This window comes from Culex quinquefasciatus, chromosome 3 (assembly GCF_015732765.1).
Source record: "Culex quinquefasciatus strain JHB chromosome 3, VPISU_Cqui_1.0_pri_paternal, whole genome shotgun sequence".
In the NCBI taxonomy this organism is placed as follows: Eukaryota; Metazoa; Arthropoda; class Insecta; order Diptera; family Culicidae; genus Culex; species Culex quinquefasciatus.
Genome location: NC_051863.1, coordinates 76,985,742 through 77,129,920, shown reverse-complemented (window position 1 = coordinate 77,129,920; position 144,179 = coordinate 76,985,742). Strand labels below are relative to the sequence as shown.

At 36.8% G+C, this 144,179-nt stretch overlaps 3 protein-coding genes across 5 annotated transcripts; 1 reads left to right on the top strand and 2 right to left on the bottom strand.

Moving 5' to 3' along the window:
* Positions 1 to 13,769: 13,769 nt before the first annotated feature.
* On the top strand, positions 13,770 to 21,577 carry LOC6033814 (mitochondrial import receptor subunit TOM40 homolog 1). Its single transcript, XM_001844159.2, is given in 3 exon segments — positions 13,770 to 14,309; positions 14,312 to 14,553; positions 20,733 to 21,577. Coding segments are annotated over 3 exon segments (987 nt in total). The 5' UTR covers positions 13,770 to 13,987; the 3' UTR covers positions 21,156 to 21,577.
* Positions 21,578 to 33,637: 12,060 nt separating this feature from the next.
* Positions 33,638 to 141,849, bottom strand: LOC6033816 (sodium-dependent phosphate transporter 2). 2 transcript variants are annotated; one of them, XM_038262508.1, is made up of 7 exons: positions 141,152 to 141,849; positions 52,810 to 54,047; positions 47,463 to 47,888; positions 46,807 to 47,395; positions 46,366 to 46,737; positions 34,578 to 34,763; positions 33,638 to 34,503 (listed from the first exon to the last, which is right to left on the bottom strand). In XM_038262508.1, exons 2-7 carry the CDS (start codon positions 53,000 to 53,002, stop codon positions 34,182 to 34,184), a joined length of 2,088 nt encoding a protein of 695 aa, XP_038118436.1. In that variant the 5' UTR covers positions 53,003 to 54,047; positions 141,152 to 141,849; the 3' UTR covers positions 33,638 to 34,181. The 2 variants fall into 2 exon arrangements, with proteins under 2 accessions (XP_038118436.1, XP_038118435.1); XM_038262507.1 differs by lacking the exon at positions 141,152 to 141,849 and adding an exon at positions 89,622 to 90,075.
* Positions 42,519 to 44,054, bottom strand: LOC119769570. 2 transcript variants are annotated; one of them, XM_038262511.1, is made up of 2 exons: positions 42,684 to 44,054; positions 42,519 to 42,618 (listed from the first exon to the last, which is right to left on the bottom strand). In XM_038262511.1, exon 1 carries the CDS (start codon positions 43,986 to 43,988, stop codon positions 43,299 to 43,301), a length of 690 nt encoding a protein of 229 aa, XP_038118439.1. In that variant the 5' UTR covers positions 43,989 to 44,054; the 3' UTR covers positions 42,519 to 42,618; positions 42,684 to 43,298. The 2 variants fall into 2 exon arrangements, with proteins under 2 accessions (XP_038118439.1, XP_038118438.1); XM_038262510.1 differs by having other exon boundaries at positions 42,567 to 42,769; positions 42,832 to 44,054.
* Positions 141,850 to 144,179: the final 2,330 nt, after the last annotated feature.

The window sequence follows — 144,179 nt, the reverse complement described above, 5'->3', positions numbered from 1 at the left end:
AGCACACACTTAATTTTATTTTCAATCTGTTTTCATTGAAATAAAATATACATTTTCATCTATTATCAAAACAAATTTGAAGACATTTGGGTGTATCATTGCCGAGATATAGCTAGTTGAAGTTAGCAGTTTCAAAAAACGGGTGCCACGATATCTCAACACTGCCTTGACCAAATCGGCTTAAAATTTTGGTGAAGACTCGTTAAACCGGTACTGTGTGCATGACGAAGGCCGATTTTTAAAAAGTTTATTTTAAAAAAAGATAACAATATTTTTATGTTTTTTATATAAAAAAACTAACTTAATCCACCTATGTGGTTGTTGCCTCCTCACTTTTTACCAACATTTGGTGATATGATGGGTTTGGACACAAATTCTATCTATCTTTTATATATAAACAAAATTTCGACGGTTTTGTTCGAACGCGAATCAATTCAACACGGAACGTCCGATCGAGGTGCTCTTTCTTGCGTTGGGTTCGTATGGTAAGTTCGTGAGTGCCAAAAAGTTACAACCGATTCCGGAAAATTTGCAGATTGTATGGGAAAGGTTAAAATTAAGTTTTGATCACAGGAGGCTGAATAAGCAAAAACGGTCAAAAACGTCAACAAACGAAAAAAAGGCAGAACGAACTTTTTCAGGTAAGGCTTGTTTCTCAATAAAAAAATACACAAATGTCACTTAAGCGGTCATAACATGAGACTGAGCGTTGTCTGATCTTCAATGTTTTGGACTCATTAGAAAGGTCTTTTGATTACCTAACCAACGATTGGTCGGAAGATGGATCCGGACATAGTTTACATACATTTAAGTGAGATCCGGCATCAAAAAAGTACATAAATATCACTTAAGTGGTCATAACTTGAGGCAGAATTGCCAGATCTTCAATGTTTTGGACTCATTGGAAAGATCTTTCGATTACCTATCCAACGATGGGTTGGATGATGGATCCGGACATAGTTTACATGCATTTAAGTGAGATCCGGCATCAAAAAAGTACATAAATATCACTTAAGTGGTAATAACTCGAGACAGGGTTGCCAGATCTCCAATGTTTTGGACTCATTGGAAAGGTCTTTCGATTACCTATCCAACGATGGGTTGGATGATGGATCCGGACATAGTTTACATGCATTTAAGTGAGATCCGGCATCAAAAAAGTACATAAATATCACTTAAGTGATCATAACTTGAGACAGGGTTGTCAGAACTTCAATGTTTTGGACTCGTTTGAAAGGTCTTTTGATAACCTAACCAACAATGGGTCGGGTGATGGGTCTGGATGTAGTTAACATGCATTTATGTGAGATCCGATTCGCAACTCTGACACTTTTTTATACGTAACTTTTGAACTACTTATCGAATCTTCAAACAATTCAATAGTGCAGTATGGGGCACCAAACCGGATCGAATTCAACTTATTTGACTCAAATCGGATCAGCCAGTGCCGAGAAAACTTGGCAAGAATTTTGAGCACCAAGGGGAATACGCACACACATACACACACACACACAGACATTTGTTCAGTTTTCGATTCTGAGTCGATAGGTATACATGAGTATAGGTCTACGAGCTGTTTTTCAAAAGTTCATTTTTCGAGCAGGATTATAGCCTTACCTCAGTGAGGAAGGCAAATCGTTAGTTTTTGATTTTTGTATTTTTTTTTTAAATTAAATTTCAGAATCGGGCTTCGTCATGCACACGGGATATGTCTGAAGAGTCTTCACCTCAAATTTCAGTCAATTGGGTACTAAAGCCCTATGTCAATTTTTATATACAACGGTAAAAAAACACGATTAAAAACCATTTCTGATCACTTTTTTTCATTTTAATGCATTTTTTTTTTTTTTTTTTGACAAGACAACATTTTTTCGATGGATCAACTATGGTCCCCTTGGAACGAGCTGTCAAGTAGGAGCTTTTCTGTCAAGAAGGACCGCGAGGTTAATTTTTCGAAATTGATTTAAAAATCAATTTTAAACTCTTTGTGGTCGTATAAAGGGCCATTTTACTCAGAAAAATAAGCTTTATCGCTGTAAACAATAATATCAGCAATCTAAGCTTCATTTTAGGACCCAATTTGGTCCATCGCATCTCGAGATATCGTGGCACCCGTAAATCAACTCGGTGTTTAGAGAAAAACGCAAACAAAGTTTGACAGTCCGCTTTGCGCATGGCAAAATTTTGAGTTAAAATCGCCTCTAACTCAGTTTATTCATGAAACATAGTTAACTAAGTATTGACATAAATGATTTTCTTAAAAATTATATCAGCAACCTAAGTGATGGTAAGTTCGAAGTAAAAATAATGTTTGAAAACCTCAAATCTGCATTTAACAAGACAAACTATAACTATCAAAGGCACCCTTGAATTCCATACCTAGATTTTTTTCAAATATTACATTGTTTTTAAAGTGCAACATGTAGTTAAACTTTTTGTCAAGCAACTGTAAAGTTTAACATGACAGATGAGAAAGTTTCACACCAAGTTACAAGCTGTAAACTCCCTTTAAAATTTCTTGATTGTTTAATAATATTTGAACATAAGCTCTGCGTAAAATTTAGAACCTTTTTTCATTGTAACTTGTTATGTATCTGTGTCATTCATTTAATTTTAAGATAAGGTGTTTTTATTGTGAGTAATAACGGGTTGTCTTTTATGTTCTAATTCTTGAACAATTAGGTCGTAAGAATATGCAAATTGTAAATAGGACAGAGACCTGCTAAAGATGCGTGAGTTTCCATTCAATATGATTAAAACACGTTTTCAAATTCAAATCCATTGTTTCATCATAATTATTTAATTTCTGAAATAAATATTTTCCAAATTATAATCGTGGATAGGCCCTTTGGTTTATCAAACTGAGTTTTTGTAAGTGTGCGTGTTGCCGCCGCACGACGCAATTCGAGTTGTCCAAATTTCAACCAATCAGAGTGTGGGTCCAAAATAGGTTCAGCGATGTCTCCAAAATACATTCAATAAGTCCAAAAAGCATCCAAAAAATGTTTTACTTGAAATGCTTATAACAATGGAATGGTTAAATTATTTTCAATTTTCAATAGTACACTTTGTTAAGCATAAATTAAGGCACAAAACAATCCTGGAACGAGCCAAATTAGTGAGACCGTTCCTGAGAACTATGCGAAATATGTTGACGCTTTGCATAGTAGGTCCAAAATAGGGCCATATACCCTATCTTCTTGAAACTTTCAGGAGTGATTGAAAATCATCTTTTCAGAGGATTCAATAAATTTTCTGAATTATGAAATTTTATGATTTCTTACATGTATGTAACCCCTTAAGTCATTCCAGGTGTAGGAGACGTCTCCATGACATAAGTACAAACAACACACTAAACCAAGCCTACTCCGGTGGAATCGCTGGCGGCGGTTGGACTCGCAATCCGAAGGTCGTCAGTTCAAACACTGGGGTGGAAGGTTCCTTGGAGTAGAAAGAGGTTTGGGTGCTCTCCCCATTCAAGCCTTCGGACTCCTAGGTTCGAGCAGAAACTTGCAATAGAGACCACAAAAGACCCGGGGGTCGTTGATGTGGATGGTTTGATTTTGATCTCAGGATTGGAATCGAGTGTTTTCGAAAAAAGGTGGATCATTGTGAGCTGCACAAAATGACGTCCTTAACTCAATTTTGCCCAAAATCGACATGTGACAAGTTAGAACGACAGCAATGAAATGTGAGCTTTTTAAATATAAAAAGCTCGTAGTCCATCGATTCAGAATTAAAAAAAAACTAATGAAATGCTTGTTTAAGTCGATTAATTTATGAAAAACACATCAAATTAGAATACGGTGAAATTGCCTTTTTGTGAAATAAAAGCGATAACGTTTAATACTTTATTTGTTGTGAAAAAATATTATCAATTTAAAAGTAAGTTAAACTCGAAATGTTCAGCCAAAAAAATAAAGAGCAAATCTTTTAAATGGTAAAAGGGTAATTTCCAGAGGAACTCAAAGGTGACACTCATACAAAAGTTAGCAACCAATTTGAACAATTACACAAGGCGAACCTAAGAGAAATAATCACATACATACACACAAACACATTAAGAAAAAGTTAATTACGACTAAGCGAGAAAAAGGCTCTAAACTGTATTATTTATGTCTCTGTGATTCATATATTATAGACAGTAACATAGCGTTAGGGAAATAAATTTGAGAGTGGGTGAGGTACATTGCAATTTAACAATAAAAAAGAGCAAAACAAACTCTTTTTTATTATTTTTCTTAAAACAATGTAAGAAAGATGAATGATCACTAGAATTGAATCGGGTAAAAATATAATTTAAACTGGCTAATAAACTTTGTAGCATGTATTTCTAAACTACTTCTAAGGTAAACATAAACACACACAGAACAGCGACGAATGAAACAATTATTGTTGATATTTATAACAACTTTTTTCGAAAACACACACACAAAACAAGCTAACATAACACAAACATACTAAGCGAAAGTGATATAATAATAACGAAGGACTACGCCACAACAACACTCTCACTCAACTAAGAAACACACAAACACTATCGCTAACAATACGTTCTTTGATCGATCCGATTTCAGTTCCTTCAATTGCAACAGCACTTTCAATACCTGCTGTTGTGACGTTGTACTATTGTTCTCTATGCTCACGCCCACACACATACACATAATACAGAGCCACACTATCACTATTGTAAATATAATCCCCCGAAAACCAGCTCATTCGAAACACAACATAAGACAAAAGTATGCATTTTGTAACGAAAAAAAAAAGCTTGAATTTGGACAATACATTTCAAATATGTTCACGAATGTTTTCCCCACTATATGATCGGAGGGCTCTTCAAAGTTAAAGTAACCAAAAACAAATGTTAAATATACCGGAAACAAAACGAAACAGCAACACACAAAACAAGTAACAGAAACAAATCATTAACTTAAAGAAATAAAACAAGCACACAAACATAAAGAAAGAAAGTAAAGCGGGAAATCCAAACAAACCACTGACAATGACAAACATCTAAAACAGAAATAGTGATCAGCTAGAACAATTATAAGTAAAACAAGAAGAAAACTAAATTCATATCAGCAAAGTAATCGAAAATCAGTTCTATTCAGCCATAGGTTAGAGGAAAAAGTCTTCGAAGTAAATGTGATTTTAGACAGATTTTCAAGGTGTCAAACTGTATCGGTGTGTACATTTTTTAATATAAAAAAATACCAAATATCAACGCGTTTTGCATCACAAGGTGAATGTTTCTTAAAAAAAAGAGTGAGCTTAAAGACTCCCCTTCCCCCCCATGAAAAATACCTGGTGAAGCTATTGGCGGCATCCGTTCGTGGCAAAACACAATTTTTCCCAAATGCAAAACCCTTCGCAAGACTAAGGAAACAAGATGGTGAACCCGTCGCAAAGCTTGTAGAAAACGCGCCACGTATTGGCTGGCACCAACATGGATTTCTCGCTGTTTCCGGCGTTTTCACTCTGTACACACACTCAAATGCACAATACGTACGAAATGAAACTGCAACGTGCAGCTAAAAAGATCAGTATTCACCCACGTGGCTCGTCGACGCACACGTGCAGCAATCGTTTTATGTTAGATGGCAGGACAAACAGATTTTTTTAAACTAACAGCAACCACTTGTTACGTTTTAATATACAAGTTCTTAAACGAAACGTGAACATCTCTTTTTGTACAAGTTTTTCCTTAAAAATTAGTTTATTTTTGTAATATAGGTCAACTTCTATCAATACTATTTGAATCGCGTTCTGTACAAATACAATAAAACAAATCATAGATAAAAACGAATTACGGTTAATGAGAAGAGACAAAAAATAAAGCAAACAAGCCACTTCGGAGATGAGGAAGTAACACAATCTCTACCCAACAAAGAAAAACACTGGAATATCATAACACAAACATTACCGCAGAGGATTGCCTGGCTAAGGAAAAGTATTATATAGTCCAAAGGGAAAACAAAAGAAAACGTAAGGCCATCAGAGTTGAAGACGGAATATACTTTCTTTGTAATAGATAAATAAAAAAACAGAGGTGAAAAAAAACTAAAGTGAACAGGAAATAGTCAAACGAGCGCATACTGTAAACACTTTAATGCAAAATATAAATAATGTTAATAAAATCTAATGAGAGGTGTTTCATTTTATGCCTAGCGTCTTCTCTTCGAATGACTCTGAAAATCATATTATATCCTTCTCAGTCATACATTACTGGAGTTTTTTTTTTTTTTGAAAAGGTCCAATAAACCAAATTTCCAGTTTTTTGCTTTTAGAGTGAAACCGCCTTGAAGCGGATTACGCACTTCGGAAGGAACCGGTCAAGAAAAAAAATCAAATGGCCAACAGCGGCAGCGCAAGCAAGTCAGAGAGGGCGATGAAAAGCCCCAAGAAATTGCTCCCTCTCCTTTGTTCTGCTGTTCGTAAAGCTGTTTCTTGACCCCTTTCCTTCCGATCTGCATACTAGCCTTGAGTCAGGAGTATTAAAAAACACCCAAAAAGCAAAAACTGAAAATTTGGTTTATTGGACCTTTTCAAAAAAAACTCCAGGGGGAAACTTCCTTGGGGGTAACCGGTCACTCCAAGTTGTGGCCAACACTTTCAAAATGTCCATCTTCATGTCCAGTGTCAAAAACCTCAAAGTTTGATACCCATATTGCCCAATCTTGTACGGATTGATAAATGTCCCCCCGTTAGAACCCCCCGGGGGCATCGGCCACTTCGCCACTTGGTCTCAACTCGTTTTGGTATTCCGGTGAGCCTCCGAGAATCTGCTCGATGAAGCAACTGCTTTCGTGTGGTATCTCAAGCTGTGTATTTCAATATGTGCATGTGTGTGCGTAAGAGAAAACTGTTGCGTTGCCGATTCCATCTCAACTAGGGACGTGAGATTCAAGTACAAAGTGAATGAAAACTACAGAACTGTTTCATAATGAATACCAGTTAATATTTGTTTAATTGGATACCTGAATCATTCCGTTGTCATTTTTACCTAATGACGCAAGCTTTATTTCGATCTGAGGTATGCGTCTGTAGAACGTGTTTAAACTCGGAAAACATTTAGCAGTGAGAGCACTTCAGCTCCTGCGCACGAATTTTTGACTTCATCTCGTTCACCCGCTGGCTTTGGCGAATCGGCTCTGCGCATTGTTTTTTGTTCAATTGGCAAATGGAATTGATTCCTAGGTCACCACCACCAAAACGCGCGTTACCACTTCCGACCGACCTCGCGGAATTTTCACGGTGCCTTCTCCGGCTAACCCACCGGAATGTAGCTTTATCTACGTCCAAACCCAATTACGCCCTTCGCGAAAGCCGATTAGTCAAATTCTTGGCACTGTAAAAGAAAACTCTCGCGAAAAATTGTAAGCTCTCAGAGAGGCCTGATGCACATTTATCTGTACTTCCAAAATTCGGGTTTCACTTGGTTTTTAAACATATCTGCACAATCACTGTTTTTTTTTGGTTCGGCGCATTTAACAAAATGTCCGATACAAACGGGAAAAAATCATTCATTACAACGGCATCACTTGGAAGAATAAAAATCTCCACTTCTCCTATATTTCCAGCTTGATCAACATCATGGATCATGTAGATCAGCTCTCCAAAATAGTTGTGCCTCTTTTAACGTTGTGGGTGCAAACAATTTCCTGCAACTTTTTCAAAGGGTGCAAAGCGAGCCAAAATGATCCTTGAGTATTATTAGCAATGCTTTTAAAGGAAATCGGTTTATATACTTTATAGTATGCCAGGGTTCTATGGGAAGTATTTAACAAAAAACACATGTTGCTAAAACAACCTAAATCTGGACGAACTCAGATTATTTGCAATTGAATTCGTACACGAATCTTACGTCCGTTCCGGAAAGCTTCATTACATAAGGAGGTTTTTATGAGAAATCATGCGTGGATATATGGGTATCAAAAGATCGGAAATGTTATGCCCTTTTCAATGCCACATAGGTTGACTTGTGAATGGAGTACCCGCCGTCGAGCAGGTTTTGACAGTTCGCTCCATAAGAAATACATTGTAGAAAAAAGCAAAAATTGCTGGAATGGAAGTGCTCCATTGTGGACCGGTTCGGATGCCGGCGGATTTTCCGAAGACGTAATTCCGGGTTGGTACGAAAATCCAACGAAAAATCTATTTTATCGATACAAAGACCCCCAAAACGGTGTAGTACCCACTCCACAATGTTTATTTAACAATTCTATGGTCAGTGTCTTGCGAACCTTCGTGGTGAACGGACACTAGAGCTGCGGTATTTTTTACTACCTAAGCTCAGAGTTATTTCAAAACAAAATTCACAGTCTTTTTAAAGACTACCTGAGTTATTTTCCCAAATTCTAAACAGTCTTTTCAAGACTAACCCCACCTGAAATTTTGTTGTTTTTTACAAACGAAGCCATCTTTTTAAGAGAACTTTGCTTGCAAAATGCGTCAAAACAAAGGTAAACGCAAATCTTCTGAAGATTTGATCGTTACGTCGGTGAAGCGTTTGAACGCTAAACCGGCTAACGGAAACAGAAAAAGAAAACAGCCTCTTCTGAGGTCTGATTCTGATTCTGAATGTGAGGTCAATCCTCCAATTCCATTGACAAACAGTTTCGGTGTTTTATCCGAAACTGATGACAAGGAACCTTCTCCTCGTACTGAGCCTTCTGCCGTCGAGAAACGAGTAAAGGCTCCGCCAATTGTAGTGACTTCCGTCTCCGATTTGGCCAGCTTTCGAACGCAACTGAAGAATTGCAAGGAAACTTGCAATTTGAAAGTTTCGTTCCAGCTTGGTCGAAGAGGAGAATGTCGCTTGTTGACGGAATCTTTACAAGATCACCAAACTTTTGTTGGTTATTTGAAAAACCACAAACACAATTTCTACACGTATGAGACCAAGAATGCTCGGCCATTCAAGGCGGTCTTGAAAGGTCTCTCCAACGACTTGTCGGTGGATGAGATCAAAAACGAGCTTAAGGTGTTGCTTGGCTTTGCCCCATCCCAAGTAATACCAATGAAGAAAAATCAAACGGGAATATTTCTCGCTTTGGTTTGACTTCACAATTTTATCTGATTCATTTCAACAGAAATGAAATCAACAATTTGAAACTTTTGGACAAAGTTCAGTTTTTGTTCCATGTACGGGTAGTGGGAGCATTTTAAGAAACATGGCGGTAATGGCCAGAATCTGACCCAGTGCCGGCGTTGCCAGGCATTCGGTCACGGTACTGATCATTGCGCCATGGTTCCAAAATGCATGGTTTGCGGGGATTCTTCTCACGACAAGGACAATTGTCCCGTGAAAAAAGTCACCCAATTTAAATGTGCAAATTGTGGTGGAAATCACAAATCAAATTTCTGGGATTGCCCCATCAGAAAAAAGGTTTTGGATTCTCGTGCTAAGCATCAGCCGATATCCAAACCGAAATTTTCTCAAAGTCAGGTTGTACCTGCATCTTTAAATCAAACGTTCGTGCTGTCTCACTCGAACAATTCTAGAAATACCCCTACCGTGGAAAAGTTAGGTAACAACAATGGCATTTCTTATGCTAACGTCGTTTCGGGTTCATCCACGAATTTTAAATCCTCTACCAATCTTTTTGAAATTGGGCAGGTACCTCAAATCTCATTTGAAAATGTTTCTGCTGGCAACGCTTTGGGATCTTCTGATCTCGGCGATGTTACGTTTGAAAAAATGACTTTTTTGCAAAACTCACTGTTTGGTTTGATTCAAACAATGAGTAATGCTACATCCATGATGGAAGCGATCCAGATTGGATTAAAATTTGCGAATGATGTTGTTCTTACCCTGAAGTTTAATCATGGATCTAAGTAATTCCATCAATATTATGAATTTTAATGCTCGCTCTTTAAAAGCGAAAGAAAATGAATTTTTCAACTTTTACGAGTTCATAACGTGCATGTTGCTGTTATAACCGAAACATTTTAAAAACTGGCACTTATTTGAAAAGTGATCCAGATTATAAAGTTATAACTAATAACCGAATGAATCGAAATGGCGGTGGAGTTGCAATAGTTATCCACCGTAGTATGACTTATAGCACGTTACGTGACTTTAAGTTAAAAGTTATTGAAAGTTTGGGCATTGAACTTGAAACTTCTTTGGGAAAATTATGATTGCAGCTGCATATTTGCCATTTCAATGCACTGGGGAAAATAAAAATTATTTCAAAGGGGATTTGAATAAACTTACTCGGCATAGATCTCGATTTTTGATCATCGGTGATTTTAATGCCAAACACCAATCTTGGAATAATTCAAAAGTAAATTCCAATGGTAAAATTCTGTTCAGAGATTGCACTTCTGGTCTTTATTCGGTTTTATACCCGAATGGGCCAACTTGCTTTTCTTCTGTTAGAAATCCATCAACAATTGATTTGGTTTTGACAAATCAAAGTCAGTATTGTGGTCCTTTAGTGACTCATGCTGATTTTGATTCTGATCACCTTCCAGTAACTTTTTCACTTTCTCATGAAGCAGTTACCAGACCCAATAGTTCTGTGTTTAATTACCACAAAGCTAATTGGGACAGGTATCAGCATCATATTGAGAATAATTTAAATCATGATTTTGTTTTAGAAACCAAAGCTGATATTGATTCAGCCTTGGAATCTTTAACTAATGCAATTTTGGATGCTAGGAATATTGCTATTCCTAAAGTCCAAGTCAAATTTGATTCTCCCATTATTGATGACGATCTTCAGCTTCTGATTCGTCTGAAAAATGTTCGCCGAAGACAGTATCAACGTTCTCGTGATCCTGCACTGAAGCGAATTCAAAAGATTTGCAAAAGGTTATTGACCACAGATTCACTCTCCTGCGAAATGAAAAGTTCGCAAGAGATGTCGAACAAATTAAACCTTATTCCAAACCTTTTGGAAACTTTCAAAGGTTCTTAAGAAACCTCAAAACCCATCCCTTCTTTAAAAGATGGTGATAATATTCTATTAACTAATGGGGAAAAAGCTCAAAAACTTGCTCAGCAGTTTGAGAGTGCTCATAATTTCAACTTGAATGTTTTGAGTCCTATTGAAAATCAAATTTCAATAGAATTTCAGAATATTGTTGAACAAGAATTTTCATCAGATGAAGTTTTTAATACGGATCTGAATGAAATAAAATCTATTATCAAAAAATTTAAAAATATGAAAGCCCCTGGTGAGGATGGCATTTTTTACATTTTAATTAAAAAATTACCAGAAGTAACTTTAAGTTGCTTGGTCAAAATTTTCAACAAATGTTTTGATTTGGCATATTTTCCCAGTAGTTGGAAAATGCCAAAGTAATTCCGATTTTGAAACCGGATAAAATCCTGCTGAAGCCTCAAGCTATCGGCCCATTAGTTTGCTTTCATCTATTAGTAAATTATTCGAAAGAATAATTCTTAATAGAATGATGACGCACATTAATGAAAATTCAATTTTCGCTGATGAGCAGTTTGGATTTCGCCTTGGGCATTCAACTACTCATCAGTTGTTGAGAGTTTCAAATTTAATTCTAAGCAACAAATCTGAGGGCTATTCTACTGGCGCTGCTCTTCTAGACATAGAAAAAGCATTTGACAGTGTTTGGCATAAAGGTTTGATTGCGAAATTGAAAAGGTTTAATTTTCCGATTTATATCGTGAAAATTATTCAAAATTATTTGACGGATCGTACTCTGCAGGTATGTTATCAGAATAGCAAATCTGATCAACTACCTGTACGTGCTGGCGTCCCTCAAGGAAGCATTTTGAGTCCAATTTTATACAATATTTTTACTTCTGACTTGCCTGATTTGCCCCCAGGATGTCAGAAATCACTTTTTGCTGATGACACAAGCATCTCCGCCAAAGGCAGAAGCCTTCGTGTCATCACAAGAAGATTACAAAAAAGCTTGGATATTTTCAATTCTTATTTGAAAGAATGGAAAATTACTCCAAATGCTGCAAAACTCAACTTATTATTTTCCCTCACAAACCAAGGGCTGATTTTCTTAAACCAAAAAGTCATCACATTATAAAGATGAATGAGGTAAATTTAAAGTGGGAGGATCAAGTGAAATATCTTGGACTTGGTTTTGACAAAACCTTACTTACAAGGATCACATTGAAAGTATCCAGGTTAAATGTAACAAATATATTAAATGTTTGTATCCACTTATAAACAGGAATTCTAGACTTTGTCTCAAGAATAAACTGTTAATTTATAAACAAATTTTCAGACCTGCCATGCTTTATGCTGTGCCGATCTGGACAAGCTGTTGCTTAACCAGGAAGAAAAACTTCAGAGGATTCAGAACAAAATTCTGAAAATGATTCTGAAACTTCCTCCCTGGTTCAGCACCAGTGAACTTCATCAATTAGCCGAAGTTGACACTTTGGATGTTATGTCCAATAAGATAATTGATGCATTTCGACAAAAATCATTGCAGTCTTCAGCTGCATTGATCCGCTCTTTATATAGTTTATAAGTTAGTTTTAAGGTATCCCTTTTCCCTTTTGTACATGTAGGACCTCCTACATTTGAAATCACTGAATAGCGAAAGCTACAATATTTCATGAATAAATGAAAGTTGCTAGTATTTAAAATTGAGGTGAAAAGTCATCGTTTGTGATTGGACACTCAATAATATTTTAACTGAATGAATGTACATGGAAAAGAAATTTGAATAAATATAAATTAAAAAAAAAAAAAAAAAAAAAAAACAATTCTATGGTAATATATTGACATTTAGTTGAATTAAAAGTTTGCAAAATTAAGTTTAAATAAGTTTCATATAAAATTTCCAGAGTTATACAAAGTTTTATTCTAAGTATTTAGTTAACTTATTATTCAATCCAAATTATTTTTTTAATCAGTCAAGAATGCCTATTTGGAGTTGGGAGACTGGATTTATGGTGATTTGTCAACAAATAACTTTATTTATGTAAATTTTTCGATAGGTGTACAAACTTTTTTTGCACCCTTTTTTATTTCTGTATTTGTTATATAACTTTTTATAGAAATCATCTTTTCATGAGCTTTTTGTAGCAAAATGTTCGGCAAGAGTTTCTAAACAAAACGTAGTACTAGGTTTCTGTCAAACTTTAAATTGTTTACATGTTTCATCACAAACGTGCATAGTGCCCAAGGGGTGTGAATACTTTTTTACATACTGTATTTTTTCGACCTATTTCATGTCGACATATGGGAATTACAGATAAGTTCCGGTTCCAGGTGGCCAAAGCATCCGGATGACCAACAACAACATCCCAGATCGTCTCAAAACGTGTAAAAACGTTCATTTGGTATTTTAGCTTAATTTGTCCTGTCATTTTCATTTTCAACCATCAAATAAAAAAATACAGAGCTGTATTTCCTCCGTGCACACGTCACTGGAACAAAAATTAGCCATTGAGCTGTCATCTGAGACTGAGCAAAAGTTCATTCGAGTTGAAGGCGATGGATACATCTGTTGATGCGGAGGCCTGTAGGTATCGCATTGATTCGAAGTTAGTTCAATCGCCTCTGATGGTGATGGTGAGGGATTCGTGATGAGGAATGGTCAAAGACTCGCTCAAATTCGTTCGCGATGGTGATGGTTGACCTACCCTGGTGGCAATTCTATAAACGGTTATTCTATGCCTTTACTCAATATTGAGTACCTTCAAACTTGCCCATTTCGCTTCCAAAAATACCGCCCAGCGCTACCGCATGGTTTTTGTTTTCATCTTGTTTGCTGGCAACACTGGGTTACGTAATCAGCCCTCGAACTGTCACCGATCTGTCAATGTTTTTCTCACATCAATTTTGTAGAACGCGTTTCGTTCGGCCGTGTTTTTTCGGATCTTGCGTGAGGACGGTTATCTTTTGCGTAATCGATGCAGGATTTGCACTAGACTTGCCACCAAGAGGTAGATTCTAGTGCTGCGCCGCCCGTGAGTTTTTCGGATTCGTGTTTTTTCGGGAATCGAGTGGGTAGAAAGTACGGAAGAACCATGGGAAACGTGCTCGCTGCTTCCAAACCGATCGCTGCCGGTGGTGGCCTTCCGCCGCCCCTCCCAGCAGAACCCGCCCTCGCTGCCACCGGCAAACCTTCGGCGGAGCCGGAGCAACCGCCTCTGACAAATCCTGGCACGATGGATGAACTGCACAAAAAATGCAAGGACGTGATGCCGGCCAATTTCGAGGGGGCCAAACTGATGATCAACAAGGGCCTCAGCAATCACTTCCAGGTGTCGCACACGATTAACCTCAACTCGTCCAACACGAGCGGGTACCGGTTCGGGGCCACCTACGTTGGCACCAAGCAGACCTCCCCACGGAAGCGTTCCCGGTGATCCTCGGGGACATTGATCCGGCCGGCAACCTGAACGCGAACATCATCCACCAGCTGACGCCGTTCGTGCGCTGCAAGTTTGCGTCCCAAATCCAGAACAGCAAGATCACTGCCGCCCAGCTCGCAACTGACTTTAAGGGGGATGATTACACGGCGTCGATCACCGTCGGAAATCCGAACATTATCAACGACTCGGGCGTGATTGTGAGCCACTATCTGCAGGCGGTAAGTTGGATTTGTTACGTTGCGTTACGGTGGACAACAGGATGAAGCAAACTGACTCACTTCACACTTGATTTTGGAACCATACTGCTCCAATAACTCAATCGACATAATTAAATAACAAACATTCAATATTACGCCCTTTTGAAATGTCAGTCTTCTAATCTAATCTAATCTAATCTAACCCTATCGCAGCCAGTCTTTCGAGGGCATCCTGGAGAATGCCTTAGGTTGATTAACGCCTAGCATCTTCTTGTCATTATTAACATTTGCAGTGCCCCATTGCATTAAATTGCATTGAAACATCATAAACGTTAAAGCGGCCAGGCCAACTGCGTAAAGTTTACCGCAAAGATGATTCTTTGAATTGGATTGAGTTTAAACACGAATGTTCAAACAACAATACATTTCTGAATCTACAGGGGAGGAAGAAACGTGGGGATCCCCCGCTCACGTTCCTGTTTGTTTAGGCAATTAATCGTTGGGAGCACCATGCTAAGAAGTTTTGGTGCTCCGGGACCCTCATGGATGGGACATCGTATTTCCACGAATGCCCTGGACACTATATGCCGTGGTTATAGCGCCACAACTCGCTCACTGTTGGTAAATTAGATAATATTAATTAAAAGGTAATAACATAGATCACCAATATCTGATGAGTATATAAAATTAAAAAGTTAAACTTTTTTGCTTAATTGTGTGCACGTGTAATTATTCTATGTTGTAAAAAATTATCAGACTCACCTTTAAGAAAATTGCTGAGTTCAAACATCTGAAAAGGAAAAGCATACCTGAGGAGGAACACAACCCTCTCGATCCCCTACCATTCAGATTCCAGTGTAGAAGAGACTTTCTCTCAATCGTTCCCTCCAGTGCCAGCAGGCACTTACTGTCGTGTAAGTCTTGTGGTCCAGAAGTCCAACGTTCCGGAGGTCATTCAGCAGGGCCTGCAGCTCGGTCAACTTGGTTCCATTCTCCATCACAACGTTGACGATGGTCGCCGGATTCATGTGCACCACGAAACCAACCTTGTGAAGCGTCTGGTCGCTTGTTCACCCGTCCGGATCTTTGGCTACGAGCAGGAGCTTGCAGCGCGAAACCTTAAAGCAACCCTCTAGCGCCGATTCGTAGTGCGGACAAAACCGGCACGCAACCCATCGTGGCCTTGATGGCGTTTGTCATGCCAGCGGTTTCTCGTACAACACGTCCAACTGCTCCTGAGTCAGTGTTTTCACCGAGATCCTATACTCCCTCAATCACTTCTCCGTCCCTCTTCCACGCCACTGTCTTGCCCACTGGGCCACTGGCCTAATCCAAAAATGTTCGCGTTGATCTAAAAACTTGAGAAAACCTGTTTTTTTTTCCTTAAAACTCGTCGTAGAAAAAAAACGACAGCAGAAAAAAACACGTCTGCCCACACGCCCGGCTTACTGCGATCTCCGTAGGAAATTGGACGGGCTTTCTGATAAAAATACACTACGCCCTTTTGAAATGTCAGTCTTGATTTAAAAATTGTTTTCGAAAAGATTTGACAATTTCACGGATGTTTCACATTTTATCACTGAAAATCGGACCATTAATTGTTGAGATATCGACGTTTGGGTGAGACTTAGAAAAAGTCAATTTTCATGTTTTTAAATCTTTGCATGACAAAGTTCAAAAAAGCAAAATATAGAGAATTTTCTCAGCTTTTCTAAAACTTTTTTTTTCAAAATTGGGGCACATGGGCACTAATTAAAAACGTTACTTAATCCACCTTTAGATGGTTGGCGCCTTCCTCACATTTAAAAGGTTGTCAGATCTTCAATGTTTTGGACGCGTTAGTGCATCTCCAGCGCGGGTAGCGAACATCGAAGCAAATCAAATTTGCACCCGACGTCAACCCCACCGCGGTACCTGTCGCGGCAGCAAATTTGCTCTCAGTTCTTCGGGATTTCACTTTGCTACCCGCTATTCTGCTGGTTTGCTACTGCGGCAAATGGAATGATGCACGGAAAACTGAATCATGCACGAAAAAATTTAATTGTTTTTTTATGTTAATAAAAATTTAAAAATTAAAGTTAAAAAAATTAAAATTAAAAGAAAAATAAAAAAAAAATTTAAAAAAAAAACTATAAAAAATAAAAAAATTAAAAAATTTCAAAAAGTTTAAAAAATATTTAAAAAAATTAAAAAAGTTTAAAAAATTAAAAAGATTTAAAATAAATTCAAAAAATTAAAAAAATCAAAAAAAAAATCAAAAAAATTAAAAAATTTAAACAATTTAAAAATATTTTTAAAAAAAAGGTAAACAAAATAAAAAAATAAAAATAATTTAAAAAATTAAAAAAAACATTAAAAAATTTACAAAATTTAAAAAAAAAAAAACAAAAAAAAATTAAAGAAAACTAAAAAAAAACAAAAAAAATTAAAGAAATTTAGAAACAAATCAAAAAAAAATATTTTTAAATTTAAAAAAATACAAAAACATTCAAATCTGAACAAAGATGGTCGCGTCCGGTTTGTTTGATTTTTCGCTCCGCGTTTTTTTCGTCTTCTGAGGATTTCCGTCAAATTCTTATCGGCTAGTTCTAGACGAACTTGTGAGTGGCAGTGGACAAGGTGGAGATGGTGGAGATATCCGGGATTCGCGTTGCGTTGCTGCATGTCCGGGAAGACGTCGCTGACCTGGGATAGAGCCTCAATCGCGCAGATGACAAGGAAATCTTGGCTGATTTGATGCGGCCGGATTGGCGGCTCCTAAGAACTTAGGAGCTGCAGGTTGGGACACAATCTGGCTGTGCCTTTCGAAGATTTTAAGATTTGCTGATTCTTGGTGAGAGCTTTTCATCATTATTTGCTAAATGATTATATTCCCTTATATTATTATACTATAAATTCAATAGCCCTCCTACCCCTTCCTCACTTAATTCCATTTTGCCCAAATCCACTTCCCCCTAAAAATATAATTATCTGCCAAATTTACACTAACAAACCACATCTAACTGATCCGGAGCGTTTGGTACGGTATGTCCACGCATCCTTCCTCCCCTGTAGATTCTGTGGAATGTGATCCGTTCATAGAATCCGCTCTGCGGTAAACATAACGCAGTAGGGCTGGCCGCTTTAATTTTTGTATTACATTTTCGGGTGATCTCGGATGTATTGCAATTATTAATATTGACAAGAAAAGTGCTTGGGGCGTAATCTAATCACAAGACTTTCCAGCATGCTTTCATCGGACTGGCTGCGTTTGTGTTAGATTAGATTAGATTAGACAAAAACATTCAAATATGAACAAAATCGGATAAAAACAACAAAAATTAAAAAAAAAAAACTACAATAATTTAAAAAATTCAAAAAAAATATATTTAAAAAAATTAAAATTAACAAATTTCAAGAAATTTAAAAAAAAATTAAAATATTTAAAACAATGGAAAAATAAAAAAAACTAAAAAAAAATAAGCTATTTCAATTTATAAAAAAAGCAACAAAAATTAAGCTACTTGAACGCATTTCAGAATTTTTGTATTTTTGAATTTTTGTATTTTTGAATTTTAAAATCTTCGAATTTTTGACTTTTTGAATTTTTTGATTTTTTGAAAAAAATAGCTTTTAGAACGCACTTTTGAATTTTTGTATTTTTAAATTTGTGAATTTTTGAATTTTTTAAATTTCTGAATTTTTAAATTTTTGATTTTTTTAATTTTTGAATTTTTGAATTTTTACGCGCGGTGGAAGACTCGGGGGCAAACTCGAGAGAAAATTTGGTGGGAATCAAATCGGGTAGCAAATTGTTTAACTTTCGACATTTTCGAAAAATGAAATTGCAGGCCAAGGATTGATACCTAAGAGCATGCAATGGCACTGACCTTGTTGCGTGCTCTTCGGTTGACGTCCACGTAAGGAACATCCTGGAAGGAGCGTAACTAACTACATCCGTAGTTCTGTTGGATCATCCGAATTATCTTGATCAGAACAGTATAGCTCTGGTTCCTTGCGAGTGTCCTATTTTCTTACCTCCACGTTGGCTTGGTTTTCATGATGACCTAGCTGGTGGCCTGTGGAAACGGATCGTAAACCTTTGACCACCGCGGGTCAGAGTCGAGACGGCTAAAAGAAAGGGGCGCGCCAGTGTGGGAAAGGGAAGTAATTTGTGATTGTAGACGGTATTGTTTTGATTCGCAGTATGTTGAGTCAACTGCTGTGGATGTACCTGATCATCGCAGAACGGGGTTTCTCTTGTTTCCATTTTATCTACCATCTATCTCCTATTTTTATTTTGCTCTACTGATTCTCACGTCTCTTCACTGATTCTTATATTCAATATTCATCATTTGATTTTGATTTTACTAACTTTTGATTCTCTTATCTCTCAAAGCTTTTCCACTCTTTTTTACCAATTGATACTGCTGTAACAAACTTTGTTTTTTTTTTCCTTAAAAATATACTTTTCCTTAATGTACTAGTAATATCAAGTCTATTTATCATTCGCCTAATCTTTTTTGATTTTATTGCGAATTTATTTATTTAAATAATTCTTTATCTTTCCTATAAATTACCATTACTATAATCTAAGCTTGTTTTGTATCTCTATTTATTAACTATTGTCTAATTTTACATCTAATACATCTAGCTTCTCATTTTTATTCTTCAAAATACGCTCATCATTTTCTTACCATAGAGTTATCTAAGTGCGCATGTATTGCGTGTACGTACACGAAAAAAAGTGAGGTTAAATTTTGTACCCGCCAGCAAAACAAATGGCTTGCTAATGTTCGTGAGAACGGGCTTAGATAACTCTATTGATACTTGATTTTTATAAAATAAATTCTCTTTCACTGTCTATTGTTTTCAATCTTCACCCTTTTTTACAAACAAGTGAGTTACTCAATTTATGGAATGGTTAAAGGATTAACACAAATATTACTATTGTATTTTTGGTAAACTTTTATAACATGCTTAGGACCAAAAATTGTAACAAAACACCGCGACAAAAGAAATAGCAACAGATAAACAGACTCAACAATAGGGAAGATTTCAGGAGAAAACAATACACAGTAAAATGACTATTAATTTTTGAATTCAAACTGAAAATAAAACAGTTTTTGCATTAATGAAAGTTGTTAGGCACACTTTAAATGGTTAGGCGCTTATACTTACATCAAATTCTACTTAATGTACCACCCCCGGCCGAGTTAAAATGCGTAACCGGAAAAGAAGGTGTGCATGCCTGGCACGAACACTCAAAGCGTGTTCTAGCGTGCTGCTCGTACTGACTCAGAGCAAGGGTGAGATGTAGGTGTAAGGGCAGTGCGTGTTCGTCGGGAACCTAGTGCATAAGATCGGTCAAGGCCCGTTCTTACACTGAAAATTGCGAATTGCGAAATTGCGATTTTATAGCCTTTCCTCAGTAAGGTGAGGATGGCAAAACTCCAGAATTAAAGAAATATGAATAGTAACCATTGTAAATAAATTTGATTAACTTTTATTTTTATATTTAATCAGGAAAATATTATGCATCGGTGGTCCCCTCGTTATTTTTCGTTTAGCCCAGTTAGAGAGCAGCATTCGGTGAGTGGGCTACGTTCTCAGTCAAGTTACCGAACAAGTACTGTAACTTAAAAACGATGCACTTTTTCTAAATTTCACTGAAGTACTTTTTTATTGCAAATTCGATTTTACCTCGATTTTTTGAAAAAAAAAATCAGTATTGATTCAAAAAATCATTACTCGGTTAGTAATTTATTGCACATTCTGAAAATTTCTGAAGAGTTGGCATTTGATGTCCCCTAAAACATATAAAAAATGTGTTTTTTTGTTACAAATGAAGTTTTAGTGACAAAGAGTTATATTAAAAATTAGTGTAGTGTAGTCCTTATCCATTCCTATAACTTTGCCAAAGACACCAAATCGATCAAAAAATTCTTCCAAAAGATAAAGATTTGAGTTTTCATTTATCATTTTTGTATGGACAGCTGTCAAATTTGTATGGAAAATTATATGGACAAACTACTGATGCAAAATGGCTTCTTTGGGCATACCAAAAGCACCGAAAAAGTTTCAGCCGGATTGAAAAATACAAAAAAATAAATTAAATTAAAAAAAATTCCGATTCCGTAGAGAATTGCTCAGACGGTATTTTTTTATCCGCAATTCTTCAAACAGCAGCTAAATTCATTTCCCTCTCTTTCCACCCGTAGGTAACCAACCGTCTGACGCTGGGAGGCGAGCTCGCATACCAGTATGGTCCGGCCGTGCCCGGTGGCCAGATTGCGATCATGTCCGCCGCCGCCCGGTACGCCACCGAACTGTCCACCTGGTCCGGCACGATCGGCGTCGCGGGTGTCCACCTGTGCTACTACCAAAGGGCCAGCGAACAGTTGCAGCTTGGCGTCGAAGTGGAGGCCAACTTGCGGATGCAGGAAGCGGTCGCCACCATCGGCTACCAGATCGATCTGCCCAAGTCCGAGCTCGTGTTCCGTGGCATGGTGGACACGAACTGGACGGTGGCCGCCGTGCTCGAGAAGAAGCTGCAGCCGCTGCCATTCACGTTCGCACTCAGTGGCATCCTGAACCACACCAAGAATCAGTTCCGGCTGGGCTGTGGACTTATTATCGGTTAAGGTTTAGACATTCTATAGGCATTTTAAAGAAAGCAGAGTTCAAAATATAACTTCAAAACAGTTTGACCCGTAAACAAGCATTTCAGTTTCTATTTTTCTTTGGACAAAAAAAAAATACGCAAAAGCACGAAACGAAAGTTAGTCCGTTAGCAAGCAATTGTTGTACACTAAAGAGAATAATAATTGTAACCCAATGCATAGCTGGAAAATTATGACAAGAAATAAATACAATACACTACAACAAAGTTAAAAGCGCTTACACTGCAATGTAAGAGATTTGTTATGTCCGATCAAGCCCGGTAGGAATGCTGAGTGAATTGGGTTTTATTCCAGTCCAAACTATAGTCACTTAACCAAGAAATGAATTTGCGCTTTTACGTTCCTTTCCAAGCAATCAATAAAGCAAAGTCACTGTAAACTTGTTCCGCTGTGTTTTAGTAGGAAAGAAATCAGGCTGTTGCTACAGCATTCGATCGTAATGTTTGCCTCATCATACCTATTTATTGCCGGATTAATTGTCAGTACTTATGATGGTTTTTTTTTTTTGCAAATTGTATTTTTTGCTTTGCTTATTGCAGTTCTTTCGGCCTTTTAAATTTGCCATAACTTTTGCTACATAAAAGCTAGTGCCTTGAACTGAGTCGATTGTGGACGGTAGAGCAACGCGTGTGCCTTGCAAATTTTTCATGTTTCGAGCGTATTTTTTTCAGTAATTGGGGTTTGTTTGTGAGCTTTAATTAAGATTACATTGATTGTTTTGTGATTTTAAAAGCCCTTTCCTATATATGCATTAGAGTGGTCCAAATCCGGACTTTTTTGGGACTACCCCCTGAAATCAAAGATTGACCCATCACTAGGCTAAATTCCAAATTTGAGCTCATTCTGACCACGGGAACCCCTCCCTCCAATCGCTTAAAGTTTGTATGGGAAAAATCGTCAAAATGTATGGAGAAAAGCAACTGTTTTACTTTTCTACCTGTGGAAGGCGCCATAATTATCCGATTCTTACCATTTCTCAAATGTAGAACCTTCATTAAAATTAAAACAACTTTCCCGAAGACACCATATTTTTAGGATTTTTTCCCGCGAAGTTATTAGCGCCCAAAGCTGACCATTTTTGCGCGGCCAGCTGTAAGGGGCTACCTAACAACGATGTTTATTTCCAATTCGTACACGCACGTGCTCTCTCTCAGGTTCAAACTCTCTCACGAGCTTGCTCGCCTGCCTGCCTGCCTGTTTATTTACCTACAAGCGCTCGATGTTTCTCTGCTTGGACTTTTGTCGTCGTCGTCGTCGTCGTTTTCGTTTGCGGTCCGCTGCGCTGCGTTTTATTGTTGCATGTTTATTATAATTTCCAACTAAAATAGCAGGTTTGATTTGAGATATAAAATTTAATGTAGGGGAGTTTGGGGTAATATGGACAGTGGGGGTAATTTGGACACCCCTTAAAAAATCACGGTTTCTTCGGATATAAAGTGAAAACGGCAATTTAAGTGATAAGGCTAGTACTAGTAATGGCCTAGGAGTATGGACAAATCAAAAAAGTTGGAATAGGTTAAGTAGTTTTGGTATAGTATGTGAAAGTTTCCAAAGGCCGGTTGGCACTGCCTTAAGTTGTAATATTTATATGGCAAAAAAGTGGACATTTTTTGTTTAAGGGGGTTGCTTGGACGATGTCTGAGATATGTACGTATCAAAATTGTGCATTTTTATCATCAAAAATTGCAATTTATGATAGACCATGCTATGGGGGTAATTTGGACATGGCTTGTGGGGTAATTTGGACATAACTGAAAGTCTACCTGTCAGGTAAAAAATAACTTTCATGGTTGGTTGAGTTCTTAAAGGGATTTAGAGGGATTTAAAATGTCAAAACACTCAAAAAGGAATGTGAGCAATCAGAACTTTCACAAAATCCCTATTTTTTAATTTAGATAAATTTATTGCAATATTCAAATGGATGAAATTTGATTACTGCACATTTAGCTTTTAGTCAATTTCTGTGAAATATCTAATTTCTATGCTGGTTTACAAAAATATCAAAACTTGAAGGGCTACATGTAAAATTAAAAAAAAAGATGGTTTCAGGTTAATTAGTTTTATATAAAGATTGATTTATATAAATCTAAACAATACCTTAATCACTAAAAACTATACTTGTGCCTTATCCAGAATCAATGTTTAAATCATTTCAGAATTAATGATTGAATTATGTATACAACACTGAACCATTTGTTATCTTCCTATTGAAATATAGTTCTATCACAAAATCATTATTTATACCTTTGATGAAATATTGTGAGCAAAATAAACACATCAAAATATAAAACAATTACAAAAACATGCTCAAAAAATCAAATGTTAAACTTATTCTTCAACATGTGTCCAAATTACCCCACAAAAGGTGTCCATATTACCCCACAAGGTATGTCCATATTACCCCACAAGGTATGTCCATATTACCCCACAAGGTATGTCCATATTACCCCACAAGGCATGTCCAAATTACCCCCCAAGGCATGTCCAAATTACCCCATAGGGGTGTTCATATTACCCCCACACAAAAATGTGGGGGTAATTTGGACACCTTTTAATTTTTGCGGTAAAAATGGGTTTTTCATCAAAATTTATCGAAATGAATGACATTTCTCCATCAAATATGGTCTCTATTATCCTCTGGTGTCATCAACATTCCTTTAAAATATCCATACAGCCCGTGGCAGAGCAATTTCCTTAGGGTGTCCAAATTACCCCACACTCCCCTAATATGTGATCAACAAAAGATATCATATTATAAGAGCGTGTGAGAGAGAATACAAATTTGATGAATTAGTTCATCCATGAATCGTCATCTGTTCTGATCCAAACCTAATTGCAAACGTTTTGGATTTTAATTTATCTGCTTTTGTTACAAGAAATACCATGCAGTTTTTTTTTAGATAAAAAATGAAGGAATTTTCTTTAGATTTTTTTAAACTGAATCCAAATGAGTATCTTAAAGGAAGGCCGCAACTGCAATCTGAAGGTAGTTAACGATTGTGCAGAAAGAGATGTTTCCTGAATCGAAAAATGTACAGGTGAACTGAAAAAAAATGATAAACAGTTGCAGGTGGTCTAGGAACACAGAAAGTAATTTCCAGAAAGAATAAAAAAATAATTTTGGAGAGTGGAAATTTGCAGCAATAATTGTAAAATTGCCTTGATTTGTACTAAAGTATAATTTTTAGAGGTGGGCAAAATCGCTCTTTTTAGGAGCTGCTCATTTTCGTTCGCTCATTAAAAAGAGCCGCTCTTTTGAACGGCTCTTTCGCTCTTTTTCAAAATTTGGATGAAAAGGTTTTTTTAGGAATCGTGTGATTTTATAACACATTGGACTTTTATAAATTATTTGATAAAAAAAATTAAACTGAAAACGAGAAGATGCCCTTGAAAACCATAGGTCTTGGTGATCTTCATGTCAAGATTTCTACTCTTAGGGAGCGTTCTTTTATTACGTAACGCAGTAGGGGGGGAGGGGGGGTCGGAGGCCGTGTTACGCTCCATACAAAATTTTTAAAATTTGTATGGAAATTTTGTTACGAGGGGGGAGAGGTGGTCTAAAAGTCCGATTTTTCGCGTTACGTAATAAAAGAACGCTCCCTTACCTAAACAAACGAGTAATAGAATGGCATCCAAACTTAAATCTAGCATGCCGGAAAAATTGCTTGTAATTTTAAAATTGTATTAATTTCTACATGAATTGAAATAATGCTAATATTTTATTTGTAGAAAATATTTTGCGAACTTTTTCTACATTCTGATTGAATCGATAAAATATTCAGTATTCAGTACATTTTTGGTAAGATTTTAACAAATCATTTACTTTTGGGATTAATTTTTATAAGCATTGACATTTTTGAAATTGCATTTCCAATTCTCAAAAACAAATTTAATACTATTTTTTTTGAAAATTCAATAAATTATATTTATATCAAAAATCATGCCATCTTGAAACGGCTCTTTCAAAGGAACCGTGGTTCTTTTTTTGTGAGCCACGGTTCGTTTGCTCTTTTCAGTGAACTGGCTCTTTGAGCGGCTCACTCTTTTTTTGCCCACCTCTAATATTTTTGTTAAAGCAAACTACCTAAAGGAACAACGTTTGAGAAATGGTAAGAATCGGATAATTATGGCGCCTTCCACAGGTAAAAATGTAAAACAGTTGCTTTTCTCCATACATTTTGACGATTTTTCCCATACAAACTTTAAGCGATTGGAGGGAGGGGTTCCCGTGGTCAGAATGAGCTCAAATTTGGAATTTAGCCTAGTGATGGGTCAATCTTTGGTTTCAGGGGGTAGTCCCAAAAAAGTCCAGATTTGGACCACCCTAATGTGCATTCATTTTTCAAATAATGTGTTAAATTTTCACGGTGAAAAAGTCATTTTTATAGAATCGTTTATTGAAAGACACGCTGACATTTAGGATAGAGTACGCTGGCCACGATAACGTCCAGACTCGTTTTTGCATTTCCATCTCTTCCATTTAAATTTCGTTGTATCTCTGTAAAGATTCGATTGTGAGCAGCCGGACCACGCGGATATTCTGCATCGTGTTTTTCGGAGCCTATTATTTTATATTTTATTTTTAATAAGTCCTTCTTTTATCATCGTTGATCGGAAGAACGCCGCCGGTTTAGTTCGTTTAAGTTAATGTTTCAATTATGTATAATGGCCCGCTGGTCAATTGTATAGTGATTTTACACTTTTTCAAAATTAAAGTATTTTAAACATTTGCTATTCTTTTTTACATTTTGTTTTTACATGTGTGTGGTGAAAGTGAAACTAGTAAATATTCATCAAACATTTTTAGAAATTCTGGCTTTCAGGATTTAGGCAGACTAAATTGTGAAATCGGAAGAAATGTGGCAGTTGCAAGTATCTTACAAAGCTTTTTTCGACAACCATTCCTTCGCTCATTATTAAAAATTGACTCGAAAAATCAAGGGCAAAAATATTTTTTCAAGATATCCTTAAAATTCGAAAAATGTAGTTCAATCAGCTGAAATCAATTAAAAATGCATTCCTCTGCGTTTAGAATCATTTTGAGCATGTTCTGGTTAAGAAAAAAATATTTTAATTTTTTGTCGAATCTTACATTTTTCGAAAATAATTATTGCAATTCAACTTTACGGGTGCTTAAAACATTTTCTAACAATTTATCGTTGAAATATTGAAAGCCTGGCTTTCAAGCGATTTTTTATTAGTCACATAGACTCTAATGCTATGCTATACTATTTTTGCGGAAGTATATTATTGAAACTCAGCGTGCAAATTCGGTTGGAAATCTGCTGCAAAAGCGCTGTTAGTGCAGATATGAAAACTGGTTAGCTTTTGCTCGCAGCTGTTAAAGCGCTGTTAGTGCTGTACAGTGACATGATTTAGTGCTGTTTGGTTACTTGGGCGTAACCAGTCAGCCACGGCCGCGCTCCCTCTTTAGAGAACTTCATATGAGAACGCAAAGTGGGCCCACTTTGCCCACTTCCTGGATTCCATAATAATTTCAAAAACCATCCCAAGGGCCGTACAGAAGACCTCGGTTATATTACATCGTGCTGCCATCCTGTTTTTTTAAGTGCGAGAGTGAAAAAGTGCTGAGTCATCGTCTAAAAATAGACGGCGTCCTATCTCGCCCAGCAAAATGAAGTCGATAAAGTAGTCGGTTTGATGGAGAAAAAGTGGAAAACGTGGCCATCCCCCTATGTTCAGCGACGAACAATAAAATGAAATAATAGGCGGATGGCTTCGCTATTTTTAGACCACGTTTTCCACTTTTTCTCATCGAAACCGACTACTTTATCGACTTCATTTTGCTGGGCGAGATAGGACGCCGCCTATTTTTAGACGATGACTCAGCACTTTTCCACTCTTGCACTTAAAAAAACCAGGTGGCAGCACGATGTAACGCCACGTCCCAATTACAAATCTGGAGTTTTTTTTTTTTTTTTGAAAAGGTCCAATAAACCAAATTTTGAGTTTTTGCTTTTTGGGTGTTTTTTTAATGACTCAGGGCGGTTTCAAAAACACTTAAAAAGCAAAAACTGGAAATTTCGTTTATTGGACCTTTTCAAAAAAAACTCCCTAAATAAACAATTTCGGATTCAACTAAAACCAACACTCCGCATTCCAGGTTTTGAGGATCTTGTTTTATTTTTTCCTGTTTTTTTTTCATCTTTTCATTTGCTTGCTTACAGCTAGTTACGTTACAATATTTTTTTGTTGTTACACCTTTCAATTTTTGCAACTACACTCTACGTTCACGTTTACAGCAAGAGATTGTTGGATTGTGTTTTTATGTTTTGAACATCACTTTTTTTATTTGCGGAGAATAAATTCGAGATTTGCAAAAGGGTGAAAATGCATCCGCCTTGCTTGCCTGTTGCTTTCTTCTCTTCTGGCCCAATTCTCTAACCCTGTTGGGACTTCAACATCACAAAACACGCTGCCTTGTTTGCTGCTGCTGCTGCTGTTGGTGCGGTCCGTTGCCGTTTCAAAAACCGAAAGATGACCGATTTTTGTTTAATTTTACTTCGTTGCTAGTTAAACAAGTTCAGAAGACAGAATTTTCAAGTCTTTTTTTTTTCAAGTGGAGGTGCGCTCGACGAATTGTAAGAACATTTGGGTGGTTTCGCGGGGCCTCGTTTTACGGAAGGGTTGACCGCGGGATTGGTTCGGAGCGCGCGGGATTCGTTCGTGGTTCTACGAAAAGTGTCTTCCTGCGTTGTTTAACCGTTGCCTTGCCTTGATTTTTTTTAGTTTTTTTTGTTTAAGTAATTCTTTTCTCACGTCATCTTTTTTATTTAATTGTAAGTATCACCCTAATCATAATAATATAAGTAATTAATAATTCTAGTATAAATTTCACCGATGTTTTTTTTAAGTCTGCAGACATTTCTGATTGATTTTGGTAAACTTAAGTGGGTCTTTGAGGGTGTGTGTGTGTGTGTGTCAATGAGAGAATTTTGGTTTGCGTTTGCTCTGCGTAAAAAAGAACCGAAATGACTTATTTTCTAGACAACTTTCCCCCCTTCAATTTTTGCATGTAACACTTATCAATTACGTTCACTAATTTGTGTTGTGTCTATTGTGGTGGCGCGCGCTGATGCTAAACTTTTAGTGGAACCTAAAAGAGACGTGCTTTCTGCTCTCTACGCACAGATTTGAAGCCACTAATTACTAGTTTTTATTTCGTTTATCCTCGGAGAGACGAATCAAAGAAAAATGAAAGAATATGAAACAAAAAAATCCCCCTTTTTTGGCGTCGGAGGAAGGAAGTCAAATGCCGAATGGACGTTTTGTTCTGCTTGATGCATTTTAAAAATAAATTAGAAAAAAAGCCGCAACGACGATTTGCATTTTGTCAACGATTTGTTTTCTTTTGTAAGATACACACACATATTTACGAGTCCTATAAGGATTAGTTCAAATGTCTAACGTTTTACGCTGTTGGGATTCATTTTGATTTTTTTTTTATTTTGGTTTCATTAATTCAACATTCAATGCAATAACAGTGGTTTCTCTTAACATTAGTACTTCATCTGCCTTTGTTTGTCAAAATAACACACATTTACACGATTCACTACCGCGCCGCGGACCACGTGGTCACGCTAGATTTGACCACGAGGTTAATAGTCTACTTTTAGGTTTTTGTTTCGGCGGGACCTAACACGGGTGCACGAGGGAGGTGGCGTGGTGGAATAGACTCCACCATTTTTAAAAGAGTGGAACTATTAATTTCAAAAGAGAAAAATTCTTTAATTAAATTTAAAAAAGAGACTGCTTTACACTTAATTTTTTTTTAAATTAAAATCACTTTCATGATTGATGCTTTTCTCACAAAATCAATTGCAAAAGCTTCCTTGAATGCGCCTGAATACATGCAAAAATGCCAATCTGGTGATAATGATTAACCTTTTGGTGTATTGTTTGTTATCGTAGCTATTGAAGTATTTCACCAAATTAAATAATTTTCTACGGCGATTTATTGGATCTAAAGACGGAGCGAATGATACTGATTCGAGTAAAATCGGTTAAGCCAGTTCCGAGAAAATCAAGTAACAAAAAAAAATGTAAAAACACACACTTTAATCATAGTTATATTCAATTAAAAAAATACTTTGTGGCCTTTTTTGACAGAAAAAGTCTTGGCTTAGCAAATCGTTCCAAATAGAACAAAAAACAATTAAAACAAAAAATAAATAAACATAAATGGTCTCTAAACGCTTTTTTTGCAGTTGTACACAAAAATTTACAAAGGGCTTTAGGACCTTATTCGCACCCTCAATTTTGAACTGTCAAAGTGGAACCAATTTACTGATCGCCGAAAGTAGAGAGTATTGTTATTAAAAAAATGGGAGTTGTTTATGGAGTCGGTGCGGTTTTATCCATCCAGAAACTGACTTTATTGTTTGATTCCGTTTGAAAATCTGGTTTAGTGAAAATCATCTCTGTTTGTTGGATCAGCTTCGCTAGAATTAGCAGCAGGATTCCAAAATCAGCCAGGGAATTTATCTGCGACATTGCAGAATGACACTCTCGCCGCAGTTCTTCGTCATCCTTTAAAAAGAAAAAAATCTAAACGAGCGAAACGCGACAAAAAAGTCAGAAAAAAAATTAAAAAGTCAGAAAAAAGTCATGCATGTGCTTGAGCAGCCTCCTACTTTGTATACTTTGTAAATGTAAACAAAGTGGAATCATTCGAAAATCACGTTACGCATTCTCTCTGTTCATCACCCAGCTTATTAGTATCAAACTCAAACTGGTCAAACTGCTGTCACAGACGATACAGCCCAGTCAAATCAATCCGAATTCTGAAACGGAATCTAATTAGAATCGTATACAAATTCCGTTTCAAACGCAACAACCGGTTCGAACACGGAACCGGTTGTTGCGTTTGAAACGGAATTTGTATACGATTCAAATTAGGTTCCGTTTCAGAATTCGGATTGATTTGACTGGGAGTTTTCGTGACAAAACAAACGTGTGATACCCCATTCGTATGAGCTACTTATTCAAATACACTCAAACCCCGATGGTTTGACACCAACGAACGGGGTCACTTTTCAGTTTGACACTCCTTTTACACGGATTTCACACACACTACCAAAAGTTTGTTTTGACATTGTGCGTGAGCGCCGAGTAAAAAGTGACAGTTCATCACTTTTTAGTTTGACTTTGATCAACCAACGGGGTACAAACTAAAAAAGTGTCAAACGAAAAAGTGACCAACCACCGGAGGTTGAGTGTATTACGATAAGGTTACAAAGGAAATTCGCAAATTCAAATGAGTGAATCCGGTCTTGCTAGTTGGAACGACTGACAGCTACCAAAGGCACGGATCCGCGTGCTCTGAAATCGCCAACAATGCGGATAAAATGTCATCATTAATTTGACAACTCATTTTGACGTTTTAGTGTTTTTTTAGTTCGAATACGCAACGCATTCGAATCAGCAGACATTCAGAGTAAAGGCTAGTCTGTAGATCGGACGGAAAGGGGTCAAGAAACAGCTTTACGAACAGCAGAGCAAAGGAGAGGGAGCGATTTCTTTCACCCTCTCTGACTTGCTTGCGCTGCCGCTGCTGCCCATTTGATTTTTTTTCTTGACCGGTTCCTTCCGAAGTCCGCTTAACGAGGTTCAAATAAGCGACTCCGCTCTTCTGTACAAGACCAACTTCGTTGCCGCATCTTGTCGGAATCTCTTCCAGAAAAGATTCGACAACAAATTGTACTGGTTTGACGATTGCTGTGGGAGACGAAAAGTCCGGTTATACCACAGCTGGCATAAGACAATAAACTGAAACCCCGATAGTTTGACACCAATTTTTGTCAAACGAACTATTTAATTTGACACCCTTTTGACAGAGAACTTACACATTCCACCAAACGTTTGGATTGAGAGTAAGTTTTAGTCCCATGCAAAAAGTGACAGTTCGTCCTGGTTCGTCAGTTTTTAGTTTGACTTTGTCAATCGCGAAGTAGGCGAAACCGGACCCAAAATCGGACTTATTTGAACGAGGTTTGTTCCCATGTTTGAAAAGCAGTGTCTCTCAAGGAGCTATAACACTACCGCAAACAAACAAACTCGCACTTTTTCGTGTTTGACAGTTTACCAAACCCGCAAACAAGGCAAAATGTTTGCAGGCTGACGTTTGTACAAACAAATCCAGGCAAACAAACAAAGCGGCCAAACTGTCAAGAATAGCGAGTTTGTTTGTTTGTTAGTTTTCCGGGGAATCGGGTCCATTTGCCCCAGCTCCTCAATTATCAGCATTTTTTTTCTAGAAAACGGCTTTAAACGGTCATCCAAAATGCACTCAGCTTATGTGAAAATGTCCCTGGAATCTAGCAAGAATAGACCGAAAAAAACATCTAGGACTCATTAAAAGGCCAATTGGGTACTAAAGCCCTATGTCAATTTTTATGTACAACGGTAAAAAACACGATTAAAAACTATTTCTGATCACTTTTTTTCATTTTAATGCAAAATTTTTTTTTTGCAGGACAACATTTTTTCGATGGATTAACTATGGTCTCCTTGGAACGAACTGTCAAGTAGGAGCTTTTCTGTCAAGAAGGACCGCGAGGCTAATTTTTTAAAATTGATTTAAAAATCCATTTTAAACTCTTTGTGGTCGTACAAAGGGTCATTGTACTCAGAATAATAAGCTTTATCGCTGTAAACTATAATATCAGCAATCTAAGCTTCATTTTAGGACCCAATTCCGCTATAAAAGCATTGTTAAAAGTTTTGACATTTTAAGTCAGTTTAAAAAAATGCTTATCGGCAAGGTCATTTGAATACTTTAAGTATGACTAATTGCACTTGATAGTTGAAATAGGGGCAGGGGGGCAGAATGGCCCGCCTAAGTAAAATGCGTCAAAACCCATAGAAAAACATACAAATTTATGAATTCAATGTAGTAGGCTTATGCTTTGGGATGTTCCCTTCAATGTAGTATACTTGGTTGATGAAAATGTTTAGCTTGAAATTATTTTTGAGCCACTTTAAAAAATAATGTTTTTTCAACTACTTTTCCAGGGTGCGGGGCAGGATGAGCCACCCTGCGTGGCAGGATAGCCACCATAGAAAACAAGCAATTTTGTCTAATACAACGTTGAAGGGAGATAAGAAATGGCTTTAGGGATTTTTCTTACATAGATTCCATGAAGTTAGACCACTTTTATGAAAATAGTCAATTACCAAAACAAACATTTTTGAAAATAGTGCTAATATGTAGTATTAAAACGCTATCTTTACAAATAAGCATCAAAACAACTAAAAAATCAACTAATGTTGCATTAAACGTGATTTGTGAAGCTACCAGGAGTGAAATAATCAATTTAGCTCAAATTTCGTAACTTTTGATTGTTTTTATAAGGCAGGAAAAGGGCGGTCCATTCTACCCCCAAGTGGATTTTAATTTAACACTTCCACCACCGAGCCTCTAAATGATTTGAAGGTTCCGTTGTTGTTTGTTTACCTTCGTAATAGCTCCTGGTAACATTCTAAACATTGAACAAACTTTTTCAAACAATCTAACTTTTCAGAAAGCTTATTTAAGAACCTCGAAATAAACAACATTGGCGTGGTTTTGTCAATACATTTACATTTCGCTCATAATTCGAAAAATACAATGAATTCAAACGTCCCTTGCCTTACAGTTGGTCTAAATCCATTCTAAAGCCCAAAACCAAAGGTGGCCCATTCTGCCCCCTGCCCCTATTTATGTTCATATAGAAATTAAACTGAATTAAACTTGAAGAATCAGTTGAAGCTGGCCACCACTTTTTGAGCCTGCCAATACAGCTAGTTTTGGTGGGCGTAGAGAGCGTTCATTAACGCCCCATAAACATACATAAACGAAACCATTCACACGACAATCGACAGGTCTCTTGCAAGATTCCTACTCGGTTTAAGGTTTGACTGACCCAAAAGATTTGGCTCTTTGGAAAAAATAAAAAATCATGTGTCCTTCACATTTTATTATATTGAAATTTCTCTTTTCAATTACTTTTTTGGCCAGTTTGAATTGTCAAACAATAACAATAGTTCTGGACTATTGGGGAATTGTTGTATTATCACTTTCGGCGCAAAAAGGTAACCTCAAATCCGAACACGCAAACATATTTTCGCCACCTTGCCAACCATCCCGCCGTCACCTTGGAACACAAAACCCGATCAAAAAACCTACGGAACTATGTAGTAGCCCTTGAACAAACAAGTTGAGTAGACTTTGCAACCCGGCGAAAGAAAGTAAAACAGATGCATAGGAAGAAGCAACTCATAGAACGAAAGTGCCTTCTGCTGAAAAAATGTACAACGCCATCTCTGCACGCGGAATTGACTGATTCGAAACAAGTGCGGCGAGTTCATTTGTTTGATTGTGGTTTTGGCTTTGTTTTCCATCTCTCATTTGTGTTTTTTGCTTTATTTTGCTCTAGTTTTCCTTTTTTTCGTTATCACTTTTGTTGTTTGAGATTTTACACTTAAAAATTAATTATTGTTTTTTTTTTGTTGTAATGTTACTTCACTAATCATGGCTTTCAAACATTTATTTCTCCTCGTCTACAGAAGAGAGAAAGAGTTCTGTGTGTGTGTGTGTGTGAGTGTGGGTTGTAAGTTTTGTGTGTGCACAAACTTTGAGACCAGCAACAAATGTATTCAAATCGACTCCATTTTAAGTACACAGAGTAAAACCTAAAAGCAATCGCGTTCGCGTTTCGATAGGGAAACCTAAACAGTCGTTTTCCTAACATCATTATACAAAAACGTATGTGTTTGAGTGTGTGTGGGTGTATGTGTGTTTTCATCTTTCAAAGACTCTGTATTCCTACGGTAAAAAAAAACAAAACTTTCAACATCTCATGCACTCCTAAAACCGCTTCCTGAAAATAATCCTGATTTTAAAAAAAAAAACGAACCAACAACTCAATCTGAAGAAACTCCTTCGGGATGTCCTTCCTTCCTCTTGGCCGCTTCTCCTCCTCCTTCTTACAACACGATCGCACACAGCGCGTACATAAACGCGGCACTCAGCAGCGCAGCCACCGGCACCGTCACCACCCACGCGTACACAATGTTCCGGAACAGGCCCCAGTCGACGGCCTTCTGCTGCCCAGTCGCGTAGTGATGATGCTCGTGCGGACTGCGCAACTTCAGTGCCTTCTCCTCGTCCGCCGACAGCTTCTTCGGGGCGCTGGCCTGGCCCACAAACACCACCGAACCGACCTTGCAGTGCGTCGTCGAGATGGGCAGACCGATCTTGGACGCGAGCAGCACCGTGAACGCCGCACCGATTTCGATGGTGAAGCCACTAAAAAAACACAAAAACAGATTTTTAGATTATTCGAAAGCCCCCCCAGAGCTTTAAAAGCGGGCCAAACTCACGTCGACGGGGTAATCTTGGTGAGGTCGTTGCCGATCGTCTCGATGACGCGGCGGCCCCACAGCCACAGCCCGACGGAGATGCCGACGCCGCCGTACAGCAGGATCGCCAGCGGCGTTTCCGACTTTTGCAGCACCGAGCCCTCGCGGTAGATCATGAACAGCGCTATCAGCGGGCCGATCGCGTTACTGGAAATACAAAAAATAGATCGTGAAGATTAATGTTAGTGATTCTTGGTTAGACTAAGGGCAACTCCACTCCCGGGGCAAATATGAGATCAATTATCAAGTTTTATTTTAGTGTTGTTTTTTTTATGACCCAATATTTTTTTTTTTAGATGTTCGGTTGTTTTTAATCCAAGAGTTAATCCAAAAACTCAAAACGCGAAAACATGTTTTTTGTTACATTTTTTCAGTTTTTTAAATAAAAAAAAAGCTAATTGATTTTTTTTAAACTGTTCTGGTTGCACTGCCATATTTCCCCAACCAGCGTGATGCACAACCCTGCGCATCTCGTTCAGCTGTGGTTTGGCGCGCCGTTAACGGCGGATGGAAGGTTCGAGAAAGCAAGCAACAAAAGGAAGGTTCAAGAAGAAGAAAAATCGGCGTTCATCAGCATCAGTCTTGTTTTAACACGCGAAGCAAAAGGAAGAATAAAAGCGGAAGTTAGTTAGTTATTCCGGCGTGTTTTATTTCGTGTCCGTTCCGGGTTCAGCGACCAAGTCCAAGTTCTACGTTAAACATATGGTCCTTCAAGTCCGGATAGTCGGGAACCGGTGAACATGGACAAACTGGAACGGGTCCGAAATGCGCAGCTTGCGCAGGTGAAAAGGGAGCTTGCAGCGGCCGAAAAGCTCGGCGAACGGAAAGCATCCATTGGAGAAGCGACGGATCGGCTGGAGCTGCTCAAAGAACTCGCCGGAAAGTTCCGGCAGACACAGGAGAGCATCGAACAGGAGCAAGAGAATCCGGAGGTCATTGCCTCAGTCCACGACTATCGGGAGGAATTTAACGAATCGTACTACGCCGCACGGAATCTTTTGGAAAAGTACATCGTTGACAACAATCCGGATGAAACAGGTTCTACGGATAGTGGCCACACGGTGATCGATGGAAACGGCGAACTGCGCGAAGCGATGCGACTACTGCTGAACACTCAGCGTACCATGATGGAGCGTTCGGGGAATGCAGGTGGAAATCTGGAGCCGGCGGGGAACAACGTACCGAATGTTAGACTTCCGGCGATCGACGTGCCAAAGTTCAGCGGGGAACGGAAGCACTGGAGCTCTTTCAAAGATATCTACACCACGACCATTCACAACCGGAACGATTTGAGACCGTCGCTGAAGATGCAGTACTTGGTCTCGTATGTGGACGGGTTCGCGCAGCAGCTAGTAGGCCGGTACTCGATCTCCGATGCCCACTACGAGGAGGCATGGACAGCGCTCAAGGACTACTACGACAAGAAAAAGTTCACCGTATTTGCCTTGGTTCGAGAGTTCGTGGAACAACCGGCGGTGGAAGAAGCAGTTTCTGGCGAACTTCGAAAGCTCGCCACGACTTCCGATGAGGTCGTGCGTCAACTCAACGCACTTGGAGCTGAGTTCAACACACGAGATCCGTGGCTTATCCACATTCTGCTGGAAAAGCTCGACGACGAAACGCGTTCACTGTGGGCGCAACGTATTGTCGAAGTGGACAACCCCTCGTTGGACGACTTCCTGAAATTTTTGGGCAACCGGTGCGATGCGCTGGAAACCTGCTCAGCGTTTTCGAGGAAGGTGTCGCCGAACGTTCTTCCCAAGAAGGAGACCACGAAGAAACCGCCGTCGGAGAAAAAAGTGCAGTCGTTATACTCGGCGGCGGTGGAGGAAAAGTGCGCGAAATGTTCCAAAGAACATCCGTTGTACCAGTGTGACGAATTTAGGAAGATGGACCTGCAGTGCAAACGGGATCTGGTGGCACAGGAAAAGTTGTGTTACAACTGTTTGCGATCGTCACACATTGCCAAGTCCTGCAGTTCGAAATCAGTGTGCCGGAATGCGGACTGCAAACAGCGTCACCACACGTTGTTGTGCCCGAAAAGTACGGTGAGACAAGTGGTGAACGAGAGCGCAACGGAAGAAAACTCCACGATCGATCCTGTCGTCACGATGGTGGCGCAAGTGCCAGCGGATGTGCCACGGAAAGCGTTCATTCTGCCCACAGCCATCATCCGCATTCGGGGAGTTGACGGCCGTCTGATTCAAGCACGGGCACTCGTCGATTCCGGTTCAGAAGCATCGTTGATCTCGGAGGCCTGCGTTAGCAAACTCGGACTGCCACGTGCCAACGGAAGGTGGCGGTCACCGGTATGGGGCAACAAGCTGCTGGAACAACGCGAGGAGTGGTGAAGCTCGAAATTGCCAACCGGTTCGACGACACAAGCGTGCTACAGACGATGGCCTACGTCATGGGAAACTGACGTCCACACTCCCAACGCAGCTCTGCCAGGTGCATCCAAGCCTCTTGGACAGAGATGTTCAAGATTTCCTCGCTGATCCGGCGTACCAGCGTCCGGGGCCGATCGATTTGATCCTGGGATGTGATGTCTTTCTTGCTCTATTGCGGCCGGGGCAAGTCAAGGACGACGGAGGGTTCCTGTTGCGCAGAACACAATCTTCGGGTGGATTGTGTCCGGGAATCAAGCCATCTACACGCATCGTATCCAAGCCAACGTCTCGATAGTTAATCTTCACGCAGAGTTAGACATCAATCGCACCTTGCGGATGTTTTGGGAGCAGGAAGAGATTCCGAATCCGGCGCAACTTACTCCATCTGAAGAAGCTGCCGCCGAGTTTTTCAAGTCCACGCTTTCACGGGAGAAAGATGGACGTTTCATCGTACGATTGCCGTTTGACGAGTCGAAACCGGCGCTTGGGAATCGCTGGGTCCAGCCATCAAACGATTGCGATCAATGGAAAGGCGTTTCCGGAGTGATTCGGAGTTCCACAAGCTTTACTCCGATTTCCTCACCGAGTACCAGGCCCTGGGGCACATGGAAGAGGTGCCAGCGAACGAGGTGGAAGTAGAAGCTGGAAAGTGTTGCTATCTACCTCACCACGCCGTCGTCAAGGACAGCACGACAACAAAATTGCGAGTGGTTTTCGACGCCTCCTGTGCAACGTCGACCGGAGTGTCCCTCAATGACAGGCTGCTTGCAGGACCTAACGTGAACCAGGAGCTGTTCTCTGTGTTTCTGCGCTTTCGAACCTACAAGGTGGCGTTTACGGCCGATGCTGAAAAGATGTACCGACAGGTGTGGGTGCATCCAGCGGACCGGGACTATCAGCGGATCGTGTTCCGCGAAACGGAGGACCAACCCATCAAGCACTACCGGCTGTGCACCGTTACTTACGGCACCAAGTGCGCTCCGTACTTAGCAATCGAATCGATGAAGCAAGCAGCCAGCGAGTTCAAACTCAAGTATCCGGAGGCGGCCCAGAAGATCGAGTTGGACACGTACGTCGACGATTTTCTCTCCGGAGCACAAACGGTGCAGCGGGCGAAGGAGTTAAAGAGCCAAGTCGTGGAGATTCTGGAGTCCGCTGGTTTCCACCTGCGGAAATGGACCACTAACTGCCCGGAGCTACTTCAACACGCGGCGGAGACAGACCAGACGCCGGTTGAGGTGAAACTGGACGAACGAGCGAACGCGGTCAAGGCACTTGGAATTTTGTGGCATCCCAAGGAGGACGAATTCTCGTTCAAGGTCAACCTCAGCCCGAACAGTGTCAACACCAAACGACAACTACTTTCGGATTCTTCCAAGTTGTTTGACCCGTTTGGATGGCTGGCACCCGTGACCATCAAAATCAAGATTTTGTACCAGCACTTGTGGCTCTGCGAACTCTCTTGGGACGATGGTCTGCCTGCTACTGTTGAACCAGCGTGGAAGGAGATCAAGGAGACGCTACACCTCCTGGAACAAATACGCATCAGGCGATTCGCACCCAACAAGGACGGCAAGATCGAGTTGCACGGGTTTTCGGATGCATCGGAAGCGGCGTACTCGGCGGTGGTGTATGCGAGGGAACCTGACGAAACTGGACAAGCGGAGATGAACCTACTGGCAGCTAAGACGAAGGTGGCGCCGATACGCCAAGTGTGCGTACCCAGACTGGAGTTAAACGGTGGGACTCTTCTGGCAAATCTGATGCTGGCGATAGTTGCGGCGCTTTCGCATCTCGAGGTGGAACTCTACGCATACACGGACAGCAGCATTGTTCTTCACTGGCTATCTGCGCACCCACGCAAGTGGAAGACGTATGTGGCCAATCGTACGTCGGCCATTCTCGAAGTGCTGCCACGTGATCGCTGGAGCCACGTGCGAAGCGAGAACAACCCGGCAGACTGCGCCTCTCGTGGGCTCACCCCAGCTGAGCTGGTAGCGCACCCAATGTGGCCCCATGGACCCAAGGAGATGAACTCGAAGGATGACAGCTGGAAGAACGTACCACTCGAACCGATAGACGACGAGGACCTGTTGGAAACCCGCCAGCTCAAGGTGTTGCACAGTACTGCAATGGTCATCCGAACGGACTACAGCATCGAGTCACGGCTGTTGGCACGGCGGTCGAGCTACACGCTCATTGTACGTACACTGGCGTACGTCAATCGTTTTCTGTTGGCACTCAAGTCTGAAGATGCAAACTTGGAACCAGGTCTGTCCCCAAACGAAATTTACGATGCGAAAGCTCAGTTGGCTCGATTTGCACAACACGGCGCGTACGAGAAGGAAATTCAGCTGCTACTGAAAGGCGAAGAACTCCCGGCTAAGGACAAGCTGTCTGCTCTTCATCCGTTTCTTGATGGCCAAGGCACAATGCGAGTAGGAGGGCGGCTTCAGAACTCCTCGCATCCGTACGATGTCAAGCACCCCATCATCTTGCCGGGCAGCCACAAGGTGACGGAGCTGTTGCTGCGAGAACTACATTTGCGAAACCTGCACGCCGGACCTACACTTCTCACAGCTACGGTCAACCAACAGTACTGGGTGATTGGACTCCAAGCAGCTGTTCGTCAAGCGGTTCAAGGTTGCGCCCGGTGCGTGCGGCTCAAGGGAAAGACGGCTTCGCAACTCATGGGCAGCCTGCCTGTGACTCGAGTGATGGGGACTAGAGCATTTGCGCACGTCGGCGTGGATTACGCAGGTCCAGTGAAGGTTCACGCATCCTGCGTGCGAGGCGTAAAGACCACAAAGGGATACATCGTAGTTTTCGTGTGCATGGCCACAAAGGCCGTCCATTTGGAACTCGCCAGTGATTTATCTACCAACACCTTCATTGGCGCACTGAAGCGGTTCGTATCGAGGCGTTCGCACCCGAACGAGATGTGGTCCGACTGCGGCACAAACTTCGTGGGAGCAGACACGTGGCTGAAGGAGATCCGAGGTGCGCTGGAGAAGCACAACGTAGCTGCTAACCGGTTCCTGACTAATTTGGGCATCAAATGGGTGTTCAATCCACCATCAGCACCGCACCGTGGTGGGCTCTGGGAGGCCGCGGTAAAGAGTGCAAAGAAGCATCTGGTCGCGGTGCTAGGATCCGACGCAGCTACATTTGAGGAACTTTCAACGGTGCTGACGCAAGTAGAGGCATGCCTCAATTCACGTCCGTTGTGCCCACTTTCAGCGGACCCGGATAGCTACGAAGCATTGACACCTGGTCACTTCTTAGTTGGACAACCGCTAAACCTCATCCCGGAACCAGGTGTGCAGCACCTCCCGATGAATCGCTTGGACAAGTGGCAATTGGTACACAGACATACGACGGATATTTGGAGCCGTTGGCGGGATGAATATCTCGCTCACCTGCAGCCAAGAACGAAATGGAGGACGACCGAGACCAACGTAAAGGAGGATCAGCTGGTGCTGGTCAAAAACGACAACGCACCGCCGACTCAGTGGGAGTTGGCCAGGATTGTGAAGCTGCACCCGGACGCATCTGGAGTTGTCCGGACGGTAACGCTGCGACGAGGTCAAGCGGAGTACTTGCGCCCCGTTCAAAAGATCTGTGTACTACCAACTGATTGAGGCACAGGTGCCTCAAGGTGGGGGAGTATGTTCTGGTTGCACTGCCATATTTCCCCAACCAGCGTGATGCACAACCCTGCGCATCTCGTTCAGCTGTGGTTTGGCGCGCCGTTAACGGCGGATGGAAGGTTCGAGAAAGCAAGCAACAAAAGGAAGGTTCAAGAAGAAGAAAAATCGGCGTTCATCAGCATCAGTCTTGTTTTAACACGCGAAGCAAAAGGAAGAATAAAAGCGGAAGTTAGTTAGTTATTCCGGCGTGTTTTATTTCGTGTCCGTTCCGGGTTCAGCGACCAAGTCCAAGTTCTACGTTAAACATAAACAGTGTTCAAAAATTGACAATTTTTTTTGCAAGGTTTTATATTTAAAAAAAAAATATTTGGTTAAAATTTTTGTCTTTTAATTTTTTAAAAAATTTCAGTGCTTCAGAAATTTGCTAATTTTAAAATCAGAAAAAAAAATTACAATCCCTAAAATTAAAAAAAAATTATGCAAAGTTAAAAAAAAAGTATGACATTGTTCCAAAATTCTAATGTTTCTGAAATTAAGAAAAATATTGAGATTTCTTGAAAACTAATTACTAGATTTTTTTTTTGATTTTAAGAAGTTAGAAATAGCAGCTTATAAACTTTTTTTTTAAATTTCAGCTATTGTTTAACATATTTTGGTTTTTATTAATTTATATACCCCTGTCTTTTTTTAATTTTGTTGTATTTTAAGAGTATAGAAAAAAAAAAAAAGAATTTTAATTACTGTTTTACAATTTCCAAAATTTACACGTTTTAGGCTGTTGCAAATATTTATATTTTTGCAACAACAACATCCCTTCCCCCCATTCAAAATCGGCCCGAAAAATTAAGGGAATAAAAAACAGGTGTTTTCAAAATACTTTAAAATGTCTGAATTTGATTTTTTACCTGCTTTTTATATTTTTTTTATTTAAGCGTTAGGCTGGTACAAATATTTTTAAAAGTTTTTGTCACCCCCTTCAAAATTGGCCCGATAAATCAGGGGGCAAAAAAAAATATTTTTACAATAAACTTCAAAATTTCAAGGAAAATTCATGTGCAACCAGCTGAAATCAAATTAAAATACATTATTCTGCGTTTAAAATCATTTTTAGCATGTTTTGGTTTATTAAAAAATCTTAAGATTTTTTGAAAATTTTCGATGCAAAATCTATTTTTTTCGATACAATTTTTGTTTTTGTCAGATCTTAGATTTTTTGAAAACTAATGATTGCAAAACAACTGAACTAGTGTAAAATGCATTTTAAAACACTTTTTTTCATTTAAATGTGAAGACTATGGCTTGTTATTTAAATTTTTATATTTTTTTTATTTTTTTGCCTCCCCCCCCCCTTGACCTCGGCCAGGGCCGAGGGACAAAAACTTTTTTAAATATTTGCATCGGCCTTATTGTTTTTAGAATTTTATAAGATTGTAATAAAAAATATGATATTTTTGCATTATCAGATTTAAAAAATAAGAAATGAGTTAGGCAGTTTTTTATTCCAAAAATAATTACAATCTTTAAAAGCTGGTGAAGCCGTTGATCATTTTCGAAGAAAATTAATCATCACTATACAAAATTGTGTATTAAATTCAATTTAACGAATTTCAGCACCAAAAGGTGCCGGTTGTTGCCTTCTTGGAGCCACTGAAGGAATTTTTGATCTAAATCAATTGTGCTTCAAAATTTATATAATTTTGTGGCACAGTCATTGACGTCCTAGTTGGCAATCATTGATTAATGACGATTTCCATAATATAACAAGGAATGGGGTAATCGTTACCAAAAGGAATCAGCATGTGTAGGGCACTATTCTAAACAACTTTTTGAAGGAATTTTGTCAAAATATTGAAAGCTAATATGGCTGTTTTCGGCTTAGCAGTCGTAAATAATCAATCAAAAACGATCCGTTTTTGTTCTACTTCCGACGTTTCGATGTATTTGACATCTTCTTCAGGGATTCTACAAAAACATTAAACATAGAAACATAAAAATAACCCAAGAGCAAAAACTGTCTAAAATCTTACAGAAAATAATCGTTTTATCGTCTGGGGGCCTAATTAGTTGGGCATCAACGGTCAGGAAATGGAAAAGGGGGGCTAGCATCAACCTGCTGTAAAGAAGGTCGAAACGTAAGAGTTGGGAGAGTAGATGGACACAAATTAACATTATTACTGGCACGAACGACTGTTTTGAACCACTTTTCGGAAACTTGCAATCAAACTACTAAACAGATCGAAAACTTGTGTGGGGGGAAACAAATAGTGGGTTAAGGTGGGGAGAATGGGAGTAACTACTACTACTACTACTGGAAGCTAAGGTTTGGGGCATGTGTTTGTGAAGACTGTCTCGATCTACACATCTTCTTCACTGTATGCAAAATGCCGGCGTAGGTGCTACTAATACCATCAACATCACTCCGTTTGTTTACGGTGTGATCTGTGTTGATGATATGGCACATCTCTAAAACGTCCAGGGCAGCTGAGCGGCGATGTTAATCCAGGACCTGCGTGTTCCCCAGCTCGAAACTATAGAGTTATCTACGTGCGCATGTATTGCGTGTACGTACACGAAAAAAAGTGAGGTTAAATTTTGTACCAGCCAGCAAAACAAATGGTGTGCTAGTGTGTGTGAGATCGGGCTTAGATAGCTCTATGCTGCTCTTCGATGGTGTGTTTCAGTACGGCCGTGTACTCCTTCATCCGCTGGACCTCGTACTGGACCGTGGGGCTGTAACAGTTCGGACTATTCCTCAGCTCATCCAGTTGCTTCCGCTGGCTCCGATGTTTGAGTCTGGTTTTAAGATGTTGAGTCGTGAGTCCGACGTAGCTTGCTTGGCAGTCAGCGCAGGGGATGCGGTAGATGACGTTGGTTTTCATTTCGTTTGGTATTCGATCCTTGGTGTTGGTGAACAAGCGGTTCACTGTGTTTTCATTCCTTGTTGCGATCGTGATGTTGGGGAAATCAACACTGAGCGATTTCTTAATCCTTTGAGACAGACCATTCACGAAAGGCATTGGTCTGTACTCAACTGATGAGGCTCTTGTCGATTCATCCACAGCGAGTGTCCTCCCGTTCGCTCTGTTGACCAGTCTGTGCCTCAGTGACGTAGGGTAGTGATTGATCTTGAGATGGTGATCGATTATGCTCTCAATCTCGCTCCTCGACAGGTTCGTGCTGAACTCCGTTACTCTGCGGATGAAATTGGTGATCATGTTCATCTTCATGTGCAACGGGTGGCACGAGAAGTAGTCCAGGAAACGGCCTGACGACATCGGCTTGGAGTACCACTCCGTTCTAATGGTCTGATCTTCCTGTCGCACCAACACCATGTCCAAAAACGGTAATCTCCCGTATTGAAAGCGACGCAAAATTTATATCTTTGAAGGAAAAATCATGACAATGATGGAAGTCTTCACGTTAAATAATTATTTTTCATTTTCAAAAAAATAAAAATTTAAAAAATGTTTAGTCGATTTATTTTTTTTTAAATGAAAAATGCCGTTCAAGTATTTAAACTTCTTAGTTATCTTTGTAGCTTTTTTTTGTATTTTTTTGTAACACTTTGTTGCATTTTTATTTACATTTTTTTTCTAAAATTTTAGAATGTAAATATTAAATTCATAACAAAAAATCCTAGGATTTCATAAATTTGCATTAGATTTTTTTATGGTTAATATTTTTTCATGTAGATTTGTTCTATAGAAATTTATGAATGCAATTTGTAATCAAAATGTTTTGAGTTTGTATTTTTCAAAGTTTTCATTCATTCAAGATTTTTTCAGATTAAAAAAATTTCGTTTCAATTATTTTTTTTAAATTGAGAGTATACATTTTCGATTTTTATAAATTTGATATTTATTTCTTAATTTTACGACTTTTATGAATTTCAGAATTTTATTTTTTTTAGTTTGTTCAGAATTTTCACATGTTTTAATCTATAGATTTACTTAAATCTTTAAAAAATTAAAAAGAGCAATTCCATGTCAAATAGGGAATCGGTTGTACCCGACCCTCTCCGATTTCAATGAAACTTTGTAGACATGTTATCCTAGGCATATATAAGCCATTTTTGTGTACATGGAGCCAGTTACACTCGATAATGACATTTGAGAAGGGCATAAGTGTTTTAAATATTTTTGTATATCGTAATTTAAATATTGCTATATCTCGAAGCCGTTGCATCGTATCAAAAAATGGTCAAAGACAAACTTATAGGAAATTTGACGGGCTTTCCAAAAAAATACACTGAAAGAAAAAAAACATTCCACTTTTATGAGATTTTTTGATTTTAAAGTTTAAAAGACAAATACAAAAATCATTTACTGAAACTGTTTTTTTGAAAAGTGCTCTAAACGTCAAAATTTTCAAAATCCGAGTATGGGAATCGATTCTCCAGACAATTTTACATAAAAGTCTCCATATTGACCATTGTCTTATGTCCAATCCTTGTGAAGTTACAGCGGTTTTAAAAATAAAAATGTTGAAAAAATAGGTTTTTTGATGGTTTTTGGTAATTTCTATATGACAGACTTGATTTTTCAGTCTCGAAAATATTTTTATCGAAAAGCTCGTCCAATTTCTCATAAGTTTGTCTATGACCACATTTTAATTGGATGTATGGGCTTACAGATATAAGCTAATAACATTGCTCATAACTGAAAACATAATATTTTATCAGTATGGTATAGTAACCTGGATAGTAAATTAGCTTATATCTGTAAGCCCATAAATCCAATTGAAATGTGGTCAAAGACAAACTTATGGGAAATTGGACGAGCTTCCGGTAAAAATATTTTCGAGACTGAAAAATCAAGTCTGTCATATAAAAATTGCCAAAACCCATCAAAAAACCTATTTTTTCAACATTTTTATTTTTAAAACCGTCACAAGGATTGGACAAAGGACAATGGTCAATATGGTGACTTTTATGTAAAATTGTCTGGAGAATCGATTCCCGTACTCGGATTTTGAAAATTTTGACGTTTAGAGCACTTTTCAAACAGTTTCAGTAAATGATTTTTGTATTTTTTTAGGTGAGTTGCTCCATCCTGCATTTTTCGTGAGTCTTTTTGTTACATCTTAGGCTATCTTCACAAAAATTTTGAACGAAAAAAAATCGTAAGCTCACCCTCAAATTTGACTTTTAAACTTTAAAATCAAAAAATCTCATAAAAGTGGATTGTTTTTTTCTTTCAGTGTATTTTTTTCGGAAAGCCCGTCAAATTTCCTATAAGTTTGTCTTTGACCACTTTTTGATACGATGCAACGGCTTCGAGATATAGCAAAATTTAAATTACGAAACACAAAAATATTTAAAACTCAAACGTCCTTCTCAAATGTCATTATCAAGTGTAAGTGGCTCCATATACTCAAAAATGGCTTATATATGCCTAGGATAACATGTCTACAAAGTTTCATTGAAATCGGAGAGGGTCGAGAAAAATGTACCTAAAAATTACTGTTTTGGGCTGGAATTGCTCAAAAATAATATTTAGTATTTTTTATATAATTTAATTTCTTTCAGGATTGTCAGATTTTATAGAATTGTCGTGTCGTGTTTTTCAATAATTTAGGTTAATGCCTTCGTGTTTGCTGCCACTAGTGGAGACGCTCTTACAGAACTGGTTTTAAAATAGTTGCAAATTCATATTCTAGATTGAAGCTGATTTCCTCCCAGTAAAAATGATTCATCGAAATCTTCCTTACCTCACATCGTTACCACCGTGCGCGAAGCTTCCGAACGTGGCCGTCAGCACCTGCAGGAACGAAAACAACGCCGAAACGTCCTCGCTTTCCTCGACCGCCTGCTGCGCTCGCCCGTCTTCACTTCCGTCCTTTCCCCCGATCAGCGGCACCTTGCTCGAGTTGGGCGACAGCGTCGTACTGATGAGCGAGTGGTCCAACCCGGCGGCATTCTCGATCTTGCCAATGTCCTTCTTCAGATCGTTTCCGGTGGCGGTGCCGCTGCTGTTGTTCAAGATGTTGGGCGGCGCGAGCGTGTAGTCGGCGATTGGCAGCGTGCTGTCACTCTTGGGACTGGTGGGCGATCGACCGTTCTGGACGATGGTCGACGCGTCTCTGTGGAGGGGGAACAAGAGATCGAGGGTTAGAGTTTGAACAGTTTGACGAGAGGGGATTCATCCTTACTTTACTCCGTTGCTGAGCGTAACCGAGTCCGGCGATTTGGGCGAAACGTTGTTGCTGTTCCGGCGATCAAAGTACGAGTTGAGCGCGATCCGACCATGTCCGTTCTGGTACTCGTCGATGTAGTTCAGGCTGGTGATCGTAAGATCGGTGTTGTCCAGGCTGGTCTTGTTGGCGGCCAGCAGGTTTTCCGCCTTTTGCACGATGCGCGGGTCGATTTTGTACGGGTTCGGATTGTTGTTGCCCTTGATGGCGTTCGGCGACAGGTCGATCGAGAATTTCTTGATCAGTCCGTTGTTTTGGTGCTGCGACGACAGCGAAACCAGCTCGGTCGTCTCGGTGATCGCCGGCAGCGTCTTTCCGTCACCGACCAGCGACAGCGGACGCTTCGGGCGTCGTGGGCTTCCGTTCGAGGACGAATCGCAGTCCGAGTCTCCGACCATAAACTCCGTCTTGGTCGTCTTGTCCTGGTTCAGAATCTTCTTCTTCTGCCACGGCACGATAAACAGCTGAACGAGCACGGCAATGATCAATCCCAGCGAAACACTGGTGACCAGCGCCACCCAGGTCGGGATGTTATCCATGTAGAGCACTGCAAGCAAAATAAGACACACAATCAATAATCTCTACTCACAAAATAAACCCAACCAAATCCTCACATTTCGGTCCATCGTGCACAATGCTGAAGATGTTAACCGCCAGCGTAACACCATAGAACAGGGGCAACGAGCGCAACCCGGCCTTCAGCGGGTTCTTGGCGCACAAAATAAACTTCCGAATCAGCCAAAACAGCGTAACGCTCATCATTCCACTCAGCACCGGCGAGATGAACCACGAGCCAACGATCGTTCCGAGCGTGCTCCACTTGAGTCCCTGCATGCCGCGGGCCACCAGGCTGAATCCGATCGTGGAACCGACGATGCTGTGCGTGCCGGAGATGGGCAGCTTGAAGAACGTCGCCACCAGCAGCCACAGCGCGGAACTGGCCAGCGCCGACAGGCAGCCCAGCATTAGTTCCTGCTCGGTTCCCTTGTACATCTCGACGTCCAGGATGCCTTTCCGCATCGTGTCCGACACTTTGTACCCTGGAAGAAGAAAGAGAGGATGTGTTAGGCTGGCATAATATGAATTGTAAACTGAATTTTTCAGTGGGTTGTTTGGATATATACAGATGCGACGCGTGGCCAAAATGTTTACCTGTGCAAACAATCTTTTTTAGAAATTTTCAAGTTTTTTAGCTCAATCATATTTAAAAAATATCTTTTATACATAATAAAAAAAAAATAGATGATGTTAGCAATATTCTGTAAGAACTGTCACAGGATTTTTATTGAAATAGTAACTCTTTCAAATTACAGCAATTATTATTCTTCAAGAAGTGTAAAATTGAAATGCTTTTTACATAAAAAAAACTAAATCAAAACTTGAGGCGTAATCCAATCACAAGTTTTTCCCTGGAGTTTTCTTTAGAATGACTTCTCTTATGTTCCATTGGATTAGATTAGAGCAAAAAAAAATTCATTATTCACAATTCTCACTAAGCAAACATTCCGGATGTTGACCATTCTAATCCTGAAATCACGTGCTCTAGTTTCCTGACCAAAACTAGAGGGAAAAAATTAATATCGATGAAAATTATGAAAATCTACAAAAAATAAAATAAAAAAACATCACTTTGTAAAATTTTCCCAAAAAAATTTTTAACGATCAAAACTTAAGAATTCAATCCAAGTGGACATTATTACCTGGGTGATGAATAGAGAGAATGCGTAACGTGATTTTCGAATGATTCCACTTTGTTTACATCTACAAAGTAGGAGACTGTTCAAGCACAAGCATGACTTTTTTCTTACTGGTAAATCAACTGTTTTATAATCAGTAGTATGTGTTTTATTTTGTGATTTTTTAAGTTTTAATCTGTTTGAAGAGGCTTTTTTCAACTCCAGGTCCTTTAAAGCCACACAATTTTCGCTCTCGCAAAAAAAAAAACACACGCAATTTTTGATCTGGGTGCTGAATAGTGGTCCGCAAAACGGCCTCAATTTTGAACTGTCAAAGTGGAACCAATTTACTGTTCGCCAAAAGTAGAGAGTATTGTTACCGATCATCAAAAATTGTGTGTGTGTTTTTTTTTTTGCGAGAGCGAAAATTGTGTGGCTTTAAAGGACCTGGAGTTGAAGTCAAGAAATCTTTAAAAAGTTGAAGGCGGGATCTTCATTTTTCATATTTATGAATGGATGTTGTTTATGAAGTCGATGCGTTTGTATCCATCCAGAAACTGTTTTTATTGTTTGATTCAATTTGAAAACCTACTGGTTTAGTTCACTGTTTATTGGATCAGCTTCGCTAGAATTAGCGAAGTTTTTTCCCTGGACCAAGAGTAGCTGCAGGATTCCAAAATCAGCCAGGGAATTTATCCACGACTTTGCAGAATGACACTCTCGCCGCAGTTCTTTGCCACCCGTAAAAAAAGCCTCTTCAAACAGATTAAAACTTAAAAAATCACAAAATAAAACACATACTACTGATTATAAAACAGTTGATTTACCAGTAAGAAAAAAGTCATGCTTGTGCTTGAACAGTCTCCTACTTTGTAGATGTAAACAAAGTGGGATCATTCGAAAATCACGTTACGCATTCTCTCTATTCATCACCCAGTTTTTGATGATCGGTAACAATACTCTCTACTTTTGGCGAACAGTAAATTGGTTCCACTTTGACAGTTCAAAATTGAGGCCGTTTTGCGGACCACTATTCAGCACCCAGATTATTACGAAAGCTTATTTTGATTTTTGTTTTTGGACAAATAACATGTAAAGGAAATTATTGTATGCTTGGTAGGTTAAAGATTCTGTTCTATTTTCTTCTAAATTATTTTGCAAATCTGTCGATGAACTTGCTTGCTCACTTTTAACTGAGCTATTTATTACTTTATTTCGGTTAAAAACGCTTTTTGGAAGCAACATGCCGTTCAACTATTTATAACAATTAAAAAAGTTTTACGAAAATATTTGAGCGAACACGCCAAATCGTCTAAGAATCATGGAACAGCCAAGCGCATTCGTATCCATAATGCTCTCAATGAAAATCTAACGCGCACTGAAAATTCTTCCAAGCAGCCGCCAACCTGTTCGTATTTCTCCATGCACGAGTTCCCATATTTACAACGCATCCAAAAATACACAGAAAGACCCCCCTATTTGTACACGCTGGACGGTATGAATGTGGTAGTTCAGGGTGTGCATGAAAGCTTTTGCACAGTCGACATAAAAGCGCCCGAGCCGAGACGCGAGCAGGGAGACAGCAAAGTTCAAAGAGAGAGAGAAAACTCCAGATTTTGCTCTCTCCCTGCTCGTGTCTCGGCTCGCGCGCTTTTATGTCGACTGTGCAAAAGCTTTCATGCACACCCTGAACTACCACATTCATACCGTCCAGCGTGTACAAATAGGGGTGTCTTTCTGTGTATTTTTGGATGCGTGTTATATGGGAACTCGTGCATGAATAAATTCGGACAGGTTGGTGGCTGCTTGGGAGAATTTTCATTGAAGCTCTATGATACGAATGCGCTTGGCTATTTCATGGTTCCAAGAAGAGTTGGCATGTTCGTTCAATTATTTTGATGAACATATTTTAATTCTTTCTTCAGAAAGAAATCAAAATGATCACCTGTATTATGAACAGGTTGAACAGGTGGACGCGACGCCTCTTGATATATATAACTAGCAACTAGGGCCAAATATAAGCACTCGATGTCAACGGGAAGTGGGACAAATCGGGACACAAAGTTTGAAGCTATAAAAACTTTGAACGTCTATCTGTGGGGCTGGGGGTAGCAAAATAAGGGGGTATGCATGGTTCCGTAAAACCAGTATGCACCTCCAGAGAGAAGGGGTCAAGAAACAGCTATATAAACAGCGGTACAAAAGAAATGTGGTATGATTTCTTAAGGCTTGCTTTCGCTACTGAGCAATTCTCTCAGGTTTCGATAATTCGATTTTTTTTGTATTTTTTAATCAGGCTGAAACTTTTCTGATTCCTTCGGTATGCCCAAAGAAGCCATTTTGCATCATGATGTATGAAAATTCAAAAATCTGTATCTTTTGAAGGAATTTTTTGATCGATTTGGTGTTTTCGGCAAAGTTGTAGGTATGGATAAGGACTACACTGAAAAAAATGATACACGGTAAAAAAAATGGTGATTTTTAATTTAACTTTTCGTCGCTAAAACATGATTTGCAAAAAAACACTATTTTTTTTATTTTGTGATATGTTTTAGGGGACATCAAATGCCAACATTTCAGAAATTTCCAGGTTGTGCAAAAAATCTTTGACCGAGTAATCAATTTTTGAATCAAAACAGATATTTAAAAAAATCGAAATATCGGTCACAAAATTTTTTCACCTTCATTTTTAGATTTAAAATCAAATTTGAATTCAAAAAGTACTGAAGTGAAATTTTGATATAGTGCATCGTTTTCAAATTATAGCCATTTTTAGGTAACTTTTCAAAGAGTTTTTTTTAATCTCAGGATTCTTGAATCTTTCAAAATTTAAAAATTTTTAGTTTGGTTTTTAAAATTTTTGATTTTTTTGTATAACATTTAGACCGTTGCAAATATTTTTCAAAGTTGATGGCCCGAATAATCAGGGGGCAAAACAAAGTTGTACAAAAAAACTTCAAAATTTTAATAAAAATAAAAGTCATATCAACTGAAAACAATCTAAACTCTAAACGCATTTTTCTGCATTGATACTCATATGATAGGGGAACAGCATCTAATTCCAGCGTGCCTCTAATGTTGGCAGGTCAGAACTTTGACATGCAATTAAAGCTAAATAGAAGCGTTTTCAACTGAAATCGAGTGATAAATAGCTCAATAAGAAGTGAGCAAGCAAGTTTCTACCAAAAGTTTTGCAAAATTAGTTGTTTAAATAGTGAAAATCAGCAAATTGGATGGAGTGGATGGAGCTTAACCTGCCAAAGATACGAGAATTTCCCCTAGTACAGCACCGCAAAAACTTTTTTTTTGCAAAAAAAAAAAATATCAGTATTTAGGTATTTTGGAAACTTATGGTTGCAAAACAACTGGACAGGTGTATAATGCATTTTAAAACACTTATTTCATTCAAATGTTAAAACCGTGGCAATTTTTAAACTTTTTTACGACTGGCATCAGTTAAAGTCACGAAACCACGTTCTCGGAAATCGACGAATAAAAAGGTTGAAATGTAAATGGGTCATTCCGTGTCAAATGGGGGGAATTGCAAACCCCTGATAGTAGGCCTTGGGCGCAAGCGTAGGTCTCGTGCTTATTTTTGTATAGGAAATTGAAGTTTTTATTTTTGAAGGGCTGTTTCTCGGCAATGGTTTGGGTTAGTTTGAGGTATTCATTTAATAATCAAATAAAATATATATAAACAAAAGAAATGGGTTAAAATCACGTTTTAAACAATAAACTGCTAAGAAACAATACTGGAAGGCGTTTGAGGGTTGATATTATATTTTTAATGAATTCCTTGGACAAATTCCTATACAATGCAACCAGAAGAAAGTGTTTTGGTTTAATAGTTGGAAAGTTACGAGTTAAAGAATAAAATGTTACTAGGGACCATCCATAAACCACGTGGACACTTTAGGGGGGGGGGGGGTATGGCGATTGTCCACGACCCATACAAATAATTTTTTTTTGTATGGACAATTGTCCACGAAGTGGGGGAGGGTAACAGATTCCCAAAAAAGTGTCCACGTGGTTTATGGATGGTCCCCTATAGAAAATCATCAAAAAAATGGCGGTTCCAAAGAAAGAGGGATGGTCCGATCGGTACCAAACATGAGATTTCTGTTAACTTTCGATAGATGAACGGTCTAAATCGGTGAAGATCGAGTCCAAAAGCGTATCCAGTTGACACGGAATGACCTAAATATTAGTTTGACTAAAAAAAGCAAGGCAAACCAATCCACTTTAACGTCCCCCGGGGTCTTTTGTGGTCTCTGTTGCAACTCACCTATAAGCACCGCTCCGGACACCTCGCAGATCGTCGCCAACCAGCAGGCCTGCCGGATGGTCAGCACGCCCGACCCGACGCTGGTGCCGAACGAGTTGGCCACATCGTTCGCTCCAATTCCGAACGCCAAAATAAACGCGATCACAAAGCCCAGTATGACGAGCCACAAAATATCCGCTGAGAATGGCTCCATCTTGTCTGCTTTTCTGCTTTTCTTTCTTTCGAATCGAGCGCTGAGAGAGATTTGTTTGCGTTCTTTGCGCGCTCACGAGTGAAAGAGGATATTCGAAATGGGAATCAGTGGAGTTTTAACTTCTTTTTTTTTAAACTTTCGAGATACTTCTCCAACAATTATCGAGGCGAAACACTCTAGACACGGTACAAATTAGTGCGCACTTGCTCTAGCTTTTTTATGAAAAAAGTGTGTAAAATTGATATCTGCAAACTCAAGTACTTTAAGGGTAGCACTATGGTATCCAAAAAAAACAGTACTCGTTAAAATTCTAGTAAGAAAATTATTAATTATTTATATTATTAAATCTTACGAGTGTACTTTCTATGATAATTAAATAAAAAAGTGGCTTGACAAAAGACTTAACCGTTAAGTAAAAACCGTGTAAAGTAACTGATATTGTACCTAAAAAACGTTAAAATTAGTAAATTCTTAGCGTGACCTCCTCGAAATCGGGGACGGACAAAGGCTTTACTAACTAGCGTTTTAATTTGACAATATCGGGTAAGCAGAGTTTTGTAAAAACAGCCATCGTTTGTGGGGGGTTTAGGTTGGTGGAAGAAGCCGCGTCGACTGCCGCCCTTCTTGTGAAAGTGAGTGGTGCTGTTCAGCCGGTTCTGCACAAACGCAAAACGGAAGGTGGCTTTTGGAGGATCGCCCGGACCCTGGGAGTGCCAAACGAGATGGCCCCAGGAGCAAAACTAGTTCAGTTAAAACTCCACACGAGTGGGGAGGGTGAGGGGGGAATTCTAATGGGTATCTCTCTGTTGTTGTTGCTGATTCCGAATGTGTGACTGTGTGTGTGTGTGTAGATTGTTGTTGGGTTGTTTGTTGGTTGTCTTTACAAATGCTGCTGCTGTTGAACTTTCTCGGCTAATGCTTCTGCTCTCCTACTTCTGCTGTTGCTGCTGCTTCTGGAGGACTCCAACCGGTCAAAGTGGTTGCTCCATGTGGCGTATCCGGGGTGAAATTAGACAACGCGTGTCCGTGGCTGCTTTATTCATGTCTGGAAGGAAAGAGAGGAGAGGGGAGGGGAAAGATACTTGTTAGAAATCGTATTTACTGCCAATTTATTTAATATTTTATTGCTGAGCAATTATCTACGAAATCAGTCTTAAGTTTCTGGATTTTAATTTTCGTTTTTTTTAATCCGGCTAAAACTTTTTTGGTGCCATTTTGCATTATTAGTGTGTCCATATACTTTTCCATACAAATTTGGCAGCTGTCCATACAAAAATGATAAATAAAAATTCAAAAATCTGCATCTTTTGAAGGAGTTTTTTGATCGATTTTATGTCTTTGGCAAAGTTTTAGGTATGGATATGGATTTGAGGATTTTAATTTAACTTTTTGACACTTAAACTTGATTTGCAAAAATACACTATTTTTATTTTTGTTTTCTGATATGTTTTAGAGGACGTCAAATGCCAACTTTTCAGAATGGGCAAAAAATCTTTGACCGAGTTATGATTTTTTTAATCAATACGGATTTTTTCAATATTTCAAATTACCGGTCGCAAAAATTTTTCAACTTCATTTTTCGATGTAAAATCGAATTAACAATCAAAAAGTACTTAAGTGAAATTTTGATAAAGTGCACCGTTTTCAAGTTATAGCCATTTTCAGGTATCTTTTTTGAAAATAGTCGATGTTTTCCATGATTTTTTTTTTATAAATAAGTGCACATGTTTGCCCACTTTTGAAAAACAAATTTTTGAAAAGCTGAGAAAATTCTCTATATTTTGCTTTTTTGAACTTTGTTGATACGACCTTTAGTTGCTGAGATATTGCCATGCAAGTGTGTTTAAAAACAGGAAAATTGATGTTTTCTAAGTCTCATCCAAATAACCCAACATTTTCTAACGACAGGATCTCAGCAACTAATGGTCCCATTTATTTATGTTTTTTCGTAAAAATATGAAAAATTCGTGAAATTTTCCGATCTTTTCGAAAACAATATTTTCATTTTTTTTAAAATCATGACTAACATTCCAAAAGGGCGTAATATTGATTTTTTGGCCCTTTTGAAATGTTAGTCTCGAATTGAAAATTTTGAAAATATTGTTTTAGAAAATTTCACGAATGTTTCATATTTTAACATTGAAAATCGGACCACTAGTTGCTGAGATATCGACGTTAGAAAATGGTGGGTTGTTTGGGTGAGACTTAAAAAACATCAATTTGCCTGCTTTTGAAACCTTTGCATGACAATATCTCAGCAACTAAAGGTCCTATCAACAAAGTTCAAAAAAAAAAAAAAAAACAAAATATCGAGAATTTTCTCAGCTTTTCAAAAATATTTTTTTTTCGAAGGTTGGCAAACATATGCACTAATTACAAAAAATGGCAAACTGAGACTATTTGCAAAAAAATTACCTAAAAATGGCTATAATTTGAAAACGGTGCACTTTATGAAAATTTCACTAAAGCACGTTTTGATTGCAAATTTGATTTTACATCGAAAAATGAAGTTGAAAAATTTTTGAGACCAATATTTCGATTTTTTGAAAAAAAATCTGTATTGATTCGAAAATTCATAACTCGGTCAAAGATTTTTTGCACAACCTGGAAATTTCTGAAAAGTTGACATTTGATGTCCCCTTAAACCTATCAAAAAATAATAAAAAATGTAGTTTTTTTTTAAATCAAGTTTTAGTGACAAAAAGTTAAATTAAAAATCACCATTTTTTTTTACTTTGTATCCGTGGTTTTCATTTTATTTTCACCTACAACTTTGCCGAAGACACCAAATCGATCAAAAAAATCCTTCAAAAGATACAGATTTTTGAATTTTCATAAATCATTTTTATATGGACAGCTGCCAAATTTGTATGGAAATTTATATGGACAAACTAATGATGCAAAATTGCTTCTTTGAGCATACGACCGAAGGCATCAAAAAAGTTTCAGCCGGATTACAAAATACAACAAAAAAATCAATTATTTTTTCAATTGTCCAAAGAACTAGGGTAAATTCCCATATGTTTGGCAGGTTTAGCAGTCGTACCTAACTTCATCTTATTTGCATATTTATACTATTTATTAAAAAACTTATTTTTGTATAAATTTTGATATAAGCTTTTTTTCTCACTTTCTATTGAGCAGATTTCACTAGTACATTCGCAGGAGAAACGTCAAATGTCACAAAAAGGACCTCTCACTTTTCGACGAAAAGTTTTCGTTGATGAACCATGTTTGTAAACAAAACGAAAAGCGTTAATTAAAAGATTTTAATAGTGAAATTCACAAAAAAATCGTACACTGATTGATCTTTTGAATGCTTGAGATTTTCTTCTTCGTGTTTTACCTATTTCACTTTCAAGGGTGAGAGTTTGCGAAAAATGATATTTTGATATAATACCGTCTCTGAAAGAGAAATTTGACCCACTGTTTCAAATGTATCCAAACTTGACGCTAAATTTTTTTAAACAAGAAAATCTTTCTTTCAATTGCTGTCAACCATCAGATTTGACTCAACTCAGAAGAAGTGCAAAAATGTATGTTTTTTTTTCGCCAAAAAACAAACACCACTTCACACAATGTGACGTCAAGCTACAACGCGCAAAAACCACATTTTGTTCCGCGTTGACGACTGTAATCAATCAGTTTCGGCTCGAGCACATCCCATACTGCTGCTCAAACCAACCGTGCTTCACAGTTAAAAAAATATATTAAGTTTGGTAGATGCAAGGTTTAATTTGGCAATCCTCAAATATTAAGGAAAACGCAGAATTACACTTACACTCAAATACATGTAAATTTACATCTTTTTTGACACAAGGTCTGTTCACGTAATCTGATGTAGTATTACGACATTTATTGCAGTGTATGTTGAGCAAATCTTTTCTCTGGTGGCACACTTTTTCTTGTCCGACGGTGGACGGTGACGTTTCCGGTCAGCTGATTTCAAGTATTATGTATTTTACTCATTTTTTTCTTTTGCTAACGTTCATGGCCGTAGCTAGAATGTTTCGGTTCGAATTTATCTGCCAAAAATAGGCAATCCACCCTAATTCTTTGGAAGTAACATCATCAGTTTGGAGCGTGTTTCATTTCCGGTCAAGGTCAAAACCGCGACTTTCCTCGAACGCTGAGTTATGGTTTTATAGACCATCCATCAAAATCGTATGTTTACGACCTTAATAGATTATAACTGTACGAAAAATAATCTCAACTGCGCGCGAAAAGACATTTCAAGGACATTTGTGAGCTTTATTTTGCCGTTTTTTCGAGTAACATCTTTATTATTCCTCTTCAATTAGGAAAAAATCAATGGCATTAATCTTCCTCCACATAAATCACAATGAATTTTTGAAGATGCCATCTTGTGTATCGCGTTGGTTCTATCTTTTCTCATACATAATAAATTGAGGCTAGTGCTCTCTCTTTTGCGATATGACGTCTTGACGTTTTGTTTTGATGGCTTCGAAATGGATTTCTCAAGGTTTGAAAAAAAAGAAAAAAAAACTCCTCTTTCTCATATAACCTAATATGAACTGTCGTCTCACAAGCCCACCACCTTATACTAGTAGCACATACTTCCTCAGTATTTTTTGGCACGAATTGGGAAGGGAGGGTGCCTTTCCAAGCGGTTCTGGTTTATAGTAGCTGCCACTTTCGTGATCACTGGCCATATTTCTGCACAGAAAGGCGCGCGCGGCACGTTTTAAGCTCGCAAAAAAAAAAAAACAAATCGTGGGCAGGCCGCAATTTGGGAAGTTTTGCCAGATTTGCGCTGGAAGTTGCAGTACATGTGTATAAAGTTTGGCAGACTTTCGCTAATGGGATGTTTGTTTTTATGGTAGTTTTGCCAACTTGTTTGAACCAGATCTCGCGTATTTATTTTGATTTGTTTTGAGCGGAAACTTGTAAAGCGAAGTTTTTGCAAGACTGAATTTAACCAGTAATCTTAATTAGTTTCGCTTGAAGATGGTGATTTCAGCGGATTGCATACTGGATTTCGTCATGTTTGAACCAAATTCTCAACACAGTGACAATCGTTCATAGCCGGACGCTCCCATCTCCATCGCACACCAGGGACAAGATTGGGGATTTGGAAGACGGAAAATGTTGATGCTCCACTTTTTCAACAGGGTGAGGGAAAATCTCCACGTTATCCTCAGGTAAGTTTCGCTTTGAGTTGGAGGGTTTTTTGGGAAGGTGAATGGCCTAAGGAGCCACCCTAGGCGAGTGGTAACGAACGTTTGCATTGTTGTTCGAATTCTGCGTGTGTTATTAGATGTTGCATTCAAACTTGTATTCTCTTCCGTTTCTTGGATTCAACTTTATCAGTCATTTCATAATTTAATGAGTTTAGGGGGAGAGGGGGGAATATGCACCCCGGGGCAAAATGCACCCGCTGCTTTCCTCGGTATTTAGAAGAATTTTCCGAGGAAAAATCATAGAAATTGGAAGCTTAACACTGCTAAACCATGCTGGAAAAATTTGAGCATCGTGGTATAAAAACAGCTAAACCCTTTCAGGCCTGATGGGTCATATATGACCCAAAAATCAAAATTTTCTGAAGTAGCCTAAAATTTTCGTATGGTCCTTAGGACCATTTTCCATTCATTAACTAAAAAAATATTTTTTTGAAAATTCAGGCCCGAAAGGGTTAAATTATTTGCAAAACTTTAAAATGTTGTGTTTTCATCTAATTTTTATTGATCTTTCATTATGATTTTTGTACAATATAAAAAGCATTTATTTTCATTGTAAATGTTGAGGTATATATTTATTGCTATAATTTTCATTTTTCTGTAGATAGATTAGTCCAAAAACATAAAAAATGCATTTTTTATTAAATTTTCTGCAAAAAGCGTGGTGTGTGTGTGTGTGTGCAACCAACCAAACGGCCGCTTCTTACAAATTGAGTTGTTTCCAAGTATTTTTAGATCTGCATTCTATAGGGTAGAGTAGTCATCAATGAGACACGGGGAACAATGATAAAATGGCTCTCACAAGTCGTAGTTTCAACCAATCAGGCTCATATGTGGGGGAAAGGTGTGTCTACTGAATACACGTCTGCCATATTAGTGGCTTTGGTTATGGACGCTCCCTTGAAAAGTAATTCATACATGTTTGATTATGGGGTGTAAAAGTAAATTATGTAAATACTTTTTCGCTCGTAGGCTGCCATTTACACCAAAATTAATATTTCTTCAAATGTCTTTAGAAGTTCCATAGGGATTGAGTTAGGCTACAATGTCCTTTCATTAGGTTTGGCTAAAATTAAGAATATACCCAGAATCCAGGGCTGTCTCATTGTTCCCCACTCATTTCAGCCCATGGGAAACAATGAGACACTTTGATTTTTCTTCAATAAACTTTTCAAAATCGATGGAAATCTTTCAAAACATGAATTAAAAGTGATTTTTGGCATATTTTTAGAGTTTAAACTTCATTTAACCAAAAATACTAAGTTATTAGGTATTAATATATGGATTTAACAAAATTTCAATACTTTTTAGTGTAACTTTTGTTATTAAAAGTTTCATGTTGGCAAAATTGCTCTAAAATGTTCAAGGCAAGTCACCTGCAATGGAACAATACAAAAACATTATGTTTTGCTAGAAAAATGTTGATTTTCGTAAAGTGTCTCATTGTTCCCCAGCTGTCTCATTGTTCCTGCCAAGTGCGTCTACAATGAGACAGTTGAATAACTCTGGCTGTAGATGTCGGGTCGATCTCATATTTTGGTCAATGTGAGAACACATTAAAAAAAAATAATGATACTAAAAGCTCATTAAAATATGCTAATGAAAAAATTAGAAAAATCGTTGAAAGTTGAAAACCAAAAGTGTCTCATTGATGACTACCCTACCCTACATGCAAAAAACTCGCATAGGCATTTGGAAGGTGTTAGCTCTGCCGAGCTTCGGTGACCCATTTCTACGCTGGCTAGCCGAGCGCGAGGTACTTCAGCTTTATCGACAAGCCCCGCCCTGTAGAACGTTTGCACCAATCGGATTCAGACGTTATTTAGAACTTCCGAACCCTTGTCAAATGGACGAGCGACTTTGATTTTTCGTTCATGTTTTTCAAGTTTCAAGATTTGTATATCCTATACATTCTCATTGGGAGCAGATGGGAATCGAACCCAGGACCATTCGCTTAAAAAGCGAACACCGTAACCAGTCAGCCACGGCCGCTCCCTAAATTTTCTGCAAAAATCGTGGTCGGGGCAAAATGCACCGCTGTGATGTTCCTTTGTAAAAACAGCGGTGTCATCTAGTGGTGACTAGTGAAAACTGCTTTAACCCGGTGCATTTTGCCCCGTTGTTGTAGTGCAGCTAAACTGTATTGGTGATAAAGTTAACCAGATTAATTCGCGATTGAAAGCTCCATAATTCCGACAGATGGCGCAAAGCATCGAAGAATGACGATTCAAATTTTTGCTGTTCGGTTATATAGGAATGCAAACTTAAAATTGAATTTACAGCTCTTAGAACAACTTTTGAGTAAAAATTCAAGTAGTACGAGTGTAAACTTTTTGCCCTCTATAAATTAACGCAATAAAAAAAATTGAAAAAAAAAAATAATTTTGAAAAAAAAAATGTATAAAATGGTAGAGCATCAAAAGTTAACAAAGTATCAGCTCGAATTTTTGCTCAAAAGTTGTTTTGAACGCTGGAATTTAACAAAACAGAATTCGCATACATAACCTCAAAGAGCAAAAATTTCAATCGACATCCTTCGCTCTGTTCTGCTACTCAACACTAGATGTCGCATGTCGTTTAGCTTATGCCAATAGTTTTACATATTTCTAGAGTTTTTTGTTAAGGTAGGACTACAAGCCATTGTGTTTTTTATGTTTAAAGGATTGTTTTAAATAAAACACTGGATTTGTTCTTTCGTTTGCGTTTAAATTTCCATAATTATTCTGAAATCGTTATATTTTCGTCCCCAGGCACTTTCTCCATCAACGTTATTAAATTCTCCAAGTTAACATATTCACAAGGACGACCTTCTGGATTAGTCAGTGCGCCGCCCACATTGAATGCTAGACCCCGTCGGAAGAAAGCCATAGCTTACCCATAACCTTGTCATACCCGAGGCGAAAATATTTTATTTTAATTGCTGGAAATTGCACCCAAATGCTGCTTACCACGTAATAATCTTTATGGGGGTGGGGCAAATAGAAATAAAACAAGATAAAAATAAGCGTAAATAATTTTCGACCGAGAGTGTCTCTTTTTTATTCGGCCGTAATTAGCAAATTAAAAATGCTGCAGAAGCTGTAAATTGCTCCCCCCCCCCAATTCCATAAACGAAGGCAATTATTTATGTCATCGTCCAAGCGTTCCGCGAACCAGACACCTGTTTTCCTGATGTCCGTCGAATTGGAGAGTGTGATGCTGCACGTGCCCAACTTTTTTTTCCAGTGCACTTTTTCCCTACCTTTGTGTCCGACAAATGGCCAAGGGAATAGTCGAGCATCGAGTGTAGATTGGTGTTCTAGTTTTTCGCATCTATCATTTCCAATTACCCGACTCGTACAATGCACCAGGCAGTTAAGGGTCTGGCCGAATGTTTGGAAATGGCGCACGATGGTTTCGCAAGAGTCATCGTGTAAATTTGATTCCGCGATCCCTTTTGAAAACTTTTCCACTTTTGCAGATTTGCATCATGTGAGAAAATGCTTCTGCAGCCCAGCTTCTGGCAAACAGTAATAGTGGTGGCACCACATCATTTGATGTCTGATGTCGGGCTGGTCTCTGTGAAATCGACTGTTAATTTAATTATTTAGACATTTTGATTTGAATTAAATGTTTAATATCGCGTAAACACTCAACAATGCTTACAAATCCATGTGCGCATTATAACATTTATCCGTCGGTGTGCCTTCCGTATAGCGATGATATAGGGAGGACTTCGAAAGTCGATGCGATAGCATAGCACAGCATACACAGCAAAAAATCCGATGGTAAAATCGCATGCACATCACCTTCGTCAAAAAAGACACTTACTATTACACGCTGCATGTAATGTTTTTGTAAATACAAAAAAAGTTGCAACTGACGGGACTCAAACCCAACACCTACAGTAAAGACTGGCGCCTTAGCCCTCTCGGCCATCAGACGGATGAAAAATGGAAATGATAAACGCTTGACATTTAGGTTTCTCATACAGCAATTCCCCACGAAAACAGCATGATTCGAAAAAAAAGTTTCCCGATCGGGCTCAAAATTTTTCTGGGGGTTCCTTGGGCGAAATAATTAGACCCGTATTTTTTTGTTTGGCCATTAGGGTGACATACGCCGTGTTAGGGTGGTCCGAAAAATGGCAATTTTCGTAATTTTTCGCAAAAACCACTTTTTTCAAAAAATCATAACTCCGTGCCATTTCATCCGATTTTAGCTGTTTTAGACGCAAAAGAGAGGTGATTAGTTTGGCTATTTGATAAAAATAGTAAGAAGTTACAAAAATCTAGCTTAACATTTGAAAAGGTCGTATGAAAACATTAAATGCTGGTTTTGAAGGTCTCGGGACCAAAAAGCCTATGTCTGAAAATATTTTTATCGGATTTCTCGGAAAATTTCACATAACATATCAAAAAATGGTGAAGTTATGTTTTCGATACTCTGAGATATGATTTTTTGAAAATAAAAACTGGGTTTTTCGACGCGCCACGCGCAAAAATGGGAAAATGACGAAAACGGGAAAAGATCGACATTTTTCACTAAAACTGCGATAACTTTAAAATTTCAGCAATGGTCTATACATGTTAGGGTACCAAAATTTTGGTAATTGAAATACGCAACTTTTGGTACCCTAACATGTATAGGCCATCGCTGTAATTTTAAAGTTATCGCAGTTTTAGTGAAAAAAGTCGATTTTTTCCGTTTTCGTCAATTTTCCATTTAAGCGCGTGGCGCGTCGAAAAACCCAGTTTTTATTTTCAAAAAATCGTATCTCAGAGTATCGAAAACATAACTTCACCATTTTTTGATATATTATGTGAAATTTTCCGAGGAATCCGAAATATTTTCAGACATAGGCTCTTTGGTCCCAAAACCTTCAGAACAGCATTTTAAGTTTTCATACGACCTTTTCAAATGTTAAGCTAGATTTTTGAAACTTATTACTATTTTTCTTAAATAGCCAATTTAATCACCTTTCTTTTGCGTCTAAAACAACTAAAATCGGATGAAATGTCGCGGAGATATGATTTTTTGAAAAAAGTGTTTTTTGCTAAAAATGACGAAAATCGGACAACCCTAACACGGCGTAGGTCACCCTTATAGAGAATTTGCAGCATAGCTAAAAGACACATGTCGCCACCTATGAACAAATAGCGTAATCCTATGATTTTTTGAAAAAAATGTGATTTTTCCTTCATTTTTATAAAACTTATGCCAGATTCGGATGAGAAAAATTATTTACAACAATTTGGTGTACAACTTTCCAATCTTGGTTTGATTTTTCCTTGAGAAAACTGTAAATTTAGAAAAAGATAGTAATTTGGACTATTTGGCAAGAAAGCCTTTCAAAAATCTATAAAAATTGTTGAATATTCGTTAACATATCAGTTATCAACTATATAACTGGTTATTTCATTGAAATAAACGGGGAAACAATTTTTTTCGTATTCCAAAACATGTTTAAAAAAAAAAAAAAAGTTCACAAATTTTTGCGCGCTCAAAAATTGATATTGATTATTTTAAAGCAAAAAAATTTTCTCGTCTTTTGCAACAAGTTTCATTAAGATTGATGCAGGGAATCATGAGAAATAAGCGATTTTGTTCTTTAATCCAGCAGAAAGGAATACGATTTTTGGCAGGTAACCTCATTTTGGCGCCACCTACATTTGAAACACAGTCGCGCTGCAAAACCTCAATGGCCAAACAAAAAAAAATACGGGTCTAATTATTTCGGCCAAGGAACCCCCAAAAAAAATTTTAAGCCTGATCGGAGATTTTTTTTTCAAATCATGCTGTTTTCGTGGGGAATTGCTGCATACTGATGGGCTACATATTTCAGGGTGTAATATTACACAGAATATCATAAAATAATGCAAAATTTATTTTACACCCAGGTATTTTACACGCAGCTGGATTACTACTTTATTTGCTGTGTCTGTATCAGGCTGTAGGGGGTGTCAAAATGATCGATTCAATAGACAATTTTATCTCTCAGACTCAAAAATATCTGAGAACGTAAATTTCCACACTGTGCTCCAAGGCTACGCCCTTACAATCCCGGTAAATGGAATATTTTTGGATGGTTTGAAAAAGGTAGTAGGGGAATTTCATCGTGCCGATGAAAATAATACTTTGAAAATCGAAAGTGTTTCATGTAAATGCGTAATTTCCAGAGAACTGCTCCGCTTCGCAAAACTTTAGTGATGACGCAAGCAGTTCGTCAGCATCCAGGTCCAGGGGCCTCATCGCTTTGATGCATCAAAGAAACGCCTTTGTTCAAAAGTATCACGGTTGGAAACCCCTGGTCCATGCAGAAGCCAGTGCATATTGCACAGCCAAATGGACGGATAAAACCGGGCAAAAAAAAAATCAATGTCACAGATATTGCAACCGCCTCGACAAGCTGACAGTATACAGTGAGGGAGAGAGTCAGTCAGTCAGAGTTAGTCAGTTGGATCAATTCACACAGCTCTCCCGGTGTGTGATCCACCATAGCGAGTACAGAATGCTTGGCCAAGCGGAACGGCACCCGTTTCATCATGAACTTGACCTTCGATATTTGCAAAAACCCGGGAAACACCGGTGCGCATAAGTTACCAACCAACCAACTGCAGCTGTGTGGCAGCAGCTATAGGAAAAAAGCTAAGGGAAACCCTCGACCATAAATTTACAATTTTCCGCCCGTTCTTGCGTCAAGTGGAACTGAGGCCCACTTTTTTCCCCTTTTCTATTCTATTCCCAACATGGGAAACAGGAAAAGTGCACTATTTAAATGGGAATTCATACGGCGCTATAATAGGTGGGCAGTGATGAAATAGACCGACGGGCGACGGGGCTATAATTTAAGGGAAGGATATATCAGGCCGGTGATCTGTTTTGCATTTAAGAGATGAACAACAAACATTCACTGTTGTGCTTAGAAGATCCAATGAATTTTTGCAGTCTGCCATTTAAAACTTCTAGACAAATAAACTTTTCTATTCAAATTAAAATGACTTCAAAAAGCGTCCTACAATTTTTGGATTGGATTTTGGAGGATTTCATGGTCTTCAACGATCTGGTCGCCCTACCATGATAAAACGCTAAACGGATTTATAAAACTTTTTAAGGGAAAATGTGGATCACTCTTATAAAACAATGGTTAACGAACTGAAGTGACATGCTGAAATTCCAGCAACACCTAATTGTAAATTTCAAGAAAAAATACGAAACAACCAATCAAAATCAGTAACAACCAATTCAGGGCAGCATTTTAAGCTATTCTCAAAGTTTAACGTCCCATTGTCCCCCCCGGGGAGGCGCCCCGTGACATTCAAATTGATACCTCGCTAACAAATAATCGCAAATGGTGGTCCGCCGGGCCGATGACACTTGTAATGGGTTGTTTTATTGTCGAATGCCAACTTTTCGGACTATTTCCCGTTTCATTTGCTCAATTGCGGTTGCTTAAAATAAACAAGATGGATGGCCCGTCCCTGCCACCTTTTTTGTGACAGGTCACAGCTCGGTTTCAATATAATAATTAATTCGCGTATCGCTGCTGTCGTGCTCGCTTGCCCTATTTAGAAACATTTGGACGATCAAGACTATTTTGATGAAACGTTTTACTCAAATAAAGAGAACATGTTTCTGGCATTACTTAGAAATAAATATCAACTTATCAATTAGGTTAGAATCACACAGCAAAAAATCCGATGGTACAATTCAGGGGGATGCACCAAAATTGGGCAGCGCTCGTCCGAGAGAATAATGGTTTCGAGCCGGGAGAATAGTGGCACCATTTACGGACCCAGAGAATTCAGCTAGAGATGAATGAGAGAATTTTTCGCTCAAAGTTCATTTGGTGTCTTGGGCAAAGTTGTAGGTATAGATAACGACTACACTAAAAAAAATGATACACGGTAAAAAAAATTGTGATTTTTAAATTAACTTTTTGTCACTAAAACCTGATTTGCAAAAAACACTATTTATATTTTTTTTATTTTTTGATATGTTTTAAGGGACATCAAATGCCAACTTTTCAGAAATTTCCAGGTTGTGCAAAAAATCTTTGACCGAGTTATGAATTTTCGAATCAATACTGATTTTAAAAAAAATCGAAATATTGGTCGCAAACATTTTTCAACTTCATTTTTCGATGTAAAATCAAATTTCCAATCAAAAAGTACTTAAATGAAATTTTCATAAAGTGCACCGTTTTCAAGTTATAGCCATTTTTAGGTTTTTTTTTGAAAATAGTCTCAGTTTTCCATTTCGTGCTTTCCATTTCATTAGGGCACAAAACATTTGTAAACAAGAATGTATCCCTCTCCCACCTTATGCAATCTGTCATTTGAGTGAAAGGGATACACTATTGTTTACAAAAGTTTTGTGCCCTTTTGAAATTTTAGGCTCCATTTTTTTAAATTAGTGCCCATGTTTGCCCACTTCTGAAAAAAATATTTTTGAAAAGCTGAGAAAATTCTCTATATTTTGCTTTTTCGCATTTTGTTGATACGACCTTTAGTTGCTGAGATATTGCCATGCAAATGTTTAAAAACAGCAAAATTGATGTTTTCTTAGTCTCATACAAATAACCCACCATTTTCTAACGACAGTATCTCAGCAACTAATGGTCCGATTTTCAATGTTTCGTGAAATTTTCCGATCTTTCCAAAAACAATATTTTAAAAAATTTCACATCAAGACTAACATTTCAAAAAGGCCAAACATTTAATCTTACGCCTTTTTGAAATGTTAGTCTTGATTAAAAAAAATGAAAATATTTTTTTTCGAAAAGATCGGATTTTTTCTCGAATGTTTCATACTTTAACATTGAAAATCGGACCATTAGTTGCTGAGATATCGACGTTAGAAAATGGTGGGTTGTTTGGGTGAGACTTAGAAAACATCAATTTTACTGCTTTTTGAACGTTTGCATGGCAATATCTCAGCAACTAAAGGTCGTATCAACAAAGTGCGAAAAAGCAAAATATAGAGAATTTTCTCAGCTTTTCAAAAATATTTTTTTCAGAAGTGGGCAAACATGTGCACTAATTTAAAACAATGGAAAACTGCGAATATTTAAAAAAAATACCTAAAAATGGCTATAACTTGAAAAAGGTGCACTTTATGAATATTTCACTAAAGTACTTTTTGATTGCAAATGTGATTTTACATCGAAAAATGAAGTTGAAAAATATTTGCGACCAATATTCGTATTATTTTTTTTTTAATCAGTATTGATTCGAAAATTCATAACTCGATCAGAGATTTAGCACAACCTTGAAATTTCTGAAAAGTTGGCATTTTATGTCCTCTAAAACATATCAAAAAATAAAAAAAGTGTTCTTTTTGCAAATCAAGTTTTAGTGGCAAAAAGTAAATTAAAAATCACGATTTTTTTCCGTGTATCATTTTTTTTAGTGTAGTCCTTATCCATACCTACAACTTTGCCAAGACACCAAATCGATCAAAAAATTCCTTCAAAAGAAACAGATTTTTGAATTTTCATATATCATTTTTGTATGGACAGCTGCCAAATTTGTATGGAAATTTATATGGACAAACTAATGATGCAAAATGGCTTCTTTGAGCATACCGAAGGCACCAAAAAAGTTTCAGACGGATAAAAAAATACAAAAAAAAATCGAATGACCGAAATCTCAGAGAATTGCTTAGCATGATTCGAAAAAAGTTCTCTCTTCCAAAAAAGCACTTTTTCAAAAAATCATATCTCCGCGGCATTTCATCCGATATTAGCTGTCTTAGACGCAAATGAAAGGTAATTAGTTTGGCTATTTGGGCAAATTAGTAAAAAGTTTCAAAAATCTAGCTTAACATTTGAAAAGGTCGTATGAAAACTTAAAATGCTGTTTTGATGGTCTCGAGACCAAAGAGCCTATGTGTGAAAATATTTTTAACTGATTCCTCGGAAAATTTTAAATAATAAATCAAAAAATTGTGAAGTTATGTTTTCAATACTCTTTTTTCACTAAAACTGCGATAACTTGAAAATTTCAGCGGTGACCTATACCTGTTAGGGTACCAAAATTTTCGTAATTGAACATGTATAGGTCATCACAGAAATTTTCAAGTTATCACAGTTTTAGTGATAAAGTCGATTTTTCCCGTTGTCGTCATTTTCTGTTTACCTTTTTTGCTTTTTTTCGTTTCTTGACAAAAACAAATTTTACCCCTGATTTTTGGAGAGAATTTTGCCGCAACATAGCCATAGAGAAGAATGGAGAAAAATGTTGCCACCAAATTATGATTTGGAGACATTTAAGATTGGACCTGTTCTGTGAAGTAAAAAAAACATTTAACAGAAACACTTGCGAAAAGTTTCAATTTATATTTTATATCATGTGACAACTGTGCACGACACAGTTAAATTTAGCCAAAATTCTCAACATTGGTTTGCAATTTCGGAAACACTACACAGCTAAAAAAGTAGTAATCCAGCTGCGTGTTTTTTTTTTAGATACCTTACGCCCTTCTCAAATGTTATTCTCGAGTACTATTTGCTCCATATACACAAAAATGACTTATATAGGCCTAGGATAACATGTCTACAAAGTTTCATTGAAATCGGAGAGGGTCGGGTACAAAAATACCAGAAAAAATCCTGATTTGAGCTGGAATTGCTCAATATTGCATTATTTTATGCAATTTTATGTGATTTTACATCCTGAAATATGTAGCCCATCAGTATGGGAAACCTACTTGACCGAAATATCAAGCTGATATATGCGTTTATCCTTACAGCTTTACATCGGTTTGATGGCCGAGCGGGCTAAAGCGCCAGTCCTTACAGTTGGTGCTGGGTTTGAATCCCGTCGGTCGCAACTTTTTGTTGTGTTTGCAAAAATTGTACATGCAGTGTGTAATATTAAGTGTTTATTTTGACGAAGGTGATGTGCATGCTTTATCATGCGATTTTACCATCGGATTTTTTGCTGTGTACTTTTCAGCAATTCCCAAAATATTCCTCCCCGAAATGGTCAACCGAAAACCAATGCAAGGTGGTAAAAATAAGAAAATAAATGTACCGTGCAAAAACCGGCGACAAGATTTATGAATCTACCGCGAAATTCACTCACTCACGAGACAGACGCGGACAACGCGGGGCGCAAGAACATTTCGGTGAAGAAAATTTACGACAAACACCCGAGATGAGAGCTCGTGCGATCGTTTTGATTTTTTTCTTTCTTTCTTTCTTTCTTTCTCGCAACTCTATAATTTTAATATTCGCAGCGCAATCTTGTTTTTTGTTGTACACGCAGTGAATCGGGGAATTTTTATGTTTTGTTTTTGTTTATTTTTGTATTGAACGTCGCTGTCTGTGTTTGTGATGGCGATCTCTGACCTTGTCGGATATTCTCAACAGGCCAGAGAAATTGACTCGTTGCTCGATCAATTTGTACAATTGTAATTACAGAATTTGCTCCGACGGTACTTTTAAGCACTGTAACGAAGTACATATTATGACAGCTCGACACTTTTATTTTCACAACCCATCGTCCATGCGGTGTCCCTGAGGACGACAGCAGCGCCTAGGCAGACACACTGCTGGCCAAGGACGGTTCCGTGTCTGTTTGGTGACGCTGCTGTATAGGATTGCCACTAAGTGTGATGTTTTACTGCTCGCACTAGTGGTTTTGGCGAATTCGTTGGCGCAAGTCTTTGGGTCGACATTTTGTCTCCGGTTTCAGAGGGATCTTTTTATTTATATATGAGTCTCTCTGCTTATTATCAATTTAGACAAAAATCACGAAAATAAACAATATAAGGTATGAATACAATAAATTTGATGCAAAAAGTTTAAATGGAGTAAGCTTAAGAGAGTGAGAGAAAGTGTAGGTCCCCTTTATAGCATCAATGCTCGGGTGGCACGTCGACATTTGAATATGCCAATTCTAGCAATAACTTTGATGGATCTGGATGAAATTATGATTCTATTAGATAATAGAAACAGATTGCGAAAAAAAATTATGTGGTTTTTAGGGATTATTTTTTAATGAATATACAATAATAAAACAAGTCAACTGAAATCGAAAATATTCAAATAGTTGAATGAATTGAAGGTTTATTTTCTCCCCTGCAGCTTTCGCCAAAATAGCATCCCCGCCGCGCGACTATCGTCTGGCAGCATTTTTGTGTCACGTTTTGCGCGCCACATCCTAAGTCTGCAGTTCGGGCAAAGCGTTCATTTTTTTTTGCTTGTTCGGAAAGATAAAGATAAGTTCTGGCCGTCGTCGTTCACTTTCAGTAGCGCTGCGCGGCGCGTCGCTAAGACGAAAATAAGTTTTCGAACGAACGGTTCAAAGGAAAGCAAGTGTGCGTTTTGAAAGTGTCGTAGGTGCTTTGAAACATTTGAGCTTAACAATTGAAGCAATGAATTGAATAAAACTAAAGATTCATTTTAAGCAATGTTGCTTTATTAAATTTCAAATTAATTTAGGTGACACATTCAATTTTAAAAGGAAAAACGTTGAGACTTATTTGCGTAACATTTGCCAATTTAAAAATATTTGTTTTATGTCCGAAATCTCAAATATCTTACTGCTTATTCTGCTAGCATCTTAGTGACTGGATTGGTTAAAAAATGTTTACAAACATTGATTCGACGTAAAGTGATGACGTTCCAAGAATCTGAACACTCATTCATTGATCCTTTATTTCACCGAGAGAGTGAGTGCTCAGTGAAACACTTTTGCTGAATATTCTTCGATATGACTCAATAAGTTATCTTTTCTTACTTGAAAAGATAAATTATAAAAGGTAAACAAAAGCATTACCATCTGCCACCTAATTTCAGAACCGTCAAACTGAACTCAACGAGGAGTACGATTTTTTGAAAGGTAAGGCTAGAAATGAAGAGGGAGAAGAATTGAGTAAAAAAAAGCTCATGTTTTTACTCTTTTCTGTTTGATTTTCGTTAGAGGGTTTCTTCTTTCTTTTTTTATTTTTTTTTTGCCGATCCGCCATTTTCACACGCATGCCGTGCGATTTTTTTCGCGATTAACCCTCTTTTTTTTTGCACAACCTCTTAAATTTGGCCTCCGGACTAGGAAGCCGAGCAAAATTACACTCCAGGCCGCCGAATGACGTCTCATGTGAAGGTGCCGGTATTCCTCCACTTCGCCGATCGCGATCGTCTTTCCATTAATTTCATTTCGACGATCTTCTTCCACCATCGTGGGCTATCAACGGGGAATTCACCGGGGGCTGACTGTGGCCTGAGCGTTGGTTGCCTGATTGATGGGATGGACTCGCGCGTGGGGCTATTTTCGGTAATCATTTCTCGTTTACGAAACGATCGGGCGCGTGGTGCGTGAACTTATCAATGAGTGTTGATTTGATCACTCGGTTTGGCTTCCGGGTTCTTTAATTACCATAAACGAATGAGCTATGGGTGATACATTGTGCGGAACTGAATTCAGGGCTTTTTCCTTATCTATCACATTAAGTCATATGAACAAATATTTACTCTCGGAGGGAATGCTTAGCAAATCAAATCGAAGCCTAAACAAAGTACACAGTAAAAAACATGGTAAAATTACATCTAAAAAGGGGTACATCTTTTATGTCAGAAAAATGCTTTAATTTTACATCTAATAATGTGTAAATTTACATCTGGTAGACGCTAGGAAAAAATATCTGTAATCCTAAAAAAATATCAAACCGGCGATAGTTATATTTTTTTTCTTCATAAAATTATTTTTATTAGGTCCTTTTCGGTACTGGGACCTGGTTAGGACCGAGTCGGCTTTTGTAATTACATTTGACTTAATAATTACAGAGGATCTTGTGTGTAAATGTTAGTAGGAGGGGAGCCGATTAGCCGCGGCCTACTCGGGGTTAGTAGGGAAGGGATTGATGTTAAAGACAGGGCGTGGGAAGGGAAGGGGGATTGTGTAGGGGTCTTGGTTGGCTCTGCTGGCCTTGGCGATAGTTATATCTACACCCAGAACTGGGCATCGGCATACGAGAGGATAAAGAGCACGATTCGGTAGTAAAATGGTACTGTGTGCGGACGGAGAGGATAAATCCCGAAATTACCGAGAGTACTTTACTCATGGTTCATTTTCCAAAAAAGTTCACCTATCAAAAAAAAAGTACCGGTACCGAGACTCGAACCCAAGACCTTCGGCATATTGAACCGTGTCTTTGCCGTATGGGCCACCATGGTTCGGTGACTAAGTGGCGGTCGTTTGTCCATATAAGCCACTCAATGAACGAATGAACACGCGAGAGGACTATACTCTCGCAATATAGCACTTTCCTCACGTTTCTTTTCGTGAGGACTATCCCCTCGTTCTTTAACTTTGGGTGTAGCTTACTAAGTCCGCGCCCTAACACGCACGGCCAACTCGCCGCTGTGAAAACTGGACGATCAAAGCCAATGTACCTCTATGTGCTCCGTACATTGTATACTATATTTACTGCATATACGGTACATAGAGGTACATTGGCTTTGATCGTCCAGTTTTCTCAGCGGCGAGTTGGCCGTGCGGGTTGGGGCGCGGACTTAGTAAGCTAGATATAACTATCGCCGGTTTGATATTTTTTTAGGATTACAGATATTTTTTCCTAGCGTCTACCAGATGTAAATTTACACATTATTAGAGGTAAAATTAAAGTTTTTTTTTCTGACATTTTAGATGTAATTTTACCATGTTTTTTTTTTACTGTGTAGGGGAAAGTGGGGCAAGTGGAACAAGCTAAGGAAATGCTCGTTATAACCCATTAAAAACTTTAATAAATCTGTCGGATTTTTTATCATCATCTTATGCCAGGTCTTGACTGAGACTTTGATTGAACAAGTTTTCAAAAAATCCTGTTTTTTAATGTAAACAATTGATTTTAAAATTTTTGATTTTCCGTACGTTCTACTCAACTAGTGGGGCAAGACGAACAACCCGTTGAGGCAAGAGGAACAATGCATGAAACAAAATGTTAATTTGATAACAATTGAACTGTTATCACTTAGATACATCAGATTAGAATGTATTTGAAACGTTTCTTTCATTTTTAGATTAAAAAATAATATTTTACTAAAAATTTGATCGTTTTTACGGAAAAAATATTACTTAGATGATAAATAGTAAATTTTCATGATATCACTTTATTTTGCATGGACAATTTTTTTAACAATTTTTTATCAGTTTTTAAGTACTTTTATGCATTTATTTCACAGTAAAATATGTTGTTGCAGCAATTCGTAATTGTTTCCAAAAATTCATATAGTACACTTGCCCCACCTTACCATGATTTTGTAAAGGCTCTCAACAAAAATAACCAAAAGTTAAATCATACTTTATAATAGGTGCAAGTCATTGGTAGGGACACTACTGATAAAAAAAAATAGCATTTTGATAAAATGAGCCTTAAAACGAATCCTAAGCCTTATTTTGTACTTTCCAAATATTATAAGAAAATATTTTTTTTGAAAAAAACTTCATTCAATCTTATACCCAGTGGCGTTTACGTCGTTTTGGCGGTTATGTTGTAGTAGAATCAGCTAATTGCATTGCTAGCAACAATTCCTCACACTGGAAATAATCAAAATTGTAAAAATTACTGCCGTACGAGCGATTGTTCCCCTTGCCCCATATGGTCGTCTTGCCCCACCTTCCCCTATATGGATCGTTGGAAGTTTGCTCTCGATTTCTCATTAGTACAGCATCGCCGATATGATGTAATAAGAACTTTGCTCATTAAAATCACAAAACATAATCGGTAGACGCCAACAACTTGGATTCTTTAAATATCAGGCGAAAATCAAAGCATCTAAACACTGATTTTAGCCAGTGAACATGCTTACGAGAATTCGTAGAATTCATCATCAGTATTTTAAAGAAATTCTCAACCTACACAATGAAAGGAATTTCTTCGTACCACCTTCAATCAAAATTTGCCTTCCAACGTTTTTCCCCCCGCAACATTCCCGCGAATTAAATCCACCGCGCAAAAGGATCAGGTATCGCGCGAAACCACTTTAGCCAAGAGCACGGTCGTAATCTCGATTCCAAGAACCAGTTCAACTTGCATCAGCTCGTTTGAACTGTCGCCGTAGCCGCCAACGAAAGAAATTCTACCCTCTCTCTCTCTCTCTCTCTCTCTCTCTCTCTCTCTCTCTCTCTCTCGCTCTAGAACTTCGCGGTGATCAAACACCCGGAGATATGTGTGGGCATTGTCTGGTTTCGCGAGGGGTCCTGGCCCGCGGGGGGACAATAACAGACAGAAAGTGTTCTACAAACCTCCTGGAAACCTGTTTCGGGTTCAACTTGACACACCCTCGCCGCGCGCGAACTTGGAACGATTCCTGGTGGAGATAATTTATCATTTTTTTATAAACTCCCGCAGGGACCAACCCACGACTCTTGTCACGCCGCTAGTCAATCATTTCAGCACCCCCTCGATTACGCCGCTCTCTCTCTCTCTCTCTGTCAGTACACTAGTAATCAATTATATTACCACTCAGAGTTGAAATCGAAACTGGTCACCCAGGAATCTGGTCACGATTTGCATTCAAGTGGCTTATCACACACACGAGATCACATGAATCATTTAGCATATGTGTAACGAGACTAACAAGGCGATGAAAATAAAAGTGATATTTAGCCCCGGTACCGGCTACTGGTTATCGTGTTTGCACCTAGCTCCGTTTAGGGGGGATCGATGTTGTTCTGAATTAATTCGTTTTGAGGGCAAGCAAACAAAACCTTTGCTTCAGCCGAGAATCGATACGTAACCCTTTGATTGAACTTCAAACGTCTTGCCACAGCGTCGCGATCACTTGATGTTCAATTACAAACTGTCACTTTGAAAGTCATGAAAGTGTCAAAGATTTTTTGTCTTCTGTTTGCTTTGCTTACACGATGAAAAACATGTTTTTCTTAAAACTTTTTTTTTGCTTACTAGGCTTTGACAAAAAACCGTTTCCGGCCTCTCGCAAAGCATCCATTCCATTTGATACGTCCAACACGACATACAATATAAATTATGTATGTTTTCCCATTAGCCGGCGAAAATCCCATCCGGAAAAAATCCCCTCTTGTGGGAGTTGTTCAGAGCGAGCCAGATTTTTGGCGACATTCGCCTTGAAATTGAGCAACCAACTCAAATAAACAAGCCCAATCGAGCCTCGGGTGAAATAATACGCCACATGTGCTTGCGCGCCTCGTGGAATCACCCGCCCGACGACGAAGTCAATTTGCGTCACGAGACATCCACCGTCGCGTTATTAGGGACTACAAGGCCGGAGCGTGTACCTCCTATGGAAGATTCCAGCTGGAGATAAGATATCTTCAAACTCGTGTGTGTGTGTATGCGATGACGTGAGGGAAAACTCGTGAACCGTAATATGGCAAGGAAGTGTGTGATTGGTTTTTGGTTCCTGGAAGCGGTGCTGCTCAATGGTCATTTTAAAAGTGGACCATTTCTATGGAATCAAGGAGTCGGTGAAGTAATAGGAAAACTACACCCAAACGGAGGAAAGCCGAGACCTCCGACAAGATTGGCATGTTAACTAATGTCACTTTGATTTGAGATTTCACAAGCTAAGGTGACGGTCGCTATACTCAACATCTGACAAGCGTTTAAGTTGCATCAGCTCGTAATTGTTCTTTCTTTTGCACGTGAACTTTGAGCCCTCAATCGATTTAAAGAACACCCGTATGCAGTTTCTATACCTAACCTTTTGAACAGATCGACTGAACTTTGTATAACGAAAACCGTAAAAACTCCTTGCAATTTTGACACTCTTCATATAAAATGACGTCCCAATCCGATTTGCAGCTTTGGTACAGGTGACCATTGAGTCAAAATAATTAAATTTTTTGGAGGCAATTTGTCAAAAGTGTATGCTCTCCCGTAGTTTATATTTTTGCTTTTCTTACCAAAGAACGGGAAAGGTTTTACTTTAAGGCTGGACGTCATTTTCATGTTCGTAAATACATTTTACGATTCAGCATGAATTTTCATCAAAAAATCGTCAAAAAATCACATTTCATCGATTTTCGACGCTCTATCGATTCACCTCGACAGAACTCGTCTATCTCAAACCCTCGAATTTTGAGAAAATAAATTCCGTGGAGTTTTCGGCACCCCAATTTTCGATTTTAATTGTTCCCAGTGCATTTGAAAGCTGATGTGCCGAACCCGGACCATTTTGAGGTCGATTTAGAAATATCCATCTGTTTTCGGATGTGGCAAGACTTTTCAACGGATTACACTGTTTTCAAATGAAAATATGGTCAATTTTTTCATTTTCATATCTTTTATACATCTCAAAAATTTCATCTTTGGAGCTCTACAACCTCCCAAATTTTCATCAAGATTCATAATTTGGTTCTGGAGTTAGAGCCGTTTGATTAACCTACCATAAGAAAAAAATCCCTAAAAAAGGTAAAAGCCCACCTGGTGACCTTAGCCAACCTTTCCGTTTCTAATTTTATCCGAAATTTCTTTCTACATTCATAGTACAGACCACGAGTGAGCATCTAAAACAAATTTGACATCTATCGGCAGTCCCGATCATTTTTTAGAACGATTTACTTTTTGCCTTTCTTACTAAAGAAAAGTATAGGTTTTACTTTATGGCTGGACATCATTTTCATTTTCGTAACTAGGGTATTTGTCCCTATTTTGGGCCTACTAAGCCGAGCGCACTTTTTATTTGATGTATTCTCAAAGGCTGCTATAGGCGAACTTTTTTGACGTACGGTTCAGCCCCAGCTCGTACAGTACAGCCGCACAAATTCGGTCGACAAACATGCTCAATTATGTGATGTTTTAAACCACAAATCAACATTAGAACGATTGATTTCACTTGCATTACGTGCATAGATAGCTTGGACATGATTTATACCATTCTTTACGAGTTTTAAACATAATAAAACATTTGTTGCGTAGCCAAACAACAAGCCCGTAATATGCAAGAAACACTGTAGCTTGTGAAAAGCGCACACACACTGTCACAATTTGTAGAAGTGTCAAATGACTGAATATAGAGCCATTTTCTCCGAAATGGACGAAGTTATTAATCAGTTATTTTATTGATTTGGTGGCAGTTCAGTGATTGTTTTTGCAGTGGAATTGTGGCACCCACCAATAAAAACATATTGCCGGTGGTTGGAGATTCAAGGGACGGCTCTCATTCGTGTGCTGAGCGATGAAAGCCGGGCGCTGAGTGTCAACAAGCGGTAAGCAAAAGTGGTGAAAATTTTCGCCCTAATGGGCAATTAGCGATTTGCCAAGAAAAAAGTGAAGAGTGCTATTTTTATTTCTTTATTTCTAATTTAGAAGGAAAAAGTAAATTATTCTTGCCCACCAAAATGAAGATAATGACTGCACGTAGTGCGTCCACCCCGGTAATTCCCGGGACAAAATTCCCGGGATTTTTCCAAAACCGGGAATTCCCGAATCCCGGGATTTTTTGTATTTTGTCCCGGGAATTCCCGAAATTGGAAAAAATATAAAAAAAATCTCTGGAAATTTAGGTTTTGTTGTTGAAATAGATGAACAACGATAAAAAAATATATATATTAAGCATAAATCCAGGGTTTTGCCTTTCTCACCTTACTGAGGAAAGGCTATAAAATCACTAGAAAACTGAACTTCTCAATTAGACCTCCTAGACCCACCTTCATGTACACCTATCGACTCAGAATCAAATTCTGAGCAAATGTCTGTGTGTGTGGTGGGATGTTGATCAAAAAATTGTCACTCGATTATCTCAACATTGGCTTAACCGATTTTGTTCGTTTTGGCGTCATTCGATCCGTCTTGGGGTCCCATAAGTCGGTATTAAAAATTATGCAGTTTAGTTAAGTACTTCAAAAGTTATGCTAAAAAAACGATTTTAACAAAAGTCCGGAAGATTGTAAAAAGGGTGGTTTTTGTAAGAAAACCCGGCATGTTATACATTTTTAGACAGGTATTTAAAAGACCTTTCCAACGCGTCCAAGACATTGAAGATCTGACAACCCTATCAAAAGTTATTACCACTTAAGTGTTATTTATGTACTTTTTGGAAGCCGGATCTCAGATATCATGATGAAAACGTTGTCCGGATCTATCATGCGACCTATCGTTGAACAGGTAATCAAAAGACCTTTCCAACGCGTCCAAAACATTGAAAATCTGACAACCCTATCAAAAGTTATAAGCACTTAAGTGATATTTATGCACTTTTGGAGGGCGGTTCTCAGATATTTTGATGAAAACGATGTCCGGATCTATCATGCGACCTGTCGTTGGATAGGTAATCGAAAAACCTTCCAATGCATTCAAAACATAAAAGATCTGCCAACCCTATCAAAAGTTATAAGCACTTAAGTGTTATTTATACATTTTTTGGAGGCCAGATCTCAGGTATTTTGATGAAAACGTTGTCCAAATATATCATGCGACCTATCTTTGGATAGATAATTAATAAGCCTTTCCAACGGGCACAAATTGAATTGCAGATTTGACTACGCTATCATAAGTTGTAAGCACATAAGTGCCCTGAAATAATAATGAGATGAATAATTAGTCAAATTGATAGAACACTTAAAGGTCCGCCCTATTTTGGATAGCATTACCTTTTAAATGTGAGGAAGGCACCAACCACCTAAGGGTGGATCAAGTAATGTTTTTTTAAAAGGTCCTACAATCTTTTATGTTTTCATATGTTTATAGAACCTATCCAAACAAGGTATCAGCATTAATTTGACTTCTGAAGCAAACTTGTAAAACAAAATACCGATCCGTAAATTGCCTAGCGATATAAATATTTTTTTATCAAATTTTATATATTTTTGGAAAGATTATTTATATTTATGATTTTAAATTTTATAAATAATATCTTGTTAAATTATTTTTCATGAAACCTTTTGGCAAATCAAGTCATTGTTTTTGCATAATGTTTTAATTATTTTGATTGATTTCGGTTAAAACAGGAACAGAGCATAACAATTAGTGCACCAATCTCCAAATGAACTGCTCTAAAATCTCCTGTACCTTATTAGGCTGTAGTCCAGATTTTCCCCTAGTTGGCGGCAATGACCTTAAGACAACTTGATTAATATTTTTTTATATACAACATGCATGTCTAAAGTTATCCAAAATTTAACTGTTATAATTTTATTTTTTGTCTTCTTATTTTTTATTTTAGACATTTAAAAGAGGATTTTCTAGTCATGACAAGTAAAAAAATATGTATTTATAAGAGACTTATTTAATTTGAATCACATTGGATAAGACACACGATAAGAAACCAAAGCTCAACAAAGAACAAAAAAAATCTTTCAAGCTATCTAAAAACTGCTATCTTTTTTAGGTTGAAGTGTAGATTACCACTGATGTGTATCAAACCCTATTTGAGTCGTTTCTGTAACGTTGACAGTGCTTTGTAAGTCAACGCCTTAAGCTGTCAGGAAGTAGCAGTTATACCAACGTTAAGAATTGTAAAACTACCTAATAAAAGCGCCCTACGCTAGTGATTCGTTCTCTTTCGTCAACGGACCCTGGACGGGTCGGGTCAACCAAGAAGTCGTCGAAAATACAACCCTGGTAAAGTATTTCTTCAAAGTGTCTTTTATTCCCTCGTATCACATTACAGCAATGGCGACGAGGTGAAAAGGAATACGCGTAGGTATCGATGCGAGTAGAATAATTAGTGCTAATTTGACCATCTAGAAGAAAGTGAGGTATTACAATCGTAGTGGAAGAACAAAACCTCAAACGAACATGTGCTAGGTGGGTCATTGTTTGTTGGTGGAGAAAGTTCGGAGATCTAGCTCGAATCAAACTCAAGGTGTCAGTGAAGTGTCTCGATTGTCAGCCAGTGAACAGGTGGTCAAGGATGGTCCTGGAGAGATCAAGTTTAGTGGAGAAAAATGGTGGCCAGTGGTCCAGAGCGGATTCAGGTAAATTCTAACATGCATGCTGTCGGTTTGTTTTTTGTGGTCGTCGCTTTGATCAGCCGCTATCGAATCTGGTGTCAAGGTCCTTGTCGTAAGAGCCTCAGCCATGTCAGCTGAGTACAGTCTTTCAGAGTTTCCACGTGGTAAGTCGCAGTGTAGAAATTCAGTGATTTGAAGTCGGCAGTCAGCCATTTCGAAGTCTGCAGTCAGTGAAAAGTTCATCAAGCCAGTCTTTGAACTTTTAGTCAGTCAGTCGTTAGTCACGTGTTGATCAACATTCGTAGAAAAATGTTCCCAGAACATGAATTCGGTTAGTTCTTGAAGCTAATTATTGTTGACAGTGTCGAGTCAGCAATAAAGTCAGGCTAATCCTTCGCATTCCATGAAATAAGTCGAAAAGCCGGTGAAAAAAAACGTCGTCAAGTCAAACAAAAGGTCAGGTCAGTTAGAGTTCGTAAGCAGCAGTTTAAGCAAGTATTAAAGCCGCGAGAGTTGATGTGTATCAAACCCTATTTGAGTCGTTGCTGTAACGTTGACAGTGCTTTGTAAGTCAACGCCTTAAGCTGCCAGGAAGTAGCAGTTATACCAACGTTAAGAATTGTAAAAGTACCTTATAAAAGCGCCCTGTGCTAGTGATTCGTTCTCTTTCCTTGGACGAGTCGGGTCAACCAAGAAGTCGTCGGAAATACAACCCTGGTGAAGTATTTCTTCAAAGTGTCTTTTATTCCCTCGTATCACATTACAGCAACCACCAATGAATAGTAGATTTTAATACTGTTTTAAAAATTTCCCGGGATCCCGGGAATTCCCGGGATTTCGAAAATGTTTTTCCCGTTTCCCGGGAAATTCAAAACCCGGGAAAATTGGACCCCCTAACTGCACGTATCATTATCAAGTGGCAGATTCCTGCCAGATTTGGTGAAATGCTCAATTTCGATGAATTAAGTTTAGTAGACCCAAAATAGGGACAAATACCCTATGACGATTCAGCATGAATTTTAATCGGAAAAATCGCTTTAAAAAATCACACTACATCGATTTTCGACGCTTCGTCGCCAAGTCGACAAGTTGTCAAGTTGAGCTTCAAATACTGGCGCGAGAATGCTGGCGCATATATTTTGTGGCTCGAGATATACTCGTTTGAAGTAGCTTGTCATCCGATGTTTCCTACAACATGTAAGATATCGTAGCTTTTCGGTTTCTTTTGCCCTGCCCGTTTTTGCATAACTGTCCAATGTTTATGCAAAAATTCTTGTGTTATAGGACATTTATCCGGCTAAAACCAAATTGTTTTCCATGTGCTCCGGAAATCGCCTAAAAGAAGACTTCATATTTTTTCGTGATTTCGTAAGTTTATTTAACAGAGTATATTGGATGTCAATAGGAGTTTTCTAAGTTTTTCATTGTTTATGTCGTTTTCGAAGTTTTCAATGCTGGCGACGCCAATGGCTATCAGCCTAAGGTACTCGCGGATGATGGGTTTTTGTGCAAGAATCACGATGCTCTATCAATATCTAACTAAGTGTTTGGCTTCTTATCAGTTATCGCAGGTTTTTTTTTCATTTGGGTGTACATCATCACATTTGTTGCAGCCCTTATAATCACGTAGCTTTCGAGTTCAAAACGAGTACACAAAGTTGCGTCATTCCACTGCAATAGTCCACATCACACGATGTAAAGTAAACGCAGATTCCACGAAATACCCCCAACGTCATCGCGCGTGAACAGATGGACTCTTTTTTTTCACGATGGATCGTGCAAAATCCACGCCGGAGAGGAAAAATTGCCATTTGCCGGGCTGGGAAAATCAGCTCAGGGTCACTTGACAATCTCGCTGAGGTTGAAACAGTTTCCGCGAGCAACGGCCATTGGAAAGCGGTACTCTCTCTTTTAACGACCATGGAAAAGTACTACTACGCGCGGTCGTTAATCATTTTCCGGGAGCAGTAAACGTCGATGTGCGGGACGATTATTTTGCACTTTGAAGCAGCAATTTGCTAATTTTGGTTGAGCGCGGGTTAAGAGCTTTTAAATTAGAACACCACACGTCAAGGTTGGGTGCACCCACAATTTAGGTATTTCGACATTCTACTAAAAAAGCTGCAAGTCATTCCGAGTAACTAGATTGCATAACAGGGCCACTTCGGGAGAATCCTGCTATTGTTGGCGCTCTAGTTTCTAACTTAGACAGTACTGTTCAAGTTCGTCGAATTTCCCCTTTTCCAACTGGAAAAGTATGATAACTCAATATTGTTTACGACGCGTCGATTTCCCGTTTGCGGTAAACTTTATAGGCCTCAAAGTGTGCTCTACAAAACCGATGTCATTATAGGAATCGATTCACATAACACATCACTTTGGATTGCGTGACAGCTGAACGTTCCACTTCTTCCTGAGTTTGTTGAGTCTATACAGAACAAATGCCGAACCGGCAAATGTACCCAAACACACAGTTTCAACAAAACAACCATCGGAAAACAATCGCGCGAATGTGTTGACGTGTGTGTTGTGTGCAGCTATTTCATTGGTGTTGGCAAAAAAACGCGACCACAAACCAGTTGAGACATTGACATCCCCCCACTCAGAACCACCTGGGACGAACATCCAACTCATTTTGGTCGTGGTCACAATTTGGTACAAGGTGGCCACGGCCAAAATTCGAACCTGGCTCATTTCGGAAATACAGTTTAAAGCGAAAGTTGACGCTTGACTGCCATAAATCAACCAAAGTAAAACAAAAACTCGCTCGTTTTGCGGAGGATTCGCTGAAATCGGCAGATTGACACACAAAGGAAGAATCACTTCCTTTAACGAGCGAGAGCGAGTGCAGATTGAGAGTCTACCTCGTCCCGCGAAATACCTCGCGAGCAAACGGACTTTTCTCGTTGCTGCTATTATTAGGTTTAATTTGCTAATCAGGGTCTCTCGGCGTGTAACGCAGCACCACACTACTGAGGAGCAATAACCGGCGTGCGAGGATGTCACGAGAGCAGAAAAAAGAACATCACTGTCGTGAAAGCGCGTGTGACCCAAAAGGCAACATGCGCATTTACGCGCAATTACGACGGGCGACAGGTAGAGACACTGTGGTGTAACCCTTGGTGACGCTAGTCTTCTCTGGTGGGTGGTTTTCAACGTGATAAGCCTATAAGCTTAGACGGTTGTTGAAGCCTCGAAATGTTTTTGATCTCGATCAATATCAAGTACAGTCATCCCTCATATTCGGAACAGTTTACAGATCGGCCAATGTTCAAAAAATCATAGAAAATCGATAATTGAACTTAATGATTCGCTTCTACCTTCATTTGAAAGCTTTTCTTGCGATCTTTCGAATGCTGTATTGAACTTGCTGTATTTTTACTTTTAAATCAAGTTTTTGAAGAAAAACTTTGACCCTTGAAATCCATAAATTCGGAACACTTTTTTCTTACGGATGTAAACAAACTTTGGTTCTCTCCAGGAGTACACATTTTTTTACAAAATAATGACTTCACGCACTGAAACCAACGAAACTCAAGCTTAGTTATGTTTTATGAATGGTCTGATAGCTTTTTTGTAAAAAATATCAGTTCAAGTCAGGTGTTCCACAATTGTGGGAGGCACAATAACATTCCACAATCATGGAACAGGCAATTTGGAGGCAGATTTTTTCTGCTCTGGATAAAATAGTCTTGAAATGAGGGTTTTTGTTCAAAAAGTACTACTTTTACTAGTGAAATAGCAAGAGAATGTCCAAATGAAGGTCCTAAAAATAGTAGTGTCGACAGAAAAGCTGCATTTGGCATGTTATTGACAAATTACCACAAAAGTGTTCCGAATTTGTGGGTGTTCCGAATATGTGGGATGACTGTACTGACGAAATAAAGAGGTCATCAGCAAGGGAAGACACTTCGTTCACAGGTTTTCCCACCATAGTGCTGACAAGAAAAACAAAAACAAGTGAAAAATGGAAAACAAAACTTTGACATATCGACTCAGAATCAAATTCTGAGCAAATGGCTCACGGCGTGTTTTCTAGAACAATCATTTCAAGAAAAAATAGTCATCATTACTGTCAAATGTATCTTATAGGAAATTTTCTCAGCTTTCCAATGCTTCTATGGGCGAAATGTTTCATCGCGAAATTTCTGATGATATCTATTTTTTAAGTTATTTGTTCTAAATTCTTGTATTATTTATTGCAAACTTAACTATCCTGGAAACTTGTCAAATGATGTTTTTCATGTGTCATTTACTCTTCAAAATGTACAAAATAAGGCAATTAAAAGAAACAACTTTGGTGAAGGTTGCAAATCGCTAAATATTTTCAAAATTAAGTTTAACTGAGTTTTTGAATATATGAGTTTTATTCAGAAATGAAAATCATTAAACCGTATTAAAATATATGTTTTACAATAATCAAAAGATAATAACATAATTCTTGTGTACGAATATCACGACTTTAGCTTGAATTAAGCTGATAAAACCCATTTTTTGTTGCAAGTTTGAGATTTGTTAGGATATCACTAGATTTTAATGAAAAAAAAATCGTATTTCCTTAACCAAACATTAATCAATTGCATGGATACAAAACATGTTAGATACTCAAAATTGAGCTAAAAATTACTGTGGCGAGCATCAGGAGAAAAACTTTTCATGAGTATGAAATGATTTTTATAATTTTTATTTTGTATGAAATAATCAAGGAATCAGCAATATTATAGAAGTCTTATCTTATCTTTTTAAAACGTTTTAAAAATACTTTGATTTTTTTTAAATAGATTGGAAAGGAAGACTCTGTTTGATTTTTTTGTTTAATAATATTTTATATTTGTTTAAACCAAAAAAAAATGTAGCAGTGTTTTCAACATTCAGAGTTTAAACACACACATTTTACTCCTACATTTAAATGCATTTTCAACAGTAATTTTTTTTTTCTTCATTTCATACACATGAGAATATGACTTTTGAACCTTGCAACAGTAATGGAGTACCCGACGCGATTGGTAGTGAGCAATGTATTTCTTATGGAGCAAACTGTCAAACTACCACTCGAATCGGGTATTCCATTGGCAGTACATTTTCGATTTTAAATCATCTTTTGGATCCATGTTCCCGGTTCATGTATGCTTTAAGAAGTACCGTAAACCGGGGTGACTTTGATAGGATTTCAATTTGTTTTTGGAATATTTTCAAATAGGTAAGGTTTTTCTCAAGATTATTATTTTTAAAACATGTACTGGGGTAGGCCACACAAAGTCCATGCACTATTTCGGAAAGTTTTTTTAATAATGTTTAGAAAAATAGTTACGTTAAAAAATTTCAGTTTTAATTCCGGGGTGACTTTGATAGTCATAGTTTTTCTTGTTAAAATCATAATTAAGATGTTCAAACTTTATTTGTATGCTAAATGTACCATCACTAAAGTAGCTGATATAGTTTTAAGAAAAAAAATCAATGTTTATGTTTAGTTAACTAAGTGTACAAGCTTTTTAGCAAAATACATATAAATTTTAGGTAAAATTGTTAAAAAGTCGGAATTTTGCTTGAAATTTGTTAAAACTTGTTTTGTTTATAAAATTATCGATTTATATTGCATTTTATACTGAATTTCAAGCACGAATCACAGATTTTCACATTTTACATGAAATTTGTTCAACTGAAATTGCCTATAAAGCTGGTGATTTTTTTAAATTGTGTTTCAAAAACAAAATATTATATATTATTTACATTTTTTTTAACCTTCTCCTAGTTAAAAATTGTCCAAAGAATCCGAAAATGCATTCCGTTTTCCGATTAAAAATCATGTTCATTGAGAAAATCATGACACTTTAAGAAGTTTAAAATAATGACTTCCATCAACATTTTCTTAACTATACTTAACTAACTTTTTAAACATGTCAAAATTTTATGAAAAGTTCTTGTTGAGGTACTTCGAACACTTCTCTACCACGGTCAGTATGTTTCTAAACCATTCCTTACGTATTTTAACTGTACTCTTCTTTTTGCGGAAAAATCGCAAACCTATCAAAGTCACCCCGGCTGTGACCGGGGTGACCGTTTTACGGTATCATATTTATTCATAAAAATCCATTAATAAACTTAACAATCTCAAACCTGCAAAAAACGATTTTATCAGCTCAATAAGTGCAGGCACGAGATATTTGTACACAAATATTGTGTTATTATCTTTTAATTCTAGTAAATAATATTTTTAAGAAGGTTTTATGATTTTCATTTTTGAATAAATCCCATTGTTCGGCCAGGGGGCCGACTCAGAAAACTGCGGACGACCCACCGTTTCTTTTCAGGTTCCAGGATCCCATCGATGCAGCAGCGGACAACTCCAGCGGACGGTAAGTAGCAGCGGACCAGACTTCGGGTAAGTAAAAACTTCAAGGTTTCAGGTGCTCCGAGAGAGGCAACTTGCCTTCTCGGAGGTTGGATTAGAAGAGATCGTTTATTTTCACTTTTGCTTACAGGTTAATTATCACAGATTGAATTCGTAACAAATAACAATACTTCCTACGTTGTGTTTGTTTTGTGTGTGGTGACAATGAGTTATTCACCACATTGCTTTGGCGAGGGGTTCTTTGTTTACTTAGATTTAGACCGTGGAACACTAGAGACGTTAGGGTTCCAACACCCATATATTCAAAAACTCGGTTAAACTTAATTTTACAAATGTTTAGCGATTTGCAACAATCTCCAAAGATGTATCTTGCCTTATTTTGCACATTTTGATCAGTAAATGACACATGCAAAACATCATTTGACAAGTTTCCAGAATAGTTATTATAAAGTTTACAATAAATAATAAAGGAATTTAGAACAAAAAACTTAAAAAATAGATATCTCAGAAATTTCCCGATGAAACATTTCGCCCATAGAAGCATTGGAAAGCTGAGACAATTTCCTATAAGACACATTTGACAGTAGCGATGACTTTTTTTCTCCTTAAGGTTGCCCAGAAAACACGCCGAGGGCTGTGTGTGTGGTGGGATGTTGATCAAAAAATTGTCACTCGATTATCTCGACACTGGCTGACCCGATTTTGTCCTTTTTGGCCTCATTCGATCCGTCTTGGGGTCTCAAAAGTTGCTATTACAAATTAGGCAGATTTTGACTAAAGTCCGGAAGATTGTTAAAGAGGTGTTTTTTGTAAGAAAATTCGTCATTTTATACACTTTTAGGAAGGTATACAAAAGACCTTTTCAGATATTTTCGAGTAAAAAATATTGAATATCTGACAACCCTATCAAAACTTATAAACACTTAAGTGTTATTTAAGCAATTTTTGGAGACCGGATCTCGGATATTTAAATGAAAACGTTGTCCGTATCTATTATACGACCTATCGAAAGATAATCAAAAGAACTTTCCAGCGAGTACAAAATATTAAATATTTGACAATCCTATCAAAAGTTATTAACACATAAGTGCCCTCGAAATGTGACAAGTGCAACAACCACTTAAGAATGGATTGAGTAACGTTTTTCTTTACTGTCGAATATGCCTATCAACGATTACTTCGAAAGAAAAAATCAAATCATATCAGTAACAACACTTCAAAAGGGCGAAACCTACAATCCTGCCGTTTCGGGAAAATCAACATTCAAAATTTTGCAATTTCGATCATTTCCTATTTCCACAAAATAGCATGAAAACCATCAATTTTGTCAAAACGTAATAGAAAATAGCAATAATTTCATAATAGAGAGCAATTTGAAATTGATTAAAGTGTTTTTGCTATTAAAAATTGAGAAAAAGAAATTACGCCCTTTTGATTCGGAGGATTGTGTTTCTAAATATACGTCGGAACTTGCAGAAAACACTACATTCACCCCTCGTGATTAGGTGAAAACACAAGGGCGGAAACTCAATTTGGTTTGTTTTGATTGATGTTGTTGATTAGCCCTTTTGTGTTTTGCTTGTAAAACTACGTATTTTCGGAATTTTGAGATGTTGGAGGGTGTTTTAGAATCAGATTTGTTCGCTTTACATGATTTTGACGAAAACTCAGTTTGTTTACATCTGAGGGTTTCACTCTTTTGAAAAGTTGTTACTGATATTTTAGTTGAATTTTATTTATTATTATATACAAAATCAAACAAAAACAAACAAAACTATGTTTCAAATACGTTTTGAACAAAAAAAGAATCATCAAGTTTCTCAAGTGATAGAAATTGTGCATCTCAGCATCAAATTCTCCAGCCTTAAAAATGCTGAAAATTTGTTTTGTTTCAGAGGAAAGTAACAAATACTACATCGTAAACCCTCGTTGCACTGAAATGAGAGCAGCTCCATCAATCTAGTGTTAATTGTATACAATATTGATCGGTTAGGATATAAGGGGCTCACTTCCCGAGAAGATATAGGCAGTGAGCACAAAGTCGAAGAAGGAAACCAGTTTGTTATCAGCACTGTTAGCCATAGCTCTATATGGCTCTGTAAAGCAGACTGCTTTACGACAGCTTGGACAACCAGATTATCCTTCAACTCACATTCCTTAACTAAAATTGTTTAATCCTGATCTACACCTTCCTCTAAGAACAAAAATCGCCAGTTCCTATTATACATGGACGTTTTCACAGAGTATTGTTGTTGTCACACATGGCGTAGGACTAACACTCCTAACCTTTTGTGGAGTGGCCCCATTAGGGGAGGCGCCGGTACTGACTAATACAGTAACGGACGTTTCCAGTTAGGGGGTGATCAGCTGACCATGTAAATTACAGAGTAGCAGCTCTTTATCGTTTGCACTTATTTCTTAGGAGTCAGTCGATTTAGGGATATCTCGTGATGACTTTAAAATCCTAATGCCACTTGATCCATTTAAAGCTTTATTACTAATATCTGCACTTTCAACTCCGAATGATTCACAAGAACATAAACAAATCCCTAAACTCTTCAAGTCCCACAAAACAAAACCATCACGCCAAGGGATTACCCTCCCGAACTTCGTGCGTTTCCATCGCTCGTGATTTCGCTCGGCAACGAAACTCTCGCGCCAAGTCGACAATGAGCGAAGGAATCCCTCCCCACGACAACGACCGAACGGTTTGAAATCACGGTCAGGGCAACAGCGCCGTCGCCGCCGGGGTTCCTCTGGCAGGCTGACGGCCTTCCGTGCTTGAGAGTTTTTCACATTTCTTCCGGTGTTTTTTTCTCCTGCACACACTCACATCCGCGCCCCTGGGTAGGTGGAAATGGATTGCCGAAGGGGGGAGAAGTAGAGGTTTGTCCTTCCAGGGCAGTACAATGAGAGAAGGCCGTTGGCCATAGCAGCAGCAGCAACAGCTGGATTGGATCAGCTCTTTGGTGGAAAATGGGGAAAATCTTCAAGCTCGGATTAATGGCCTCTCTCTCGCTGGTGGAGGCCACGGAATTACTCGTTCCGGATCGTGGGTTTAGTGAACGAATGAGGCGAGAGCACTTGAAAAGTATTACAGAGCTATATGGTTGAGTATGGTTTTGGTTTCGCTAGGTTCTGCCAACTAATTAAAAGTGTAATTTACGATCCAAAATTTCACGGTCCACCAAACTTGGCTAAACACTTACATTGTTGTTTCCCGAATCTCTCTGGAAGGTGACTCAACTCCAATATTAGTTCTCCAGCCGGTACTGTACTGTTACGCGCAGTAACAATCACAAATCACGATGCCTCTTATCTTGCTCCGGAATCTCCCCGAAACCGAGTTCAGGCTGTTTACAACAATAAAAATAACGGTCGACGGCGAAAAACAGACGGCAAGTTTCGCGTTTCGCAATGGAGTTGTGCGAATCCGATAAAAAATGGCAACAACAAACAAAAAAAACTATCACAGTTGGCAACAATTCTAAAACAAATCGATGATGCTATCACAAAACTGTCGGACACCGGCGACGACGACCTTTGCAAGGTACAAACTTTTGACGACCAAGGCCTTAAACACACTGCTCAGGCCAAAAAAAGCGCTGAGCGTTTCTAGTGCGCGCGCGACTTCGTCAATCAACTTGATACAACTGAATTTTTCGAGCAGCATATTTTGCAATTTATTTCAGATCCGCGGCCGGCGCCCTGGTGTTGGTGAGTCGAGCAGTTGCCGCACCACCGTCCAATATACACAACCCGTCGTCGTCGTCGTCGTAGAGCAAAAGCCGGCAAATCTCATGCACTGCCAACACCATATGAGCAGTTAGTGCGTGTGGACGACGGTGGTGGTGTCTGTGAGCCCCGGTCACACTGTTGGGTGTCTATGTGGAAGGCAGAGCCAGAGCCAACTCACGCCGACATCTACTACTACTCGAGCCATGCGGTGTAATGGGATCGAAGAATACACACCATATCGCAGTATCTTGCACGTGTGGGGATCCCTATCTCGGGCCGGCGCGCATAAACTTAGCGCGGCTTATTATTTCTATCACCAACAATACCATCCGTAGCTACTGTCTGTGCGGTCTCACTGTTGTTGATACTGATGAGTTGCCTGTTGGAGCGCGAGCGTTGGAATCTCTTGAAGCAGGTGAAATGGTGTTGTGAAATTCGTGAAATGTTTTCTTATCTGATAGTCCAAAATTGAACGATGATTAAATTGCGGGGTTGGACTTGTTTATTGAGAGACTGATATTGAGAAAAATGAACAAGCACATCGTCTCATGTTTACCTGATAGCATGCGTCAGGTATGTTTTATTCGCAGGTTTCAAGAGGTTTAAACTTGCCCAACATTCGAAAAATTGATTCTTATGTAAAATCGTCTAGGGAACACGATCAAAAATCAAACCATCCACTTTCACGACCCCCGGGTCTTTTGTGGTCTCTATTGCAAGTTTCTGCTCGAACCTAGGAGTCCGAATGGGGAGAGCACCCAGACCTATTTTTACTCCAAGGAACCTTCTACTCCAAGGTTCGAACTGACGACCTTTGGATTGCGAGTCGACCACCGCCAGCGATTCCACCGGAGCAGGCTTGGTTTAGTGTGTTGTTTGTACTTATAGCGTAGAGATGACTCCAAATCGGGATTCTTACATGAAAAAGTCGATTTCAAATTTGACCTTTTTTTGTATACAGTTGAGACGAAATGACCCATATGTAGATATTTCGGTTGATCCCGGAAGGATCTCTAGAACATTTCAAGATATATATATATATATTTTTTTTTGAAAAGGTCCTTTTAGCTATTAAGCAATTCCATGTCAAATAGGGAATCGGTTGTACCCGACCCTCTCCGATTTCAATAAAATTTTGTAGACATGTTATCCTACGCTTATATAAGCCAGTTTTGTGTATATGGAGCCAGTTTCAGTCGATAATGACATTTGAGAAGGGCGTAAGTGTTTTCAATATTTTTGTATTTCGTATTTTAAATATTGCTGTATCTCGAAGCCGTTGCATCGTATCAAAAAGTGGTCAAAGACAAACTTGTAGGAAATTGTAACGTCAAAACACTCCACTTTTATGAGATTTTTTGATTTTTAAGTTTAAAAGTCAAATTTGAAGGTGAGCCCACGATTTTTTTCGTTCAAATTTTTTGTGAAAATAGCCTAAGATTTTACAAAAAGACTCACGAAAAAGGCAGGATGGAGCAACACCCTTTTTCAAAAAACCGAATACAAGAGTCGATTCTCCAGACAACTTTACATAAAAGTCTCGATATTGACCATTGTCCTAAGTCCAATCCTTGTGAAGTTACAGCGGTTTTAAAAATAAAAATGTTGAAAAAATAGGTTTTTAATGGTTTTTGGCAATTTTTATATGACAGACTTGATTTTTCAGTCTCGAAAATATGTTTGCCGGAAAGCTCGTCCAATTTCCCATAAGTTTGTTTTTGACCACATTTCAATTGGATATATGGGCTTACAGATATGTTACAAAGTTTCATTGAAATCGGAGAGGGTCGAGATAAAACTACCTAAAAATTCCTGTTTAGGGCTGGAATTGCTCTATTGTGTTTTGCATGTTTAAAGACCTTTTTTTTTAAAAAAAAACTCCAAAATTTTAAATAAGGTAGATCCACAATAGATACATTTAATATAGTTAGAGGGGGCGAAGAGGCTTTCTAACTTATTTGTTCTTTTTTTTTCCTTGAAAATCAAATTTAGGGCGTCCTAATTTTCCGGATTTTATAATTCCTGGGAAACGGGAAAAATATGTTTTTTAATCCCTAGAAATCTCGGGCTATCGAGATATTTTTGAAATGGTCAGTCTGAAAATTGTAAATTTTGGGTACTTTGTTGTGCATCAGATTTTTAATCAACTTCATTTATTTATATCACAAGAAAAGCTTAGAAATGGCTTTTATAATGCCTGCAAAAAAACAGTAGAGATTGGAACAGAAACAATGAAAATGACACTAAGACAATGTTAAATTTTGTGTGAATCAAGAATTTTGTGTTTTATAATACAAATATTTTTCACATTATCTTTTATCTCCATTTAGGTCACTACCATTGACTGTAGTCTTGATTTCAACTCTACACTACAGTCTACACTCGAGACTACAGTCTATATAGAGACAGTAGACTTTGTTGTACTAAATTGTGTTATGCTGTTCTTTGCACACCATTTTGCAAGAAAGATCGCCCGATTAGCTCCAGATTCAACTATCTAATAAACTCGAAGAAAGTTCTCCGATCGGGCCGATCAATTTTCGGAAAAAACACATTTAAAAAAAAACTCCACACCATTTCAATCAAATTTAGCTGTCTTAGACGCAAATGAACAGAGATTTGTTGATGGTAAAAGTGACTTTAAAAAACAAAACACTTGAATAACTTACTTTCTCAACCAATTAATTAGATTTTGGTTGATTAATAAATCGTAATTTTGAATCAGTTCAGTTAAATCACAAAAATATTTTTATTTATATCAATTAAGCTGTTTATTTCTTACCTTAAAATGGTATAATGTTTTACAAATGTCGATTTTACGCTAACATAAATCAATTTTTAAAATTTCAAACCAACTCTTGAGGATATAATGTCAATATCACCCCAAGTTTCAGCGCCCTCTAGGGTAATTTTGATGTTTGATCTCCTATCGGATTCCTCGCAAAATTTCACATAAAATATCAAAAATTTGGAGATGTCGGTCTGTACGTTACCGAGATGATTTTTGCCTTCCTCACGTTACTGAGGAAAGGCTATAAAATCACTCGAAAAATGATCTTCTCAATTAGACCTCCTAGACCCACCTTCATGTATACCTATCGACTCAGAATCAAATTCTGAGCAAATGTCTGTGTGTGTGGTGGGATGTTGATCAAAAAATTGTTTGATCAAAGCGATTGTTTGAGATTTCAAAAAAGTGTCCACGTGGTTTATGGATGAAATGTACATTAATAATACATAATAACATTTCTAATACAACTACTGGCCAGCTTAAGGTTACACAGCAGCCGAGGAAGTTGTAGTCTTCTTATTCCAAAAATGTTGAACTTTCGGACCCAAATCTGACATAATTTGATTCAAAAAATTGAAAATTTGTGTTGTGAATCTTTATGGCAATAGTAGCTTAGGGGATGTATCAAAAAATATATCGATAGTTCTTGTAGTTTTGAAGATACCAAAATGTCTGTAACAAAAATCTAGGTGCAAAAGCTCTTGTTGGCGTGCACCGTTAAATGCTTTTCATCTTTGTTCTGAATTAATTTGTGGATTTCAGTCAAAATTTGGTTTGGCTTGGTTTTCTTGGCTAGGTTTTACTGTCAATCAAGAATTTCGAGAAAAATTCCTTTTCATGTTTGTGTATTGCTTTACAAATCTGTTGAGACCACCTGTCCTTGTACTCAATTGACGACCAATTGCACGAAAAACTCGTGACTAATTGCTTACTCAAAGCCCAATTATTCCGTGCAGATGCACTTGTTTACTTCCACAATCACCCTAGAGAGAGAGAGAGAGTGAGCGCGCTATTGCGATCAGTACAGTTCAAAGTGCAACGATGTGAAACCATTCGCAATTCGTCCGATTGCATCGCGCCACACCAGAGTGACACGTGACTAATTAGGCCGATTTGATGGAAGTATACCTCGGAAGAAGGGCGGTAGGTGGCGCTGGTGACCAGAGTGTTTGTGGCTGCCCAACGAACCGGGAAACTAAATGATTATAAATTCATCTCTAATCATTGCTAATTGAATTCTGGGCAGAGCTGGACACACAGGAAGGACCTGAACTTGTAGCCGGGCGTGGACTACGATGTGTGAATTGTGAATGAGTTTTGCTCCGGAAGGGAGAGAGATTTCAATTCAATTGATACGTCGTGTGTCATGATAGCATATTGATGCGATGTTTGTGACATTGAGAATTTTCCAGGGGGTGAAACAATCATTATCTGTTGGACAAGTGATGTGTAAATAGTAGTGATTCAGAGCGAATAATTTATTGAGATGACTTTTATTCAGACTTTCCTTTTGACGGGTGCGACAACGGTTTGCTATGATACCGGTTTTTCTATGCGCACCATTTCTCGTCACGAAAAAAACCCGACACAGCTCGGTAGCTTGATCGGTGCACCGAAACCAAAGTTTGGTGTGACGGCGGTGTGGATCGGGTACACAAAACTGACTTGGTTTCTGCGCCTACCACACGGGAGAAGTTTAGAACTCTTGATGCCTAGCAAGCCAGCTGAAATCAACACTTCTTAATGGTGTGGTTGTCAAAGGCACTGCATTAGTATTTTAAAGGTTCTTGGTTCGAATCTCGACAGTTTTTATTTATTTTTTTTTTTTTTGAATGTTTTTATTTATTCAGAACAATTCTTTAGGAATAGAATTTCGTAGTGTCATGAAATATAAACTCTTACTTCTAGTGCATATAATCCTGAAATAGGCATTTTCTGCCTGCATAATACAGAACGTTTTCTCTATTCCACTACAAAAATCCATTCAATTTTTTTTTTCCCTGGGACTAGAGCGTCGCAGGTTCGAAGAAGTTTTTTTAATGTATGTAATCACTAATTTTGATAATAAAAATTTAAAAAATAACCTCAAAAATATTTATGTCAGGATTGAACCAGGAACCTCGTGATTAAAAGACGGAGATCACAACCGCCAGGCCACCCCGAAGATGTGAATGATGGCTAACAAACCTCAATCAAAACAATGTCGCCTCCGGTTTACTTGGATCAACCATTCTGTTGAGTTGCTTCTTGGTATACAGTTGGGTGCACCGGTGGTGTACCAAGGTGCTTTCGGTACAGTTGCTATGGTGTGACAATAAACAGCTCGGTTTGGTTTCTAGAGTGACACGAAAACCGCACCACGGCGCACCCGATCTTGGTGTTCAGTGAAGTCTGCTTTTATTCATTCAGAAATCCGCTTAACCGGTCAACGTTTGACCAGGAATTGAATTCGTAGCCGCTCATGCAGGTCAACATTGCTAACAATCCTTTCAAATCACCGACTAATGGTTATGGTGAAGCAGAGAATCATTTCGATTTGTTGCTATGGCCGAAACGAGTTCCATAAAAACACGTGTTCGAGTGTGATCGGGTTAAACAAAAAAAAACGAAAATAAAATAAGAAAACAGGCAAAAAACAACACTAGGGTTGCTCTCTTATCTGAATCGAACAAAATAACAAGCATGTCATCTGACAGCCAACGTTTTGCACTCGTTTTGATAACCAAATAGAGTAAAGTGAAACGAGGAGCACCCCGAGGATAGCCAATGGAAACGCCGCAACCGCCGCCGCTAAAGAGTTTCACAACCAATCAATGGATTGCGAGGATACGATTCGTGAAAAGTGCCGTCATCACTGTCGGACTTTCAATTCTGTTGAATCAATTTATTCCCAATCAACGTATTTAGCGCACTTATCGGTTGAGTTAAAGAACCTATAAAATGGAAACAATATGATGCAAAAGAACTGAAATAACAATGTGTAAAGAAGGATAACAATACTTTGGACTAGGATCCAAATAGGATTCTCAAGTAGAACAGTTCGCCTCCTTAACACATCTTTAGATGAACTCCATCATGTTTAATATATTTCGTACTTGACAATCATAAGTACAATTTAACCATTTCCAAAAAAATTAAGGTCAATTCAATCTTTAATTTACTCTGCATGTTAGGCTATGAACATAGCATTTTAAAGTTGACTTGATCTTTAAATTCTGATCATCAGCGGCGCCCGCCATCTCAAAAAGCAGATCTGTACAGAATGTACAGTATGTAAAAAAAGTATTTACACCCCTTGAGCACTATGCACATTTTGTGATGAAACATGTAAAAAAATTAAAGTTTGACAGGAACCTAGTACTACGTTTTGTTCAGAAACTCATGCCAAACATTTTGCTACAAACAGCTCATGAAAAGATGATTTCTATAAAAAGTTATATAACAAATACTATTACGAAAATAAAGAGGTGCAAAAAGTTTGTACACCTTCGAAAAATTAACATAAATAATGTTATTTGTTGACAAATCACCATAAATCCAGTCTCCCAACTTCAAATAGGCATCCTTGACTGATTAAAAATAATTTGGATTGAATATAAAGTTTACTAACTACTTAGTATAAAAGTTTATATAACTCTGAAATTCTATATAAAACTTATCTAAACTTAATTTGCAAACTTTTAATTCAACTAAATGTCAATATATTACCATAGAATTGCAAAATAAACATTTTGGAGTGGGTATAACACCGTTTTGGGGGTATTTGTATCGATAGAATAGATTTTTCGTTGGAATTTCGTACCAACCCGGAATTACGTCGACGAAAAATCCGCCGGCATCCGAACCGGTCCACAATTCTTGAGTCAACCTATGTAGCATCGGAAAGGGCATAAAATTTCCGATCTTTTGATACCCATACATCTAGGTTTTCTATAAAACCCACGATTTTAAATACCTGGGCAAAAAGTAAGTTTGATCCACGAGAACAAAAATTACGAAATTCCATACATTTTTGGCAGATTGCTCAAACAAAACCATAACAACGTTTTTACCTAGGTATTTAAAATCGTGGGTTTTATAGAAAACCTAGATGTATGGGTATCAAAAGATCGGAAATTTTATGCCCTTTCCGATGCCACATAGGTTGACTTAAGAATTGTGGACCGGTTCGGATGCCGGCGGATTTTCCGACGACGTAATTCCGGGTTGGTACGAAATTCCAACGAAAAATCTATTCTATCGATACAAATACCCCCAAAACGGTGTAATACCCACTCCAAAATGTTTATTTAGCAATTCTATGGTAATATATTGACATTTAGTTGAATTAAAAGTTTGCAAAATTAAGTTTAGATAAGTTTTATATAGAATTTCCAGAGTTATATAAACTTTGATACTAAGTAGTTAGTAAACTTTATATTCAATCCAAATTTTTTTTTTAATCAGTCAAGGATGCCTATTTGAAGTTGGGAGACTGGATTTATGGTGATTTGTCAACAAATAACATTATTTATGTTAATTTTTCGAAAGGTGTACAAACTTTTTTTGCACCTTTTTTAGTTTCGTAATAGTATTTGTTATATAACTTTTTATAGAAATCATCTTTTCATGAGCTTTTTGTAGCAAAATGTCTGGCATGAGTTTCTGAACAAAACGTAGTACTAGGTTTCTGTCAACTTTAAATTGTTTAGATGTTTCATCACAATATGTGCATAGTGCCCAAGGGGTGTAAATACTTTTTTTACATACTGTATAGGCTAGGCTAAAAAAAATGATTTTGATGCAAAAGATAACTATCTCTCAGCGAACATAAATGAAACTTGAATCCGATTAAAGTTTCAATAATAAGCAAAAAACATAACCTCCCTCACCACGAAAGCGACGCGCTCGAATTAATCAAAACCTAACACAGACCACCGAAAATTTCTTGGAAAAAGGTTGGCACCTGGTAAACGAGAAACAAACTTCCAAAACTGAGCGCAAATTCGCGTTGGCGGTTCCTGGAAGCACCACCAGGAGATTCCTCGTAAATTGAGCAACGCGACAGTCACCCGGATTCTGCACGTGACAACGCTCTTCGGAATCTGAAGTAAACTAATGGAGGTTCGTTAGGGAAGAGCCACCTATTATGGGATCGGATCACTAAAATTCGCTACAAACGCTTAAAAAAATTACAACACACAAAAAATTAAGAGAATGTGAAAGTTTTCTATCGCCACAAAAACATCAGGCAAACCTGTTTCAAATGTCCTGAATTGCAACAATAAATCTGTGTTTCTTCGCTTCTTTGTGACCGAGCAGGCTGCACATTTGAGTTTGCAACTCAGTGAAACCATTTTGAACCTGGGGTGGCCCTCCGGGAGCACCCGTCAAATAAATTATTATTGGAGAAAGGATGGACGGCTGTGGTCACATGGTTTGAATAATTCCGCACATGAGTGCGATTTATTGGCGCGAATGAATGGGAGGTCGGGCGGGAAGGTCGTGGGTTATTAATGGTTCTTGAATATTATTGCAAGTTATCAAATAGATGACACCAAAACTGATACATGGTACCAACAGATGGCCAAGATGGCGCCCAGTATGGCGGGGACAGGAAGATGAAAGGTTTATATAGACATGTAACAGACAATTGAAGGTCTCTTCGGAATAAATCTTGACTTCCATAATTTAAACGCAGATTTGATTGAATTTCACTGAAAGGTGGTTCATTTCATGTTGATTAAGACAACTGTTTAAAGATAACAATAAATATAGGAGAAAACAGAGATAAGTTGGTTTGTATTTGATCAATCTTTACTACTTCTAGTTTAAATCAGATGAGTATCATTTCTTGACAGCGCATTTCCTGCCCAACCATAATTCATGTGCAGCTGAATTGGTGATTAGGTATCACAAAAAAAAATCCCATTCCAAGTGCACATTTGGCGCACATTGTGTTGCCCAGCCATGTGTCGCTAATGACCCGCCGATAGATAAATGTACCTGCCCTGAATGTTGCGGCATGTGGCACGGCAGTCATCGCTCGATTGAATCAATAAAAAGATAACAATGAAAAAAAAAATAAGTCACCCTACCCACTTAGCGAGGGTGTGTCAGCCCCAGAAGAGAGTACGTGACTCGGCTGCTCAACGGGCCCCGAAAAAAAAAAACGCGCGCAAATGGCTTATCAGCAGCCAAAGTTCGCCTGAGTAGGTTGCTTTTTTTCGGGTAAAAAACCCGCAAAACGCGTCTCCGAACACCGACTCATCACGTGCTGACGAATGACGAGTGGAAAAAAAACAAACGTCCGCATCACCCTGCCGCGACGATTCTGATTATCATGGTTTGTTGGCGTTATTACGTTACATTCCGCATGATAAGTGATTTCGGTTGCGGTAGAATTTGATGATTTGATTAGAGCATTCCAGGGGGAATATCCAGAATATTCTCGAGGTTGTTATCGCAAAGTGACAGAATTGCAAACGTACACAAAGTTGGACAATAAACACCGTAATTTTGTATTTTTAGAAAGCAGCATTAGATTGTTTGCCTTGAGAAAAAACAATACCCCTTACTCACATTATGCCATTGGACGTAATGCTTGAACCTTTATTCTTCCCAACCCCATTTTGGGAATTTCTAACATGACGAAATCCAACCAGCGATCCAAGCTGCCATCGCTAAAACAGCCATCATCAAATCCCTTTGAAAAGTTCTTGAGTTGAATGTAAGTTTTGTTTAGAAATATCGGACATTCACCGGCTGATGCATTTGTTTATACGGTTATACGCGGGCCATTTAACTCAGCTGTGAGCGCAGCAATTTTCAAACAGGTGGAGTTGATACTCTCGGATGATGTGCTGTTTTACTTGATGTTGATTCACTTTTACGTTTGCTGAATCATCATACATCAAACCATGTGTGCGATTCGGCTTCCATTGCATTGGGCGGCAATTTCTGGAATTTGCAGATAATTGAAATGACACGTGACGGGCGAGCAGAGATGCATCATCACGAGTGAAGGTCGCCGAAGATTGAAAACATTTCTCAGGAAAAATTCCTCAATTAACTCATTTCCGCCCAGAGTAATATCTGTATTTCCTTGTGGCTAATAACCTGATTTAGTAAATTTCATGCATTTTAAATGAATGCCAGATTTAAAACATTCAGTTTTTAATTAAATAATGATTTTTTTTTGCAAGATTCCAAGTAAGAAATCATGGTAATGTTACATCTGGGAAGGGTTACAGAAAAATGTCAGAAAAAAATGTGTAATTTTACCTCTCATAACGGGTTATTTTCAACTTTTTGGGTGTATTGTTACTTTTCAGCCTAAATTGAGATAACATTACATTATAAAAGAGGTAATATTCAACCTTCCAAATTTTTTTGCTGCTTTCCATGCCTTTCCTGTTGACTTCCACAAACCTCCAAAATTCGATTTCAATCCTGAGAACAAAAACTGGAAAACTTCTTGCATTGTTGTCAATCTTAACATAAAAGAATTTTGATCTGATCGTGCTATCTTGGCATACTCTCCAAATTGTTGCAAATGCGACAAATGGTAAAATAAATTTTATTCAGAACGCGTTTATTTATTTATTTTATTTATTTGTTTTATTCCATATAGTAACTTAAGACATAGTCTTTTTTATGTTACAGTGTGTGTTCTGCTGAGTTCTGCTTCAATTTAAATTAACTAACTTTAATTTATTTGGTTCTCTTATTTAACTAGTGGTTAATGTTGAGGTTGGCGAGTAAACTCTGCTTGAAATTATATTTGGAAGTATTTTGTTTCAATGTTGTCGGAAGGCTGTTCCAATTTACAATGCCCCTAGCAAAAAATGATTGACTGTAATAAAATGAGCTATGGTTGGGTATTAGAAAGCTGTAAGTTCTGGTGTTACGAAACGGTACTAATTTTTCATAAAGGTATGTGGGTTTTTTGGTGTTAATAATTCTGTTTAAGACAACACATGATCTAAATTTATAGAAGTTTGAAAAACTACATCCAATAAGGTGTTTTTGTAAATGCGTTTGACACACATACATGCCCAACTAATGTAAACATTTTTAATTATGAGTAGGAACCCAATTCAATCAAACTTCGGGATGATGCACAAAACGGTCAGCCAAACAAAACGTTTTTGTTATTGTTTACAATACGTGATATAATTTTCGTTTATTCAAGGTCATTAAAACGCGTTTTTCTTGTTGTGCTTCGTATCCCGGACACTAATAAAATCTGATTCGAAATCCGGACAGTTTTGCTTCGAACTCCCGGACACTCAATTTTTCTTATAAATTGCATAAATTTGGACAGAAATTTTAGTTAATTGCATTCTTTAGGTCTCAAATAAGCTGTTAACATAAAAAAATCTTTAGTTTACATAACAATTTGCTAGAACTTAAGGAAATCAAAATCATAAATTTTTGCTTTACCTTCCCGGTGCTTCGGACGCCTATATTTCATTGGATTGTTTCACATTCTTGGTTAACTTAAAATGTTATTTATTTAATTGTTTTGGCATTAACTACAGCGTTCAAACAAACTTTAAATTTAAGTTGATGTTAGAATTCATCAAATAACCCAGTTTTGACATTCGTAATACGAACTTTTAACCAAATAATTGATAAGATGAGGTGTCCGGGTTTCGAAGCGTCCGGGAATTCGAATCATGACGTTATTTTGCAACTCGATGCAAAATTCTAGTTTTTTTCAGCACTCTTCATATTAATCCAACTCGAAGAAACTTGTTGGATTAATCTACGACTCCTGTTGAAAATTTACGTATAAATGATACCATTTCGCTAGGGATAGGTGATGAATTACTAGAAACACAATACACTATTCAGAATCCTTATGCAGTCTTATTGGCAAGTTCTAGCTAAACTGAAATCAATTCCCGGTTACCCGAAAAATTGCCAAAATTTTTTTTATGAAATCCCATAATGTTGTATATTAAACTTGATGAAATTCAAAGATATTGGCCATGCCATTGATCTCTGGTGAGTGTTTTTTTTATCAGACCAGATGATGTTCTAAATGTCATACACTCTTTTACACCGACTTATACTTAGAGAGCGAATCAATAAATAACTTTCCACGAGACACGATATCGTGACAATTTTGAAACAGCCAGCTATCGAGGTATAATTTACTTGCATCACGCTAAAAAAACATGGTCCTGAACCGAATAAGAAACAAGCGCAAACATTCATTAAGAGTAATTGATTTCTGACGTTTTTGGGTGCAAAATTTTGTCTGACCCACTTCAACCCCTCTAACGTGCTGTCGCGAAATAAAAATCACCGACACCAAGTTCAAAGCGCTGTCGCGATATCAATATTTGATATTTTTGCGATAGCTGATGCGCACGAGTTGTTCAAATTTGTAACGCCTCAATAAATAGGAATCTCTCGAGCTGGGAAGGTTGAAATTCAAAAGTAACAAAATTGCACGTGGCGCGTGATTAACAAATCCAAGTTCCGGAAAATTACTGGAATTCAGAAACAATTGACTTACTGAGAATAAATATAGCTCGGCGTGTTCGCACAAGCGACAAATTTCTATCAAATGTGTCAATCAACTTAATTTGACAGCACATTAGCACGGCCAAAGCAGCGTTCCAATTAATATTCATTAAAAAGACTACACTAAAGCTTCAAACACGACGCAATAACGATTGCCAATTCGATCGAGCATCTTTATTGTGGCAGCTCGCTTGAGATACATCGTCCTCCTCCTCGCGTGAGACTGATAACGGTCGCCGCCGGCTGGAAGTGGACACGTTTTGCGGACAAAACGACAATTCATTGAATCGGCTCCAGCCAGATCGAGCTGGCAATAAATTCACGTGTTGCTCGAATCGAATCCAATCACTGTTTTCTGGCTCCCAATTATCGATTGTGATGGCCGCGGGCGGTTCACTCAATTGAGCAACGTCAAACGCTGAATAATGACTGGTTGCGCCGCAAATAAATTTCATTTGTGGACCATCAAGTCACATTTGGTTTGATTGGAAGCAAAAGACAGGAAGTTGGCACAATTTATCTGCAGAATGTTTGGAAAAATATCTGCGAAAACATGACATTTTGTTTTTTTTATGTTTGAACCTATAAAATCTGGTTAACCTACACAGAAAAAAATAATGTAAATTTGGAAGCTGTAATTTTGGAAGGTTGAATATTACCTCTTTTATGATGTAATTTTACCTCAATTTAGACTGAAAAAGTGACATTACACCAGAAAAGTGGTAAAATAACACATTTCCAGAGGTAAAATTACACCTTTTTTCTGACATAAAAGATGTACCCCTTCCCAGATGTAATATTACCATGATTTTTTTTTCTGTGTATGACCTACCGATATTTTCCATCTAAGTTTTTACTAAAACGGAATGAATGAGTTATACCAATTTCATCATCACCCAGACGAAACGTCCAATCAACACGCAACGTGAGAACACACCCATCATCCATCACCTGGCTTACCTGGAACGATAAAGGAGAACGAAAAAGCAATTGATTAGTTTAATTGATCACAGTGCAAGTTAATTGAATTTTATCAGCAAATGCATCCATCGTCACCCACGCACTCGATTCAAGGAAGGGATGGGCAATCTATGGCACGTTGCAAGATTTGCCAATTTTATTAAAAATTTGACCTTGGCCGCAGCAGTGTAGCGAACTGGCGTCAACGTCGCTGAGCTGGCGGCTGTTGGCCGGAAAATCGATACCCCATCATCGTAACGCAAATGAACGGCGACGGACCAGCACCAGGCTAAAGTGTGATGGCACCTCGCGTAATGGAAATGTTTTCACACACCAGAGACTGAAAACGTTATAGTCCAAGTCCGGGCTCGGAAGGCACTTTTTTCCACGGTGTCAAGCACATTTCATAATCGCCGCGCAATCTATAAGCTCTGAGCGATTGTGTGTGTGTGTGTGGACGAACATGAATCAAGTGACGCAAGCGAAATCTAATCGGAATTAAAATAAACACTCGACCACTAACAAAAAAAAAACCAGCTCCGTAAACAGTTTCTCTTCTAATCAGCCACAGCCACAATCCCACGGTTCCCGGAGCCCGCGAAGGCCACAACGTGGATCATAATCATACTGGAATTTGTTTGTAAAGCAAACGGATGCAGCCCCAATCATTCGCGAAGTGTTGATGATAGCTTATTTAATGGCAGTAACGTTTTCTAGCGTTTTCTGTCATACAACACAAAATAAGAAAAATCGAAAAGAGATTTTTTTACTGAAGAGATAACCTCGTCAAAACGAAACAAACAATAGCCCAAAAAAGCTCATCTTATTTCGAAAACGCAATTTCAGGTAATATTTCGATGTTCTCTTGTACCACGCTTGGTTCCTCATCTCAGGTTCCTTTGTGGATAGTGCAAGAGCAAACATACAGGGTGACGACCTTCCAGGATGTCAACCTAAAACTAACTTTGTTGGATGACGTTACAGAGCTTTGGTGTCTTCGGCAAAGTTGTAAAGAAGAAAATTTCATGAAAGTTTATCGAAGGCGCCAAATTTGTAGCTCTTTATCTACTCGAGATACACAGCATTTTTGCAAAAATGGTCCAAAATGGTCTTTGCCGAAGACAGCAAAATGTTTTGAGCCTTTATTGAGGAGTAATAAAAAATTTTAAGTGATTTTGAGCCTATTTTCAAGTTTCTATATTTTCAAAATGGCGCATTTTGGCGCAAAACCGAACAATGCACATGAAAGTACACACTTTCAACTACATTTCCTTTAAATATCTCCGTGTCTATCGGTGTCTATTTTAAGATATCTCAATTTAATTAGACGGCTTTTAATAAATGTATTTATGAGCAATTCTCTACCAAAACCGGAAATGGATTTTATTTGTATTTTTTTATTTGGCTCAAACTTTGTGGGGGCCTTCCCTGTGACCAAATAAGTTATTTTGTGTCATTGGTTCACCCATACAAGTCTCCATACAATTTTGGCTGCTGTCCATACAAAAATGGTATGTAAATATTCAAACAGCTGTAACTTTTGAGTGAATTTTCTGATCAATTTGGTGTCTTCGGCAAAGTTGTAGGTATTGTTGAGGACTATTGAGAAAAAAATATGTACACGGAAAAAAAATTGCAGATTTTTTTATCAACTTTTTTTCACTAAAACTCAATTTCCCAAAATACGTATTTTTTGATTTTCGAGATTTTTTGATGTTTTAGGGGACTAAAATCCGCAACTTTTGAGCTATAGAGAAACATGGTCAAAAAATCTGCCGCCAAGTTATAAATTTTTGAAAAAATAGTGATTTTTGGAAAAAATCTAAATTTCATGCAAAAACAAATTTGAAATCAATTTTGAATGCAAAATTAAATTTGCAATCGAAAACTACTTTACAATTTTTTTGATAAAGGGCTTCGTTTTCAAGATATAGCCACCGAAAGTTTGATTTTAGCAAAATATTTGCAGTTTTTCAATTTTTAAAAATAGTGACCATGAGCGACCATTTCTAAAAATATTTTTTTTGAAAAGTTCAGAAAATTTGCTATAAAATTGTCTAAGAGACATTGAAGATTGGACCTCGGGTTGCTGAGATACAGCCGCTCTAATAAAAAGAAACACGAACATTGAAGTTTTCTAAGTCTCACCAAAACAACCCACCATTTTCTAATGTCGATATCTCAGCAACTAATGGTCCGATTTTCAATGTTAATACATGAAACATTCGTGAAATTTTCTGATCTTTTCGAAAAAAATATTAAGAAAAAAATTAAATCAAGACTAACATTTTAAAAGGGCCAAACATTGAATATTACGCCCATTTAAAATGTTAGTCTTGATTTAATTGACAAAATATTTTTTTCGAAAAGATCGGAAAATTTCACGAATGTTTCATGTATTAACATTGAAAATCGGACCATTAGTTGCTGAGATATCGACATTAGAAAATGGTGGGTTGTTTTGGTGAGACTTAGAAAACATCAATTTTCGTGTTTCATTTTCTTAAAGCGGCTGTATCTCAGCAACCCGAGGTCCAATCTTCAATGTCTCTTAGACAATTTTATAGCAAATTTTCTGAACTTTTCAAAAAAAATATTTTTAAAAATGGTCACTCATGGTCACTATTTTTAAAAATCGAAAAACTGCAAATATTTTGCTAAAATCAAACTTTCGGTGGCTATATCTTGAAAACGAAGCCCTTTATCAAAAAAATTGTAAAGTAGTTTTCGATTGCAAATTTAATTTTGCATTCAAAATTGATTTCAAATTTGTTTTTGCATGAAATTTCCAAAAATCACTATTTTTTCAAAAATTCATAACTTGGCGGCAGATTTTTTGACCATGTTTCTCTATAGCTCAAAAGTTGCGGATTTTAGTCCCCTAAAACATCAAAAAATCTCGAAAATCAAAAAATACGTATTTTGGGAAATTGAGTTTTAGTGAAAAAAAAGTTGATAAAAAAATCTGCAATTTTTTTTTCCGTGTGCATATTTTTTTCTCAATTGTCCTCAACAATACCTACAACTTTGCCGAAGACACCAAATTGATCAGAAAATTCACTCAAAAGTTACAGCTGTTTGAATATTTACATACCATTTTTGTATGGACAGCAGCCAAAATTGTATGGAGACTTGTATGGGTGAACCAATGACACAAAATAGCTTATTTGGTCATAGGGAAGGCCCCACAAAGTTTGAGTCAAATCAAAAAATACAAAAAATAAAAATGGTCCAAATCGGCCGATTTCGTAGAGAGTTGCCTTATAATTTTTAAGCGAAATTTTATTGAAAACGTGGTTATAATCGGTATATTGAAGGGTAAATTCATCGATTTTTATGGAAAACACATTGTTTATGCTTAAAATTATGACACACATTCTAAAATTATGAATAAAAACATGTTTAGCCCAAAAATAATGTAAGTGAAAATTTTAAATAATTGTTTGTATTTAAAATTAAGAATTTCCTTTTATATTTGGTCACTTTAGAAAGGTTGTCGTATTTTTTCATAGACAAAGTATTTTCCATAAAAATGGATCAACTTACCTTTTAATTTACCGATTTTCAACTTGTATTCATTAAGATTTCAAATAACATTTTTAAATAAATTGATGAAAAACCGTCAAATTCAAATAGAGATATCTAAAAATAGACCCCGATAGAAACGGAGATATTTTCAGGAAATGTAGTTGAAAGTGTATACTTTCAGGTGCATTGTCCGGTTTTGCGCCAAAATGCGCCATCACTTAAAAATTGTTATAACTCCTCAATAAAGGCTCAAAAAATGTTGCTGTCTTCAGCAAAGATGTGTAACTCTATGTCATAAACAACTCTTCGAAAATAGTAGGCCGCTAAAATGCTAAAATTTTGAGTTATCACCAAAATAGTAGTTTATGCAACAAGTTGCAAAAAGAGGACTTTTTCAGCACGAGTCGTACATTTATCCAACGAGGTTCACCGAGTTGGATAAATACGAAGAGTGCTGGAAAAATCAAGTTTTGCAACGAGTTCCATACAACATTTTTTGCAATTCCAAAAAACACACAATGAGTGAAATTTTATGTCAAATGTTCATGTATTTTGTCAATAAATCGTTTGAATCAAAAAAATGTTGAAAAGTGTTACTTTTCGAAACAAGTGCTGAAAAGTTCAACTTTTCAGCACCCATTTGAGTGCTGAAAAGTAGAACTTTTCAGCATTTATTTTGAAAAGTGTTGCTATTCGATTCTGTTATTTTTGGTACAGAAAAGTAGGCTATTTCGTCGTTCAAGAATGACAGGAAAAGTAAGTAGTTTCACGACGGAATTGCAAAAAAGTGCTTTTTAGAACATTTTTTTTTTGCACAAATGACGTATATCTTGAGTAGATTAAGAGCTACAAATTTAACGTCTTCGATAAACTTTCATGAAATTTTCTCCTTTACAACTTTGCCGAAGACACCAAAGCTCTACAACGTCATCCAACAAAGTTAGTTTTAGGTTTACACCTTGGAAGGTCATCACCATACAGTGTCAATAAATTTAAACCGTTTGGCTAGAACGTCAAATGAAGGAGTTATCAATTTATTCCACTTATTTTTGCCATTCCGAACACTGTGCAATGTTCTTATATTTCTTTAATTCCATTGACAAGAAAAAAATATTCTAGAATCTAGATCGTTTATCTTACACATGAAAAAAATGATGGTAATATTCATCAGGAAATGGTGACAGATTTTGTGCCTCAATATTATTATAGCTTAAAAAGGAAATAGCGGAAATTGATGAACGTTTGAAAAATTCCAAAATATTTAAAAAGACGTTCAGCCTAAGGTTTTTTTTCACCCAAAAAGCAAAAAATAAAAATTTGGTTTAAATATTAGTCCTTTTATTTAAAACAAAAAACTACAGAATTGGTAAAACCAAATTGTAAGTACCGTAAAACGGGGTGACTTTGATAGCCGGGGTGACTTTGATAGGTTTGCGATTTTTCCGCAAAATGAAGAGTACATTTAAAATACGTAAGGAATGGCTTAGAAACATACTGACCGTGGTAGAGAAGTGTTCAAAGTACCTCAACAAGAACTTTTCATAAATTTTTGAAAGGTTTATAGAGTTAGTTAACTATAGTTAAGAAAATGTTGATGGAAGTCATTATTTTAAACTTCTCAAAGTGTCATGATTTTCTCAATGATCATGATTTTTAATCGGAAAACGGAATACATTTTCGGATTCTTTGGACAATTTTCCACTAGGAGAAGGTAAAACAATTTTGTAAATAATAAATAATATATGTTTTTGAAACACAGTTAAAAAAACTCAAAATTTATAGGCATTTTCAGTTGAACAAATTTCATGTAAAATGTGAAAACTTGTGATTCATGCTTCGAATTCAGTATAAAATGCAATATAAATCGATAATTTTGTAAACAAAACTAGTTTTAACAAATTTCAGGCAAAATTCCGACTTTTTAACAATTTTACCTAAAATTTATATGTATTTTGTTAAAAAGCTTATAAACTTAGTTAACTTAACATAAACATTGATTTTTTTTTCTTAAAAACTATATCAGCTACTTTAATGATGGTACATTTCACGTACAAATAAAGTTTGAACATCTTAAATATGATTTTAACAAGAAAAACTATGACTATCAAAGTCACCCCGGAATTAAAACTAAGAATTTTTAACGTAACTATTTTTCTAAACGAAAAACGAAGTTGACTTTATAGCTGTCGGCCACCATTGCTAGTACCAACCACTAGTGTCTTCCTTTTTATCTACAAGGACTTCGCCGCCCTGGGCTCCTAAGTGTATGAAAGTATGGCACGGAGCGACGGCGCCGAATACCCATATTTACACAAAGAATTTTAGAGCGCCCGCCGCGGGATTCGAACCGGCGACCTCTGGATTGTGAGTCCAGTGCGCGGTCCGATTGATCCACACGGGCGGGACTTATTTTATTTTTCTAAACACTATTGAAGAAACTTTTTTTTCCAAAATAGTGCATGGACTTTGTGTGGCCTACCCCAGTACATGTTTTAACAGTCAAGACCCGAAGAAAAAAATTTCCCTGTACAACCCGAAGCCTGCAAAATGCGTTACAGTAAATTTTCGCAGGCTTGGGAAATATGCAAAATAGCACCAAACTTCAATGTTTTATAGTGTTTTGGAATCGTCAGAATGTCTACTTTAAGGAAAAAATATGCAAATTAGTGGATTTTTGGGCGGGGCTCGGGGGGGAGGGGGTTAACGAAAAAATATCCGAGCAAAATGCGTTACAGTGAATTTGTAAAATTTATATCTTATGCAAAACATGACCAAAACTCAAAGTTTTATAGTGCTTTGGAAAGGTCTTCACATGAACTTTATGTTAAAAATATAAAAAGATTACATTTTCCATAAAGTTTTACTAAAAAAGTTAAGTAAACATTTATTGTTCTATATACTAATATCAGTAAGAGAATAAAAACATGACTTTTCATTAGAAACATAATCATGCGACATATCCAACTTCTCCAAATTTCATGAATAGTCATTCTGCAACAAAATTGAACCGATTCAGCTGAACCGGTTCACCCAACCGGTTCAATAGTTGTACCGGTTGAACATTTCTGGCACAAAATGTATCATGCGACATGTCTAACTCTTTCAAATTGCCTGAAAAGTCATTCTGTAGCAAAATTGAACCGATTCAGCTGAACCGGTTCATCCAACCGGTTCGATAGTTGTACCGGTTGAACATTTCTGGCACAAAATGTAGCATGCGACATATCTAACTCTTTCAAATTGCCTGAAAAGTCATTCTGTAGCAAAATTGAACCGATTCAGCTGAACCGGTTCATCCAACCGATTCGATAGTTGTACCGGTTGAACATTTCTGGCACAAAATGTAGCATGCGACATATCTAACTCTTTCAAATTGCCTGAAAAGTCATTATGTAGCAACATTGAACCGATTCAGCTGAACCGGTTCACCCAACCGGTTCGATAGTTGTACCGGTTGAACATTTCTGGCACAAAATGTAGCATGTGACATGTCTAACTCTTTAAAATTGCCTGAAAAGTCATTTTGTAACCAAATTGAACCGATTCAGTTGAACCGGTTCATCCAACCGGTTCAATAGTTGTACCGGTTGAACATTTCTGGCACAAAATGTAGAATGCGACATATCTAACTCTTTCAAATTGCCTGAAAAGTCATTTTGTAACATAATTGAACCGATTCAGCTGAACCGGTTCATCCAACCGGTTCAATAGTTGTACCGGTTGAACATTTCTGGCACAAAATGTAGCATGCGACATATCTAACTCTTTCAAATTGCCTGAAAAGTCATTCTGTGACAAAATTGAACCAATTCAGCTGAACCGGTTCATCCAGCCGGTTCGATAGTTGTACCGGTTGAACATTTCTGGCACAACAAGTATCATGCGACATATCTAACTCTTTCAAATTGCCTGAAAAATCATTCTGTAACAAAATTGAACCAATTCGGCTGAACCGGTTCATCTTACCGGTTGAAAAGTCATGCTTCCTTAAATTCTTTAATTTTTTTAAATTCTTTATATTTTCTAAATTCTTAAAATTCTTAAAATTCTTAAAATTATTAAAATTCTAAAAAATTCTTAAAATTCTTAAAATTTTTAAACTTCTTAAAATTCTTAAAATTCTTAAAATTCTAAAAATTCTTAAAATTCTTAAAATTTTTAAAATTCTTAAAATTCTTAAAATTCTTAAAATTCTTAAAATTCTTAAAATTCTTAAAATTCTTAAAATTCTTAAAATTCTTAAAATTCTTAAAATTCTTAAAATTCTTAAAATTCTTAAAATTATTAAAATTCTAAAAAATTCTTAAAATTCTTAAAATTCTTAAACTTCTTAAAATTCTTAAAATTCTTAAAATTCTAAAAATTCTTAAAATTTTAAAATTTTAAAATTTTAAAATTCTTAAAATTCTTAAAATTCTTAAAATTCTTAAAATTTTAAAATTCTCAAAATTTTATAATTTTAAAATTCGTAAAATTCTAAAAATTTAAAATTCTTGAAATTCTTAACATTCTTAAAATTTTAAAATTCTTAAAATTTTAAAATTTTAAAATTCTTAAAATTTTAAAATTCTTAAAATTCTCAAAATTTTAAAATTTTAAAATTCTTAAAATTCTTAAAATTTTAAAATTCTTAAAATTCTTAAAATTTTAAAATTCTTAAAATTCTTAAAATTCTTAAAATTTTAAAATTCTTAAAATTTTAAAATTCTTAAAATTCTTAAAATTCTTAAAATTCTTAAAATTCTTAAAATTCTTAAAATTCTTAAAATTCTTAAAATTTTAAAATTCTTAAAATTCTTAAAATTCTTAAAATTTTAAAATTCTTAAAATTCTTAAAATTCTTAAAATTCTTAAAATTCTTAAAATTCTTAAAATTTTAAAATTCTTAAAATTTTAAAATTCTTAAAATTCTTAAAATTCTTAAAATTTTTAAACTTTAAAATTTTAAAATTTTAAAATTCTAAAATTTTAAAATTCTTAAAATTTTTAAAATTCTTAAAATTCTTAAAATTTTAAAATTTTAAAATTTTAAAATTTTAAAATTCTTAAAATTCTTAAAATTCTTAAAATTCTTAAAATTCTTAAAATTCTTAAAATTATTAAAATACTAAAAATTCTTAAAATTCTTAAAATTTTAAACTTCTTAAAATTCTTAAAATTTTAAAATTCTAAAAATTCTTAAAATTTTAAAATTCTTAAAATTCTTAAAATTCTTAAAATTCTTAAAATTCTCAAAATTCTTATAATTTTAAAATTCGTAAAATTCTAAAATTCTTAAAATTCTTGAAATTCTTAACATTCTTAAAATTTTAAAATTTTAAAATTTTAAAATTTTAAAATTCTTAAAATTCTTAAAATTTTAAAATTCTTAAAATTCTCAAAATTCTTAAAATTCTTAAAATTTTAAAATTCTTAAAATTCTTAAAATTCTTAAAATTCTTAAAATTTTAAAATTTTAAAATTCTTAAAATTTTAAAATTCTTAAAATTTTAAAATTCTTAAAATTTTAAAATTTTAAAATTCTTAAAATTTTAAAATTCTTAAAATTCTTAAAATTCTTAAAATTCTTAAAATTCTTAAAATTTTAAAATTCTTAAAATTCTTAAAATTCTTAAAATTCTTAAAATTCTTAAAATTCTTAAAATTTTAAAATTCTTAAAATTCTTAAAATTCTTAAAATTTTAAAATTCTTAAAATTTTAAAATTCTTAAAATTCTTAAAATTCTTAAAATTCTTAAAATTCTTAAAATTCTTAAAATTCTTAAAATTCTTAAAATTCTTAAAATTCTTAAAATTCTTAAAATTCTTAAAATTCTTAAAATTCTTAAAATTCTTAAAATTCTTAATTTTTTTCAAATTCTTTAAATTCTTTAAATTCTTTAAATTCTTTCAATTCTTTAAATTCTTTAAATTCTTTAAATTCTTTAAATTCTTTAAATTCTTTAAATTCTTTAAATTCTTTAAATTCTTTAAATTCTTTAAATTCTTTAAATTCTTTAAATTCTTTAAATTCTTTAAATTCTTTAAATTCCTTAAATTCTTTAAATTCTGTAAATTCTTTAAATTCTTTATATTCTTTAAATTCTTTAAATTCTTAAAATTCTTAAAATTCTTAAAATTCTTAAAATTCTTAAAATTCTTAAAATTCTTAAAATTCTTAAAATTTTAAAATTCTTTAAATTCTTTAAATTCTTAAAATTCTTAAAATTCTTAAAATTTTAAAATTTTAAAATTCTTAAAATTTTAAAATTCTTAAAATTTTAAAATTTTAAAATTCTTAAAATTCTTAAAATTCTTAAAATTCTTAAAATTTTAAAATTTTAAAATTCTTAAAATTTTAAAATTTTAAAATTCTTAAAATTTTAAAATTTTAAAATTCTTAAAATTCTTAAAATTTTAAAATTCTTAAAATTCTTAAAATTCTTAAAATTTTAAAATTTTAAAATTCTTAAAATTCTTAAAATTTTAAAATTCTTAAAATTCTTAAAATTCTTAAAATTCTTAAAATTTTAAAATTCTTAAAATTCTTAAAATTCTTAAAATTCTTAAAATTCTTAAAATTCTTAAAATTCTTAAAATTTTAAAATTCTTAAAATTTTAAAATTTTAATTTTTTTCAAATTCTTTAAATTCTTTAAATTCTTTAAATTCTTTCAATTCTTTAAATTCTTTAAATTCTTTAAATTCTTTAAATTCTTTAAATTCTTTAAATTCTTTAAATTCTTTAAATTCTTTAAATTCTTTAAATTCTTTAAATTCTTTAAATTCTTTAAATTCTTTAAATTCTTTAAATTCTTTAAATTCCTTAAATTCTTTAAATTCTGTAAATTCTTTAAATTCTTTATATTCTTTAAATTCTTTAAATTCTTAAAATTCTTAAAATTCTTAAAATTCTTAAAATTCTTAAAATTCTTAAAATTCTTAAAATTCTTAAAATTTTAAAATTCTTTAAATTCTTTAAATTCTTAAAATTCTTAAAATTCTTAAAATTCTTAAAATTCTTAAAATTCTTAAAATTCTTAAAATTCTTAAAATTCTTAAAATTCTTAAAATTCTTAAAATTCTTGAAATTCTTAAAATTCTTGAAATTCTTAAAATTCTTAAAATTCTTAAAATTTTAAAATTCTTAAAATTTTAAAATTCTTAAAATTTTAAAATTCTTAAAATTTTAAAATTCTTAAAATTCTTAAAATTCTTAAAATTCTTAAAATTCTTAAAATTCTTAAAATTCTTAAAATTTTAAAATTCTTAAAATTCTTAAAATTCTTAAAATTCTTAAAATTTTAAAATTCTTAAAATTTTAAAATTCTTAAAATTCTTAAAATTCTTAAAATTCTTAAAATTCTTAAAATTTTAAAATTCTTAAAATTCTTAAAATTCTTAAAATTCTTAAAATTCTTAAAATTCTTAAAATTCTTAAAATTCTTAAAATTCTTAAAATTCTTAAAATTCTCAAAATTCTTAAAATTCTTAAAATGCTTAAAATTCTTAAAATTCTTAAAATTCTTAATTTTTTTCAAATTCTTTAAATTCTTTAAATTCTTTAAATTCTTTAAATTCTTTAAATTCTTTAAATTCTTTAAATTCTTTAAATTCTTTAAATTCTTTAAATTCTTTAAATTCTTTAAATTCTTTAAATTCTTTAAATTCTTTAAATTCTTTAAATTCTTAAAATTCTTTAAATTCTTAAAATTCTGTAAATTCTTTAAATTCTTTACATTCTTTAAATTCTTTAAATTCTTTAAATTCTTTAAATTCTTTAAATTCTTTAAATTCTTTAAATTCTTTAAATTCTTTAAATTCTTTAAATTCTTTAAATTCTTTAAATTCTTTAAATTCTTTAAATTCTTTAAATTCTTTAAATTCTTTAAATTCTTTAAATTCTTTAAATTCTTTAAATTCTTTAAATTCTTTAAATTCTTTAAATTCTTTAAATTCTTTAAATTCTTTAAATTCTTTAAATTCTTTAAATTCTTTAAATTATTTAAATTCTTTAAATTCTTTAAATTCTTTAAATTCTTTAAATTCTTTAAATTCTTTTAAATCTTTAAATTCTGTAAATTCTTTGAATTCTTTAAATTCTTGATTTTTTTAAATTCTTTAAATTAGATTAGATGAACCGGTTCAGCTGAATCGGTTCAATTTTGTTACAGAATGACTTTTCAGTCAATTTGAAAGAGTTAGATATGTCGCATGCTACATTTTGTGCCAGAAATGTTCAACCGGTACAACTATCGAACCGGTTGGATGAACCGGTTCTGCTGAATCGGTTCAATTTTGTTACAGAATGACTTTTCAGGCAATTTGAAAGAGTTAGACATGTCGCATGCTACATTTTGTGCCAGAAATGTTCAACCGGTACAACTATCGAACCGGTTGGATGAACCGGTTCAGCTGAATCGGTTCAATTTTGCTACATAATGACTTTTCAGGCAATTTGAAAGAGTTAGATATGTCGCATGCTACATTTTGTGCCAGAAATGTTCAACCGGTACAACTATTGGAACCGGTTGGATGAACCGGTTCAGCTGAATCGGTTCAATTTTGTTACAAAATGACTTTTCAGGCAATTTGAAAGAGTTAGATATGTCGCATGCTACATTTTGTGCCAGAAATGTTTAACCGGTACAACTATCGAACCGGTTGGATGAACCGGTTCAGCTGAATCGGTTCAATTTTGATACAGAATGACTTTTCAGGCAATTTGAAAGAGGTAGACATGTCGCATGATACATTTTGTGCCAGTAATGTTCAACCGGTACAACTATTGAACCGGTTGGGTGAACCGGTTCAGCTGAATCGGTTCAATTTTGTTGCAGAATGACTATTCATGAAATTTGGAGAAGTTGGATATGTCGCATGATTATGTTTCTAATGAAAAGTCATGTTTTAACTCTCTTACTGATATTAGTATATAGAACAATAAATGTTTACTTAACTTTTTTAGTAAAACTTTATGGAAAACGTAGTCTTTTTATATTTTTAACATAAAGTTCATGTGAAGACCTTTCCAAAGCACTATAAAACTTTGAGTTTTGGTCATGTTTTGCATAAGATATAAATTTTACAAATTCACTGTAACGCATTTTGCTCGGATATTTTTTCGTTAACCCCCTCCCCCCCGAGCCCCGCCCAAAAATCCACTAATTTGCATATTTTTTCCTTAAAGTAGACATTCTGACGATTCCAAAACACTATAAAACATTGAAGTTTGGTGCTATTTTGCATATTTCCCAAGCCAGCGAAAATTTACTGTAACGCATTTTGCAGGCTTCGGGTTTTGACTGTTAAAAATAATAATCTTGAGAAAAACCTTACCTGTTGGAAAATATTCTAAAAACAAATTGAAATCCTATCAAAGTCACCCCGGTTTACGGTATTAACATTTTTTTCTTCTTGGGGAACCGCACTCAAAATAAGTTAAATAAACAATTGAATCGAGAAATCGTAACAGGATCCCCCTGATGACGGATGGTGGCCTTCCGCCAAAGTCCAACCTAAACAAACACTACAGGATCGCAATAACGTTCAACATTCGACAAAATCCTGCTGATAACGGCGCGACTCTTTCATATCGAAATTCTCGCAACATTGTAGCATCCAACCACCATGCTTGGCGCCGGTAGTCGCGTGTGGGCGTTACGAAATGAGTCCAAAGTGAAAGCTAAGGATGAAATTTCTAGGACCTATTCATCGTCAGCACCGTCGTCGTCGACTAATGATTATGCAAAAGCTCTCCTGGCACAATTTGTTTGTTCCACACTCGGCTTTATATAAATCACTTTGGACACATTCACACACACACACACACCTTCACGTAAAGTGACATTCAATGGGGGAGGTGGTTCTCACCCCTTCGTCATTCACAAAGAAGGGGAAATTCATTCAAGCGACGGCCAAACGAGTGCGGCGGGGAAATCCTGTTTTGCCCCAATGGTCCTGCTCGCGCCACCTTGTTTTGCTGCACGCGCCCAGCGGCAAATCATCCAAGGTCAATGTTTACTAATGTGTTCATAGCCCAGCTTCTGGTGCTCAGGACCCGGTTCCTGGCCCGGGTCGCCCGGGGTGGTCCAGCAGCAAGAACCCGCTAATGCCACGCGTAATAGCTCCGGGAGCGAGAACAACACTTTTTATGGGCTGACGAAGAGCTGCTGGAGGGGTTGGTGGGTCACAATGTAGCCCACACTACCCTGCCTCCTCGTTAAAGGTACCCGAGGGGAATGAATATTCACGGACCGATAAAGCGAGCGAAAAAGCTTGTTTTACTACACTACTCATAGCCCACGAGAGTGCTCTGAATGGAGTCACTGGGTTCTAAGTTGCCGCCAACTTGTTAATTGTACTGAATAAACAATAATTATAGAGAAATGGAATATGTTTAAATGTGATTAAAACGCGCGGTTGGCAGCTATGCTGATTCATATCAGGCTATAGCAACCAACTTAACTAGATTATTGTAAAGCATGTGCCAGAATGTTCTGCATAGATTCAGCTTTTAAAATACGGAACCCTTAGAAGAGTCACGACTTCTAAAGTCACACTAACCATGGACCAAAATAATCATATTACAAATATGATCACAAAAAGTTAATGCCTTCACCAAGATTCAAACTGGTAGTAGTTCTGCAATAGGGTCCTAAAGCCCTATGTAAATTTTTATGTACAACGATAAAAAAACACGAATAAAAACCATTTCTGATCACTTTTTTTCCTTTTAACGCAAAAAAAAAAATATTGGCAAGACAACATTTTTTCGATGGATCAACTATGGTTCCCTTGGAAACAGCTGTCAAGTAGGACCTTTTCGTTCAAGAAGGACCGCGAGGTTAATTTTTCAAAATTGATTTAAAAATCCATTCTAAACTCTTTGTGGTCGTACAAAGGGTCATTGTACTCAGAAAAATAAGTTTTATCGCTGTAAACAATAATATCAGCAATCTAGGCTTCATTTTAGGACCCAATTCTCTGAGATTTCGGTCATTCAATTTTATTGTGTTTTTTAATCCGGCTGAAACTTTTATGGTGCTTTCGGTATGCCCAAAGAAGCCGCATCAATAGTTTGTCTAAATAATTTTCCATACAAATTTGCTGTCCATACAAAAATGATACATGAAAATTCAAAAATCTGTATCTTTTGAAGGAATTTTTTGATCGATGTGGTGTCTTCAGCAAAGTTGTAGGATAAGGATAAGGACTACACTGGATGATACACGGTAAAAAAAACTTTTCGGTGATTTTTAATTTCAGTTTTTGTCACTAAACTTTGATTTGCAAAAAATACTATTTTTATTTTTTCTATTTTCTGGTATGTTTGCCATAGGGACGTGGCGTTACATCGTGCTGCCATCTGGTTATTTTAAGTGCAAGAGTGGAAAAGTGCTGAGTCATCGTCTAAAAATAGACGGCGTCCTATCTCGCCCAGCTAAATGAAGTCGATAAAGTAGTCGGTTTCGATGAGAAAAAAGTGGAAAACGTGGTCTAAAAATAGCGACGCCATCCCCCTATTAGTTGCAATGTTAAAATAGGTTACGTTATCCATTAGTGGACCCCTTTCCTATAGTGGACCCTCTGAAAGGTTTTTGATGAAAAATTCAATAAAATCACGATTTCAAGCGTGTTGTAGTCTACAAATCATTTATTTGGCATGATCAGCATCATTTAAAACAATGTTGACTTACATTGAATTGTCCTTTTCACCAAAATAAGTGTTTTTAATTTGACATCTGAAATCAGCCATGGCCACTAGCATTTTCACAACAAAACTGCATTTATATTTTAGGATTGAATTAACCATCCAATCATTTTTTGACTGATTATTTTATTTCAGCAAGTCGCAAAAATGTAAGTTTAAGGATCTTTACTAAAATAAAGCGAAGAACTGCCATTTTCGAGCAAAAATAAGGGGGGTCCAATATAGGACAACGAAATCCAAACTTTTCCAAAAGTGGACCCCTGTTAATTTAACCTTCAAAAATGAAGAAAACTGTGTATTCAAGCAAAATTTTCTGAATAAAACATACAATAAATGCTTGTTGTTATCTACCTAAACGCATTTTTTCTTTCAATTATGAGAATAAATATAGCTGTTTCATGTTGAAAATACCAAAAATGCTGAAGCAGAAAGAATTTATAATTAATCAAAACTATAGTTAATTGTACTTAACTGAAGCATCATAATTGCAGTTTGAAATGATACTTTATAATAATAAATCAATAACAAAACATTTTTTTAAATCAACATGCGTGGTTTTATCAGCAACTGTAAACAAATCTATTATTTAGTTTGGGTCAACCATTTATGTAATTAATATGGAAAAACTTGCATCAAGATTACTTTTTAAAATTATTTTTATGTTTATAGTGGTTCTTGGAACGTTTTCTCTGATCTTTTTCGGAAATAAATGTGTGTTAAATGTTTGTTAGGTTTTTTGTTGTTTAAAGCTTAATTTGTTAACAAAACATATTTGTTTATAATGAAAAGTGAGCAAAATCCATCTTTTATTCATTATATCTATCTTTAGACCTACACCATGCATCAAAACATCAAATATCGGTTATTTTTGGTATCAAAATAACAGTTTGCCTATAGGGTCCACAATCGGGTTATGGACCCGGGTCCACTATAGGAAAATGGGGTCCATAACAAGGCAAAAAAACTTTTTTTCCAAATGGCTATTTTTCTGCTCAAAAACAAAAACTGATGAAACAAACAGTCAAAATTGTTCAAAAGACGTCAGATTTCATTGTTTTGTACATAGGGTTATGAAAAAGTGCTTAAAATATTGAAAATTTGTGAAAAATGTGCTTCGGCTCTACTAGGGGGTCCACTAATCTAATCTAATCAGACCCTAGCGCAGCCAATCTTTCGAAGGGATCCTGGAGAGTGCCTTAGGTTAGATGACGCCTAGCACTCTTCTTGTCATTTATTAACATTTGCAGTGCGCCATTGCATTAGAATGCATTGAAACATCACAAGCGTTAAAGCGGCCAGGCCTACTGCGTAAAGCCGTATCGCAGAGATGATTCGTAATTGGGTTGAGTTTGAGCACTGAGTGTTCTAACAACAACACAATTCTGAATCGACAGGGGAGGAGGAAGCGTGGGGACACACCACCATACGCTCCGAGATTTGGTTGTATTCGTTGGGAGCACCATGCTAAGAAGGTTTGGTACTCCGGGACCCTCTGGGATGGGACATTGTATTTCCACGAATGCCCTGGACACTATTTGCCGTGGTTATAGCGCCAGAACTCGCTCTCTGTAACAGTATTCCTAATTCCAGTCCAAGCTTACCAAGTCGTCATGGCCTAGTGGTTAGCATTTTTGCTTACCAACCCAAAGGACGGGGGATCGAACCCCGCCTCGAGCGACTTTGATTTTTCGTACATATTCATCATTTCAAATGCTGTGTACTTAACTTTCTCGTTGGGAGCAGATGGGAATCGAACCCAGCACCATTCGCTTACAAAGCGAACACCGTAACCAGTCAGCCACGGCCGCTCCTATCGCTCTACTAGGGGGTCCACTAATGGTTAAAATACCCTATGAAACATTCGTGAAATTTTCTGATCTTTTCGAAAAAAAACTTTCAATTTTCTTGAATAAAGACTTATAATTCATAAGGGCCTAATATTGAATGATTAAGAAAATATTGTATGATTAGCCCTATTGAAATGTTTGAGTTTTGATTTAAAATTTTTGAAAATTTTGTTTTTGAAGTGATAGGAAAATTTCACGAATGTTTCATATTTTAACATTGAAAATCGGACCATGGGTTGTTTCGGTGAGACTTAGAAAACATCAGTTTTCCTGTTTTTAAACCTTTGCATGGCAATATCTCAGCAACTAATGGTCGTATTAACTAAGCTCAAAAAAGCAAAATATAGAGAATTCAGTTTTTCAAAAATATATTTTTTTTTTCAAATCTGTTTTATTTATTTTCAAAAAATCAGTATTGATATAAAAAATCATAACTCGGTCAAGGATTTTTTGCCCGTTCTGGAAATTTCTGAAAAGTTGGCATTTGATGTCCCATGTAACATATCAAAAAATTGTTTTTTTTTTCAAATCAAAAAAAATAAAAATAGTGTTTTTTTGCAAATAAAAAAATAAAAAAAATATAAAAAAAATCATAACAAGGCATGGTCTTAACATTTGAATAAAAAGTGTTTTAAAGTGCATTTTACACCTGCCCAGTTGTTCTGCAATAATTAGTTTTCAAGATATCCAAGTATTGAAAAGATTTTTTTTTCGCCGAAAAAGAAAAACTTTTTGCGGTGCTGTACATTGAAATTCCACAAAAATTGAAAATATTTTTGATCGATCCCAGATATGCTTAATATGACTTAAAACGCAGGAAAATGCATTTCTTATTGTTTTTAGTTGATTAGACATCTATTTCGTTTAAAATTGTGAAGTTTTTTGAGACCGAACCGATGATTTTTCGAACCGATTTTGAAGGGGGCGACATAAGCTTTGAAAAATATTTGCAACGGCCTTTACGCAAAAAATAAATTGACGACAATTCTAGATTAGACTTGACGTAAGACCTTTTCTGTCAAAATGGGCAACGATTTTTTTTACATTTATTTAAAAATCGTTATAAATCCTTTGCGGTTGTACAAAGGATCATTGTTCTCAGAAAAAAAAGCTTCATCGGTCTAAATATCACAAATTTGAGCTTATCTTTAGGACCCAATTTGGCATGAAACCTTTTATTCACCAACTTCAGCCACGGGTATCAATGGGTTAATCTCTACTACATTCGCTCTGAATTGGCACATATGCTTAAAATACTCAGGGGGTAATTTCAGGTTGGCTTCATAATGGATACAAGTGTGAGAATAAAAGTGATTTCTAAGAACCCCCAGAAGAACAAAAAATCTATCAGATTCTTAGGGATTTCTCCAGATATTGCCCAATAAATGAAACGTGTCCAAAGGCTCCGTCGGTTTCTTCTCCGCGCAGCTCGAAAATCAAACCAAAAAATATTTCGTCACCAAAAATCTGCATGAAAACCTTAGTGGTTTGCAAAACAACAACGAAAAACTGCATGAAATCTGCCTAACTGCCTGAAAATCAGCAGTTTTTCCTCACAGCAACTCGAAATCCTTGATGTTTTGTTTCAAAAACATTAGTTTTTAGGCTAGCGCGGAGAAGAACAAGATGCCCCGTCGCCGGCGAGATGGCCATTTTTCTTTGAATCGACAATAAATAGAAAAATGTCTTCCATCGTCATCCATCAATCGACGCTACCACAAGTAGCTGATGGCCTTCAGTTCTCTGCTGTTTAGCATTGCCGGCACGTTGCCATTCTTCGTGTTGGTTTAAAGTGCCCCGTAACGACTCGCACAGGTCAAGCGGGATTAAACGTGCAAAGACTGCTGCTCCAAATTTTCTCACTCTCTCCATAAACGAGCAACTTGTAACACCACACCGCCACCACCACCAACATCACGAGGTTTATGCTACCATACACAGTTCTTCGCAACAGAGTACTGTCAGCTGGGGCAAATAGGGACACGCAGGGTGCAAAAGAACAGCTGTTTTGTTCATGTTTTACAAACAATATTTTGTTTAGGCAGCGCCAAACTTACACACAACGAATGTCCCCATTTGCCCCAGTTGACGGTACACCGACTAGGTGGACAAATCGGAAGATGTAGGCACACGCCACAAATAGCTGAGCATACGGCAGTAGAAAAATCACCACCATCCGGTCGGTCGTCGGTCGGCTAGACGACGATGTAGTACGACTCGTGTGACGTAAAAGACGCGCTCCACTATGGGCCATCTCCTTACAAACAGGCGGCCAAATTATTTTTTTGCTTTTTAAATGTTTTTTCATACAAATTTGGGTTATTGTATGGTATTGAAATGATATACGTCGATTTTTATGACTTTTCATGTTTTTCAATAGTTGATTGTTTATAATAAATAGTCTTTTCATACATTTGCAAGTGCATCAGAATTGCGTGTATATTGTATTGCAAGTTTATATTATTAAATTATGGATAAGCTAATACATCCCCACTTTAAGGACACAACCCCTCCCTCCTGTTTCTTTCACCCCCCCCCCCCTCTCCTCCCCTCCAACAAAATTTTGTTAAGCGTAATAAATTCATTTTAAGTCAAATATTTATTATTTACTGCTGTGTGTTTCTTTTTGTGAGTCCATGCCATATAACTTGAGACCTTCGGTACGAATACCTTATTTTGACTAAGGTACTCAATGTAGGCAACAGAAAATTCCAATAAAGTCATTTCGAACTTCTTGAAACCAGGTATTGATTTTTGAAGCGACGATGCCCACGAAGTAGGTAGCAAAGCAAGTGAAATAAACGGGCGCATATGTAGATTGCAGCAAATTTTGATAAAACGTAAATGTTCAAAATGGCATATCTCCGAAAACGCAAAAATCGCAGGCTGGAAATTTCAGCAATGTTAGATTATAATCCAATCTTTCAAGTGATCTTAGTTTCATGTTTAGCATCGGTTAGCAAAAAAAGTACTCGATTAACAAACACAAAAAAATATGATTTGTCAAAAAAATGCTCCAGTTATTCGATGAAAACTTCAGTTTTTGGTTTAGAAACTACATTTTATCTATTAATAGTTTCAAAGCTTATCTCATTACCTTTCCAACGATGTATATTTGTCCTAGTAAAACATTTAAAATGGCTGAGCTATGTTAAAATTAAACAATCAGCCTTTTTTACGAAAAACGCTAGTTTTTTACTCCATTTTTTGACTTTCAGCTTGCGTATCTCCGTAATGAACAAACTTAGAGCTTTGAAAATTTGGATTTTTCTTAGTTAGAATGTTTACTTTCGAGAAAAATATTTGGAGAAGGTCACTTTTTTGAAACTTGGCCACCCAATGTACCATAGTGCGCTCGAAAGATCAATAACCAGTCCCAATGACATCTTTGGTGCTCGGGTTTTTTTTCTGCGTAGAGCAACTTGTCTGTAAATTAAGCGCCGGTTGATATGTTAAGTGACCATACCACACACTGGATGAACTTGATTTCACCCGTAACCATGTAACCATGGAAGTTTTTAAGAAAGTTTACGTTACTTTATAATAATAATTTAAAAAAAATAGGGAAATGTTGAAATGTTGAATAGGTAACAGTCATTGGTCACCAACGGCGCCCGCCATGTCAGTTTGTAGACCTCGATTTTAAGGGACGGGAATGTTAGTTAGCGCAGGTTGCTACTGCTCTTGCAATTTATTCTAGTTTAAACTAGTTAAATTTCTTTCAATAATTCTGTGTGATCCCATACAAGCCTAAGAATAACTAAATTATACAAAATTGTATGTTATAACAAGTTTCTTGACCGCATTACAATCAATTAAATTGCTTTTTATTAGTTCTGACTGTTTTAAACTTATTTGTCACTATTGATTTTACCGCACTTTGAAAAATCAAGAAAGGTCAATAAGATTCCTGAACATTTTTTGTATCATCTTAAATGCTTCTGTGTCGGTTGTGGCAGCTTGTAATAAATAGTGTTTAATTATTTTCCCAAAAATACCCCATTTTTGTATACATTTTGGTCTGTAAAAACGCTCGTACTCCATCAATGTGGATGAAATTTGGTCACATGTGCAAAAAGAAGCAGTTGAAAATAGGGTCACATCTCAGAGAAATTAGATCTCAAAGTTTTGGTGCACTGATACTACAATGGGCGTTAGATGGTTAAACACGTGTTGGATGGATTATTCTTGGGATTTGTCTTTTTTTAAGACCATGTGAAAATTATAAGCTAGTTCAGGAGACCTTGATTTATGGTTTCAGGTCTAAAAGGGTTGAGGAAATCCCAAATTTTGCGTTGCGTAATAAAAGAACACTCCCTTTGACCAAATCGGCTCAAAAATTTTGTTATGAATTATTAAGCCGATTCCGTGTGCATGACGAAGGCCAATTTTCAAAAAGTTTATTTTAAAAACAGTTGAAAATATTTTTAACTTTTTCATATTTTTGTTTAACCAGAACGACAACTTTTAATTATTTTTTTAAACAACTTTCCAAAATTTTGCGGCGCTTGGGTTTTTTATTGGATTTTACAATAAAAATGTTATAGATTACTTATCCAACAACGATGCGCATTATTTTTCCGGGCAATCATGGAAAGGTCATTTGATTACCCAAAAACGGGTCAATGTGGCGGGCATTTAACGCTCAATTGACCCTTTTTTTCTTAAAAATCTTATAAATTTTGATGGAATTGACCAAATTGGATGCTTCGGGTTGCAATAGATCCAGATTTTCCATATTTTGAGCTGTCAGATGGGGGTTAATATGGTCTTTTTTACCAGAAATATGGGTTTTAAGGGTGTTGAATGTTAAGGGCATGATCCCCTAGGTGTACTAGGTCCGAATCCCAAATATTTGGTTTTTGCCAGTTTTGAGCCCCTTAACGATTTTTGCATTTTTCAAAAATTTCATGAGCTCATAGTTCGTGTTCCAGGGAACAACTCTGCCGAAGAAAAACTCAAAGTGCACGTATTTCTGGGAACCCCAAACATCAAGCTTCTCCTGGAGTGCGGAGTCATTTTTGTCATTTGTTATCCGTCAGTGTTATCCGATGGTTTCAAAGGTTCAAATCATGAAAAAAAATCAGAATTTGTGTAACTTTTGTCTAGAATTTAGAAAATATTCTGGTAAGTGAATAGCGAAGGAAGGAGGATAGACAGACAAAAAGCGTTACCACACAATCTTAAATATTTGGAAAGGAGAAGTTCGTTTCTTCAGCAAACTCTCAAGATGCTACGGTCCTGATAAATGCAACTCAAAACTATTTTTCAATTAACGAGGATTATGCACCGAAAGTGCTCTCGTTCCGGTCGTTCTCGTCGTTACAAGAGCCAAAGAAGCAGAAAATTGCAAAGAAATGAGAGGAAAGGGGTGGGATAAAACTGCTCCCACGTGGCAGGGGGATGCCACCCCGCACTTGAAAAATCTGTTGCACATTTCACTTTTGACACAATAATGGCCTTCTAATGGCAAAGATCAAGGATGATGCCCTTTCGGGAGGAGGCAAGTGGCGCGCATAAGCAAGCAAGCCCGTTCACGGTTGGATGGTGATGGAGTGTGAAGGTTTGTCCCCCGGTCGAGAAGACGTGAAATTAATTGGTTTTGGATTGGCACACCGGGCACTTTCGTAACGCTGCAGGTGCCCCGCCGCCACTGTCCACTGTTGCAAGGTTATGCATTTTGCGCAAAGGTCGGAAATTGCCTAGTATTTTTTTTTTGAATTCTGCTACGCCGCCAACATTTTTCATTAAACGTTAAATTTCGCTTTGCAATTGTTTGTCGTTACTTTTTTCTTCTTTATCCCAATCAAACAGCTGAATCTTTTTGATGGTTCTATCGATGTTGTTATTGGAGCGATATAGTTTGGCATTTCTCCAAGCAAAATGGGAGTAATTTTCGCTCGTACACGAGTGCCAAAAAAAGAAATATTATTAACCGGTCCATCATCGCGTGCTCGTGCAGTGTAGTTTTGGATGCAGCGCCAAATTCGCCGCCCGTTGCGTGGGGGGAAGTAAACAACGAGCAATTTAAGCAGATTTTATTTCCAGCCGATGAAATGCGATGCCAAAGGGTGAAATGTGACCTTCAGGAATTTGTCTCAAAGTTTAATTTGATCCGTTCTAGTTGGGTGTTTCGAGTAACCGTTTAAATGCTGTCCTTTTTTCATATTTAAATGGTCGAAAATCATATTATGCATCTTTTGTCATTCTAAAAAATTAGTTTGTGTTTTTACTAAAACTTAGCATAAAAGAGCATAAACTTAAAATAAAAGAGCATAAAACAATGTCGTATTCTGGGCATCAAAGCAGCATATTCCTATAATTTACATTCAAATATCAAAATATTATGACCCGGTTTGGTGGTGTAGGGGTAAGCGTGATTGCCTCTCACCCAGTTTATGCTCAACTATTTTTGTAGCGGCGAAATAGCCGAGTGGGTTGGGGCGCGGACTTGATAATCTGAACATGACTCTCGCCAGATTGATGTTATTTTTGGGGTGAGCAGACCTGATTTTTTTCTTCGGTACATGCTTTTTGTGTACACGTTTTCTCATACAAAGTTACATGACCGATTCTTCGGCTTCTTTTCAAAAAAAATTTTCAGCGTTTTGGCTGTAGTGGCAAAATAAAAGAAGAAACCCCCCAATGTTATTACATATTTGGAAAGATAATTGATTTTCCTACAAAGAAATATCATGCAGAATAAACCATATAGTACCTGTGCTTCCCCTGAAATAAAAATGTAGCGTGACGAGACAACATCGTAAAACTGGACTTTTAAAAGGCACACTACAAAAATCGCTACAGTTTTGCCAGTTTGATTTTTAAAAACTTTTGCTCTTCTACACATTATCACAAATTAAAAAACAAATCTTTTGCTCCTTGAACTGAAAGAATTGGATGAAATTTGAGTTTTTGCCAGCCATTTCTTTTCGTGACGGGACAACGAAAGGAGCAGATTTATGAAAAAGCTCCTCTTCTATTCAATGACTTGCAGACCTTATTTCGAGCCAAACATTTCATTAGGGCACAAAACCAAAACGTAAACATTCGGGATTATTACACTATTCCATTCATTAGTACACTCCCTACATGCCCTCCAAGAATCAGATTGATAACAAACAATTCCTATTGAAAAAATCAAAAACTCAAAAGGGCCCATAACAATGTTCACTCCGAACCAGAAAAAAAGTTCAATTGTGCCCTTTTCTTTTTCGTTAGTTTTTCGTAGTTGAGGAACTTTCTATGTTATAAAGTGAACTTTTCATACATTATTGACACTAATTCACTTCAAAACAACGTTTGGTTTACGTTTCACCAAAGATTTCTGCAGAAAAAAAACTTCGCCGAAACACAATATTTAATACGGTCCCGCGGATGCTGTTCAGTACACATTTGAAGAATTTTTATGTTTCACATGCTTTATTCTCACCATTCGATCACAAAACTTCACAAACTAACATAATAGGCTTAGTGATTTTTCACGCTCGAAAATTGCAAATTTCACGGGGACCACAATTTCAAAACACCAAATTTCACGCAAATTTCGCGGATCTTTAAAAATGTTCAAATGACTCTGAAAATCCTATGTTTAAATAACAGAAACTACTTTTTATGCTTCATTATATATTATTCTTCAATAAACTAAAAAAAAATAACTTAATTTGAATGCGACACAAAAAATTTCTCCCAATTTAAAAAAAAAAATCTTCCTGGTTTAGGTTGGGCTCTACACATATTTTGAAACAAAATGTAGGACACGCGTATTCTCATTTGCTGAACTGCTCTTTTAATATTCGACTAATAAAGCTTAAATGTTTTCGCTAATTTGCTTCTGTTATATCATTTTATTTTTTATTGAATTTAATATCAAAGCAAAGTTTAACAATCTTCTACGGTCAAAATGAATAAAATAATTTGAATTTTCTGTGACATTTAGCCAATTAAACATATTTTTTAAGGGTTTTATCTCACTTTTCAAAAACTAAATTTAACAATTAGCAAAAATCATTTTTAACAAAATTTAAATTTTTATTCTAAATGAGAAAGGAAAACAAAAAAAGTAATATTTTTTAACTTTCACTGGAATAATTCGCAATTCGCAATTTTCAGTGTAAGAACGGGCCTTGACCGATCTTATGCACTAGGTTCCCGACGAACACGCACTGCCCTTACACCTACATCTCACCCTTGCTCTGAGTCAGTACGAGCAACACGCTAGAACACGCTTTGAGTGTTCGTGCCAGGCATGCACACCTTCTTTTCCGGTTACGCATTTTAACTCGGCCGGGGGTGGTACATTACGTAGGGTTTGATGTAAGTATAAGCGCCTAACCATTTATAGTGTGCCTATCAATCTTCATTAAAGCAAGTACTGTTTTAGTTTTAGTTTGAATTCAAAAACTAGTTGTTATTCTACTGTGTATTGCTTTCTCCTGAAATATTCTCTTATGTTAAGTCGTGTTTATCTGTTGCTATTTCTTTTGTCGCGGTGCTGTGTTACAATATTTTGGTCCTAAGCATTTTAGAAAAGTTTTTCAAAAGTACAATAGTAATATTTGTGTTAATCCTTTAATCATTCCATAAATTGAGTAAGGGCTCGAACCTCACTTGCTTAAGAAAAGGGTGAAGTTTCAAAACAATGGACAGTGAAGGAAATATACTATGTAAAGAATCAATAGTAAAAGGAAGATAGTAATTTATGAAGTAGATATAGAAATTAACAATAGTTAATAAAAAGAGGTAACAAACAAGCTTAGATTGTATTGAGGGCAATTTACAGGGAAGATGAGAAATTATTCAAATAGATAAATAAAGAAAAGACACATGATAAACAAAATTGACATCGCTGCCAAATTAAGGGAAAGCAGACAGTTTGTTGCAGCAGCATCAATTGGTAAAATAGAGTGGAAAAGCGTTGAGAAATAAGAGAATCAAATGAATAAAATCGAAATCAAATGGAGGATAGTAAACAGAAGCCGCGTTAGAAAATCAGTGAAACAAAATAAACAGAAGATAGGTGGTAGCTGAGAATGAAGAGAAGAGAAACCCCGTTGTGCGATGTTTCAGGTACATCCACAGCAGTTGACTCAACATACTGCGAATCAAAACAATACCGTCTACAATCACAAATTACTTCCCTTTCCCACATTGTCGCGCCCTTTCTTTTAGCCGTCTCTACTCTGACCCTCGCTGGTCAAAGGTTTACGAGTCGTTTCCACAGGCCACCAGCTAGGTTACACCTTGTCATCATGATGACTAAACCAAGCCAACGTGGAGGTAAGAAAATAGGACACTTGCAAGGAACCAGAGCCATGCCGTTTTGTCCAAACAGCACTACGGATGTAGTTGGGCTCCTTCCGGGATGTTCCTCGCCTAGGTGTGTCAACCGACGAGTATCATCAGTATCATGCACCCTTGGCCTGCTTTTTAACTTTCACTGGAATAATCCACCCAAATAAACAAATAGTGTTAAAATTAAGGAGGCCTAAAATGAAAATTTGATATGTTTTTAAAATATGATTCCAAAGAAAAAAAAAATTTAAAAGAATTAAGCTTAAAATAAAAGGAAATTTTAAGCTTAATTCTTTTAATTTCTTCCAAAACTCAACCATTCAAATAAAATAGTAGTAAAAGTTTTAATACAGCGAATGAAAATATTACTATATTTAGCTAGTTTAAAAAAAACTCAAATACTGAATATTTCTTCAAATAGTTCGTATCAACTTGACATACATGTATATTCAAGCTTTTAAATTGAAACTAATAATATAAGTTATTAAAAAAAAAGGATTTGAGAAAATTGATAAGTTTCACGAAATCGTCAAAAATTACTAACCCTATATTAGTAATTAAACCAGGGTATTCACTCGCTTAATTCTACAGTAGTTCTTTAAGTTATTTTTATTCTTTTTGAATTTGATTAAATATTTTGAGAAAAATCGTTACATTTTCACACAAACATAAAATTTCACGGGATTTCGCGGAAAAAGCCAAATTTCACGGATTTCACGCTGCCCGCGAAATCGTGAAATTTCACTAACCCTAAACATAATGTTCGCTGAATTCCTCATTATTTCTAACTGAACAAAAGGTCCCATAAACATCATTCAACACAACAATCGTATGACAGCGCTTTAGTGCCCTTTCAATTCTCTTTGAAATTGCATCTAGAAAGGGCCCATTATGAACAACAGTTGGAAAGTTAAAAGGGCCTAATAACGAGATTTTTTTAAATAATGACTTTTATTGCGAAAATCAACATAAATTAAAAAGCATTCAAGCAGAGTTGAGGATAATGATGTGTTTTATCGTATCATAAGTAAAAATACCATCAGTCAAGCTTCTTTTTTAAATAGGAATTGAAACAAGTTGTGCACTTTTTGCAAGCGATTTTCTCGAATCGCGATTTTTGGTTTTGTGCCCTAATGAAATGTTTGGCTCGATTTGGTCAATGTTCTTGGCTTTTAAGGTAAGAAAACGCATTTAAAGCACATTGCAATTATTGGTGCTTTAAATGCGTTTTCTTACCTTAAAAGCCAAGAACATTGACCAAATCGAGCCAAACATTTCATTAGGGCACAAAACCAAAAATCGCGATTCGAGAAAATCGCTTGCAAAATAATAAAAATGATTTTTTTCATATTAAAAATCATATTGAAAATTGAAAAAATGTGACATTTTGGTGTAGCTTCGCTAAGAATCGGTCACATGCTTTTTCTCACAAAGGTGATGTGCATGATTTTGCATGAGATTTTACCATCGGATTTTTTGCTGTGTAGAGTCGCTGTTCGGCAGTCAGACTAACAATCCAAAGATCGTCAGTTCGAATCCCAGGGTGGATGGAAGCTTAGGTGTAAAAAAATGTTTGCAATTGCCTCAACAATCAAGCCTTCGGACACCTAGTTTTTTTTTATGTTTTCGGGAGAAGTAACCGGAGGACCGGAAAAGTTCACGGTGTTCCCGAGGGTGTTGGTGAAATAAAGTGTACTTTGTGTTAAATGAAAGCACCAGCATGTGCTGCCGAAGTGTCCAGTTGCTAACACCGCCAAGAAAGTCGTTCCGGACCGGGTCGAAGTTAAAAAGTGCTTTCGGAAGTGGCAAAATCACCTGCCCGGGAGAAGTGAAAGGACAGCGGAATAAGTGCATCGCCGGAACCTCTTCCTCATCCTTCTGCCCCACGGCCGATGCGGAAGAAGATGTTGTTTAGCGAGAAGAAATCATCAGCCGCCGCTGCTGGTGCGGAACGACCGTTGACTTCTCCCGGACAGATGATTTTGCCACTTCCGAAAGCACTTGTGAATTTCGACTCGGTCCGGAACGACTTTGTTGGCGGTGTTTTCAGTTGGACACTTGGGTAGCAATTCTTCTTCTCCTCCTCCTCCTCCTCCTCCTCCTCCTCCTCCTCCTCCTCCTCCTCCTCCTCCTCCTCCTCCTCCTCCTCCTCCTCCTCCTCCTCCTCCTCCTCCTCCTCCTCCTCCTCCTCCTCCTCCTCCTCCTCCTCCTCCTCCTCCTCCTCCTCCTCCTCCTCCTCCTCCTCCTCCTTCTTTTCAGCGGGAAAAAATCTTCAACGAGCCGTTGAAACCCTCAGAAAGTTGGTAAGATTGATAAACAAATTCTCCCCAAAACTAGTAATCGATCGATCTAATCGACCTTCCTCCCTCCACAGGCTGCGACGCCGTCCTCTTCCACCAGATCTCCAGTCACCTCAGATTGCACCACGACGGCAAGAAAAGCTGCCCGGGACAAGACGCATCAACCCAACTCGAACTCCGTCGAGCATCCTGGAGCCGATAGCGGTCAAGCTTCGGTCCTGCAGAAAGCGCTGAACACCCACAAACACACACCACATTACACTCTACCACCTAGAATTTTAAAACTCTAAAATTCTAAAATTCTAAAATTCTAAAATTCTAAAATTCTAAAATTCTAAAATTCTAAAATTCTAAAATTCTAAAATTCTAAAATTCTAAAATTCTAAAATTCTAAAATTCTAAAATTCTAAAATTCTAAAATTCTAAAATTCTAAAATTCTAAAATTCTAAAATTCTAAAATTTAAAATTCTAAAATTCTAAAATTCTAAAATTCTAAAATTCTAAAATTCTAAAATTTAAAATTCTAAAATTCTAAAATTCTAAAATTCTAAAATTCTAAAATTCTAAAATTCTAAATTTAAAATTCTAAAATTCTAAAATTCTAAAATTCTAAAATTCTAAAATTCTAAAATTCTAAAATTCTAAAATTCTAAAATTCTAAAATTCTAAAATTCTAAAATTCTAAAATTCTAAAATTTAAAATTCTAAAATTCTAAAATTTAAAATTTTAAAATTCTAAAATTCTAAAATTCTAAAATTCTAAAATTCTAAAATTCTAAAATTCTAAAATTCTAAAATTCTAAAATTCTAAAATTCTAAAATTCTAAAATTCTAAAATTCTAAAATTTTAAAATTCTAAAATTCTAAAATTCTAAAATTCTAAAATTCTAAAATTCTAAAATTCTAAAATTCTAAAATTCTGAAATTCTAAAATTCTAAAATTCTAATATTCTAAAATTCTAAAATTCTAAAATTCTAATATTCTAAAATTCTAAAATTCTAAAATTCTAAAATTCTAAAATTCTAAAATTCTAAAATTCTAAAATTCTAAAATTCTAAAATTCTAAAATTCTAAAATTCTAAAATTCTAAAATTCTAAAATTCTAAAATTCTAAAATTCTAAAATTCTGAAATTCTAAAATTCTAAAATTCTAAAATTCTAAAATTCTAAAATTCTAAAATTCTAAAATTCTAAAATTCTAAAATTCTAAGATTCTGAAATTCTAAAATTAAAAATACCCAAATTCTCAAATTCTCAAATTCCCAAATTCTCAAATTCCCAAATTCCTAAATTCCTAAATTCCTAAATTCCTAAATTCCCAAATTCTTAAATTCCAAAATTCTAAAATTCCCAAATTCTTAAATTCCCAAATTCTTAAATTCCCAAATTCCCAAATTCCCATATTCCCAAATTAACAAATTCACAAGCAAATTCATTTATTCCCAAATTTACCAATTCCCGAATTCTCAAATTCTTAAATTCCCAAATTCCAAATTCACAAATTCCCAAATTCCGTAATTCTAAATTTCCCAAAATTCCCAAATTCTTAAATTTCCAACTTCCCAAATTAACAAATTCACTAATTCCCAGATTCTCCAATTCCCAAATTTTCAAATTCCCAAATTCTTAAATTCCCAGATTTCCAAATTCCCAAATTTCCAAATTCACAAATTTCCAAATTAACAAATTCTTAAATTCCCAAATTCCAAAATTAACAAATCCCCAAATTCCCCGATTCCCAAATTCCTAAATTCCCCAAATCCCAAATTCCCCAATTCCCAAATTCCTGAATTCCTTAATTCTCAAATTCCTAAATTCCCAAATTCACAAATTTCTAAATTCCTAAATTCTCAAATTCTCAAATTCCCAAATTCCGAATTTCTTAAATTCCCAAATTATCAAATTCAAAAATTCTTAAATTCCTGAATTCCCAAATTCCCAAATTCACAAATTCCCAAATTCTCAACTTCCCAAATTAACAAATTCACTAATTCCCAAATTCCCCAATTCCCAAATTTTCAAATTCCCAAATTCTTAAATTCCCAGATTTCCAAATTCCCAAATTCCCAAATTCACAAATTCTTAAATTCCCAAATTCCAAAATTAACAAATCCCCAAATTCCCCAATTCCCAAATTCCTTAATTCCCAAATTCCTGAATTCCAAATTCCTGAATTCTCAAATTCCTTAATTCCCAAATTCCCAAATTCCCTAATTTCTAAATTCTTAAATTCTCAAATTCCCAAATTCCCAATTTCTTATATTCCCAAATTCAAAAATTCTTCAATTACTAAATTCCCGAATTCACAAATTCACAAATTCCCAAATTCCAAAATTCCCAAATTCCTAAATTCTTAATTTCCCAAATTCTCAAATTTCAAAATCCCAAATTCCCAAATTCACAGATTCCCAAATTCCCAAATTCTTAAATTCCCAAACTCCCAAATTCACAAAATCCCAAATTCTTTAATTCCCAAATTCCCAAATTCCTAAATTCCTGAATTCCTAAATTCTTAAATTCCTAAATTCCTCAATTCCTGAATTCCTAGATTCCTAATTTCCTGAATTTCTAAATTCTTAAATTCCTAAATTCCCAAATTCCCAAATTCTCAAATTTTCAAATTCTCAAATTCCCAAAATCCCAAATTCCCAAATTCCTTAATTCTCAAATTCCTTAATTCTCAAATTCCAAAATTCCCAAATTCTTACATTCCCAAATTCTCTATTTCCTATGTTCCTAAATTCCTAAATTCCTGAATTCTTAAATTCCTAAATTCCTAAATTTTTAAATTCCTTAATTCCTAAATTCCTAAATTCCAAATTCCTGAATTTCTAAATTTCTAAATTCCCAAATTCCCAAATTCCCAAATCCCCAGATTCCCAAATTCACAAATTCTCAAATTCCCAAATACGTAAATTCCCAAATTCCCAAATTAATAAATTCACTAATTCCCAAATTCCACAATTCCCAAATTTTCAAATTCCCAAATTCCCAAATTCTTAAATTCCCAAATTTTTAAATTCCCAAATTCTCAAATTCCCAAATTCTCAATTTTAAATCCCAAATTCACAAATTCTCAAATTTCTAAATTCCCAAATTCTTAAAATCCCATATTCACAAATTCACATTTTCCCAAATTCCCAAATTCTTAAATTCCCAAATTCCAAAATTATCAAATTCTTAAATTCCCAAATTCCTTAATTCCTAAATTCTCAAATTCCTAAATTCCTAAATTCTCAAATTCCTTAGTTCTTAAATTCCTAAATTCCAATTTCTTAAATTTCTAAATTACCAAATTCTCAAATTTCCAAATTCCTAAATTCCTAAATCCTCAAATTCCTGAATTCCCATATCCCCAAATTCCCAAATTCACAAATTCCCAAATTCTCAAATTCCCAAATTCCCAAATCGCCAAATTCGCAAATTCCCAAATTCCTAAATTCTCAAATTCCTAAATTCCCAAATCCCCAAATCCCCAAATTCTTCAATTCCCAAAATCCCAAATTCCCAAATTCTTAAATTCCTTAATTCCTTAATTCCTAAATTCCTAAATTCCTAAATTCCTAAATTCCTAAATTCCTAAATTCCTAAATTCCCAAATTCCCAAATTCCCAAATTCCCAAATTCCTTAATTCCTTAATTCCTTTATTCCTAAATTCCTAAATTCCTAAATTCCTAAATTCCTAAATTCCTAAATTCCTAAATTCCTAAATTCATAAATTCCTAAATTCCCAAATTCCCAAATTCCCAAATTCCCAAATTCCCAAATTCCCAAATTCCTTAATTCCTTAATTCCTTAATTCCTAAATCTCAAAATCCCACATTATCAGGTTCTTGAATTCCTAAATTTTCTTATTTCGATATTCCCAAATCTCTAAAATAACATAATACCAAGTTCCTAAAATCACAAATTCCCTAATTTTGATTCGGGATTCCCAGATTCAGAAAATCCCATATTCCCAAAAACTCCACATTCTTCAATTCCCAGATCCCCATGTTTCCTGATTGTAAAAACACTAATTTCTTGTATTCCCATATTCCAAACAAACACACACACACACACACTCACACACTCACACAAAGATTAGTTGCCTCAATAAATAAAAAAAACGAATCAACTGTTTTACTGAACCAAAAGAAATATCCAACGGACAATTCAAAAACCAAAACCAACGGTCAATTCAAAAACCGATTAAACCGCCACCCTTCGTTTGGGATGGCTGCGTGCTTTTTGTTTTGAGCCAGGCGTACCCAATCGTCACGCTTCAGAATCGAGAACATTGTTGTCGATTTCAATGCAAATGTTACCGGACGACTGGTCGACAACATTACGAAACGAATTTTAGAGCAAATCGACAACAATGTTGTCGATTTCCCGGACAGGATTTCTATCCGTGTATTTGTAAGAAAACACGTCATTTTTTGTATTTTAGAAAGACCTTTGAGGAATTTGACATTTCCAATGAGCCCAAAACATTGAAGATCTGACAACCCTATCAAAAGTTATTAGCATTTAAGTGTTATTTATACATTATTTTAAGCCGGTTCTCAGATATTTTGATGAATAAGATGCGCGGAGCTCCAACGAGCACAAAAGATTGAAGTTATAACAAACCTATCATGAGAAATGTATAATAAAGCTTTATTTGGTAAACATGTTACGGGGGAATGATTCTATTTTGACTGAATGTATTTACTATATGAATGTGAGGAAGGCATCAACTGCCTAAAGGTGGATTAGGTAACGTTTTTTTTTTTTGTTAAATTTGAACCCGACAAAAAGGTATTCCACCATCGTTAATCTCATATGAATACAACCAAAAGTTCTATACGTACAACACTGTTCAAGAATTACGAACCAAATCAGAACGACGATTGCATAACAATCAGCTCATAAGTGACCAACGTCGTTCTCGTGTATTCTTCGTAAGTCGTAGTTCGGCACAAAACGAACTCCGAAAGACGACACCTTAACAATTCCGATGCGTAATCAATGTTTCAGCAGAGAATACGTTCGAAGAATTTAAGCTTGCTTTCCCATGGCTCAGAACGGAGCGTCGATGCCCTTCGAGGGAGCTTTTTTTTTTTTGCTTGCCCCAGCCAGCGAGGAAAATGCATCGTAATCCATTTCAGTCACCCCAAACGAAACCCGGTGGGGAAGAGCTCGGTCACACGTGGATCTTTGCCTAATGTGGTGGTGGTGGTGATGTTCTGTTGGTGTTTTTCTTCCGAACGAACGTTCCTCCAAGGTTTTGGCAAATAAAACGTGCCCAAACATACGCGCACGCATAGTTGTGTGCGTGAGTTTTCTTCTTATTCTCTTGCGGGAGGACGTTCATCAGTGTTGGCAGTCTGTTGCTCTACTTTTACCAAACTTTTACGTTCTTATCGAGAAATTAACCAACTGATACTGACTATTTCGTGGAGAATAACTTTCAAGACCAATTGGCTACGATAGCTCCGAGAGAATAGACGTGTTGTGACGTGCGCGCAAAAGGCAAAGTTGCTTGCGTAGAGTTTTTTGACGGATGGAGGTGGAAGAGACCTCCGAGACGGATGATTTTCAACTCATCCACCGAAATCGGAAGCGGAAGAAGTCCCTTGAGGTCACCGGAGCTATCGTCGGAGATGAAAAAGTTAAGCAGAATCTGCTCAACAACAAGTTCAGCCCGCTAGCGGAAAACAAAAACAACAACAATGCCAGCCCAGTAGGTGGAGGAGACGTCCCGGCGGTTCCACCATTCGGCCAATCGGCAGGTAAACAAAAGCAACCACCTTTTGTGGTGAAGAACACCAAGGATTTTTACAAGCTCGTGGCGATAGTAAAGAGTTGTAAATTTGGTTTCGATCCTATTTACAAACTAACCCGATTTGGAACCAAGGTGACCTGCTTCTCTGACAAAGATTTTGACAAGTTACAGGAGCTTCTCCAGAGGAAGAAAGTGGTATTTTACACCCACGCCCGAAGAAGCGAACGATTTCACCGGGTCGTTGTTCGTGGTTTACCTGATCAACTGAAATCGGATGAGGTCAAGTACCTGCTGAAGAGGGATACACCAATCGGAAGAAGCTCTCTGCAATGAATGTTGGGGCAAGCACTATCATCCGGTGGGAGGCTTACCGGAACAAGCAGCCGAACGTGACCCAGTGCAGGAACTGCTTGCAGCTGGGTCATGGAACCAGGAACTGTCACCTCAAGGGGAGGTGCAACAACTGTGGGGGTCCCCACAAGACGGACGAGTGCAAAGTCCAAGAAGCAGAGCCGAAGCGGTGTGCCAACTGCTCTGGAGCCCACGAAGCCAAGGACCGCAGCTGCCCCAAGCGTGCGGACTTCATCCGGAGGCGCCAGCAGGCGTCGAAACCGAAACCGCCGGCAAGGAAGGCGGAGAAGCAGAGTCCAGCAGTTCCGGCGTTCACGCCGGCGGAGTTCCCTTCGCTGCCGGGCGCAGTTCCGGACGGAAAATTGAAGGATCGCCCTCGCACCGCAGGAAGAAGCCAAGGAAGCAGTGGCTCCCGAGACGGTGGAGCAACGAAGGAGGAAGCCGGGGAGGTGCTCTAAGTTCGGCTGAACTGTGGGGCATTTTCTCCGAGTACATCGGCAGGTTCAAGACCTGCAAGACCCGCTTGGACCAAGTAGCCCTCGTCAGTTACATGATCTCCAAGTATGGAGTTTAAGGAGTTTTTTGTTTTTTTTTTTTTTTTTTTTGTTATACATTAGTTATTTAACGATCCTCGGTCCCAACCTGGTCACAGCACCTAAAAGGACCTAATAAAAATAAGTTATGAATTAAAAAAAACTTTCAAGACAAGTCACTCTTTTCTCTAGATACCTACTTGTAATAGAGACCACAAAAAAAATCTGGGGGTCGTTAATGTGGATGGTTTGATTTGATTGAGCAATTTTCGAAAATAGTAAATAAAAGACGCTTTACTCTTCATTAAATGAATAGTATTACTAAAACTGCCAGTTGGAATAAATTATTACGATCAACGAATTTTAACGAAAAGGAAACAGAGCACCTAGTAAACGATTGTGCCTAATTAAAACAATAACTTAAACAAACTAAACCGGCGGTGTGCCTTCCGATCAACGATGATAACCCAAGTAGCACACTTTGTTCGCCAAAAGATTTCCGAACTTGTTGTTCAACTCATTTACTATGTTTTCCCAACGTCCCTGAGAACTCTTGAACGCTGAAAAAAGCGCTTGTTTTTCTTTTGTTTAACATCTCTTAACCCGTTGGAAATGTGCATGGTTTAACTAAGTTTTACCAGCGCACAACCAGCGCACGTCCTACTTGCATAGAGAACGTTTGTTAAACATGCCATAAGAACTCTTAACTATAAGATTCTGAACCGGGTTGGATAACGTCGTTAGAACCGTTTAACAACATTCTTCCTTCAAGATTCAGAAGGGAGTAATGCAAACGTTTTGATAACCGTTCAAGAACATATCGTGGCAGACAAGAATGTTAAACAGGCGTTCGTTTAAATTTTTTTTTTCCTAATTTAATCCTTTTTTTGTGAGTAATGCCGCTTTACGATACTTTAACAACTAGTTTTTAGTAATTTATTAGTTTGGACAGGAATACGTTATTTATGAATGATAATAATAATATATTATGAATGATGGATAATAAAAAAATATCAGCCATAAAAAATCATTCCATTTCCTAATTATGCCTTCGGAATATTTTTTTTTTCGATTATGTTTGAGTCTTGGTAGAGGGTCACTTTTCTAAAAGCCCAAACGATATCATAAAGTATTTTTTTGCAATTCCGTCGTGAAACTACTTACTTTTCCTGTCATTCTTGAACGACGAAATAGCCTACTTTTCTGTACCAAAAATAATAGAATCGAATAGCAACTCTTTTCAAAATAAATGCTGAAAAGTTCTACTTTTCAGCACTGAAATGGGTGCTGAAAAGTTGAACTTTTCAGCACTTGTTTCGAAAAGTAACACTTTTCAACATTTTTTTTGATTTTAACGATTTATTGACAAAATACATGAAATTTCGACCTAATATTTCACTCAATGGGTGTTTCTCGAAATTGCAAAAAAATTTGTATGGAACTCGTTGCAAAACTTGATTTTTTCAGCACTCGTCGTATTTATCCAACTCGGTGAACCTCGTTGGATAAATGTACGACTCGTGCTGAAAAAATCCTCTTTTTGCAACGTGTTGCATAAACTACTATTTTGCAATTACGTCGTGAAACTACTTACTTTTCCTGTCATTCTTGAACGACGAAATAGCCTACTTTTCTGTACCAAAAATAACAGAATCGAATAGCAACACTTTTCAAAAAAAAAAATGCTGAAAGTTCTACTTTTCAGCACTCAAAAATCAAAGCAATCCACTTTAACGACCCCGGGTTTTTTGTGGGCTCTGTTACAAGTTTCTGCTCATTTCTAGGCGTCCGAAGGTTTTGTGTGGTGAGTCACCCAAAACCTCTTTTACGCAAATGGACCGACGTTTTACTTTCCCATCCGATAGAAGGCCAAGAAATGGGTGCTGAAAAGTTGAACTTTTCAGCACTTGTTTCGAAAAGTAACACTTTTCAACATTTTTTTGATTTAAACGATTTATTGACAAAATACATGAAAATTTGACATAAAATTTCACTCAATGTGTGTTTTTTGGAATTGCAAAAAAATGTTTTATGGAACTCGTTGCAAAACTTGATTTTTTCAGCACTCTTCGTATTTATTCAACTCGGTGAACCTCGTTGGATAAATGTACGACTCGTGCTAAAAAAATCCTCTTTTTGCAACTTGTTGCATAAACTACTATTGTCGTAATGTCAAAAACTGGCCGTTGAAAAGAAATTAACAAAACAGCTGTTTTAGTACAACAGTGTTATTTTTGGCATCACTGGCTGTGGGCAATGTTTACATGTGTAAATCCACACCAACACATGTACAGCAAGCCTAGCTTCACACTCACACCACCGCGCGCTTATTTTTGCCCTGTCAAAAAGGAAACACCTCGCACACGTTTTTCTCTCCAGCCCAATGATTCATTTTTGCACAATTTCCGACAACACTAAATTTGCGAAATAAAACTTACTTGAGCGTTATTCAGAAAAATACTCCTCACCGCACACGATCTTATGGATGGGGACTCGAGGAAAAATCCAATGATTTTCGTTGACGTCTGGAAAATGCAATTTCCGCGCACACACACTGTCAATCCGGAAATTTCTTCCTCGTGGTTTTTCTTCCTTTTCACGGTCAAACCGCGGCGGGATTGGAAATTTACGGGCAGATTCACGGTTTTCGACACGAATTCTCCAGCTGGAACGCGACGAGTTTTCCGGAAAACTGGATTTTACACGAAATCCTGGCGTTTAGAACGAAATCAAACGATTTTTCGGCTGATAACTTTTGGCTCTCTCCCTCTCTCTCTCTCTCTCTTTCTCTCGCTCTACCGACTGACAGTCGATTTTTTCCGTTTCACTTTTGCAAACGAGAAGCAAAAACAACCGCGCGCGTCTTGGACAAGGAAAATTCACCCACGCAGATTTTCCCGGAAAATGACTTCTAAATAATCAGCAGGCCTCGACTCGAATCAATCGCCGTCGGTTTTCCCGTTTTTTGCCCTCACACTCTCTCTCGCTCTCTTTCTCGCAACTCTTCCACAAACGGAGGAAAAAACGCACACAAACACGCACACCGACACGCCGGATTGGCACGGCCAGCAGCTCTCGGAGACTCTCGCACACGCGACGTGACGCACCACAACGACGATGATGAATGACGGAACAACGACTCCTCGACTCGAAGATGGGCCGCGCGGTCTGGCGAACAGGCCAAACAAAGACAAAAGCACGGAAAAAGGACGAAAGCATGCGATGCCGATGTCCATCCGAAAAGCTATAGCTCGAATGGGGGAGCGTCCAAAGAGCACGTGTGGTTTGGATTGGATGATGGCATAGTATTCAAAAATCGTAAATAAATCCATGAAACTAATAAATTAATAGATAAATTCCATGGAAATTGCAGTCACACAGAAAAATGTTTTGTAGAATCAGCCTGTACAAGGTTTGAATCAACAAAATTTTTGTTGAATATAATCAACGCCGATTTTGCGTTGAAACAAACCTTGATTTTCTCAATTCTACAAAAGTCTTTTGTTGTTTCGAAAAAGCTGCTTTGACGTTTAGCGTTGATTCAACAAAAATAATGATTTTCAAATCAACAATAGAGCTTTATGACGTTTCGCGTACGCACACTAGCGCACCATTTGATTTTGCTGGCAGACAAAATTTAACCTCACTTTATTTTCGTGTACGTACACGCAATACATACGTACGTAGATTACTCTATACGTTTTGTTGTTTCAAATATGCCTTGTTTTTCTGCGTGGTCATATACAGTCGACTCTCTGGTTGTCAATATCCATGGGACCGTCGAGAAAGAGAAGCATCAGTTTACAGAACGATGCAAAATGAAGACTCGATTGAAATTTGTTTTTTCTTGCTAACCAGCTATGGGAGCTAATCATGGCAACGTCCAGCAAACAAAAACAAAGAAATGTCAAACACCCTTCAAAGCTTCGTTTCTCAAAGAAAAATGTTTATGCAAGCCATGAGAAAGTGTAATTATTGACAACCGGAATAGATGTTTAAAGCAAATAGAATCGAAGGGACCGTCGAGGAAGAGATCCTTCAAGCAAGAGAAAATATCGAGGAATAAAGACAATCGAAGTATGCAGTTTGAAGGGACTGAAGAATTCATCGGTACATGGAGTAATATTGATATCGAGAAGATCGACAGCCAGAGAGCCGACTGTACTATAATTTTCAATCACAATCAAGGGGCTACCGAGTTCAGAACTTTTCTTTACCTTCTATATTTTTGTTTGTTTCTGTTTTTTCTATTCGTTTTTTATAAGATAAAATAAGTTTTATGAATCATAGAAAGTCCCATACGTCATACGTTATAGGACCTTTGCAAGAAAATAGAACTTTTAAAGAATGTTTTCAGAACTTCATACGATCAGGCCACATTTCATGGACGATCCCTCTCTCATCAATGTTTTTGTTTGTTCGTATCATCGGTTTCTGCATGCTCCGTTCCGCTCACTCTCACACACGATAATTCAGCATAATTGGGATCCACGCGTGCTGATTACGCGCCTTCTCACCCGAGTGTGCTTCTCTTTTTCTCCTTTTTCCCTGATGTGCTCTCGCTTGCGCAACGATTTGACAGTTTGTTTGCGTTTTCTGCGATTGCGCGCCAGCTAAATTCAGCACGGCAGCGTGGTCGGAAGGGCTGCCATTAATTCTCGAATTCTCTGGTTGAACTCACCTTTATTAGCGATGAATTCAAATCAAGATCAGCACACTTATCTAAGCCCGAGCTCACGCACACTAGCACACCATTTGTTTTGCTCTCGGTTTTTCTGGTCGGTACAAAATTTAACCTCAATCTTTTTCGTGTACGTACACGCAATAGGCTAGTATGCAGATCGGAAGGAAAGGGGTCAAGAAACAGCTTGACGAACAGCAGAACAAAGGAGATGGAGCGATGTCTTGGGGCTTTTCTTCACCCTCTCTGACTTGCTTGCGCTGCCGCTGCTGCCCATTTGATTTTTTTCTTGACCGGTTCCTTCCGAAGTGCGTATACCGCTAATACATGCGCACGTAGATAACTCTATGAGAAGTTCGGCAGCACTGAGATTTTTTTTTTGTTTTATTATTCAGGTTTTTAAGCGAAGATGGCGTTCGAAATGGTGAACGTCCAAAATGTCAAAATCGCGCAGTAGCACCAACATTAGGAAAAAAAATGTGGCTGTCATGCCATGGTACACTTTTTTCGTAATGTTGGTATTACCGCGTGATTTTGACATTTCGGGCGTTCATCATTCGAACGCCATTTTCGTTTAAAAACCTGGATAGAGAATTTTGGCTCAAGCCTCGTGTCGATCTGGCTCGAAATCGAACGTGAATCGAGTTGAGGATCGAGCCAAAATTATCAGGGGGAAGCTAAGATACTTAGAAGTTCAATTTTCGAGTAATTTTATAGCCTTTCCTCAGTGAGGAAGGCAAAAACTTTCCAAAGTGTACGGGTTTCTGTTTCAAGTCGATGGCTTG

Coding starts and splice junctions, on each gene's coding strand:
- LOC6033816 (XM_038262508.1), bottom strand. CDS start 53,002: ATGGAGCCATTCTCAGCGGATATTTTGTGGCTCGTCATACTGGGCTTT. Junction 47,889..52,809: donor GTCCGGAGCGGTGCTTATAG/GTGAGTTGCAAC, acceptor TTCTTCTTCCAG/GGTACAAAGTGTCGGACACG. Junction 34,504..34,577: donor ACCAAGATTACCCCGTCGAC/GTGAGTTTGGCC, acceptor GTGTTTTTTTAG/TGGCTTCACCATCGAAATCG.
- LOC119769570 (XM_038262511.1), bottom strand. CDS start 43,988: ATGGTGTTGGTGCGACAGGAAGATCAGACCATTAGAACGGAGTGGTAC.